The 103,929-nt window shown below is 35.1% G+C and overlaps 3 protein-coding genes across 11 annotated transcripts; 2 read left to right on the top strand and 1 right to left on the bottom strand.

The window, feature by feature from the left end:
* Positions 1-854: 854 nt before the first annotated feature.
* Positions 855-22,783, top strand: tpm (tropomyosin). 7 transcript variants are annotated; one of them, XM_085506653.1, is made up of 9 exons: positions 855-1,201; positions 2,488-2,613; positions 9,241-9,374; positions 12,368-12,413; positions 14,911-14,982; positions 15,963-16,033; positions 16,213-16,351; positions 18,490-18,559; positions 21,093-21,304. In XM_085506653.1, the coding sequence occupies exons 1-9, from the start codon at positions 1,088-1,090 to the stop codon at positions 21,173-21,175; spliced, it is 855 nt and encodes a 284-aa protein (XP_085362779.1). In that variant the 5' UTR covers positions 855-1,087; the 3' UTR covers positions 21,176-21,304. The 7 variants fall into 7 exon arrangements, with proteins under 7 accessions (XP_085362779.1, XP_006811707.1, XP_006811706.1 ...); XM_006811644.3 differs by lacking the exon at positions 14,911-14,982 and adding an exon at positions 14,749-14,820 and having other exon boundaries at positions 856-1,201; positions 21,274-22,783; XM_006811643.3 differs by lacking the exon at positions 14,911-14,982 and adding an exon at positions 14,600-14,671 and having other exon boundaries at positions 856-1,201; positions 21,274-22,783.
* A 7,296-nt stretch (positions 22,784-30,079) lies between these two features.
* On the bottom strand, positions 30,080-53,157 carry LOC100377955 (uncharacterized). Its single transcript, XM_002730845.4, has 13 exons — positions 52,944-53,157; positions 49,760-49,807; positions 47,396-48,114; positions 46,765-46,827; positions 46,327-46,568; positions 44,413-44,494; positions 39,407-39,610; positions 34,781-34,872; positions 34,174-34,384; positions 33,868-33,939; positions 32,966-33,067; positions 32,195-32,477; positions 30,080-31,131 (listed from the first exon to the last, which is right to left on the bottom strand). The coding sequence occupies exons 1-13, from the start codon at positions 53,005-53,007 to the stop codon at positions 30,080-30,082; spliced, it is 3,234 nt and encodes a 1,077-aa protein (XP_002730891.1). The 5' UTR covers positions 53,008-53,157.
* On the top strand, positions 53,133-96,867 carry LOC102805294 (endophilin-A2-like). Of its 3 annotated transcripts, XM_085507090.1 has the most exons (11): positions 53,133-53,216; positions 53,326-53,417; positions 76,087-76,155; positions 79,076-79,148; positions 80,149-80,292; positions 81,084-81,217; positions 81,642-81,708; positions 87,829-87,929; positions 91,989-92,092; positions 92,509-92,624; positions 93,032-96,867. In XM_085507090.1, exons 2-11 carry the CDS (start codon positions 53,373-53,375, stop codon positions 93,226-93,228), a joined length of 1,050 nt encoding a protein of 349 aa, XP_085363216.1. In that variant the 5' UTR covers positions 53,133-53,216; positions 53,326-53,372; the 3' UTR covers positions 93,229-96,867. The 3 variants fall into 3 exon arrangements, with proteins under 3 accessions (XP_085363216.1, XP_085363217.1, XP_085363215.1); XM_085507091.1 differs by lacking the exon at positions 53,133-53,216 and having other exon boundaries at positions 53,223-53,417; positions 93,524-96,867; XM_085507089.1 differs by lacking the exon at positions 53,133-53,216 and having other exon boundaries at positions 53,223-53,417.
* The last annotated feature ends 7,062 nt before the right edge of the window (positions 96,868-103,929 follow it).

Genomic DNA, 103,929 nt, shown 5'->3' with positions numbered 1-103,929 from the left:
AAACACAAAATGTGTTGAATACTTGTATTTGTAGTCGGCATTAAATATCGCTGTAGTGAGTGCTAGTGGGACGGCATGTCGTGCGCTACATGATGCAGAAAGTACAACTTTAGACTGACCGACTCAGATCTACTATGTATTCTCTAGATGCTGAAAAAAGGAATATTACGAGAAGTTTGTAGTAGACCATGTCTATGTAGAAATAAAAAAAATCGCATATTCCCTTCCAGCTGTTTAAACGAAAGACATGTCGACCCGGGAATGCAAGCCACCGAGTTGGCAATTGACATCGTCGGCGACCTACCAATCTTTTACAAGTGACGTTAAATATTACAAAAAAATTACGTATGAGAAAAAGAAAAATTAACAAAACACAGTTAATCATTGTAACAGTATGATAGAGTCAGCAGAGATCAGTGTACAACTATCATGACGGCTTCATGGATAATATGTTTAACACATTGAAGGTGTGGTTCACGAAACATTGATGACAGTCAGATCTGGGCAATGAAGAGGCACGCAAAGGGTTGCAAGCATATATCATATGTCATGCCATTTCTATTATTATTCGATGAATGAAAAGGGTTAAAAGAACGCGAATTGCTTTACATTTGGTTGCCTTCGGTTGGTCATGACTGCTGACTTTTGTCCGGTATCTGCTTTCCTCATCTTTGACGCTTTTTTTTGTTTAAATAAATATCCACTTCGTACATTACATCATAGTTCGTATTAAGTATAGTTTTACCAGCATTTGCCAAATAAGGCCAGCGGGATTAAAAGCCAGACTGTGTACTGATGTGACGTCAGGACACCGCGAAGATAAGTTACACTACATACCGACAAGTGATTGGTCACTGGTTGGAGTCACGTGAACCAAGCCCGAGCAGCTCATCAAACTGTTTATCTTAGCTCTTCGTCAACTCCCACTTCCAGCCAGGCAACCAGTTGAAGTGTACGCCGTTTTCTTGCTCCTCTATCTTCATTCCCACATTCCAAGCTCGGAGAGAACGTCTCGTCTCATCGCCATCTTTACAAATTTCTTTGAATATTTTTCTGTGGAGCCTTCGCACCCAAATACATATTAACCATGGAAGTTGTCAAGAAGAAGATGCAGAGCTTGAGGATGGAGAAGGAAGCTGCCTTGGATCTCCGCGATCAGGCAGAGCAGGAGATGAGAAATGCCATCGAGAGAGCAGAAAAAGTAAGTTAAAAAAATTCCTAGACTCAAATTCCAAACATATTTACTATTTTGTCCTTGCAATATACTATATTACTTTCTCGTCATCACCCTGCACCATCTTTCTGATCATTAGAACTAATATAAATAAACAAATTACAGGGAGAATAGAGTTAATATTTCTCAAATTTTACACCGTTTGTTGCAGCCATGATAATAAAAAAGCTACCGGAATATGAGTTCGTCCAATTACTTGAGAGTAATAGAACAATTATTCCTTCTTATGTTAGAAATGGCATTGAAATATTGTCATAATTTTTAAGAACAAAATAAGCCATTTTTTTGTTTTTAATTTAAACGTTAGACTTACAAGTAAAATAATGTTTTTTACAAGTCGTGGCAGAACGATAATGACCCAGGTCAGTTAGTCCTGAATTACAACGGAAATGCTGTTAAGCAAGAAAAAAGTAAAGATATCTGAAGATTATCCGATTTACTACAATTACAGTTTAAAGATTTCTCTCCAAGAAAGGACTTTATGTTAATGAGCGTTATAATTCTTAACATACTTTGCCTTGTTGCGAATCCAATATGGCGACGTTAGGATTCCTTTCTTTCGGGACAGCTGGCACCAGCTAATATAGCACTTCAACATACCCCCGTATATATTCAAGAAACTGTCAATATAATAATATACTACCTTTTTTAAGAGCAGATATGTTTTTGTTTTTTTTCTCAATTTGTAAATTCAAAAGTTGAGCACGAGTGGGTGTAACTTACGATGGCACGAAGTTATTTGTAATGCGCGGTATAGGTACGCGGTGAAGACGATCGTTGTTGATCGTATCCTAACTAAGCGAGTTTATGATTTGGATTTGCAATATTAATGTCATTTCTACTGGGAGTTGTGTGACGAAATTTCTTTTAAACTTAACTTTCGGAAAACACTCTCTCTCGAAACCGGCACTTTCTCTCTAAACTGAGACCGCATGTTTCTATGACTGAACAATGAAAAGACTGCGTTGATCAATCATTTTAATATTAATATTTACTGTGCTGCGTGCACCATGCTATTGGAACAAAGGAAGTGCTTTTACACCGACGTGACACCTCCAAAGTTCACCCAGTACTGGCCGATTAAAATATAGACTGGTACGTAGGCTATGAAATGCACTCTGATTATTAATGCCCATCGCAACGCGTTTTCACTCAAACGAATGCTTATAATTATGAAAACATTTCTTCATAAGTAAGTAGTTATATATTTATCACACAATATAACGTTTCCATCGCATACTTTTCACCTACAGGGGGATGAAGAAAACAAAGAATTAATGAAGAAGATGAGAAATCTAGAATTGGAATTAGACACAACGCAAGACAAACTTTCACAAGCCGAACTTAAATTGGATGATGCAGAAAAAACGGCGTCGACTGTAAGTACAATTGAGATAGTGAATGTTGTTTTCCACATTCAGATCATAATCCCAAAATACGGTATTGTTCCGAATACATACAACATATTAACATGATGTAATGTGAGTAACGAAACAGGACGTAATTTTAAAATAATTTGAAAGGGGATAGTGAAATACTGTACATAGGTCGTATACAGTTTAATTCCCAGGATTCTGTCATTCTTTCGCTGATTACAGTGACACTTCACTTGACCTGCTATCCTGCACTGAAAACACGCCACCGTACCAACCAACAAAACGTTCGCCCTCTTACGGCAACGTTTTACATTGCTTTCGTTTTCTCCGCCAGGCATTCTTGAAATTCTTTTTCTTTATTTGGGGTATGTATGCTGGTTGTAAAATGTGAGAGATGAATTTGGAATTCACAGCGTGTTTTTAACAGTTCTGCTAATGTATATAAGGCAAACAATACTCATTAAAACCCCAACCAAAATATACTATAGAAACAGGTTTTTTTTTATGTACCAGACACAAGTGCCATATGACACAGCATCAGCGATTATGGACGACCAACGAAAAGTTTATTTCGCTCTATGTAATTTTGATCTAATCTTATAAACAAACATACCGTTGTGGTAATCAGTGGGACAGTTATGGTATCTGTGGAAAAACTGTCCCAATGATATCGCAGCAATCACGATTACACTGAAGTTTAAGACCGCTTCAAGAAGACAAACATCGCACTCCAGACATCGATCGCGTTCACAGGAGTGATATATCTTCGGTGACAAATAAAAACATTACGTATTTCGTTATAAAGCACGGAATAATGCATTGTCAGCGTTGTCGGTGTTGACGTATGTCGCATTGAATCGTATTTCCCGCTATATTCAATAAACAAGTAAATAAAAATGACTTAAACTTGTAAACAAGGAGCCTGAAACATGATTTAAATACCGGCTACGTCACCGCTCCATATATGGAATACTACGCATGGAATGTACGCTGGAGTTGCCCTCATTATCATGGAAATAGCGCTTTTCCTTTCAGTGGTAGACCCCAATCGGGGAATCTTTGCGATTTTTACAGAAGAAAATGAGTAAGTTTAAACAGTTGATAAATTCTGTTATAGAAAGTTAAACCTCACACGCACTGTATATGTTTAGACGATTTTATCGATACAATGGTGACTCGCGTCCGAGGAATTTATTAGAGTACATATTTGGTTCGTACATTGATCGATAAACCGGACATGGGAGTGTAGCGTCATTTCATAAAAAACCATAGACATAGACAACTTTGTGGTCTATGTAAATAGATGAGATTTCATATTTTGGTAATAACTTAAAAGTAATAAAAAGCTAGAGTAGTCCACGGGTATAACATCGAATCTGTAAAATAAAAATTCGAAGTTAACAATAACAAAATTGAGTAGTGTGTGGAATTTATTGCTATTGAAATCAATCTATCGATCGTTTCGTTAACTTGATAAGATATATCGGGCATTTTACTTCTTTGGTCAATAGCAAAACTATAATAGACATTTTCTTTCGTCTGGTAATTTTTGGAAGAAGCACAGCTTCAGTTGATTTAGTAAGTATCGGGTTCGCCATATTACCATCATATGACGAAACTCGGATGGGGAGTGGAACTACTCAACTTGAAGAAAGCAAAAACAAAACATTCACAAAGTTGATATATTACTCACTTTGGCTAAAATTAGACCCACGCACCCTCGGAATGTGTTCTGGCATCTACCAGGGATAGCGTAATATGACCGGGAATATGATACTCCCTGACGCTCACTTCTTGACTTGTAACCGTGACCTCTGGTTGCCCAGGATACCAATGAGAAGGATGAGTTGTGTACGTTGAAGGATGATACAGACACTGGTACATCCCTGTCGTATACTCTCAGACATGATGATCATGCACTATGTCTAGTACATATACCATAAACAATAGAAGAAGGGATATTTAGTGTTCTAACTGTCGCCAAAAAAAAAACAAAAAACAAAACAAAATAACAACACAAACACGCTGGTGTAAAGTGTAAGTGCAAGTTCAGTTCAAAACACCGTTAAGTCAGAAATATGGTACCAGTCAAACTTAATTGCCGAAGGGATGTGGAATTTTATTTATTTATTAATGACATTGACTTTTCAAACTTTATTTGAAAACGCTAAACAAAGAAATGGACAATTTCCCGTGAAGTCAGGGTCAAATATGTGACTAATGAGACATCATTACAAAACCACATAAAGCCATTAAGTGACAAAAAAAACTTATAACGATTGACAAATCAACTTGGTGACTAATGCAAAATCACTAGAAATCTAAATACATATATTAAAACTTTAAAAAGATTAAGTTGGGAGATTATATAGTATGAACAAATTACATAAGCGTGATTTAGAATTGTGTTCAGACCTCGATCTGAAAATAGTGTTTCAGAGACGGGAGGGGCATTACTGCCTGTAATAGCTGGTGATCAATTGGACCTACCCCTCTAGGCTGTTATTGAAACGAGGCCGATGAACTAATCATCAATGGCGGCACCCACCCCGTTGACTTACAGCTTACCTGATACAGGTATCACTCCGCCAACCTAAACAATACGGACAAATATTTCTATTTCCAGAAAAATATTTAAACCGCGTGCCATATTCGTAGTATATAATATCTTAATATAAATCTGGTACGAACCACCGTACCTGTTCTGGTTTTAAAACAGCATTCCCATTTTCGCGGAGGGATATAATTTTACAACCCGGACGAATTACACCTCCCCGTTCCCGTCTGTGTGAAAGGTGTACCTATAGATTAAACTGCCCAGGTGTGTGTGTGTCGAGCTCGTTGATTTTGTACAAATTGTGACATCAGTATCAAAGTTAAGCAATGGAATCAATCAGGAAGAAGGTTGCAGCGTTAAGAGCTGAGGCAGAAGCTGCGCAGGATAGATCCGAAGAGCTTGAGAGGTCACTGAAGGATGAATCGGCGAGAGCTGAAGCTGTAAGCTGCCATTTTGTCTTTACTATCGTACAATTCTGTTATATTTCGTCCCAAATTGATCGTGTCCGATTGACAGGTGTCTCGTACACCCACAAACGTGGCTATGTCGTGACCGTTGTAAATTTGACCGATCGACCGCATGCATGATAGATAGGTCATAAAATGCTATGTTGTATTTCTAATGAACTGCCACGATCTCGACTAAAATGTGGGCTGGGCCACTTTATTTACCGTTGAATCCAAAGTTAACCCTTTATGAACGGGTAAACACTCCGCAAGCACAGATAATGTAACTTTATCAAGTCGATTTGTGATAAGGAACACAAGATGAACGTCAGAGTGTTTGAAAACACACAATTTCAGCAAATTTTCTGAATTATTTGTAAACCTTGTAATAGACATAATGCTATGCGCGTCAGTCAGCTGATCCGGGCGTAGTGGAGGTAAGGTATTTGCTGGCGACTGTTTTGCTAACCGCAGATTTCCTTACGTTGATTACGATAATCATAAAAAGCGATTGGGTGGTTTCGATGATTTTAAAATGTTATATACAGTCCGATTCTGTTGGAGTTGATTAGTTCAAACAGCCCAGTAATATGTCCAGGTTGCGTTATGCATTGTGCATATTAATTAGGAAGCCAACTCACTGCACAGTGAATATACGGGACATGTTAAATGAAATGTTTTAGCTGAGATGCACATGTTTTGCGGCTGCATAAAAATATAATAAATGTCAATTCATATTAATAATAAAACTTAACCCACATTATTTGCCATCTTACTTTTTTCAAGTATGCAAGTATACACAAATATTTGGAAGAACAGATGTAAGCCATGTGCAAATAGTTGTACATATCTTTATTTGGGTAGTTGCTATGAAAGGGTATATTTATTGACAAAAATAATGAAACTTTGACAAATAATTGCTTGTTCGGACTGCTGCTTTATAAACTGATTGCAAAAATCCAAGGCTGTTCCTACAGGGTCTTAAAAAAGCAGAGATATTCCTGCATATTTCCTTCATGACTGAGCCATTGTACAAACAACTGTTATAAAACTGACGTCATGCTTTGCAGTAGTTGTGGTTGTTGTTGTCTGAAGCTAAGGCAGTGTCGTTTTACTATGTGGTCACAAAGAGTCCCCTTCTGACCTTGCTTTTTGTACTGAAAAAGCTCGACCATATTTACCAGTCCTTTTCTAAAGTTTGCCCTCTTTGTGTGCATAATCTCTGCTTCGAAGTAACCTTGTTTGTACGTCAAGGTTATGTTTCAGTATGTCAGACAAGTTGAAATGCTGCTAACTCAACTGAAATCAGTTAATTCGCTTCACAGTATTTTGCTGTGTTTAGCATGTTAATGATTTCTATTCAAGTTTCATTGTAGACAATAGAGTTTGCTGTTGTGTACATCTAATGCATTGACATGTGTAAAATCTAATGTTTATTTATGGGAAGGTAATTTTAATGCAGATTTGGTTCAGTCTCTTCTTACAATAAGTACTACATTACATTGGGTAAAATGATGTATCTGTAGACTAGACTGAAGTTTTATTTACTAAGGCTGAGTATTCGATACGATAGGAATTTGATTTGATGGATTATTCACTGTTCAGCTGTGGATAGCATTGGTATTTAGTCTTTGCCACTTCATCCAGCTAAATACACAATCATATATTGAGATGGGTCCTCGCAGCAGGTGCAGTGTCTTGTACATTCTGCCAATATCTATTTTTTTTTATCAAAACATGCCCTAACTTTGTACAATTGAACTTTGTACAATAATTAAAAATTTGTCACTTATTTTTCCTGTATTTAATTACACGAGTAAAAAAAATTAATGATGTTTGCCTAACTCAATATATACACTGGAGATGAGAATGCACTTACTAACATTCATAAAAATAATTTATGTTTGACTTTTAAAGGTCGTGTAATGATATGATTGTTATATATTGAATAAGTTATTGGTAATTTGTGACTGGTGAACAACTTTTATTCACTGGTACCTCTCAGAGTGTCTCGATGTCTGACATGGCTTGATTGTCAGAAGAGTTGCTGGTAGATAAAATTTGTTTGGAATATGTGTGAAATATTTCAAGTGGTATACTCAGTAGTGCTTGTGGCCTGTGCAAGTTTGCAGTGTGTTTACTGATCTCCAGTGATGGTTAAAAGGTTTCCATGGCGATTGAAGTGAAGTAGGGATAAACTGCAGAAGCTTGCATGCTCAGAATCGATTCTCAATGAATGAATACGTTGTGTCGGTGGCATCAGGGGGTCTTAGGGTTACTAGCTTCTCTCGGTTGGAAATGCAGAACTTAATGTACTAAAAAAAATACTTGTTCCTCAATTTGAATTCAATAGATTTTGTGTGGCTATGGATACCACCATGTTTCTGACCTGCTTAGACTTGCCATATTTTGCATATTTCACTAAAAATAAATTTATTCGTAACTGTAACTTTGAATCATTACTATATACTTCATTTATCAACTCTGTGCAGTTAAGATGTGGGAATTTGTTTGAAGAAAATAAATACAACTCAAATTGACTAGTGGTTGATAGTAATATTCAACTGTTGTAGTTGCATGTTTTTGTTTCTCCATATGTTTATCACACTTTGTATCTGTTATAAAATTTACATAATTTTGGTTAAGTCATAATTTAAAGAACCATAAAGTATATCTGCTTAGTCCCAAAATTCTGAAATTGGAATTTATGCATGAGATAATTTTATTTTATTTGCAACAGGTGGCCGGGATAGGGATATATTTGCATATATATCTAATTGTCAAACTTGTGGATCAAACAAACTGAGGTCAGCCAAGTAAAATTGAATCTGACATTGAGTTTTATGTATATAGAACATGCAGGTTCCTTGTTTTGGCTAGGTGCCAAAGTCAAGGCTTTATTTTTTTCCCGTTACATACTTGTCACTATGCCAGTTGTCACATCGTATTGTTGGTTTTATTCATACCCGTGGGTTATTGTCTTGTTTTAGTGTCGTCATTTATCATGTTTAAACATCACAAATCACATGACATCAACAGATATTACACTTGTATGTGAGATTTTGAGCAATATTACCTGGGATATGAATGGTATAGATGATTTTACTCTCGTTATGACCATTTGGGTTTAAATGTCTGAATGTTGGAGTGCCATGAAGTGGGAATAATATCCGGTTATAAAAAAAAAGAGGTTAAAGGTCTCGTGTCAGCATGGTTTATTTTTGTGACCACTTGTCAAATGTCAAACCTGTATAAATACTGGCTCACGTTAATTATTATCCAGACTATTGAGTTTCCTCGTGTTACTTTGGAGATTAATTTTGTAGAAATAGCTATTTTAGTTTTTAGCCAAATTATCTCATTTATCCTGTATAAGAGTCAGCTTTTTGTAAAATTATCTACATCTTGAATTAACAAAATTCTTTGGGGTTATAAATGACATAGCTAGTAATGAAATTGTTTTTGCTAAGATGGACCAACATGTGTAACACCATTAGTTGTAGTATTTGTTGCTTTTAACAGTATAAAAATTATGCTGGGAACCTTTATAGTGGTGCAGCATTAACTTGATTATCACACTAGCTAAACAACAATTTAACATCATTTTCATTCTTTGTTTTTGACCAGGCTGAAGCCGAGGTTAGTTCGTTGCAGAGACGTCTACAGCTTCTCGATGAAGAGTTGGAACGGGCTCAAGAAAGATACCAAGTAGCAGCCGATAAGTTAGCCGATATTGAAAAAGCTGCTGATGAAAGCGAGAGGTACATCCAAATTTTCTTGATATTCTTCCCACAGTTCCACACAAAGCCTTAAACCGCGGAGATCACAATTTGAATGACTATTGTGTGTAATTTGTTTTGAAAACCTCAATGTGCTACACAAAAGACCGTTCTAAAAACGGTACCATTAATTATTCTGATTTGTAGTACCCCATTCATTTTGGTTTTCACACAGTTGTAAGGAACATTATAAATGTCTTGATAACTTGATTCTAACAACCCAATTATATGCCAGTTAAATGTTTGAATGTTGGAACAGTAATTCACAATTTCAAACTCTAATTAAACTTACTTTCTAAATGTTTTTTTTTCTCGTCAAACTGCAATGCATTCTTACCACCCTCCAATCCCATTTGCATAAACATTTTTTCTGCGATCAGCTAATATTTTGGGTAGTAGTCATTGCTATGATCACATAATTGTATTTTACTTATTTTAAATGTAAAAACTCTTAACATATTTATATGTTCACTGTTGTTGAGCTACTTTTTCAACCTCAGAGTTATTGACAGGTCTTTTTTCGACCTACAGGAAGGGGTTGGAATTCAAATCGGGTTGACATAAATCATTTCTTCATCAACCACTGTCTCACTTTATCAGCTATAAATACATAGGATAGATTAGTCTGACTATATTGTAGTTGTTTCAGTTTTAGAGACTCCTTTAATGGCATTTCAATGGTTTCAGACAAATACCAAATATAAACAGATTAAATGGGGAATATATCGCCATATGGTCTGTATTTGAAAGTCAAAGCTATGGACTACTTATAGGAATAATATTCTTTCTCATCAACAATATTATATATAAACCAAAAAATAGTAGCATTATAAGTACATGGAAACATTAAAATAGTTGGGGGTAGAGGGGTACTCATCAGAAGGAGTATTAATGAGTTTTTGTTCAGGGAGTACCCTGATGGATGCTGTTCTATTCACTACCAGCCCTCCCCGCATGTTTCCATATGACACTCATTCAAGTACTCCTGCTCTCTGTTGACATACTGGATATATTGAGTTAAATGTAACCACTATATGCCAGTGTTCCCCTAATTAATAGCAGAATTTGACCCTGATCCTCCTTCCTTTTAATCCATTGCATGCTGAATGTTTTAAATAGATTCAGTATGAGCCATAGACATACCAAAGACTCTTTAACATGGCATACCAAACTCTATGACCCCTGAATTTGTTAAGGGTTGCGTTTTATGACAGCCTGCATTTTATAAAGTGTGTTTATTTTACTTCAGCTATTGACTTAGAGAACATTAATGTTTGAAATCATGTTTTTAGTATTGTTGGACATTTATCAAATTTTCCTGCGTGTATATCCACATTTGGGTTGCACTTCTTAGTCAAATCCAGTCATACAAACTAATGCGCTGAAATACCTTTAATGGACCCCTTGCATCCCTTGGACTAGCAGAATCATGGATGCTCAATTAATAAAAATTGGTTATGAGGTTCTCAAATCAATGAATACACAAGTCCCATTACCATTAGTACATTCGTGTCATGTATTGTAATGGACATGTGGTGTGGTTACGCTCAGATTGTTGTCAAATTAAAATGATTTCAAAACTCAAGTTTGTTAAAATGAAAATTCGTTAATAGGGGTGTTAGGTAAATTTGATTCAGATCTATGTGGTTCATATATGCAGTAAACTGGATTTATAGACAGTTGATGAAAAATTAATTTAAACACTGTAATCTTTTCTGTTGGTGCAAGATAAGCTGATATGAACGCTGTATGGCTGTAAGATTGATGTCATGTCAAATATTTGGTTGCTGTGGCCGAATTTTTGACCTTCTTTCTGAATTATCAGTGACGGAATTTAAGGAGTCTGTTTGAAAATATAAATGAAGATTTTCACTAATTTTTATCTTTCAAAATCCCAACAGAATCTTCAGGGAGAATATTGATTGCTTGTCACCCTTGTGTACAAGAAATATGAATTATTAATTCGTTACAAAAAACTCTTTGCAAAAAATATCCCTCTGCAAAAAATATCTCTTCGATATTTAGACCAGCCAATGCATCACTAATGGTGTGACCCAAACATGCTGTTAGTGTGACCCTTTATCCTAATTATGAGCTGTGTACATTTAATTCATCTCGTGAATATGTGGCTAAAAAAGCTGTCTCTATTATTAAAATTTGTGAGAAAGTTTTCTCTGAAAATTGTATCTCTCCTTGTTGATTACAAAAAATGGCATGGACATGCTCAACAAATCTTACTATATGTAAAGTAACTGGATTGGGTGTTAATTTCACTGCGACAGTCTGTCTACAAATATGATATATTAGAATTAAATTACCTGCTTTATTATTTTTCCAAATGTGTGCAATTTCTGCCAACAAATAACATTGATCTAAGCACCCTGGGACTGCCTAGTAAATTGAAGCCCAGGTTAACCAAGGTTTTTTCTCACTTGCACAAGGTCGTACATAAATGTACATTTATGGGTGTGTTTTGTGAGAGAGGGAAACCCCTAAGAGGTGCCTCTCCCTGCATACCAAGAATGTATAACCTTACATTAACAGACATGCCTGGAGAGTAGATATTTCAAATAAAATGTACATACTACAAATGAATTAAATCTCAATGGTGCAGATAAATAATTATTACATTCCATTAGGTAAATTGTTGGCATGCTTGACATATCAGTGTCTTTTCTGACATGTTCTAGAAAACTTTAAAAACTGGGTTGGGTGAAATAATAAAAATGACAGTTTGATGTAATCATAACCCTTTTATCTTCTGCAACCATTTGAATGTCAAAGTCAATCTTTATTACAAATTAACCTGCAAAATTGTTTTTTCTATTTTTTGTAGCAAATGATAAATTTTTTCCATTTTGTCCAAAATATTATGGTGTTCATGTTAACTATCACTTAATGTGATGTTACAGAATGTATCCGTTACATCTGTTATTTTATTCGTTTTTATAACTGAAAATCTTTTTTCTTCTCAGAGCAAGAAAAGTACTTGAAAACAGAGGCTTGAGTGATGATGATAGGGTAAGACACTTACTTTACTAATGTCCTGTGATGTGATATGATAATCAGAACTGTTTTATCAGAATGTAAAGCAATTGGCCGAGATTCCAGACTGATAAATTTGTTGGTTAAATGTTTCGTTTTAGACGGCCTCTGTTTGCGAGATTGTTCTGATATTCAAACAAAACGAATAATAGTATTTATCAAATTTTATTTTAGCTAATCATGCATAATCAGCATATACGGACAGACAAAAAAAAATATTACATTCAAATGTCTTAAGTATGGTTGCATTGAAATTCCACAATAGTCAACTTTGGTATCATTTTCCAACATGGAATGTGATGAATTATGAACGCAGATTTTTGAATTGACCTGTGATATATTATCGTATTGCTTCTTGAATATCCAAATATTTTTACAATGATTTTAACAACGCTTGACTAAATATAGAAAACCATAAACATTTGTTGAATAACTTTGTATGAATGTGACCTCATGTTACTATTTCTTTCCAGATATTTTGTGTAGCACTGTACAAACTGTTTAATGACGAACTACACAATAAATCATGACATATATCACATTGTATAAATGACCTACTACACAATAAATCATGACATGTATCACATTGTATAAATGACATACTACACAATAAATGATGACATGTATCACATTGTATAAATGACATACTACACAATAAATGATGACATATATCACATTGTATAAATGACCTACTACACAATAAATCATGACATGTATCACATTGTATAAATGACATACTATACAATAAATGATGACATGTATCACATTGTATAAATGACATACTACACAATAAATGATGACATGCATCACAATATAAAACATACTACACAATAAATGATGACATGCATCACAATATAAATACATACTACACAATAAATGATGACATGCATCACGGTATAAATGACATACTACACAATAAATGATGACATGCATCACGGTATAAATGACATACTACACAATAAATGATGACATACATCACTGTATAAATGACATACTACACAATAATTATGTATTATCCCACAATATTTCCTCTTAGTTCGACGTCAGCAGACATGAGCGATTATCACTAGAGTTTTGTATAAATCCGAGCAGCGGTTATGATATCCTAAGAGAAAATATTATGTGATTATATATTTATCACGTGCATATTTCCACAGTGTGACATAGTAAAATGGCGGAGTGTTAACAATGGAGCCATCGCTAAAATTGTACCGAAAGCAAATGATGTCACAAGTGTTCTATTTCAGGCAACTGTCTTGTGGACGCTGTATGGTGATTCTGCTCATTTGTGGTATTTGCTCAAATTTTGTTTGGAGGGACTGAAAAATAATTCCAAAAAAAACACACATGAGCTTGTCAAAATGAACAATTGTTACCACGATCTGTAATTATGTAACTGTATATTACCCTGTATGCTTCGGACATTGTTCAGGCCGCGCACACAGGGTTTTGATGTGCCCTGTGATATGTCACACTGTGGTAATACCCAAGTTATGCATGTGACATATGACATCACAACACTCTTTCTAGTCCAAAATAAATATTGAACGATAAATCTTAGTGTAATCAATGACTGAACCATTGAGCTACTGAAATCAAACAAAGTCTTCTGTGAAATCATTTTTGTATGCCACTGTATCACAATTGTACCTACTCCAAGAACAGTCAGAAATTAAACAAATTAATTTTTTTTAAACTAATAAATCTAAAAATTCCTTCCTCTCAACATTCAAGACATAAAATTTACAACCTTGTCAATTTCAACTAATTACGAGCAAAAAATCTGTGTTTTTAACACAAGAAAAACTGTAAAGTGAAACTGTTTTTGAGTATTCTTTTTAACAGAACTTTTTTTAATGATTTTCTAAACATTAGAATGTTTGCGTCAATATGAATTTCAAATATTGAGTACATTTACTGAAAAGCTCACTTAAAAACTTCATTGCACTATTTGACTGTGTAATTCCAAATATAGATGCTACTATTTTTTTCTTTTTTTAATTCTGGAACTGATATTGTACTAAATGTAAAACTCAAAATTGAGCTAGTATTCAAAAGCTCAGTCCTCCTATACTCTCTTACTAACACATTCTATTATAGACTGGTGGGAAACTAACTTCACCAAAGCGGTGAAATTAACGACAAATACTTCCCTGTTGCAGATACTAGATCTCGAAAGATTGGTCAATGAATCTCGGAGTATGGCCGAAGAAGCGGATCACAAATTTGAAGAGGTAAAACTGGCCAAGTCGTCTATAGCAGGCTGACTCCTGTGTTTTTCTAACGACAAGATTTTACCTTTTCTCTCTAGATAGGATTACTTGAGGAGAAGCTGAAACATACCCGCTTAATGGCCGAGGAGTCTGAGCGCAAGTATTCTGAGGTAACGCTACACTCATCTCATTCCTCTTGGTGGTGGGCATACCTCATGTTTTTTCTCTTTCTTTTCTGCTTTGGAAACTTTTAAATCTAGATCACAGAATTAGAAAATTTGGTTAAAACCACCCGACAGATGGCCGAGGATGCTGACGTTAAATACGAAGAGGTAACATCCCAAGTTTTCCGTTCCTTTCCGTGTTTTTGTTTTGTTTTTAACCCCCAACCGTGTTCGAATACAATATGTAATCTCAATTAATCGCTTGAACGAGAATTCCGTACTTATAGCATTGAGTAACTAACCGCATCAAATAACCCGGATTTTAAAACAACAACATAACAGGTATAGTATTTGATTGTTGTATCATCCTTCCCTATCCTTTCTAATATTTTTTTCTCAGTACTATTCATTGTGCATCCAATCTCTCCATATTCATCCTGCATGCCCATTTTATGGTATGACCAGGTACGTGATGTATGCTTCCATCGTAATCTCTCATGTGGGCTAGCTGGTGCCATGCCACTCAGGTAATCCCAACTCATGCCTTTAATGAGGAGGGATTGACTCAGCTCACCCCCATTTATAATGGTATAAGCTGTTTATAGTGTGTTGGACCATACTATTTGCTGCTCAAGGGGTGTGTGCTTCTTAATCAACAGCATGACTGCATGGATTTGATACTAAATGAATGAATGAATTGAGTTGAGCCAATCCTCCTGGTTTGGGGGCAGAGTCTGGGAATCTTGTTTGTTTCAAAATATCTTGTTTTTTTACGAGTGCACTTCAATCTTATTAACTACATTATTGAACCGCTGAATCTTTGCATGTATTGAGCATGTATCACTGATTTTACTGTTACATTGTCAAAAAAGAATCTTGGATGCACAGTACCAGTAATTCTTCATATGACACAAAGAAAGTGCCGTTTATGACTTTCGTTCATTTCTGAAAATAAATATGATGTACATCGTGAAGTGAATATATATGATAATAGTCAAGACTCTACTGATATCCAATCGCTACTTGAAAGATTATTCCAAGATCAGAATCGTTAATTTCATAATTGCTGTATTCCATATATGATACAAATTTAAATTTTAATTAAAATTTGTTAATTTTAACAAGTTTTTAATTTTTGCATTTGCCAGGTTGCTCGTAAGCTGGTTGTCACGGAGGCAGAGTTGGAACGTGCAGAGGAGCGTGCAGAGGTAGCAGAAGCGTAAGTAGTGAAAGAGTTGTCATGACGAATTGTTGTACAAAGATATTGAAAACATCACAATTTTTTTATTTTGAAAATTCTTCTATCATCAGCCAAACAGCTTTAGAAGACTATACATCAATAATGTAATGTTGTGTGACATGGGTAAAATGGTTGTTTGTTGTATGTTTACTCCACAGTAAGGGATCTGATTTGGAGGAAGAACTGAAAATTGTCGCCACAAACCTGAAGTCCCTCGAAGTCAGTGAGGAGAAGGCCTCTGAGAGGGAATTCAACTATGAAGAAAAAATCAAGCAACTCGAAGCCAGTCTGAAGGAGGTTTGTGTAATCTCAGATAGTAGTAAACGTTTGGACCGATTAACAATAACCGCATGCCTTTGACACGGCGTAGGAGTTACCTTGTTGCTAGGCGTTGTTGTTTATATACCAGAATATAGTCCGATTTCATTTGTCTGATAAGATTCTACGAGTGGGAGAAATGAAATCGGATAACGCAGCTTATGGATACTGGTATATAAACAACACCCCTACCAATGACAAGGCAACTCATTGACATTTCAAACTTTTTTTTTTAACTTTTTGTATTTTAATCAACCCCCAGCATGTTTTGCATGTTTGGATTTTTTTATAATTTCACTGCTTTTTTATTTTTCGCCGTACTAAGTACGACTCACTCCTTACTGACCCCGACCACCCAGTGTGATGTCATGAAATGTCGTATACTGTGTCCGAGGACGAGATGGTCTAAAGTTTACTACTATTGCCCCCTTCATCCTAACATGCTTGTTGATGTACAATAACAGTTTTTTTTGATGTATTAATTTTTGTATATTTTCAATTATCATTTTTTTGAAGCATGATATTTAGCATTGTTGTTTTTTTTTTTTTGCGCAATTTTTTGCACAACTTACTTTTACCCAACCCTGTTAATCAATTCCCTGTGATTTAGGTTAAAACTTAATGGTGTTTGAATTTGATAGATTGTAGGTGTTCATTCTGAGTGTTGCATTATTCACTAGTTACCGTTTTCTTATCAGTGTTGAAATGTGACGATTTAGACATAATTTATTGTTGCAATAGCAACTCAGAGACAAAATTATGATCAGCCAAGGACTTGTGCCCATTGTAGCAATGGTGGTCAAATTGTAATCAATAACCTTTTGAATAATGCATTATGATATAATTTTGAGTAATTTGTTCAGAGAATTATTTTACTTGTTCATCATTTGACCAAGACTGGCCCAGGTTTGAGAGATATTCTGTGATTTTCACAATCTGTGAGAAGAGGTGGAAATGGAGGGATGTCTTGCATGATTAGAATATAACATTATTTTCCACTAAGGTTAATGCACTGTCAGCCATATTGTCGGTATATTATTTTGACACCTTCCTTGATAAAATATTTATTTCAAATTTTGCTATTTCTCTTAAAATTGTTACCAAAATTTGTATTCTTTTTAACCAAAATCTGTTAGTAGTATTTTCTGACAAATTCAAACTTATTTGCTGAAATCGGAGAAAGTTATCAAAGAAATATTGAAAATAATTTTTGAGTAAAAACAGATGAGTTTTTAGTAATCTGGCTCATATACCAGACATGTCACAAGCAAACAATGTGACCAGTCATGCTGACAATTGGGGTCGAGGACAGTCTCACTTGTGCTAACAGTTAGCATAGAGGGCAGTCTACATTGTGCTAACAGTTAGCATAGAGGGCAGTCTACTGGTGGTGCTGAAAAGTTGTGTAGAGAACTGACTCTTCATCATGTAAAACATGCATGGCATACCATGGCATGTTTCTGGATGGATGGCTTTCAGGGAGTTCAAATGAGATACTGTTTATTACAATTTGGGGAATGTTCTCAACTTTCCATGCATGTATATCCTTCCTTCTTCATGGCTGCAGTTAACATGATGATGCATTACAAATGTCATTGACCTGCAATGTAAGCCCAGGACATGGTCAATGAAAAATTTGTGATTTCAATAGTTGCCTCTAGAGGGCACTGTAGTACTTTGTCTAATATTGTCATTTCAAAGTGAGTTTCTATGCACGCCAGTCTTGGTAGAATGACCAAACAAGTCTTATTGAAAATACAAGTTTTGTTAATTTTTTTTTTTTTTTTACCTGTCTTTGTATTTTTTTATAAAAATTTTATTCCATGTACTTATTGGGAACAAATGTAGGCATTTGACAAATTATGGTCAAAGCTATAACATTATTTGGATCGTTTGAACCCAAATGCATCAATTGTTTCTTTATAACTGTACAAGACATTGGATCATTAAGTTGACTGAGAGGGCGCACTAATGCAGAGCAGTGGAAAAATATTTATTTATAGGGGGTGCTCCGTTAATTTTAAAGTTAGTAAGGTGTTGGTGATGCACAGGTAAGGGATAGGCAGATTGTAACTGTACAACACATAATTCAGTTTTACTTGTACGCTCTGTTTCAGGCTGAGACCCGTGCTGAGTTCGCTGAAAGGTCAAACCAAAAACTGGAGAGACAAGTGGATGATCTTGAAGGTACGTTTGTCAAGGAGTCCACAAAGTCGGTTAATAATGTCCTCCCACTCCAAAAATTCTGTGGCACTTTCAAAGCACTGCTTTGCACAAACCAAGCTTTGTGTGCACGATTCTTTCCTCATTTATTAACAATTCTATATCTTAGCTGAAAGCTTCCTGATTTATAAAAGTAAAAAAAAAATTGCTGCTCTGAAGAATGTTGACAACAAAGCCATGATCAAAATTAATTTTCTGACTGAAATAAAAAAAATGTTGTTGGGTACTCACATTTTTGACCTCTTTGTTGTCACACCTAAAGTACAACATTCTGTTGACTGTATGAGGTTTTTTTATGATATATACATGTGTTGATGTGGCCTTATACCGGTAGTGCTAGAAATAGGATCATACAACCACAGAAATAACTGCTGGAGTCATTGACCAAATAAGGATAATGATTATTCCAAATGTGGTAACAGGTTTAGTTATGACCTCTGAACTGTAAATGCAATCCATATGTCAATAATGTGTGGTGATCTAAACAAGCAGATCAATTTCAAGTAAAATTTAGTCGGCTGTTTGTTGAGAATAAAAAATTCTGGTCAGCAGTCTTTTTTCTAGTATTGTCCCAAATAATGAAATATAATGGGTAATGCAATCAACTATTTCAGGAATTGATCTACATCGTTTACATTTCCAGCTGTCATGGGGTGTTCTTAATTGCCGAGTTATTTTTCAAACCATTTTTAGCCTTCAAATTATCCTAAGCTATGTTGCTCCAAAATAAAATGCAGTTGATCTTTGGGAGTGTCTGAATTTGATCTTTAAGAAAAATGTAGTCACTTGGTTTGCATGAAAATATACCCTGTTAGTGCATGCAATTTTATTTGTGTATGGGTTGAAAATATGGGTTGCATATTATCCTTTTCACCACCAGTTCCATCTTTTAAACACAAATTCACAAAGTAGTCCCTTTATAGTCTGCACTTTCCTAAGAAGATTGGGACAAAAATAACCAAATTTTTTGTGTAAAAACTGAAAATAGACTAAAATTGTGTCTGTTGGCTCCAAAATTAGGGTTCATTACCAGAAATATTGATGAATACAAGGAAAAAATGCAGAATAATTTGGGCGAGAAAGTCTGGTGGTGAAAAGGTTAAATTCAAAATACTTTCCTTTTCGTGGATTGAGATTACGCAAGTGAGCATTATAAATCATTGTATAAATAACATGTACCATATTATCATTGTAGCTTATGTTAACAGTAAATTTATTACGCTAAGCGGATGGATAAAGTCATCACTTGCATACATATCTGCAAAATGCGCTTTACAAATGCCTATATGCGTGCGTTCCAGTTGATCCAGCTCGTGTGAAATCTGGCTGACTTGGGTTACCCTGCATATACGAGTATTTGCTGGTGAATATACGCTTCAGCGGTTGGTATTCCGGCCAATGCTTTCTCTCTTTTTAACCCCTCTCTTGGTGTTGTATGTCTTGGTGGTGGGTGTGTCAGTCACGTGTGTTTCATTGTTTGTAATTCACTTAAAGTGGAGTACGTAATATACATTGTTCAAAATTGTATAACACAAATTCTCACTGTGGCACTTAAAAATTTTAATTAATGTTTAACCTACCTGAGGGTTTCCCTTTCCTAATCTAATTCTTAGAATTCATTGCATGCACAGTTCAAGATAAATCTGATAATATTTGCTGACAATTTTGTAATAGTGTCATATATATATATATATCCACTCTGTATTTTTGTGTCTTAGTTTAGTTTTAATCAAATTGCACTAAAGTATTTGGCCCTTGTCAAACTCATTAACACATTCAATATTGAATGAATTAAAAATCTATATTAACAATTTTCGGAAATGAAATAATTTAAAGATTTTTGCATATCTATTCAATATAGTTTTACTGAATTAACAAGAATTAAACATGAAATTACTTTATTCATATTCAGTGCTTTAAATTCTTTACTGAAATAGTCAAAAGCTATTTGGCATCCATTATTACCCATAATGCAATATGGAGGTATCAACAAATTATCGTCCAGTGTAGAGATATTTGGGATAAAATATAAAAATGAAAATTCACATACATTACGCATGCTTGTTAATTTATGTTCATTATCAGTCTAGTTACTTTCTTCGATCAACCAATGTTGTACATGTCAATTATTTTCGTAATCTGGTGTGGAACTTGGCCTGCTTTCCACTGTGCTTATGATATTTAAGATGTTATAATTTTTTGGGTAATTTTCTCCATTTCATATCACAAATATTTTAGAAAACTTGCTTCTCTATAGTTTTGAGAATGTAAAAAAATTATAACTCATTCAAAATTTGCCAACATGTCATTTTGATTTTTAAAATTATGAGATTCTGTGACACAATTATTTTCCTCTCTCGATCTGATTCATGATGTGCAGTTTAGCATCGTGTGCTGTCAATTGCATGTACGTCTGTACATACGTCCTTGTTGTCTGTGTATTTAAAAAAAAGGGAGAAAGCCTTGTACAATTTACCTTTGAAATTTGCCACTGCAGATAAAGTGTATGAGGAGAAGGCCAAGTCAAAAGAAGTCAGTGACGAACTGGATCAACTGTTGATGGACCTGAACGATGCTTGAATTGGATCACGTTATGGTTTCTTCAGCATCAGCCATCAAACATGTTTCCTATTTTATAACATTTTTGGTTTCCTCCTTACTTCTACCTTCAATATTAGATGAGCTGTTTTCTGAGAAGGAAAAGAACAAGTCCATGGCTGACGAGCTGGACCAGACATTGCAAGATCTACATGCTATGTAACACGCCTACTGCCTGCAGTCAAAGCCATTCAAGAACAGAGGTTCTAGAATTCTTCAAGCACAACATGCAAACAAATATTTTGATAACAGTGGTCATTAACTCTCGTTAGGAACAGGTTTTTTTTATTTACCCAACTGTGGTCATATAGGTGCTTTATGTCTTTTTCGGACATTTATTTGAGAACTACTTTACCAGAAGCAGTTTACATTGGATAGTCTGCAGTGATCAGTTGAATGTCAGTTTTTTTGTAACTAGTCTTTACTTTTACAACTTTTTCTTTGTCTCACTGATGAAGTTTCAATCTCGTCTTCTATTTATGCTGTCTTAAGTACGAGGTATTTACCTGGACCACAGATCGGTCTCTTTTTATCGGAGCTATGTTCCGCGAAACTGAAATACAAGCCTTCCATGAAAAGTTACCTAGATTTTGGGTAGCCATTGCTTTTTTTAAACCAATGAGTAATTTCTGAAATTTCGTCAGTGAGAACGAACTTGTTCAGAATAGAAACGGCGCTTGTATTGTAACACTGTCAATAACTTGTTGCAAAATGTATGTGGCACTTTTCTAACTGTTCCTAACAGAACTTGTTTTCTAATTTCCAAGGAGCCTGATGTGCAGTCTTGCCTACAAGCGCAAACAGAACAAAATAAAAAGGCTAGCACTTCCCAGTTTGCTTCTGCACGTTTCGTGGCTGCTCCCCCACTTCGTTTTGAAGGCTAGAAAACGATTATGCTTTGTACTAATAATCACTCCCTCCCCAGCACCATTTATGGGCATATTCCATTATTTGATAGGGATGGTCGGCTGGAATGTGCAGGGGCAAACTGGTACTCAACAATTTGCTGGCTTAAATTAAAGATTTAAAAAATACAGAAAAAAAAGTAGGGGATAGGCATTCATATTTTTTTACTGTTTTGAATAAATATTTCCTTGATTCTCCAATTGCACGTATCAAACCAAATCATTTTTTTTTAAAAAAGAATACCGGTATTACACTTTCTAGAATTCTCTTTGCCATTTCGACCATCCCTATTAAAAAGTCTTTGTAGATGTAGTAGGTAAGCTTCTTCTAAATTAGTAATATATATATACACACACACTCTCTTGATGTGTTTGTAATTATTAATATAGTTTAGTGTGTTGTTGGGCCCATATTTCAAGTGAAAAGAAGTAAAATCTTTTTTCATCATGCTTAAAAATAGTGGAGCTTTTAATTAAAATGTTGAATAAAACCAGAAAGACGACGAATTGAAATAAAAACAACGTGCATCAACTTTTCATGCAGTTTATTTTCTAATTCATTGTTTTTCTGTAGGTGAAAAATGTAGACGTTTTACTTTCCCCATTTTATTTTCTTCTCTGGATATTTGCCTTGTTTGTTAAAATCACCAATAAATATCATTGTACAAGATAGTTGCCATAGAAACCACACTGTTTTGTGAATTTGTATGATTGCAGGGTGTGTAAAAAAAAAAATCAGTTTTGTGTGTTAAACTGAAAGGAGTCATCTGAGAAAATACCTAGGTATGTTGCGGTCCAGTGAAGTTTGTATTGACACTACAAAGCAAATAGTTTTTTGGGGAGCAGTAGTCAACAAAGTTAGCTGCATTTATTAGAGATCATCTCAAATGCTACTTGGAAAGTAAATTGTTTAAATGTAAATAGCAAGTTCAATATTGCCAAAGATGAATGGTTAAGGGGTGGGGGTGAAAATCTGGAGTTCCAATCTTTAGAAGGGGTGGGAGAAGAAAACATTTTCCCCCAAAATTGCATGAACAAAATATATTTAGGTCGACTGATATTTGCTCCTGGAAGTTTAATGTTCAACACCTTTAATAACATACTCTAGTAATGGGAAATATTTTACACTGGAAGATTTTAGTTTTTGGAATTCAAGTCGCAAGATTGGGTTACTTATCCCAATCGATTAACCTGGCCATTAACCACCCATACCACTTGAGTCTTGATGCATTGAAATGGAAGATCAATCTTATTTAATTCAACTAAATGTAAATGCAGCCATATGACGAGGCAGGACAATACACCAGTGCAACCTGAAGATCTTATGCAAATTAGTACAACTGTTTGTCAAATAAAAATCAAACTTGTTAATGCAGGAGAAGCAATGTGTTCAATAAAAATCAGTTTTGTGTGTTAAATTTAAAGGGGCAGATACAGACTCGCAAGAAATTATCAAATCACATAAAAATACTCCAAAATCTAGGCAAAAAAAATGGCAAATCAGCTACCAAAAAAACTAGAGACAAAAACTTAAGACTTTTGTATGTTTCAACATCTAAAATTTGAGGGGCTATTTCGATGTAAACATTCATGTACACAGAGGTTTTTGTATTTATTTCTTGGAGAAATTAAACCTAGGTACCACGAATTTCAAGAAAAAAAGAAACAGATTATGTGCTTTGCGTACCAGACTTGCATTCCACTGGTTACCATCTTGACTGTTCCCAAAGATTTCGCCTTCACAATCAGTGATCATATCATGGATTGGTTGATAGTTATAGCATGCTCCTATTTTTCCAAATGATGGACGTTATTTGCATTTGATATATCAGCTGATTGTTTTTCACAGAAAATATCCCCTTCTTTCAGCTTTAATTAAAGAGAACCTCAATCCAAACATAATGAACTCCCAAGAAAAAGCTCCATAAATGTAGGAGAATGCAATTTACAGTTTTGTTGTATCACTTTTCATTCTCTAGATATTCCACTTTTCATCAGTATTACGTAGTCAGCCATCTTGATTTTCAAGCAAAGAATTATGGGTAAAGTATGACATAGAATCTGTTGTCAGAAAATGATTTCATCTATAACTTCAAAAGTTGAACTTTAAATTGGCTGAAAGTTTAGAAATTGGTAGCATACATGTACTGGTACCATCCATGCTTATAAAATAGTTGTCATGGAAACAGAACTGAAAATATTTATTTTTGTTTTTCTACCAAATGCTAAAATTTCCTTATATTGTATACAATTTACCAACGTGAGTAGGTTATGTAGGTGATATATCACATGTTGAGCACAAAAAGGGGACAAAAAAGTGACATTCTATATTTCACAACTAAAATATTGATTTTTATTTTTTAACGTTTTTAACAATATCTTCACTTTATGTGTATTTGTTAAATTCCAATTTCCATTACTATAATTATATACATGAGTAATATGCACAACGAAAATTTGAACTAATTCGCATGAGTATTTCTCATGTTATAGATGAAATAATTTTCTCAATTTCTGACAACAAATTCTATGATGTCATACTTTACCCATAATCCTTTGCTTGAGAATCAAGATGGCTGACTACATAATAACGATGAAAAGTTGAATATCTAGAGAATGAGAACTGATATAAAAAAAGTGTAAATTGCATTCTCCTACATTTGTGAAGCTTTTTCTTTAGGGGTCATTATGTTGTTTGGATTGAGGTTCCCTTTAAGAGAATGTATTCATTGCCATAGGGACATGTGCAATAATTAGCAGTGTGACTAGTTTTCTCCCACATCCAAGCTTCAGAAGATATACACATTGCCTAAGGACATAAGTTACTGTAAAATATAGAAAAAAAGGTATATTCGCTGGATTTTATTTTCACTGAATCATTCCTTCAGCGAAAATAGCAAAAATAAATTCCAAGCGAAAATAAAGTATTTTACAGTACTGGCAGTGATTGTTACCTCCTATAGAACATGTTTAGAGATGCATGTATAGTCTGGAAGCCAGGAACAGCCACTGGTGGCGCTGTATACAATCAAGACCTATTGAGGCTTGTCGTAGCTAATGTAGATTTGAGTGTAAACCGCAGAAAGTTTAATTTGGTGACCAGTTTAGAATGATAGAAAGTTTTGTCTTTAAACCACAATAGACAGTGTGGGTCAAGACAGAGTATAGGTGATTTCAGCGTTTCACACTAAATGCTTTCTATTAATAATTTCACTTACAAATAATATTCATGAGATGTCATAAACTTGTTAAAGTTTATTAGCATATTGTGTACGCAGTGCGCATCTTTTTCCGTATTCCAAAATGCATGCGTCATCACAGTGAGGTCAATTGAAGTCCACGTTCCATGCAGCAGTCAACGAGCTTTCACTACATTGGTGCTGAAGGTTGTATTCGAAGCCCACAAATAAGCGTCACTACCAGATATATACAACAGCTTACAAGCCAACAGCTGAGGATTTGTACATACCGATACTCCCACCATATGTCATACACTGTAATATGCAATTCTGGTTTCTCACAACTCTGGATTTTGTATTATTCCAAAGTGCCTAAGTACCAAACTCACAGGAATGTGATCATTGATTATGAAGATATTTATACAAATCAAGAAATTGGTATACCAGATTTTTTCAACCACAAACTAGTCTTATTCACATTGCCCTGGAGCACATTGGTACAATTACTGGCAGTACCGGTACTTAAAATTTGAAGGTGGGGGTCCCCAAAGATTATTAGGATTTAGTTAATTAGGTATTATGGTATAATCTGTATTAAAAGCCGCGGCTTCTATTAAAATGGTACATTGCAACAGAAGGAATGCGGCTTCTATTAGAGCATCTCTAAATATGAGAAATAATAAATGTTTGGTTTTCAATTGTTCAAAAAGAATGGATGCAGCTTCTAATACAGATTTTACGATAATGCGCCTACATACTGGTAGTTTCAGAGCATGCATGCATTAAGTCTCATTAAAGTTCACTAATAGATTTTTGAGATAAGGCCAGACTTTTTTTGTTCCTGGTTTCTCAAGTTTTTATAAGGCAATTTTTTGAGAAGGGCGGGAAAAAAATGAAATTAATTCTTTTTTCCCATTAGACTTGTGGGATTCTCAAAGAATTGCAAGTGAGATCATTGATCGGAGAGAAGAAATTTTATTCCATGTATAACCTTGTTTCTCATTTGCGCGAGACCTTGGTACTTTAATCTTGATACTCCCACGAAAATGCAACTTGGGTTTGTTATGCGGCGGGCGGAATAAAAAATGAAGATAAAAATAAGTTTTTTTTTTAGCAATTTTTTGCAGTCTGGCGTGAGAAATTACGCTGAAATAAAATTTTATTTCATTTTTGGCTCCTGTTCATTCACGGGGTTCGCGAAACAAGGGATAATAAAAATCTGGCCTAACGGGAGACACACATGGGTAACATACAAGCGCATTACGTCTAATGATCAAACCCAGATAGTTGTATATACATGATACAACAGAATAGCTTTCATGGTAGCCTGACAAGTTGGTGTAGGTGGGGATCGCAGCAGTCCAGAGCGCCACCTACGCCAAATTGTCAGGCTACTTTCATGGGTAATCTACAAATAAAACATACTTTCAAACCATCGCCACACTATAAGAGTAATGAAACTTACACAAGATTTATTTTTCAAAACTAGTTTTATTATATTTTTTTTTTACAAAGGTGGAGCTATTAAATGTTATTTTCCTCCATAAATACAAATGAATATTTCAGCGACTGGTTAAACAATTATTAATATTGGATGCATTGACATTTAGTTGTATCGAGACTGCAGTTACCCAGGTAATGAAAGAACAAGCATCTTAGCATGGCTTATTTTGTAAATGTACAATAGAAGTGAATAACAGATTTAAATCATGAAGTCTGAAACCAAAATGTTAATATCAATATGGTTTAGTGTCCCTGTAGCACATCTATCGATTGATTGATTGCATTTCCATGAATGAACCTGTCAGATTTAGTTTAGCCCAATAGTCTCGGGATTTATAATATAAAATTGTTTAAATATTTCTAGAAACTCCAACTTGCGCAAAATGATTACTTGTATCCAGAATATAACATTCAGTGAGCTACTCAGCAAAATTATCAAATTTGACCATGAACCTAATTGACATATAAACCATCCTATTTTTGGATGTGCACATGTTGATATGAATAGTACACAGCATGGCCTTTTTATCCACATCTGAATGAATATACATTTTTTTTCTATTGGCACGTTAATTTGAACAATGATACACACGTACGTACATAAACAAACAGCCTGACACGACACGATAGGATAGGATAGGATTCAATTCAACTCAGCAACCCCCCCTTTTCACAGGGTCAGTTATTTTGATAAATTCACGATGAATAAATTGCACCTATAAATGCAAGCCATTTATGCCTATTCAAAACCAGTTCACGCCAGGGTTAACTGCAATGACAGATGACCAACTAAATCACTGGTTATTATACAAGATCATGTCAAAGAGTGATACAATACAATAGTTCAATTTTTGAAAAAAAATTATGAAATGAGTAATTGTGTGGACTAAAGTCTGGTTTGAAAGCCATGACATTTATAACCTCATATACTTGGAACCACTTTACAATTGATTATAAACACCAAAATGCTATTGAAAATAATAAATCACATAACTATATTTGTATATATACAACACACAATTGAAATGAAAATTCAGAATACAGAGACAGGCAACTGTGGCAAACATGAAGGGAGAGAGTTTAGGTAAGACTATGCATACGATTTTTTTTTCGTGCTTTTGACGCATCAACGGACGCATTACTATTAACTTTTTTTTTGGTGTTTGATGTTACTTTCACGTTACAGTTGCTTGTCCCTGTGTTTAGTATATTTGCTAAAATTCATGCATAATAAATTAATCTATCATATTTCATGTACAGTTGAAATGATGTATATTATTATTAATTGTTGCTATTCTAGAAATCTGTCAAATTAAGATTTATAATAACCACCCAAAAACTACCTACACATGAAGGTAGGAAATACAAAATGTGTGCAATTACAGAAATCAAACATCCAGATTTTCCCCAGTCAATGTGATCAAATACTGAGCATCTCAGTAATCGACAAGAATATACATATTAAAAAAAAGAAAAGTATCCTCAAATTCTGGAAGGAATATCCAATAGGGGGAAAAATTCAACTCCAATCTAAGTCAACACGCGAATATTAGGGCAACACATTGATGGCATTTGTTGGGTTAAGAGCAAAGAGCACTAAAGTTTTAGTATAATTATAACCATATTGGCTTTAAAAGCATAGATATGCCACAACCATTTCAGATACAATAGGTCAGTATGTGTATTCTTAGGTAAGCATTCAGCTTCGTCTAAATGATAGATAGATAGAAAGAAAGCGCAAATACGGAAAGTGCGTTATTTTATTAACTGTGTAATAAAGGATATATATTAAACATAGAAGTGGTATTGCTGATAACGAGGGCAGTCAATCTATAGTCATGCCACAATATAGGAATTTATATATCTTGTATGAGGTGAATAACTCTTCATTATTATAGACTACCATTTTATTGAGCCAATATCAAAGATTCAATACTGCCACATGATCATTTTTTACAGGTATTTCAAGAGTTAAATGGATGCGAAAACACTTAACATAAAATAATTTCTATATACATTCTAAGAAATCTATTGAAGATCACATGTGAAAATCTGGAATTATTTACATTTAACATACAGCAAAGCTATATCAGTAACTGTTTGGGTGTCATTATCACTGAGAAAAAGTTCATGAATGGTATTGTAAAGCAAAAAATGATTTGTAAATATTATTACTATACATCTGTCACCGTAACGCCATAAGTTACAGGTGCCGTAATTTTGCGGTATTTTACGGGGTATTTTCATACTACTATATTTGGAAATGCGAATTCCAAATATGGAATGATTAGGCGCGTAAGCGTTCTCTAATAATAAAAACAAACGTGGCTGCCACCAGGATTTGACCGAACTCCATACAAAGAAGTTCGCTGATTCTGTTCTAAACTTTTTGGATTTCGGCATTTCCATGATGTATCCTTGAAGGGAAAAGATGTATAATAATAAGGTTATTACGTAGATACCTCAAAGTATGCACTCAGACAGCACGCTGTCGCATCGACATCCGCTGCGCGTCGGTCGATACTGCCGCTGTACTGTCTTTGTGCATACTTTGAGGTATCTTCGTAATAACCTAATTTTATGCCTAACTTTGAGCATGTAGATGTAACACAATATAATCAAAGTTGGATTGAACACTGGTCATGGTCTGGTATGCCTTGATTAAACTATCATAGTCTTTGGTTCTAATTTAAATGCTTAAATTTACATATGCATACAAGATCATTGTGCAATTCAACCAATCATAGATGTCTCTTTACTATTATATGGCAATTCATCATTAAGATTTCGGGTTCAGATGAAGGCACACATCAAACCATACTCATTACACTGTTATGTAAAAAAGTTTTGTGAATGAAGAGAACAGAGGAAAGCTTGGCAGGAAAAAGAAGTGTAGCACACAAAATTAATCTGGATTTAAATGTTTGAAATGTTTACAATAATGTAAATCTGCATATTTTATTTTACAATATCAAGGTGTTGAAATCAAGAAATTGCAACAAAAAAAGAACTTTACGATAGAATTACGAAAAGCAAGGAAATTACAGAAACAAAAAATTCAGTTCAAAGGCAACGTAGTAGTGATGTGGATTTACATTGTGTGACCATTTAAGACCCATGTCTTTTGGCGCCAGATGAAGATTACCACTCGTCTTTGCCGTGTACAGTTTGGATTGTTTACCAGTGTAATCTTGATGAACTTATGGTAAATGACATGGGCATTTAAACAATATAGTGTTAGTATTACTATAGTATAATTTATAAATGTGAATACCCAACTGTCCTACTACCGGGGTAGATCAATCAATAATCCCAATTTCAGTTTCTTTTTTCTTATTTTCCCGTGATATACGCACTGAAATATCAGTGGTAGACTCTGCACTGTTTGCTGTAATCTCTTGTGTATTTTTTACATGTTGAACAGACAAACTATTTGTTGATACAGTTATGTTTTGTGGACAAACAGCAGAAACAGATTTAACACTTGATTTGTCTGGATTTGCGGACCTGCTTAGATCAGCAGTTGGAGATTTGAGCATCGACAGTAGAGTCAGTTGTCCTTTTGGAGACTCGACGTTGCTAGTGGATAAAGATTTGTCAATTGCTGGACTCTTGTCATTTTCATCAACCATAAAGCAGTCATCATCATCGTCATCATCATCATCACTCTCTGAGTCTGCAGTATATCCGGGGTCACTTTGCAAGCTGACTTTACAAGTCTGATTCTGGAAAGCACTGAGTATCGTGTTTTTGTTTGTTTTTGGTGTCACTTCGTCTATTTTAGCTTTCTCAAAAAGACTTGATGGGGACACTGGTTTAGCAAACTGCATGATGTTGGGAATAGCTTTCCCCGAGACTGGCTTCACAGTCTCTTCATTTAAAGCAAAAACATCACCTACAGGAATTGCATGTTTAGGTGTTTTAGTAACGTAATTCCACTGATTAGGAATGGGAAGTTCAGTTAGTTTATATTCCTCAAGTATATTTTGATGGACGTACCAACAGACATTCTTACAACCAGCTCTCTTCTCTCTCACAGCAATGGCATTAATCTTAATATCTAACTGACGTTTTGAGATAATGTAATCTTGACTCTGATCAATAAATTGTTGCTCCAGTGGTGTTGATGGTCTACTTTCGACTGGTGTACCAGGACGACTTCTTGTCGGAGTTGAGAGAGTTTCGATCATTGGGTCTTTCTTCAAATTTGATTCATCAGGTTTGGTGATAACTTCAGTGTCCTCACCATCACCAGCATTGACTTTTTTATTCCAATGTTCACGGAACTCTTTGATTAGAACTTTGATACCACTCCGATTGCCATGGATAAGGCTGATAAGATCAGGGAGTGCTATAAATAAAGAAATTAGAAAACAAATTAAAGTGCTCATTGAAATTGAATTGAGAAAAACAAAGGAAGAAACCTTATTTACTAAAAACATACATCTTTCAATTTTTTTCAGTAGCCAACCATTGCTGTAAATGTGATATGTGATTTTAGAAGCACACATCCATAAAATGTATGTATGAGATTTTACAAATCAGTAACAAAATAAAAATATTTTAATAATGGACTTGATTTCAGATACACATATTAACTTGAACATACAATACTACACTTTTTCATCTCACTCTCGTAACAGGATGGTGCATGGCATTTTTTGTACACTAAACTTGCTCAATTAATGATTGCAAAAATTTGTATAACAAAGGTGTGTGAAAGAAAAAACGGTATTTGTTTTCCAACGGTCAGATATTTATACACTGAAGTTATTTGCAGTAATATGTATAGTTTATTGTTTTCAATATACCCATCGTCCTACTCGCGCGGTCCCGTGTCTTCGACTTCTACACAATACCGTGCGGGATCACATAGGGTAATTGCGTATCTTAAGCAGTAAGATCTGATTGGGCGCGCCTTGAAACAAGGCGCCCAATGTGCTTGGACGTACCAAATTAAAAAACAAAATTCCACTTCCTGTTTTTGTCGGCATCCTTCCCACACAAAACTGCATTGATTGCCTGTACCTGATGAGGCTTGAGAGCACCAACACCGGAAACTTTTGCAATTTTATCATCACAAATATCACGATTCATGGGCACCGCCATTTTGTTTAAAATGAAATGCCAAAGAGGGATTTGTAACACGCGAACTGATCAGACAATAATTAGCCGCAACCGACTACTAGGGGCACTGTTAGAATAAGCATATTTGATGGTCGTTCTGCCAAGGTCTGTTTAGAGGCTTGGCCGAATAAACTTAGACCTTGGCTAGCGAAGATGAATATACCAGGATAAAAACTTTCCACCATCAGATGACAGACATCTTTGAATTATGGGATATCATCATAATTGTTCAAAAGGATTCACCAACAAATATACACTGACGTGAACAAAAATGCTACTCATCTTACCTTCCTTTGGCACTGGTTTCTTATTACTTGTTGTACTCCTGGAAAGCGACTCCGATCCAAAGTCAATACTTTCTCCTGTCGTCTTCATAGTGAAGCTGGTAGGTACGGGTACAGAAACGAAAGACAGTATTTTAAACTTTTCTAATTTTTCATGAGTTTTTTCACCTGCCCAGATGCATCCAATTATAACTGGTTCTTTGGGTTGCGTTTGACGTCTCAATTCTGCCTCCCACTGAGTAGCCTTGGCTGCTCTTTTGACTTTGAACGATTCCAGGTCATCAGCCTGTAAATGAGTCAAAAACATAATTGAAAACCATACATTGTATGGTTAATTTACTCCACAAAATTGCTACTTATAAAATTTCAAAATGTATTTTTCAAGGATGGTTTGAAAGATCATGGAATATCATTTTGCTAAAATCATTTTGCTAATATCATTTTGCTAAAATCAGGGGATTGGCATACATAAAAAAAAAAAGAGATCTGATTTTATACAATTTATAGTTCTTCCAGCTGCATTTTCCCATTTTATGTCTTTTTTTAATCATCATTGGTCAAGTAATTTAGTGGCATTATACACAGAAATTTTCTTCACCACCCCTGAAAAGTCCACACAGAAAATGTTGAGAGTGTGGTCTAACAATGAATGAAAACCATCTTATGATGGTGATTAAAAACAAAATCAGGATATAAATGAATTATGCACAACAAACCCAATACAGTTTACCGATTAGGTCAAAAATCAGAATATATTTTCATAGAGATCTTTACCTCTTCATCACAACCCTCATTTTCTGATAAATATCCATGAGGAACAAAAAATCCATCATCATCACCACTATCATCACTTCCTTCATTGTTATCATCTTCACCCTACAAAATACAAGTGTACACAATTCAATATTTGTTCTATCAGGAAGCATTTTTTATTTGCAACATTACAAATCATACATAAGAACACAGGTTTCTGGTCAAAATAAGATGCATTTAAAAAAATAAAATTTTTGGTTATCATGTGTACATATAATAGAGGCTTTCAACAGGCAATGTGCAATAGAATGTATTATACTCAACTAATTTACCAAATTTTAAGTCACAAATTATGTGTGAGGGTGGATAGTATACGGTACAATATAATTAAAGAATAACCAGCAATAGCAAGTGTGTATATGGTGTGACATTTTCAAAATCAAGTGGTATAATCGTTGATTGTTATTCACAGACACAGAAATAACTGGTTAAAAGAAATGGGCCCTGGAACTAGCGTACATCGAGTATAGATACACAGAGCAGTGGTGGATATTCACACTTTATCTCGGGGTCAGTGTGTTTATTCGAGTAGTTTTATGCTAGCGGTAATGATATAATCGTCATAATTTCAAAAAAAACGTTTGATTAGCACAGTACACTCACTGTACTTCCAAAGCCGCTGCATAAAATAACGTGTTTGATGATTTCAGTTGACAAAAGAATTTAACCTTACTGTGATATTTACGTTTGGGGCCTACTTCTAAACATACTAGTAATTACATGTTAGTAATTTAGAGTGGCTTGCATAAATTAAAACCACTTCTTAACCAATCACAATTGAGCATTTACAGGCATGACACACTGGTAAAATATAATGTATAATATTGGATAATGCATTGAACCATGGACAGTAACTACCATACCTCTGAATGTGATAAACTCTCTCCAGGCTCCTCCCATTCATCATCACTGTCAACTTCATAATCTAAAATTTCCTGTAAGAAAAATTATGCATTGAAAACTCACAAAGAACAATGAAGTTGATCAAATTATTATTTTTACACAAGAAAACAGTATGCTTATCTGCACAACAAAGACACTTGGGAGGTGATAAAAACATTGTCCAATAAGCTAATTTATTTTTTCAAGCATAGATCTAGAAAAAAAAATGTTATAACAAAATGATATTGTTTACAACACTGTACAAGTATTTACCCATTCACACATACCTCGTCTTTAGCAAGTGGTTTCCTTGGCTTCACAATATTAGATTTCTTCCCAAATGATCCCCAATAAGCCGGTCTGTGGTTTTCATGAAACTGGAACAACTTCCCTTTCATCCTATAAACTTTTTCATTGACTTTCTTTTTCTCACTTGGTTTACTGGACAACTCTTCAATAACTTGGATGTCATCTGTTTCCATGGACACAGTCTTCTCACTAATAGAGTACAAATGCAGTTTGCGAGTAAGCAGCAGCTGATGATGAAAGCACTGATAACTGACCTGCTGTGCAAGTAAAATCTGACCCCAATCAGTGTTCTCCCATAAGCAAAGATGTTTTACCATCTAGGCTAATTAAGACTAAATTCAAGTGTTATGTAAAATTTGTCAAGTCTTTATATTAAAATGTACATGTTTAAATATCTCTGGGGTACAACACTTCCTTCTGTTGTGGAATTGACACTGGTGCATCACTAAAATGTTTGTTGTGCCCTTTTTATTTCAACCTGTTTCTGAATAGTTGCATGTAAAATATAGGGAACATGTCATTGACAATGATAAGTTCCAAGTTTTTGATTTTATTTGAACAGGTACTTATAATATATTATCTTGCCTTTGTACTTTTCTCTGAATGAGAGTTCTTCCAGATTTCCCTGGTTTATGTTTACCACTCTTGATGTCATGTAAGTATGCAATTGTTGAATTCTGAAAAAAGGAAATATGAAATTTGGTACTATAAACAGTTTTCATTTTATGAAAAACAAATCTTCACAAATTTTGTGAGTCAGTGTAAATCACAAAATTTTGTTACAATGAAAATTTTTCCGGAGTCCCAAGACATGAAGTGACTTGAATCAAATTTTGTCATAAATCCTGAAATCACAAAAATGAAAATATTTACAGTATTTATCATCAAGCTGCAACAATTTGAATATTTTAAAATGATGCAGAATGTGAAGGAGTGTAACAACAGTTCTGAGAATTATTTGGACAGTCAGTGAGCAAGATATTTGGTAATTACTTGACTTTGCTTTGCTTTTGATTGACAGAAGTGCTGTCAGAGATTCATTATCATACGGGTGGTTAATTTTTGCAGTATTATCCAGGGTAAATCTATTTTTTTTTTTATCTCAGAACTGCTGAATTAATTTGCAGTAACAAAGCTAAATTTTTTGTTCATTTGAATGTACACTAAGAAGCACAATGAGATTATTTTATCAGGAATCTCATCAGGTCAGCCTTAGCGACCATCAAGGAAACAACTGCAGACCAAGACAATTTTCCAATTGCCAGTCATGGATTTTGAAAATGTTTCGAATTGTTATATATTTCAAATCCAAATATTAAATTCTCCATGGAATTCATATTTGATTTCTAATTTGTAAAATTATTGCTTGGATATATTTGACTTCATATGATGTAAATTCAATGGTATCACATTTATTAAATAAAAAAATCAAGTCATTGAAAATGACACAGTCCCCGTTAAGTTCTCTTTGTGCTTGTCATATTAAAGCGGAGGGGTTGTCGCGAGCGTGTCCTTGAAACTTGAGTTCCAACAGATTGTTTATTTACATCAAAACACGCGTTTCTTGTCATAGTAATATGGCCAAAATAAAAACAGCCGTTATTCAGCCATCTTTGATCTGATTATGAAACACACTGATATGTATGATGTCTGTGCCAAATACGAACGAAAATGGTACATAAATTGTGGAAATATAGTAGTAAGGCCAAAAAGTCAGATGGCTGTCAATCGGCCATCCTTGACCAAATTTTGAAACAAATTGTCATGGACATGCATCCTAACATGTATAAAGTACATGTATGTGCCAATTTTGAATGAAAACTGACAGAGCATGTCCAAGATACCGCATAAAAAAACAAAAACAAGATGCCTGCCAGTCGACCATCTTTGATCCAATTGCGAAATAAATCGTCATGGACATGCATCCTAACATGTATAAAGTACATATATGTGCCAAATTTGAATGAAAACTGACAAAGCATGTCCAACATACAACATTTTCAAAAAACAAGATGGCTGCCAGTCGGCCATTTTGAATCGAATCGCTAAACCACTGCATGTGCATATGTCCAACATAAGGTACTAGGCACATGCAAAGAATGAACGGAATCGGTCCACAGGATTCTGAAATATGACGTTGGATAGACTGACGCACGGACAGACCAACACACGGATGGTTGGACGGACATACTCAGGAACTCACGGACGGTCGGGGACATGTATCCTAACATGTATGATCTATGTACTAATATTTGAATGAAAACTGACAAAGCATGTCCAAAATACGACATTTTTAAAAAACAAGATGGCTGCCAGTCGGCCATCTTTGATCCAATTGTGAAATAAATCATCATGGACATGTATCCTAATATGTATAATCTATGTACCAAGTTTGAATAAAAACTGACAAAGCATGTCCAAAATACAACATTTTCAAAAAAACAAGATGGCTGCCAGTCGGCCATTTTGAATCGAATCGGTAAACCACTGCATCTGCATATGTCCCACATAAAGTACTCGGAACATGCAAAGAATGAACGGAATCGGTCCAAGGGATTCTGAGATATGACTCCGGACGAACGAAGACCGAATTATAAGTCCCCGTTTTCTGATTTCGTCCGAACGGGGACTAAAAAAAGATGGCCGCTCACTGTTACTGCAAACTGATTGATTCAATGTCGTCGTACATCGTCCTGTGGCTTTAATGATTCGTCAAGAACGTGTTCATTAGCTTTGATAGGCTTTAAGCAAAAACTACATCGATGTGGCTCGATTGACATCGTGTACTTTCATGTTGAGTACGAATGTTTTTCCTTCCGTGAATTCGATTCATAAGTTCAACATATTTAATATAACATATTTATTAATCTTTTATTTAAAAAAAAAATATCTCTTTTACTCCGTTTCGGCTATGTTTTTTGGGGCACATTTGCACGTTTTATATTAAGTTAAACACTTAATACACGAATGGTACTTAATTCATAAATCTGCGTTTGAAAATTAAACATATGATTTGAAGGTGGAATGTATTTTACATCTAGAATCGTTAGGCCTAAAAAAAAAAGGCGTGTTTCAGGTAACGAGCTAGAAAAAAATAGGTAGGGTAGGTCAGATTTCTTTTTTTTTATTAATCTTTTCTTTTTTGCATTCAAACAATTTCGACAAGTTGAAATACAATTTGCTGAAAAAATATAATTAGCATGAATATATTTTGAGATGATAAATCTTTATATTGGTCAAAATTGCTCACATGGGCAACTGATATTAGTTACATTTGTAGTTTCAAATTAATGACACAACCAAGATATCAAGTATCATACTCAATGGATCTTGTTGATCTCAGAATTCAAAAACAGCCATTGAGGACAATTGTTGATATCTAGTTCAACTGAGGCCAACTAAATAGAATGTGAAAAAAGACAAGTTTCAAAGATGTTCAAGTTTTATTCAAGTTTCCATGTTCAATGTTCATTTATTTATAGGGTCTCGTGCAGCATGGGAGATACCCTTCACTGGTGCATGCAGCTCATCTTTCCTTGATACAAAATGTATACCTGCTGCATTCTTCACGTCCGAACTGTAAACAAATATTAAATTGACCTACAACTTGCAAGTGTGTTGTTTTTAGGATATAAAAAATATATAATTATGCTATTCTAATTTTTTTACAGTTGTATAAAATCAATTAAAAAAAAGACTATAACATTTATTGCTATAAAACACACCGTTTTTCCATTAAAATAAAGTTTGCAAATATATATAGGTACACATAAATACGTCAAATTCCCGGAATAACGAAGCCTACTTACTCTTATAATTGGACAAAATAATTTGTAGGCACTTTATATTAAAATTTAATGGATTGTCAAATTCAGTTACAAATTAAAAGTAACTCATTTATATTTCCTGAATACAGGTAAAAAATAAATACCGAACGTTATTTATAAGAGCGCCATAGTTTATACACGTACTTTGAGGTTTTGATCAATGGTAGAGACTTTTTCTTAGTCGAAGCAGACATCAGTACTTAGAATGGATTTTTCGTCTCTGGCGATGCGGGTTCTGTGCATTTATCAAGTCCCGAACACATCGTGCTGTTCGGCTCAGGGACACAAGTGAACTTTATGAATTTAGTCCCAAATGAATTGACAACGCTCGGCACGGGCGATTTGAACATCGAGTCCGTGTTTCCGATTTTTGTTCACGGCCCATGTTCGTTCTCTGCTAACGCAAACTCACAGAACGATTGTCCCGTACATGCGTACAAATCTTCTAAATCATCAAAAGTTTCAGTTGTAAGAGAAATAAACGACCTCGATGTCCGAACATTGTGCTTTGAACATACATTTTTTAACGCACAAACGAAGGCCGCACTTGCACTGGAGGCGGCCATTTTGGAATCTAAAAATAGGTAAAATGGTGGCACGTGATGTGGTATGCGATCGCTGATTGGCTAAAAGACGCATCATCGACCACACATTTCCAAACACCATCGGAAGTCGGGACGAGACGAAACGTCATCATCAAATAGCAAGTTTTTTTTAAAATTTAAACTGTGTAATAAATTAAAATCTTGTATATGTTGAAAAAAAAATTAGGATCAGGACGTATTTTTAGGTAGGGTCGGGTTACCGGAAACACACCACTTTTTTTTTAGGCCTTATGACAGGTTTTGTCCTTTGATATGTGTCATCATACCTCCACAAGAAAAGAGACGTAAAAATGAGAACCATCAATGAGTTAACAGATCAATCGTAGTTTGAAAATGACGAACTTATAGAGCTATAAAGTTCAAACTTTACCTAATTTTCTCAACAGGGAACCAAAGGAGAAGACGGTTTACGGGGAGAAAAGGTAAGTGGACTCTCCGTCGTGGAGATTACTCGAGCCTGACGTTTTGGCGTGTTCTTCCGAAGTTCCTAAAAACAACAGTTCTTTATCATTTTATCAATAGCATGCGTAAAAGACTACAAGAGACAAGAGCGAAAAAGAGCGGTACATCTTTTTAGTTTTTTTTTGTGGCGTAAATTGTTTAGTATCACGTCATCAAATCTTGCAAATATTTGCAAATGTTCTATTTAATCTTTCATTAATACACCTTATTGTAAAATTCTTTCATGGCATGTCATGGCATCCACAATACATTGATGTTTAAAAACAAACCCAATCTTTAAAACTGAATCTTTTCACTAGATAAAATACTCAACTGACCTGCTCTGCAAAGTGTCTATCAAACTCTTTCATACGATCACCATGAAAAGAATCTGTTCGGCACCTAGGTGCAAGTACCATGTCCTTCTTCTGTTGAAAAACCATGAATGGACCCAGAGATTTGACCTGAGTTGGTTTCGGTGTTGACTCAACTTTACTGAAAAAACTTTTAAAAGAGTTCTTAACCTTCTGCTCCTTTTTTATCTATGAGAAAATAAAGGTATATTTACAAATGACATGTTATATATTATGTTTTGCAGGTGTTTATGTTGCCCAACATAAAAATCAAGAAAGCCATTGAGTTTCCTGCCTGGCTTTTGTCCAAGCATTTTGTACAGGTGTCTGTAAAAAATTAATGATACACTGAGACAAATATGAACTGCCTCATTGTGTGACTACTGTATTATATGAAAAGTAAAAAAAAACATCTTTTATGAATAGCTAATCATGTTGCAAGCTCTGTTTGTTTGCAAATCAACTTAAATAAGTGTCCAGTGAAGGGAGAAGTCAACAGTACTGTTGCCTCCTGAGAAACCCGATTCGTGTCTTTAGTACAACTTGATCGTCCATAAACGCGGCACAACCGTCCGCGAAGGACAGTGCGCGTCTAGCTCTGACCGGCGCCTTCCTGAGGCAAGGGCCAGTAGGAAGACTATTTTCCACGTCAAAAATTTGAGTGGTGCTGATTGGAGAGGCTCAAAGGGCGGTCTGCTTAGAGCAGACAACACAGCCGACTAGTCCCAGTTGGGCGGCTCCCTTGTATGGGGTCTTGGCGTCTGGAAAGCAGTAAATAGTCTCCTAATAATAGGACGCTCGCTGCGTAGGACAAAGCCACTTCGTCAAACAGGTGGACAAAGAAGCCTGCTACCTGGCCAATAGAGAGATGGTATTGATCAATCTCCCTTTCGCAACACCAATCAGTGTATGCTTGCAGCCTAGAAATGTAGGTCACATTGGTGGAATCCCTGTTCGCCCTGGCCGGGACGTTGACAGCCCGCTCAGATAAGGCTTTTGTATGTGCGGATTTACTGAGTGCCTCTATGCGTGTAAGTGATACCTGCTGGGCTCGTTGGTAGTGCGCCGTCTGGTTGGGACGGCAGGTCCGGTAAGTCCGGAAGCACTGCTGGCGCTTCGACTAGCATTTCCAACAGAAGTGGAAACTAGGCCTTGCTTGGCCAATTGGGTGTAACCCATGATAATATGCGGGTGTGCACCTGTCAAAGGTGTACACAACTAAGTGGGTCCACGGGGCTAGCAAAGCGACCCTGGCCCAGGAGTCAGCAGGAGTGTTACGTACGTGAGAGCTTGGCGTTCCGGGGTGCAACAAAACGGTCCAACCTTGGACCGTCCCACGGCCGAAACCGCCTGGAGGATACCCACTGGGGTATCAGCCACTCGGTGTTCTGGAGACTGAGCCGCCCTGAAAGGGTGTCGCCAGACTGCTCTTCATCCCTGGAAGGTGTGCAGTTAGCTCCACATTGTATTCCAGGCACCAAATGAGGATTTTGCTCCGCTAGGACTGACAACGATGGGGAATGCGTCCCCCCCTCCTTCTTGATGGAGACCACCGCTGCATTGCCTGTGCGGAGCAGGACTCAGTGGTCTCAAACTACGGGTAGAAAGCGTGGTAGTGCTAAGTACACTGCTCTCAGTTCGAGCCGGTTGATATGGTAGTCCCGAAACTAATGCGGGGGCCATATTCTTGGGCTTGTTGGCCCAATAGATGCGCTCCCCAACCCTGGGGGGAGGTATTTGTTACCAGAGTCATACCTGCGGTGAGCGGGCCAAGGGGCTCCCCTGTCCGAGGTTGGCCAGTGACGACCACCAGGGCAGGGCTTCCTTCACTTGGTCCGAGATCGAAACCCGCCTATCTAGTTCCCATAGGAGAGCTTGGCGTTATAACAAGCGTTATACCGGGCGGCTGCGTAGTGCGGCCTGGTGAACGACCCTTTGAACCGGGGTCATCATTTTGATTAAACACATTAGTTCACGGAGGGACACCAAGGGAATGCTGACTAGGCATTCGGCTAGGCTGCTTAGCGCTAAGCAATACGCTTGAAATAGCTAAGCAAGCTTACCTCTGTGTCAAAACTTCACGCCCAGGGACACCAACTGCACGTTGGGTCGAGGTGGGACTTGTCGATTTACTAACGAGCCCAACTGGTGAAGTAAATCCCGTATTAGCCTGACGCGTTTGGCTATTACCCCTTGCCCGGGTTGTTGGTAACCAGAAGTCTGGGTACGGATTGAGACGTACTGACATCTGGTGAAGCAGCAGCACTACCTGTTTCATCATTCTGGTGAACACGTAGGGCGCTGTGCCTAACCCGAACAGGGGGCACCCAAAATTTGAATACTTGGCCCAGCTGGGCGATTCGAAGGAGATGGCAACTCGCTGGGTGCATCGGTACGTGCAGGTAGGCCCCGCTTAAGTCTAGCAGGGCTAGCCAGTCAAAATGGTGGATGGAGAGAAGAACCCTGAATGGTGTCACCATGTGGAACCGATCGAGGAGTACGTACTGATTCAGTTTGCCTAGGTGCAAAACTGGACGCCTGCCACTTGTAGATTTGGTACTACGAACACATTTGGGTAGAAGCCTGGCCTTAGTTCCGGCTGATGTACCCTGTGCATGGCGTCTTTCCCCAGCAAACTGCTACTTCCTGTCTGATTGCTTCCGCCTTGCAGGAGTCCCCTGGCAGTGCCCAACAGGGGAGACACTGACGGGGGGAAATGGAGATTTCAGCGGTATCCCGTAAACGGATGGCACCACCTGAATAGGTCCAGGGATCGGTCACCCGCTGTCTCCGAACCGGACTACACCGGCGCAATCTGTGTATGACAGGGATATGTGGCCATGTGTTCGGCAGTTGCAAGGAGGGGTGCTCCCTTCCCCAATGAGGTGAGTTCCCCAAGGCCTGAAGTAGTCACTAAGTTGTGACCTGGCCACTCACTCACGTGCTATCCCCCTTTGCCCTGTTTGCCAAATTCGTTGTACCGGGGTCTGGGCGAAGGAGCCTTGGAATCCGGTTGGGGGCGTTTTGGTCTCATCCCACGCTATGGGGTCTGATCCCGAAACCACACCGACCGGGTAGCATTTGGTCCAGTGGGAAGTGTTGCCAAATGTTACCCCCACCCGGGGGCCTTAAGCATTACATCCTCCTCGGCTGACCAACGCCGCTCATCAACATCGTTTACGTGCTCTGCGCCCCACTCCGCACTCAGGCGGACAGGGAGAGACGTGCCGACGGGGTTGCTTTGGATCCAGACGCCCGTGATCCCATAAGCGTTGAAGCAACCTTAGGTGGTTGCTTTAGGATCAAGGGTGGGGGTATATACATCGTATCACTGGGATCGATGATACTCCGCCTCACCCCAAAAGCATGGCTCACCGAGTCATACAGATGGAAAACTCTGAGGCGACCGCCCTGAGTACCGGCTGTATCTGACGCGAGCGAACTGCGTCTCCTTTCACTTTAAATATGTGAGAGGGAGCGTGTTCGACTGTGCGTCTCATGACAGGGTAGGTTGCCTCTGGGGACGCCTGTGGGTCGGTAAGAAAGGAGTCAAAACCCACAGCGGCGACCAGACACAAGGATAAATTCGTTACCGTTGTACCATTACCGCGTGATGAACCCTAGCTGGCTGAAAGTGGGGGGTGTCAACGTGTGCCCTGCCCTGAAAGCCCTGCCCCGAGATCGGAGACTTGGCTGCCAGCACCCCGTTGGCATTCAGTGCCCGAGGATCCAGAGAAGGACCGGTGCAATTAGCCTGAGCCTCGGCCACCCCCCAAAATAGTTCCCCGGAAGAGACGTGTTTGAATGCAAACATGCTTTCGTGTCTCTTCCTGCTTGCCCACCGAGGGGACGCAATTGCCCCGACAGTCCTTCGACCAAAGCCATCAAGTCGGAGGCAAACCCGGCGCCGTGCGAGGAAGGGTCCACAAAGAGACCCGCAACGGGCCCCATAGGAGGAAAGCCTCCAGGGGCACAGCCTCGCTACAACCGGTAAAATCGGGTAAAACACCGCCTGAAAAAACAGACTGTGAGGATGCCCTCCGATCAGCGGGGGACCGAGAAAAATATCGGTACCTCCACTGTCGGGCCTCTTACTCGACGTCCCGGTACATGAAGTACCGGTAGCCGAGCGTAAGGACTTTCCACTCATGCAAAACACGCAACTCACTTTAACCGATTTGTTGACTGGACGCGCGACCTTGCTGTGACGCGGTCAGTCTAAGCGATTTTCATGGCTCTGACAGAAAATCTCGGGCCTCAGAACTCCAGTGAAAAAAACACGCTTTCACGCAAAAACCCCGAAACCCGCACGTAGCTACGACAAAGTATCTCGGATGCAGGTTCTATGCTGGTAGATTCTGAATATAACCACTGCACGGTCGACTCGAAACACGAGGAGACCGGAAAGAAAACGGCAGCGAGCCCTGGTGCTGTCATTACATCTATATATTTCTAAATACATTAAAAATAAAAGACGACATGCATGAGGGAAACAATTTACAGTTGTAAAAGGTGCCGCCATGAAAACCAACTGGTTACGTAGTGGCACCGGATTTTAGTTTCTTTGTTGTGAAAAATACTACACACAAAGGGGAAAATGACACGAGAGTAAAAATGACAAGGAAAACTTATCCTACCAGCTACAATGTCGGATGCCGTGCAGCGGCAACAACCCAAGCTATAAATCCAGACAGGAAAAAAAAAGCAGGCGATCCAGCAGAGCTCGCTAGATTTCATCTCCACTCGAGGCGGAGAGAAATTCAGAGTGATGGACTACCGTGGCGCTGCTAGGTGGCCTTGGTCACGTGGATTCGTGACGTAAAAGGTAAAAGAATCTTGAGGTCATGGGGTTTCCCCTGACCTGGATTCTATCTCTCCGTCACCGGCAGAATCGCTGATTAATGCCTACAGTTCAAAATAGTCATTTTGACTGACCGGAGTCTATGATGGGTAATTGAACGTAGTGAATTTCAGGGACTAAAAATATGCACCTTCTCTTCTTCGATTTTCTTTTTTTCATCTTCCTGTTTCTTCCTATCATCCTCTTTTTTTCTTTTTTCCTCAGTTTTGGCACTACAGATAAAGAATGCAGAAGTTTAGGAATTCATTTGGGCTTGAAAAACCACCCTGTTGCAGCCTGCCTGACCAATCCACAAAATAACAATCATTGTATTAATTGATTTTTTTAGCCCATTGTTGTTAAAGTTTTTTTTTTATAACCTCTAGCAATTCAACCAATCATTAACAGTCAACAAGTTATTGACAAAAAATACCGAAACTACCGTATTTATCTGGATAAGAGCCCAGGGTCTTAAATATGGAAAATTGCCAAAGAATAGGGTGGGCCTATGCCGAACATTCCCTGCAAATTCGCAACTCTTCCCTGATTAGAGTGACGTCTATTTAAGAGATTGTATTGCTTGTTTTGTGGGAAAAAATGACCACGTCCATTTAATGATAGCAATATTTACGTAATAGAAACTGCACCCGAACTTGAGCTTTTGATCCCAATTTTAAAATTGATACATTGTAATATAAACTGCAATTTATATTGGGATTTTAACGGTAAATTACGTAAACAAAGGTGAACGAGCTGCAATTGACAATTATTTTGACAATTGACAAGAATTTTTATCAGAATCACAACAGACTGCAAAGAAGTCAACTGTTAATACAACCAACAAAAAACATTTCTTTTTTTAGTTTTTTTTTTTATTACATATGACCTAAATTTCTTTATTGCATCAAAATTGAGGGGTGGGCATTTGCCAGGGCATCGGCTCTTACCCAGATAATTATGGTATAGTTAAACTTTTTATTTCTTTAGGAATCTGTTTCCAACACTTTCTCTTCATTGATATCTTTAAACACAATCATGTTACCACTGACTAAAGATTTAATTAACTCAACAAACAGTTGAAATACCTCTGTCCTATCACAAACCTCACGACTCATGGCAAGTATCAAAGCAATTAAGCTGGTAGCTTTTAATAAGTCAAAAATATTATTTTATATAATATTTTTTCAAAAATTAGAGAAATATTCGCTAAAACTAGATAATTGAATATATCTTTATGATACGAAACATAGACAGACAGGTTTGAATGTTGCAGTGGGTCTGCCAATTACAATGCAAGCTAGTTCAGCCAGTGTCAAAATAAAGACATGAAAACTGCTAATCTTCTTATCAGTTTATTCGAGAATATACTACTATCCCTTCAATGTTTTGTTTCGATTTTCAATTTTATGGAATGGTAAAAAATCAAATACAGGATACACTTTTTTTCTACTTCAATTTTTCTTTTATCCATATAACTCGCGAAAATATGGCTGAATATCATGAGACATTGTCCATATACAAATTATTGACTAAGCTGTTCTTAAAAACAGTGGAGATGTTGCCCAGAGACAGTTGATTTGTTGACTACCGTATGTTTCTTTGTGAATATAATTTTTAATCAGGTTGCATGAACTGCATGAATTTAGAAATATTACTAAAATAGAAAATATTTGCATTAACATTCTATACTTTAACATAATTATTCTGTAATCACAAGGTTCAATTTAATTTTATATTTGAACACCCCGAAAAAATATAGTGGTACTTTTGATATGATATAAAACAATTGAATGCAAAGTCAAAACAAACATGCTAAGAATATTTAGGGATGTAAAAACCTCAAAATATTTAGATATTCAACTTCTACCTATCTCTATATCATATGTTTCTGTTCAGTATGTGCTTTAGAACAATTTATTTTCACTATTTTGATATTTTGTGTATATTCACTAGGTTGAGAAACAATGACTTCCATTGCTGTTTTACAAAGCAAAATTAAAACCCAGTGAATAATTAATGCATTTATAGTAGAACATACACTAATATTGCGACAGTTTTCACTTACTCTACAAGTTCTTGTTTTTTTCTTCTCTCCTCTTCCTTTGCTTTTAATTTTTCTAATCGTTCTTGTTCCTCTTTTTCTTTTTTCTCTCTTTTTTCCTGTTCTTTCTTCTCTTTTTCAATTTGTTTCTGCTTCCTGGTTTCTTCACGCTCCTTTTCTTTCGCTCTCTTGATTTCTTCTTTTAGTCTCTGCTTTTCAGCTTTTTCTTGTTCTTTGATTCTTAGTTGTTCTAACCGTTCTTTTGCCTATAGATAGTACATGTACATTACACATATAGAATGAGTGGCCATTTAGGATTCAGGCAAAATAGTCAGCAGTTACAATACAGTAAATCACAAAAACTAACCGGCATATGTAAACTGTTTTGTATTTGTGTCGACCAAATGCAAGTTAAGTCAAAGAATGTTTAAGTTTAGATCAAGAAAATATTCTACTACTTACTTTTTCCTCTTTTATCCTATCTTTCTCTGCTGATTTCTGTAAGGATTTAGCTCGTAATGGAGTCTGAGATTAAAAAAGAAAGCAGTAAAATATTGTTGGTCATAAAAATCATGCCAATTCCTATAATTTTACATGAACCTATGATCTACTGATGACACCGGGGTTGCCAAATCACTATTGATGATGTGGAATGTCAATCTTGACCCAGAGAGCAATACAAAATTGTTTTTATATGTTATGAATATCGTAGAATGTTTAGGGATGTCAGTATATTTAGCAAAGGGACCCCAAATCCATAGGGGTTATCTTGCTTACGCACACAGAGAATTTGCTTATTATATAGGGCAGTTGTGTTTTTCACCTTTTTATCAACAGGTCACTCTTTTCATAACAAATTCACAAAATAGTCCAGTTTATGCATTTTCCTTCAGAAGATTGGAACAAAAATGACCAAATTTTTCAAGTAAAAACTGAAAAATTTATTCAAATTTTGTCTGTTGGCTCCAAAATTAAAGTTCATTCCAGAAATATTGAAGAATATAAGAAAACAATTCTGAAAAATGTGGGCAAGTCTGGTGTTGAAAAGGTTAAGCTCTGTATTACTGTTAATGATGTGTGATACAGTTTTTACCTTTTTAGATGACATTATCATGTTCTTTGGTGTCGAGTTAACTTGATTTTTATGATTCATCACTTTTGGACTTGTCAAATTATCTTTAACATCCTTTTCATCTTCTTCGCTATCAGTACTCTCTGTACTATAAATCAGAACTAAACTGTCATCATGTGAAACCTTTTCTTGGCTGACATCCATTTCCGAGTCACCATCCTGGCTTGAAATGGAATCTACTGATTTTCTTGCTTTTGAGATGACAGCTTCAATACTTGCATCAATATGTTCACTGGCATGCTCTTTATCATTATCGACAACAAACTGAATTTTAACACTAGTCCTCCCTGAATCATCTTCATCCGAATCATTAAGTTCAATTGTTTCTAACCCATCAGAAGTAGAAACCTGAGACTGTTGAGGTCTCTGAACAAAGGCATCTAACGTTAGTTTATGACCTTTTTGTTTGTCGACTGCTTTACCAGCACTCTTCAGTTTCTCCGATTCTGAGCTAGAAGATACTTCATTTTCACCATCTGCTGGTCCCTGATATTTGAAAGCTGCTAGTCTGTCATTAATACTCTTGTGTTCCGTGACAATACTTGGAGTTGCTTCAGTACTTAATTTGGCATTTTTGGGGGATTGCATAGATTTATCGCTACCCGATAGTTTTCGCTTTTTGCACTGTTTGTTACTAGGTGTTGGTGATTTGGCATCAAGGGGTTTGAAAGGAAGACGAGCTACAATAAATAAGAAAGCACTGAATTAGCATAATTATAGACAGAATACCACTCTTAATTGGAGATTGATTGTTTGACATTACTACAGTGCTATATAGGTTTTCCTGTTTTGATCTTTGATTTCATGTATGATACAGGATCTCACAGTGAAAAAGAAATTATCTATTATGAAATCATCCTTGCCTACCATTTTTAAACTGAGGAGCCCACAAGTATTTGAACATGATTTTCTGTGATATTTTATATCACATCATTTGGGCTCATTTATTCCCCAAGATAAATACCAAAAGGGGCTAAGTGTATTTTTCATTTTTCGAGTGTTTTTATTACTAACATTTCAGTAACCATTCATGCGTAGTTGTGGTCTACCACCAGCCAGGTACAACCATGCTGTCATTATTTCTGTAGTTGCAGTTCCCACTGCCTCTACCTATAACTTGTCACCACATAGTTGCAGTTCTCATCGCTCGACCAATAACCATTCACGTTTGTGTAGTTGAAGTTTTTGAATGAATTTATAAATTGCTGGAAACCAAAAGTTTTTGTGCAATAATAGTTTTGTAAGCGAATAACAATTTTTATTATAATTATGCAGTGACATGTTATGCGAATTATATAAATTAATCTTAATTTCTAGAAGACTAGACAATTATCAACAAGTCATTGAAAATGACATAATCCCCATTAAATTTATGATAGTTTTCTTTATGCTTGTCATATTAAAGTGGAGGGGTTGTCCTTGAAACTTGAGTCCCAAGTGGCGTACACAATAGATTGTTTATTTTACATCAAATTCGAACATGTGTTGCGTGAAGACCCCTCTGATTTAAGACATAGCAAAGAAAAACCTAGATCACATGTGAAAGCATGTCCAAATTATCACATTTTAAACAAACAAGATGGCCGCCAGTCGGCCAAATATGAACAAATTGCAAATTGAATTGACATGTATGACATGCTAAATATCAATGAAAATGATACATTGGTGACAGAGATATAGTGATATGGCCACAAATAAAAAAAAAGCCGTTATTCGGCCATCTTTGTTCTTATGATGTATGTGCCAAATACGAATGAAAATGGTACATAAATCTTAGTAGTAAGGCCAAAAAGTCAGATGGCTGTCAATCGGCCATTCTTGATCCGATTTTGAAACAAATTGTCATGGACATGTATTCTAACATGTATAAAGTATGTGCCAAATTTGAAACTGACAAAGCATGTCCAAGATACCACATTTAAACAAACAAACAAGATGCCTGCCAGTCGGCCATCTTTGATCCAATTGTTAAAGAAATGGTCATGGACATGTATTCTAACATGTATAATCAATGTACCAAGTTTGAATGAAAACTGACAAAGCATGTCCAAAATACAACATTTTCAAAAAACAAGATGGCTGCCAGTTGGCCATTTTGAATCGAATCGCTAAATCACTGCATGTGCATATGTCCCACATAAAGTACTCAGTACATGCAAAGAATGAACAGAATCCGACAAAAGGATTCTGAAATACAACCCCGGACGGAATCAAATTACAAGTCCCTGTTTTCGGACTCTGTCCGAACAGGGACAAATAAAATGTCAGTCAGCTATAAATTGTATGAAAAAAACCCAGTAATAATGAAGTAGATATACATCTTACCTTGTTTTAGTTTTTTACATGGCGGTGAACATAATGGATCTTTTTTTGCTATATATGAAAAAAACAATAAGTTTCAGGCAATGTTAAATTTCTGTACACAATTCACTTTTAGACAAGCACATGAAAATCAAAAAATGAATAAACTATACGATGACTATTTAAATACGACTTCTTTTGATGCATGAATATTGCTATAACAGACAGTTGAAAAAAAAAATTCCTTGTGAAAACAAAACATACTGTGGTTTTAATGTAATAATATGCATTGTTTTGTTGGTGAATGAATGTATGCAAAAGTTAAAAAAAACAAAACAATTACACTGCTTTAGTCGCAAACCATTCCAGTTGTATAAACTGGTCATGCGATTTCACAGGCTTGTCATCAAGTTACAAATCATTGATTATATGTGCAACTTATTTGGGATTATTATTAGCGTACAATATCAGTAAAATTTATTTTTATCATAAAAAAACCAAAAACACTTTATGTGGAATGATATCCACCATGATTGTTTCATGTAAGAGTTAACCTAAAACTTCACCCTTTGACTGTGTAGGTCAAATTGGATGTTAACTAATCATGTAGTATTTGACAATTTACAAATAAGCACTAGATGCTGAACACAACAAAATACAACACAGAGCCTTTCGGTGAAAAAATTGTTTTTGTTTTTTTAAAGAAACAGATATTAGGATTTTCAGGAGATAAACTGATTAATGAAAAAGTGTTATAACATTTTTCAAGGTTATAACAGCTCATTGTCAAACAGAATCTAACCATTCATAGTACAAGTACTTAAAAATTTATAGGGTTCAGTGACTACGAAAAACTTAAATTGGACTATTGAATTAATAAAACTTTGATCTGAGCTCGATATTTTCTGTGACTTATAAATTGTCAATGTAAATTTTGTAACCGAAAGATCGCCCACCTGCTGAATCATCACCAATGGGTGAGGTTTAGGAGGGGCATTGTATAAGACAAACAAGCTAACGGAGCAAATGCTATGTGCTTAAATATAACAACTCATTGTAAATGACATTACTCGATAGTTGTCGGTGTTCTCCCCAGAAAAATTGCATACAGCATCGGTCAATTTGCATAACAATATAGTATGTTAATGAATTCTATTGTATTCATTGTTTTGCTAAATTGAATCTATTGTTTATCCAAAACAGTTGGGAACCCTTACTCTATAATGCCGTGGGAAGAACGCTAGTTGTGTTTAGGCAACAGACGCGTATAGGCTAAGATCAGATTTAGCATACATGTATGTTTGCACATCAGCTCCACCCAATTGTGTTCACATTTTGTAAGAACTGAGGTACGACCAATCGAATGAATAATTTACATGTACAATTTTCTAGGTCCATAAGCTTTTTCAGTACAGTAACCAGGGAGATAAACATTTTAGCTCCATAATTATAGAACACTGACAATGTGAATGCTAACAAGGAAAAATGCAGCAAGTGAAAGCTGCAGAATAATAGGAAATGCATTTAGTTTCATTGTCGTCCACGTTTTCTTGAAAACTACATCTCTGAATATGCTGTCATGTCGGAAAGGAATGAATATTTGTAAATTTTGCCTCCTCGTTTCACCCCATCCAAAATGCTCCCAATTTGATTGTATTCATAAAATGCATCTGAAGTGTCTCACTGTCTGTGTACCAGCTTTGCTCACAAGAGAGAGAGTATTTTGATTTAAAGATTTTTTTCAAGATCCATATGATCACCAGTCAACTACATTTCACCAGGCCAAAAAAAAAATTGTGTGGTATAGTAGATCAAGTTTTTCAATTTTTCTCTCCCGTTATTTCACTTGCTAATTAGATAAAGGGCAGTGGTTGTCATGCACGAGATAAGAGTCTATTATAAATAAAGATGGCGACTTTGACTATTGCGCAGATCAACAAGACGTTACCAAGATTAAATTAGTTAATTTTCTTAGGTGATTGGAAGATATTGAAGGAGTCAGCGATGGTAATTAGTGCAAGTCGCACCCATGTCAAAACTCATACTTGTGATTTCCATTGGAATAGTGTATTGGATTGTGGAAAAATCAATGTTTATCAACACAAATGTCTAACATGCGCAGCATAACGACCACTGCCCTTCAACTAAACTAATGTTTGATGTTTACAGAAAAGTTTTTTCAATTTGGCTATTTTTTTTTTATAATTCAGTACTATGCATTTTGTGAACGCATGAATTTATTTAATATCAATATTTAGAAAATTCAAATGATGGTTGAAAACCAATCACCACACGTTCAGGATGCATAGCTGAAAATTGATTAATGACTGAATTAAACCTGCAAACAGAGCATCTTTGGATTTGAATGAAGTGCGAGGATCATCCAGGGTTACATTTTACAAATGTCAATAAAACATATGTATGGCTTCATGAAATACACAGTATTATTATTGAAATCTTGTGTGAATTTGTAAATGTTTGGCCAAAAAAGTTTAGAGTAGGGCAATTTTAGGTTATGTCACATAACACAATATAAATGATGACTTTCAGCATTTGCTTTCAGTAAAGGAATTGTCATTAAAAACTCAGCACAAAATTTTGAGCTAATTTTTTTTTCAAAGAGGATATTGGAGTAACATTTTCGCTTTCCTCTATTTTGTATGAAGATATTGTTTCTTGAACTTTCCGTTATTTTTTTAAAAAAAACTTCATAAATTTCAACTGTGCATATTTTTTTCCAAATCTGACATCTCCAGATATTATTGGTTGACACCTATGTTTTTACTGTTAAAAAGCTTTGTCAAAGAGGAGTAGAGGGAGAGCAAATTTTGAAACTGGTGGGAATATCAAGCAATTTCGAGCACCTTCGAAAAAATGGTCGTGAATAATGTTTTTCACGATTCACTATTGTCTATAAATTATAACACCCCTTTCCTCATCACATACACCGTAACACGTACATTTTTTTTCTGCAAGACCTGTTAGTATGGATATGTTAGGTGTTAACATAAGAGTGTAATCGCCTCGAGAATTATTCAAACGACGAAAAGATGACCAATTTTACAACTGTACGTTATAATGTATCGAAACTTAAGTATTGGTCCGATCGATCAGCTGTCGTCAGGCCAGTACTGTACTGTGCAGTGATCTTCGCAGGTCGAGGTCGCTTCCCATCGAATAGGTTTTCTAACCAATACAATCGCCTTACCCTTCGAATCCGCTATATTTTTCTTGATGTCCATTGTTCCATCTTCAACCAGTTCTCCCAACATTGCTCTGGATTTAGTTTTTTTTACAAATATATTGATCAATGGACGACCAATATACCAAATGTTCGAAGTTGGCGGGAAGTGAATGGGAGAATAAATTTCATTGGATCAACAAGACACGTGACCAATTGGCAGTCTGCGTTCTCGTCATCTGCGCGATTTTCTGCAGATCTCGAAAAACTCGCGATCTAAACATGCGCAGTAAAGTCCAGGTACGTCACATTTTACAATTTCTCGTATAAAGTCGTCTGATTCACCACCATTTGATCGCTGTTAGTGAGTTTTCAACACGATTTTCTAACCGTCGCGTTAATATTACAGGAAAAACTCAATATTTCTTAGCAGCGTCCGTTACACAGGAGGTCAAGATGTCGCTTGCGGGCTTGAAAAAACAAATAAACAAAGCGAATCAGGTAAGTGAAATGGGGATTTGTTGTGACATGATGACGGGCGAAGAGGGGACAAATGGAATATCATGTGTGGTACACAACACACATACGGACGTGGATATTCGGACGAACGGACGGAGTTTATTTTCTGCTTCTTTACGCCACTATGAAAAGTCGTTTTGCCTCTAGTTTAGTATGAGCGATGACATGTTACCAGTTGTCAGTATAAAATATTGTACGCAACCGCTGTACATTCCTAGTACTTGAGACGATTTTGGAGATATGGGTGCGCAGCATTCGTAATAAGCATACATAGGTACGGGCGTTTGTGAATTAACTATTAGGGGGCGGGGCAATGTTATTTATTTCAAAAAACAGAAATGTTCGTGTGTACATGTGTCGGGTTAAGATAGTGATTGGAACAAGAGACATACACAGGCCAATCTTAAGAATACTCCGATTGAACTTGTAAGTTTCACTAAGCGGAAGGGGAGTTAAAGTTTCACATTTTGTGGAAATGTTTGCGGAAGTGCTAGTCAACGTCTACGATTCCCCTCAGTACAGGATATGGGGGCTTGTAAGGTCATTGTGAAAATAAAACTGTAAAGTCTAAATAGATGATTATATATAGTGTGGTATATTTTATTTGACTCAAAATAATGCATGGAAAATACATCATCTATGGCCAATATACATTACTTTATAAACAAACAAATAACAAATAAACAAACACTGTAAAAATATTAAATAAATGTTAAAAAAAATGTTAAATATTAAAAGTTTAATTTTTGTTTTCTGATAAAATATCATTGATGAATTTTCCCAGGCTGTTGGTAATGAAACCATCATTTGAACTTAAAATTTGTTTCAACATGTTTTTTCTGATAATGTTAGTAGACTATTATACAATGACAAAGTATTAATAAATTGTGTACAACTAGTTATTAACCTTTGGTTCTTACAAACCAATAATGCATTTATTTCATCACCAATCGCCTTGTCTTTGTATCTTATCCTTTCAATTGGCAGTGTATGAGCAGAGATTCTAAATTTGGTTATACTTGTTCTATGACTAATATTTTTTACAAGTTCTAGATATGGCTCAAATTCATATTTTGATTTAAATGTCTTGTACGTGATATACACACAATATATATACAGTGAGCTTTATTGTCAAGTATTAGAAGGCTGGACGCCAACACAAGATGTTCCAAATATTGCTTTACTTCCTCAGTGGCCACTACTTCTACATCAAGTCTTAGAAGTATCAGGGCAGGAAGTTAGCAAACTTGTTCACTAATTCACCAACCACTTTGGTTTTGACTAAAGCAGAAGATCTACAATTTATTACCCTTCATTTTTTCGCCATTGAATGCTAGTAATATTAGTACATAGAAAATAGTTTATTCAAGAAGTTTATGAGAATTTACAGGACTGAAACGGATGCAAACTTGTTTGCGATTGTCTGTTTAATTTATCAGTGATTTAGTGAGCAAGTTTACTAACTTGCTGCCCCAATACTTGCGAGACTTGCTGTGAAAACAATTGTCAAGATGATGTTGTTGAAAGATCTAACAGTATATTTCCATGAAATAATTTATAATATTTATAGGAAATTTAAATATTTATAATTAAACAAGCAAGTGTTTGATTCATTTATAAAAATAGTGCCAGGATAATGTTTCTCAAAACTAACAATATTTTTGGAAACCTACTGGGCTACCAGTTTAAAAAGCTGGTAGTACATGTACCTATGCTTCATTAGAGGTAGTCCATCAGGTTTGAAAAGCACTTAGAACCATTCAAACAATGTATGTACATTGTAAGACACTGAGGGAAAACTGGTGAATATGATAACACAGTGTCATTATTCTTTAAATTCTGGCCACTGAATTTAGAAAATGATAGCCCTTGGACAAGAGTTGCTTCTTGGGCTACTGATAATTTAGTGCTCTATGATGTCTATCGCCTGCTCAGTGTACAGAATAAAATCACTTTCAATCCCCAAATCAATATTTAATACCTTCATTTCCAAAGTCTTTTTTATGAATTGTATAAAATATTTCACTGGAAAGCAACTGTTTGTTGAGATGTTTTGATTTGTTTTGTTGTTTACTACTAAAGCACAAAAAAAATAATCAGTATATTATTCAAATTACATTTAGATTTTGACAAGCTGTCGGCTGATTTCGGCACGGTATTATCCAATGTACAATTGCATTTCATCTACTGTTTGTACAAATTTAATAACTCCGTCATACCCAAACTATATGAAAATGATAAATGATGTACATATACAAACAAATGTAGTTTATTTAAAACTATTTAAGATCAATGCATTAATTGTAATTAAACTAGGCTTGTTGAATGCACAGTGAGCAAATAGTTTACATATTGACCATATACTGTTGTGTTGTATTGTTTCGTACATGCAAACAACAATACTGCCAGCTAGGTTGTTGACTGGTATGCTCTCCAAGCCCTGAGATTGTTACATGTTTTTAACTAGTTACACAAGCAAGTGAATATATTCAATTGAAATGGTTGTCTGTCTTCTGTTGATCTTCAATATTTTTCTCAGTATTAATTTGACTGGGGACGGTTGATTCGTGCCACAAGTTTATTCATCCCAAAGTTGATTGGTCAGATTTAATTAAGGTTAGCCCACTACTAACAGCTTTCTCAAAGATGACAGCAGGCTGAATCCCAGTCGTTTATTATACATATCACATTTTGCAGTATGTTAATTTGTTGATCCTCAAACCGAGGATATATTCATATTTCAAGATTATAGCGTAATTGATTAATGTTTTTTAAAAATGGAATGAATATGAATTGGGACGAATGTGAATTAGAACGAATCAACTTGTGGGACGAAAATGTATTGGGACGAATGGACTTGTGGGACAAATGTGAATTGGGATGAATTGACTGTGAATCAATTTGACATCTTTGAGGTTGGTTTGATTCAACATGTAACAGTCTTGTGACACGCACAGCAAACCAGCCAGCAACATAAGTTGCAATGTTTCAGGCAGTATGTCTGAAACAGTATAGTGCCTCAGTCATCATCTTGCTACGTCCATTTTGAACTTTTATCACATATCATTCTCGCAAATCAATACCATGACAGTTGTAACTAACCCAATTCAGACCATAGAATCTATGTAGAACATATAATCATTTTTAGCTAGCCATCTATTTTCAATAGATGCTATCTGAACAGGCGAGCGATTAAATATTTTAACACACATTCGTGTTCTATATGTTACCCAAGACCCATATTGAACTTGACAAGGTGCAAAGACTATTATAATAGTTTAAAATACAATTTCAGTATATGGTAAATAACCTTGGTGATATATCAGTTTGGGATGTTTTCAAAAACTGCAGTCAACAGATCAAATGAAAAGGAATAAATGAAACCACTACAGACTTGTAATAATGTTTATCATTAATATCTTTCAACATGTCTCCCGTAAAATGCACTGACCAAACAACAAAACCAATTTTATTGGTTTATAATAATAGGAATCTCACCTACTAGTATTTAGTGATCTGTTCAAACTATGATAGTTGTGTGTATTTTGTAAAGAAAACTTAGACATTCATAATATAGGACATAAATGTTCAGATGAGACTGCTGCTCTGAAAATACAAGAAAAGGATACTTAGATTGTTTAATAAAAAACCAGTACCCCGGTACATACTTGTTCAGTATAGATCAGATCTAATTCTGAATTCATTAGTAACTAGGGTGACTACATGTAGATACATAAAATTCAAATTTTTAAGCAAATAAGGAAGATTTGTGTGTTGAATATGGTTCAGAATGTGCATCCTTTAATTACCTAAGTTTAGATTTACTCTGATGTCATTATGTCATGGACAGTCATTGACTTGTGGTCTAGTTGCTCATTGTATCATTATTCTGAGGCTCCCAACTGAACTCACACATCTACTTTGACAACTCTGTTCTAATATGCAATTTCATACAAGTATACTGTATTTGCTCTCTTCCGATAGTAGTATATATGCGCTTATGTAAATTACAGATGTGTTTCTATGGTCAAAATAATATTTTGATGATCCAGTATAGAACAAATGCAATTCTTGGTTTACATGTTTGAGCATATATGATAAATATTGGTGTTTATTTGTAAATAAATAGAATTTGAAACTGTATGTCAGTAGTTACAGTATACAATCAGAAGGAGAAATTATATAAATGTTATAATATTTATCTATCATGTTTTATCCTGGGTATTTTCATTGTATTAAGTAAAGTCATGTAGTGTCATCTTATATAGAAAGAAGAGACTTATCTTTGTTTACTGTCACATACCGCAGTGATGTTCATGAATACAAACATTGCCTGACCAGTCGCAGTGATGTATTTAAGTTGGACATTGACATGTGCTCTGTTGACGTTTGGTTTCCTGTGACGCATTATTGGGGTATGGTACATGCAGGTACATATGTAATGCATGCATATTTATTAATGCGTAGGTACATGCACATAGTAAATTGTACCTGGTATCAAAACAATAAAGTTGTGGGTTCTAAACTGGTTCTATTAACCTTTGTTTTTACAGTTATACTACTTTTTGCCTCATCCCCATTGTTCTAACTATGTTTCTTACTTTCGTTAGCGGACAGTTTCAACCTAATTAATTATGCATTCCTGTTAACGGTACTGTTTTATCAATGGATTAACAACCCAGGACTGTTAATAATGAATGGGTTAATTTAAATATTCATGAGCACAACAGGAGTGGAAAGCTGATTAACATAACAGGTGGCCACTGAATGAAAACAAAGAACAAGGTGGAATTTTCATTAATTATTTAAATATGCAATGACAATTATACGATACATTTTAAAAACGTATTTCAAGTTTCATATTTCTTTTTACAAAATTCACGGACACTTGGGAAGAATCGGTTATGACAGTGGTATTAGATTTGTCCTCATCTGTTGGGGTGGTGGATATGTCATGCGTTTTCGCTTCTTTCGCCGTTTTCGGTTTGGGTGGCTGCAATGCGTCTGACACCGCTTTTGTCTGCTCGTTGCTCGTCCACTTGTAGCTTCTAATTGCTAGACTGGAGTGACCCGTTCTTTCTGCTATTAGCTGCTCGTCAAAATTTTGCCGGAACAGTTTGGTTGCCTGTGTAACTTGTTTAATTAAAATAAAATACAATGTATTAATATAAAAGTACAATAGCTTGTAACAGTCCACCTCATAGCAATTTAAAATATCAATATATTGTTATAGTACGTTCAATCGTTCAGCTTTTTTAAAACATGCCAAAGCCGTTTGCATTAAATCTTTATCGCGCGAAATGAATCCGACATATCCGGCCAGTGAATTAAAATTTAAATGGTATTCCACCAAACAGTTTGCATGAAAAAATGGAGTTAACGAGTAGTGATTATTTTCGACATAAAGTTATGACTTTCTCGTCAGCGGGGAAATCGAACATTGCATTACTAAAGTGCAAATTCTAATACGTACCTTTCCTGAATGCCCAGTATGATAACCTTTTATCCCAGCGAGATCAGTCATCTGCTTTGCTCTTTCCACTCATTCCATGTTTTGACGCCCCATTTTGTAGCGCTGCGAGTTGTCTTGGGTATGCGTGACTGCTGGTATTCGGTGATTTGTTTGCTGTCAACTGGAGGCAAAAAACGGAATTCTTTCTGAATATTGCTCAATTTAAAGTCCTCGGCATCGTCAACATCAATTTGGGACAATCAGTTTTCCAAATCCTAGTCAATTTCCGGAGCAGCAAATTCTTGAGCGGACATGATTCTGGCGGATCTCCGGAGTTCACCCAACAACATGCTACACTGTTCTCACAAATGAGCACCAAATTCTCATGATCGAATGTTTTTTATGCAATTCTATGTGGTCCAATTAGTGTTGGTTATGGTAATACAATGAAGTCCACTGTTAGTGGATTTTATTGTTAAACAAAACAAACTCTGCTGAGTAAATGCCGATTGGCTAGAGCTTTTCAACACATCTGTTATAGCCAATGAGCACGGCTGATAATTGCGGTTGACTACACCTAGTTTAGAATTGCGATTTGCACAATAGCGCTGTAAACATCCGCCATGACCACAGGATTTAAAATAAGCCGTGCAAAACTCGTCAAATTCGCAGTATAACTTCGTGATACTACCTCCCTCGTAGATTAACGGGAAATAGCGGCTCTTTTTGTACTTGTACTTGTTTCACGTATTAATTAATTACATACCGTAAAATCTGTATTAGAAGCCGCATCCCTAATAGAAGTCCCACCCATTCGTTTTGAGCAATTGAGAACCCAAAATTCATCATTTCTCATATGTGTAGATGCTCTAATAGAAGCCTCATCCCCTCTATTGCATTGTACCATTTTAATAGAAGCCACGGCTTCTAATACAGATTTTACAGTATTACTAATTACTAGTAATCCCTATCTGTAAATAATATGAATGTGAATACCCATAGGTGAAAGGTTTTGAATATGGAATATAATATTCTTCTATTTGGGTCTTGGAATAAACACTGTAGCATATGTGCTCGTATAAATTACAGGTGTCAAAATATATTATACATTCTGGGTGTTCCCTGTATTTTTTTTTGAGTGTTAGTGAATGTGATAATTGATAATGGAAAACAATAAATAGTAAATATTTCTAATATTTATCATAATGTAATTTTTACTAATTCTTCTAAAAAAAATTTAGTAAATTCTGAATTTCTCAATTTACAACATTTACTAATGACAAAGAGAGTAAAGATTTTTGGTTTATATGCACTTCTATATGCCCCAGTGTGCATTAACATTTGGTGTACTCAAAAATCTCTTCCACACCTAAACAAACACATTTAGATTTATTGTACACTGTTTGGAATGTGGTGCATTTTTTGTTCATTCATGCCACATGTATACCTTTCTTTCACTTACATTATATTTCATGTTTCAACACCATGGTATAAAGATCATTGCTCATGTCAGTGTCATACTAGTAGAGACATTGAGACATAGATTAAGGAAATACCTGGTTATGATTGTAAATCAGTGATGCTTCATACATGTAGGTCACATAATCTTTGTGCTATATACTTCATATGACCCAGCAGAGCCTGCAATATTACAAATTCATATAATTGATTTGATATATAATTATTACTTGGTGTGGAAATACATGGTGCAAGTATCCACAATTGTACGTGTTGTATGCAATTACATTAACATGCGCATAGTTTTAAAACGGTTCTCATATTACACCTCTTCAGGGCAATCCCTGACATTATCTCGATACCATAGCTCATTTAGTTTTGTAGCATTGTAGATAACCAGCATTATGATTACTAGTACTTTGACAGCACCAGTCAAGTATCCCCTATAGGGTGTTTTAGAAATAACCTGCGTTTCCTGACAACTAGTCAGTAATTTATCATCAGAGTAACCGTTGTACCGTCAGAGTGAACATGCAGTCCTCCTACACATGTATGTATGCACGTACATTATTTCATCAGACAGTAACAAGGAATTGCAGTCCTGACGTCACATGTTGTATTGTAGCTAAGAGCGCTCATATTTTGTATTGGGGTCATTGTGTTAAAATGTGTTGAATTTGATGTCTTGTCTCATAGAATCACTCATATTGCATGCCTTAGAAGTTGAATTAATGCAATCTCTGTTATGATATGTATTGATGTCTCATGGTTTCAGTAAACATTCACAAGGAATAAGGAAGTCTTAACGTCACATGTACCAATTCTAAGAGTTCTCATATTTTGTATAGGGGTGTTAAAATGTGTTGAATTTGATGTCTTGTCTCATAGAATCCCTCATATTGCATGTCTTAAAAGTTGAATTAATGCAATCTCTGTTATGATATGTATTGATGTCTCATGGTTACAGTAAACATTCACAAGGAATAAGGAAGTCTTAACGTCACATGTACCAATTCTAAGAGTTCTCATATTTTGTATAGGGTCTTTGTGTCAAAATGTGTTGAATTTGATGTCTTGTCTCATAGAATCCCTCATATTGCATGCCTTAGAAGTCGAATTAATGCAATCTCTGTTATGATATGTATTGATGTCTCATGGTTACAGTAAACATTCACAAGGATTAAGAAAGTCTTAACGTCACATGTACCAATTCTAAAAGCGCTCATATTTTGTATAGGGGTGTTAAAATGTGTTGAATTTGATGTCTTGTCTCATAGAATCCCTCATATTGCATGTCTTAGAAGTTGAATTAATGCAATCTCTGTTATGATATGTATTGATGTCTCATGGTTTCAGTAAACATTCACAAGGAATAAGGAAGTCTTAACGTCACATGTACCAATTCTAAGAGTTCTCATATTTTGTATAGGGTCTTTGTGTCAAAATGTGTTGAATTTGATGTCTTGTCTCATAGAATCCCTCATATTGCATGTCTTAGAAGTTGAATTAATGCAATCTCTGTTATAATATTATTGATTTTTATACACAATTTGAATAACAATATACATGTACCTGTAACGACTGTCCCAGAATATGCATAACAGCAACCAGTATTTGTAACAATTCTATTGATCTTGTTACCTAAGTGCATTATAATCCATCATGTACACTTTCAAAAATTCTTGGGGGATTATATTTAAATAAATTTAAGAAGCACAAAGTATCCTTAGTCTGTATTGCTGAATGTGGAATGGTTGTCATACAATGTACTATGTAATCATTGTTTAGAATTTATTCAGATTTATTTTCAATGTTTTTTCTCTATTATAATCACTCACTATTTGTGAAGAAGTTTGTTAGCAATTTATGTGCTACACTCAGGTTATTTTATTTGCTGTGATATTAGTACATTAGAGCATACATGAAGGAGTGTTTATTTTCAAAATATTAAATCATTTTATTGATCCAGCATATGATAAATGCAGTATTTGGTTTATGTGTGCTTCTTTTGTGGATGCGATTCTTATTACTGTAATATGTATGAAAATATGGAGTCCTTCCACACTAGTGAATGTTAAAGGGTGGTGGTCGGCGCGCTGCGCATGTGTGACATTGGTGTTGATAAACATTGATTTTCCCACAATCCAATGCGCTCTTCCAATGGAATCACAAGTATGAGGTTTGACCTGGGTGCGACTTGCACTAATTATCGCTGGTGACTCTTTCGATATCTTCCAACCACCAAGGAAGTTTTATAGTTAAAGCTTAGTAACGTCTCAGTTTGTATTTGTTGATCTGAACAGTCAAAATTGCTGTCTTTGTTCATACAAGTCCCATATCTCTCGCATACATGGCATGCGACCACTGCCCTTTAATATTTAGTCCCCGTTCGGACGCAGTCCGAAAACGGGGACTTATGTTTTGCCCTGTGTGCGTCCGTCCGTGCGTCCGTGCGTCCGTGATCACCTGTATCTCGAACATGCATGGACCGATTAAGTTCAAACTTCACTCATACATCACACATTATATGGGACATATGCACATGCATTTTTTTCATGATCCGATTAACGATAGCCGAATAGCGGCCATTTTAAGGCCGAAAATGCATCAAAATCGCACATTTTCACCATTCCGGACCCGGATCTCAGTTATGCATGGACGGATTTTGTTCAAATTTGGTACATACATTAAACATAATAGGACCTTGATGCACGTCATTTTTTTTTTGGATCGGGTTCGAAATGGCCGACTGGCGGCCATTTTGTTTTAAAGAATTCAGTTCTGGATCCGTATCTGAGACATGCTTGGATTGATCGAGTTCAAACTTCACACACACAAGGTACATCATGTCACAAATATGTATGTGCATTTGTTTCATGATCTCATTAACGATAGCCAAATGGCGGCCACTTTAAGGCCGAAAATGCATTGAAATCGCACATTTTCACCATTCCGGACCCGGATCTCAGTTATGCATGGACGGATTTCATTCAAATTTGGTACATACATTAAACATAATAGGACTTTGATGCACGTCATTTTTTTTTTCGGATCAAGTTCGAAATAGCCGACTGGCGGCCATTTTGTTTTAAAGAATTCAGTTCTGGATCCGTATCTGAGACATGTCTGGATTGATCAAGTTCAAACTTCACACACACAAGGTACATCATGTCACAAATATGTATGTGCATTTGTTTCATGATCTCATTAACGATAGCCAAATGGGGGCCGCTTTAAGGCCGAAAATGCATTGAAATCGCACATTTTCACCATTCCGGACCCAGATCTCAGTTATGCATGGACGGATTTCATTCAAATTTGGTACATACATTAAACATAATAGGACCTTGATGCACGTCATTTTTTTTTTCGGATCAAGTTCGAAATAGCCGACTGGCGGCCATTTTGTTTTAAAGAATTCAGTTCTGGATCCGTATCCGAGACATGTCTGGATTGATCAAGTTCAAACTTCACACACACAAGGTACATCATGTCACAAATATGTATGTGCATTTGTTTCATGATCTCATTAACGATAGCCAAATGGGGGCCCCTTTAAGGCCGAAAATGCATTGAAATCGCACATTTTCACCATTCCGGACCCGTATCTCAGTTATGCATGGATGGATTTTGTTCAAATTTGGTACATACATTAAACATAATAGGACCTTGATGCACGTCTTTTTTTTTCAGATCAAGTTCGAAATGGCCGACTGGCGGCCATTTTGTTAAAGAATTCAGTTCTGGATCCGTATCCAAGACATGTCTGGATTGATCAAGTTCAAACTTCACACACACATGGTACATCATGTCACAAATAGATATGTGCATTTGTTTCATGATCTGCTTAACAGTAGCGGAATGATGGCCATTTTAAGGCCGAAAATGCATCAAAATCACGTATTTTCACAATTCCAGAACCGGATCTCAGTCATGCATGGATGGATTTTGTTCAGATTTAGCACAATGTGTTGTACATATGCAGGTGCATTTCGGTCATGATCTGCTTTGAATGTATATGTCACTCAAATATGAACGGAACGGGGACGTGTCATTGACAATGACTTGTTCAACATCCATTCTGTGGCCTGCAGTAGCCGTGTTAGCAGAGGAATTAAACTGACATACTTGCATATGTATTCCACGCTATCAAATACTTGATACAGTTAAACAAAACCTCATAAATCTGTAATCTTTTAAAGCACACAAATCATAAAGCTATTCTTTTACAGAGTCTTTGTGTTAAGGAGTAGCCAAGCTAAATGAGGTCAACTTCTTCATCACCAGGCTTTCTCGCCCAATTTTTTTTGCACTTTTGTCTTGTATTCTTCAATATTTCTGGAAATGAACTCTTATTTTGGAAGCTGGATTAATTTTAACAATTTTGTTGCCTTAAAATGGTAAATATTAAAGAAACTAATAATATTAGTTGTGAAACAAGATATTTGAACATTGTTATTCATAAGAATTTATTCTAGCTGAAGGAATCTAAATACCATCCTTCAATATTTGCTGAGCTGAATCATGTATATATCTTTTCAATTTGAAACAAAGTCTCTAAAATTCTAATTTCTGATCACTACCTCAAATTGATTCCAAAATTGATAGGTGTAATTTCACACAACATATTAATCCGGGAATTTAATTTATTGAAGGAGACCATAGCCATCAATTGCATGTAGTAATGAGGTGATTGAGTCAAATTATTATAGTGATCATGCTTTAGTATTAAATTACATGTACTTTGGATACTATTACTATTTCATGTGTGAATATTCATGTTTAATTCATAATATTTAAGGAATTTTATAATTAAAGCATTTTTTAATGAAAATGTCATGTACGCAACTTAAAATCTTTGTCGTAAAGTCAAACATAGTGGTTATGCAAATTAATTAATTATTGATTTTTCAAATACGTTAACTGTAGTATGTATGGATAATTAAACAGGCTAGTGGTTTGACATTTCAGTCTATTCCCGCAAACACCACTAATATAACTGTTAATGTGACAGTGACAGTGTCTTGTCACATTGCATGAATTTTTAAATTAACTTGTCTTAAAACTTAAAAGTTAAAACATTGCATAATTTTATATACTGGTACATTGAATACATGTTGTGTTGGAAAATTTTTACTGTTGAGGAAAAAAATCCAAGTAATAGTATATGCTATGTACCAGAGTGTATCTTTAACCATTGAACAGCAAAGTCCACTTTTGTCACCTTTTACTAAATAAACCTGCATAATGCATAAGACCAGCAGGGGATGTCAAATTATATTCTCTTAAAATATATACGAAAATAAACAAAAATGTATATTTTGTTATAGGCTATATATTTAACCTAGGTTAAACAATTTATTAAATTGTTGAGAATGTAATAGAAACTTGATTTGAAGTGCTGACTCAATCCATATTGCATGAATTGTTAACAAATTCTCTTGTGCACAGACTTAACTTCCCCTTTTTCTATAAATCACAATTTAATTAATAAAAAAATGCCAACCACTGTGTATGTTGACTTTCAAGAAGTGCAGCATGATGACTCTTGGTATCAAATAAATAATTATTCTGGAGAATAAATGATTTCCCAAGTGAGATTTTATCATATTATAATGAATTTCCAACAAGCTATTTTTCTGAGCATCAAATAGGGTTTCCTGATACATAAATATGCATTACAATTGAACACTCCATAGATGGCGAAAAGCAATTCTATTTTATTTGAAAGGCAATTCTATTTTACACTGTAAAACTCTTCCCAACCTAAACCCTTGCTACAACACTATCATGACTGCATTTACGTTGGCTGTACACATGATAGGAGTTGATTTTTTCTTTATTATCTATATGACCTATATAAATAACTATAATTCATGACTTCACATTGACTGAAAAAAATGATAATTTCTATATGGGATGTTATTGTAATTTAAAGAAGGAAAGGAGGAGTACACATGTCAGAGGATTTATAACCATATTATACACTTAAAGTTCCTAGAGGGTGTATACAAATCAAGCTGCCTGTGTATAAACCGTCTGAGTCAACTTTTGTTACTTTTTACAAATTAAAACATAATTTTTTTGATCAAGACCTACAGTACAGCTCAAAATTCACTTACCAAATTGTTAGCCTGGCGTTAACGCAAGTCAACGTGATGTTAGCTTTGCGTTAACGCAGTTGTAACACACGCTAACGAGTGGGTAACGTGCCAGGGCGTTAGCATATTCAGCATTAATTGCCGTGCAGTTGTTTCTATTGTTCGTATTCAAATTAGTTTTAGAGTGTTTTATAAAAACAGAGCGGTGGCGGTGGCGGTGGCGTCGTCGGCGTCAACTTTACAATTTCAACTTCTTCTTCGAAACCGCAAGTCAGAATGTTTTTCAAATTTGATATGCAAGTACCTTGGATGGTTCTTTCTCAGATTTGTTCATTCATGTCAAAATCTCAAATTCTCTATTTTTGGCGAATATTTTTGTCATTTTTGGTAAAAAGTGACATTTTCGACTTCTTGTAAAAAACCTCAAGTCTGATTACTTTGATATTACATATATAGGTACTACATGTGGACCTCTCTCAGATTTGCTTATTTCGTGATGATATCTTTAATTATCTAATTTTGGTGAATATTTTTGTCATTTTTGGTAAAAAGTGATATTTTCGACTTGTTAAAAACCGCAGGTCCAATTGCTTTGATATTACATATATAGGTACTACATGTGGACCACTCTCAAATTTGTTCATTTTGTAATGATATCTTTAATTCTCTAATTTTGGTGAATATTTTTGTCATTTTTGGTAAAAAGTGATATTTTTTACTTCTTGTTAAAAACCGCAAGTCCAATTGCTTTGATATTACATATATAGGTACTACATGTGGACCTCTCTCAGATTGGTTCGTTTTGTAATGATATCTTTAATTCTCTAATTTTGGTGAATATTTTTGTCAATTTTGGTAAAAAGTGATATTTTCAACTTCTTGTCGAAAACCGCAAGTCCAATTGCTTTGATATTACATATATAGGTACTACATGTGGACCTCTCTCAGATTGGTTCGTTTTGTAATGATATCTTTAATTCTCTAATTTTGGTGAATATTTTGTCAATTTTGGTAAAAAGTGATATTTTCAACTTCTTGTCGAAAACCACAAGTCCAATTGCTTTGATATTACATATATAGGTACTACATGTGGACCTCTCTCAGATTGGTTCGTTTTGTAATGATATCTTTAATTCTCTAATTTTGGTGAATATTTTTGTCAATTTTGGTAAAAAGTGATATTTTCAACTTCTTGTCGAAAACCGCAAGTCCAATTGCTTTGATATTACATATATAGGTACTACATGTGGACCTCTCTCAGATTTGTTCATTTTGTAATGATATCTTTAATTCTCTAATTTTGGTGAATATTTTTGTCATTTTTGGTAAGAAGTGATATTTTCCTATATTGTTGAAAACCGCAAGTCTGATTGCTTTGATACTATACATATTGTTCATTTTCTAATGATATCTTCTGTTCCTTAATTGTAATGTGCATTGCTAGCAGCGGAGCTATCTCTGCTGAGAGGCTGCTTGTTGTGATTTTTACAAAGTTTATTCTTTTCTTCTATGAGTAGGTTTTTTCTTGTACCAATATAGCATGCAAATGGTTGTCTTGTGGTACCGATTGTTTGTTCTTAGTCTCCGGAAATGGATGTTATAATGTAACACATGTGGAGTCTAAGATTACTAAGTGTCTGTATATCATATAGTGTAGTTTATCTTCTATCTTATCACCTTTGACCCACTTCAATCTCTGTTTTTTACCATATATGAATGAAAATTACATAGTTTTTCAGGGCTTCCTTCATTGTGTGTCTGTGTTTTTTGTTGTATATAAGAGGGATATAAGGTGAACATTTTCTTCAATTTCATTGAAATATAGCTTACATTTTTAGTCAAGTAGAATATACGAGTCCCTGTCTTCATAAAAGTAAAAATAGAGATGTACCTTGCAAATGTGATTTAGTTACATTCTTTAGCAGTCCCCAGGAACTTATGGATATACCTCACTGTGGATGTGCATTTGTGTGGCTGTTTGTCTGTTAGTGCATTTCTACTTGTATCTCGAACACGCTTGAACAAATCATATTCAAACTTCACACATACATCATACACACATGTACAGCTTTGGATACTTGTGGGTGTCCATTTGTTTCATGATCTGATTCAAAATTCCATTGTACGCATTTTAAAATTTATCGAAATCAAACATTTAACCATTCCAGAATGGTACATGAAATGAACATTGATGCATGTCATTTAGTTTTTTATATCAGATTCATAATGGCCGTCTGACGGGCATTTTGTTTTTATAAGTGGTGTTCTCGAGCCATATCTCAGACATGCTTTCACCGTTCATATTCATACGTTATAAAAATACTAGAGTTATTGTTTTTTTTACAATAATAAAATGTATATAAAATGTACATTTTGAACTTGTTGATTTGAAAAATAAGACAGGTCATAAAAACTACCAGATATCATTCAAGACAATTATATCTCTAGATGAAAATTAAATGTATGTTCAACTGAAGAATGTTAAATCTTGTGTGTTGTAATGTAATCTAAATAGCTGCCGAGAAGCGTGGGTGTAATAACTGCCTCCATTCTACATCAATAACCCAGTCATACCTGCACAATAGCTCAATACATTTCAATTCAGAATATTGCTTTTTACAATCTTGCTGTAGAACACAATGCTTCAGGGTTATTTTTAATTTCCTTTAAACATTCAAAGAATAAATATCCAAACCTATCCTGACTACCAAAAACCTTCATTCTAAATATACCTTATGGATTGTAATCGTTGAAGTGTACTGTACATTTCCAAACTAGTTGTTGTAAAAATAAGCCCAAAAAAGAACCAATGTGAGATTGTCTTGAATAATTAAGATATCGTTATTCATATTTAATGATGCTTGTCATTGTGCCATGCAATACTATATTTATCTTTGCTAGGCAAGCCAGTATTTGTTTTGTCTATTCAGTCCTTTGTGATGGAAATACATCTTGTTATCACTAAAACCTTCAATCATGGAGCTCAGAAAAAAATCTCCATGCTTGAATAAAAGACACTTTACAAGTGTTTGTTTACAATCCTGGGTGGAGCTATTATAATATACCATATTTGTTCTATTAGAAGTACTTCTCTAACCAATTTCCGTTTGCCCTGTAAATCGTTAAAGGGGAACCGCTCAATCCCATGGATTGCACCAAAGAATCATGGGACACTATTGTTTATGTTGTTTACAATGTTAATCTATCTTTTGTTATCCATTGTTATTTTAATCCAGAAAGTAAATTTGTTGTGAAATTAAGCTTAACTGGAAGGTGCCCCCTTTAACAGTAAAACTGATCCTGTTAGCAAGTTTTGTGTTTGTTCTGCAGCTCATGGTAATCCACTTACTATAATGAGGCATATGATAATAAAATTCAGATGACTTGATGCCTTGAGTTAAAACGCTATAATTGTATAAGGTGTGAATGAGCCAAAGATTAGAAACAGTCAGCGTTTCAATTTCCAGCTGATGCTATTTTTGCTCTTACTTGGTCTTAAGCTGCTGGCTATCCAACTTTCTGCAGTGTTTCCTCTTGTTTTGTTTTATATTCACTTTAGTAATTGGGTTCATATTCCGGGTCCATACTTCTAGATTTGCATGTTTTGCCCAAATTTGATATAATAATAATAATAATAATAATAATAATAATCTTTATTACATCATAATGAAAAAATAATGTTAACTTCGTCTTAAACACAGAGGTAATAGAAAAATACACAAAATGAAAAATGAAGTAAGTGAGAGTTCAGAAATGTAATAAAATGTAAATGAGTAAATGAATTGAAGTAGAATTCCTGATGTTAACAAATGTACTATCCGCATTATTAAAATCAGGAAGTTTATTACTGAATTCAAAATATAGTTTCTCCATTTCTTCTCTGTGAATAACACAAGAAGTTGCATTTTTTGCAAAGGCTATCTTCAATTCTATTTCAAGTTTGTGACTACTAAGTTGGAGTTGAGATAATAATTTAATATCATTTCTTTCATCAAATACCCTTGGTAGATGTAAATAGGGTTAAATATTGTTTTTGTCTTTTGAAAGACAGTATTTTCTGAGCTTGGAATCTGATCTGTTAATGTCAGTGATCAACCGGTTATGGTTTTATTCTTTTGTTTTATTCTGGAACACATTTTTTGGACATTGATTTGATGTCAATTTTGTATTGTTCTTTGAAATGCAACAGATTGTCCAACAAGATATTTTTGAAGCATTGTTGTTCCATATTTTTTATAACATGAAGCACATTGGTCTATTGTTTTGTATTTGTTGATAGTATTTTATTGCCTCCTGGTACTGAATTTCTGCAATCAATGTTAGTTGTTCGGTTTCGAGTCTGCACAAAATTTCAAGTGGAATTTTTCTGTAGCTGACTTTTCCCACGTAGCATCTCTTGCTGTGCAACCCCAAACATCTGATGCATATAAGAGAATTGACAGTTGAACTCATTCAAATAGATTTGACTTCAGTTTTATGTTATTTTTGTTATCATTGTAAATGTTAGCATATAGTTATTGAGCTTTCCTTGTCTTGTCAGTTTATAGTCTCTCTATAGTTTGGAGCAATGAACCATTGGTACTAAACATTTGTCCAAGGTAGATGAACTGGTTAGTTTTCTCTAGTTTTGTGTTACCATAAGTCAAAGATGAGCTGATTGATTTGTGGCCATTTTTGGTAAAAATAAGACCTTTGATTTTGTCAGTGTTCGCTTCAAGATCCCAGTTCTTAGTATAGTCATACAAAGTATTGAGTGTTAATTGTAGACCATCTTTGGATGTTGATGGGAGCAGAATATTGTCTACGAAAAGTAGGCTGGATTTTGGTATGTTTAGTTCTGGTTAATCTAATTGTTGTGGTGTCATGCCACAGTCATGCTAGGTCATTTTGCGGACAAAATGGTGACTACATGTATGTTATCTAACAGTCATACTTTTGTACGGTATTACAAAACGTCACAATGTTATTCGTCAACAATGCTGAAATGTTGGGATTTTGAACCCATTGTTTGCATACAACGTGGTGTTGTATAATGTTGTATTTTATATTTACATCGATAATTTGCATACAAACATCAACTTTAGTTATCAGCAGTTTTTCTTTTCTGATGCATTTTTTCGTGGTTCAGTATGCTACTAGTTTACAGGTGATTCAAGCCGAGGATTCAAGATACAATTCCCTACTAACAAGGTTGTATTCTGTGTTATCGTTTTTCTACAAAATCAGAACGCCAGTCTAAATTGTCAAAATCATTGCATGATTTCCACGTGGCTGTTGACACGAAGATGTTGTTTTTAAGTAAATAAAAATATGTGAAGGAACTGATCGAAAATGACTTGTTAATTTTATGTTAATAGAGATAGCATCAGTTGTTTTCTTATGGTTAAATAAACAGTGAAATAAACAAAGATTAAATGAAACACGCGCTGTAACAATAGGCTAACGAGCATTTCCAAACTGGGAGACTATGCTTCACCTATTAACACAGTTCATTTTTAAATATTTACTGGTATCTTCTAATAATAGTAATGATGTAACTATTGAACATAAAATTGCCAGTGAAATGTGTGCAGGCGGAAAATGATATTTTGAAAATAATTTGCTTTATTTTGTTGTGCTTTGGTCACCTTTTGTTGACCTTTGAATTCAGTTCTTGTAAAAAATAATTGCAAATGTCATCATCAGACCTGAATTTTAGATGCATTTAGTATTGGCGATGTCAGAGATGTGTTTTGCCTTTGGCTTTTGAGATGCGTTTCTAATAGAAAAGTTATGGAAATAGTGATGTCATTTGAATATACCGTAATTATAAATCAATGAAAAAAATTGACATAATGGTTTTAAATCTCATTATGGATGAAGAGAAAGAAGATAATGGTGGGGACTATTTTGTGGAAGATTACAAGTTGACAATAGTAGTGAAAGTATGGTATTTATACTTAACTATCAGTCTAGGGGAAATAATAAAATAGTTCACAATTAATTACCTTTGACCAATTTGTTGTTTGTCTGTATTATATATGTAGCAACAATGTACTTACATGTATAAAAATAGTGCCATCACTTCTATTAATATTGAATTGTTGTGAATATTAGATGTAATTATCCTTAAAAGGCCCTTACTCCTTCTTTTATATTTTATTTCAGATATTTCTACAGTGCTTGTAAATAATGTACAAGTATTTTTTAGTATTGATACTTCCTACAGTCGCCACTCAAATGAACAACTTAATGAATATTCATTGATCTGAATAAATGAGGGTCTCAAATATATGTGAGAAATGTCTATCGAGTTTGAAAGCTGTGACTGAAAATGATTGTGATTTTTCTGCGCTCAAAGGTTCATATGTAGTTCATTTCTTTCAACCATATAGTTCGTTATTGCTGAATGAACTTGTTTAAATTTGTATGAATGGGTTTTATGGCAGAAATAGAAATGGACTGTTGGGAAACTGAATAATAGCTTCATCAATAACATGTATGATGGAACTGATTTTAAGCGTTGATGACAGGTGTACTGAAAATATAAGTAATGATTCCGTTTGAGGTCATGTGGTCTTCTTTATACATGTAAGCCTGGCCAGTTATTGTATTTAGAATAAATCGTGGGGGGGGGGGGGACTGATCAAATATCATGTCCAGTCATACATTGTTTAATAGACAATTTTTATTTCACTGCAAGATGTTACGTTACCAGTGCGTGTGAAATTGAGGTCAAACAGGACAAAGAAAGGTCAAAGTGGCATTAAAACATTGCGTGGGATTTGACATACTGAAAAGTATTTTGGGGTGTTTTCACTTTTAATAATGTGCTAAACACATTTGATGATGTTTAATTTTGATGAAATAAGGATACACTATATTCCCCTTAAAAAAATCAGCATTACCATATTGAGCTACATGTATAAAAAAAGAAATTCAAGTTCACTGATTTTTTTAAACAAGGGAACAGGCGGGTCGTGCTTTCATGCCATGGCCATGCCCCCTTACCCTGGCGAGCAGATCTGGCAACCATCAAATTCTGATTGACCAGGGATCACATGTGGCCACAGTCTTCAACTGTGACCTGTCTGATAGTAATTTTGGCCCCAAACGGAAGCCTTAGAATGCTTCATTTTAACTTAGAATTATCAAAAATTCCATACCCTGGTAGGGAGAACCCTACTATCTCTCCCACTTGATGGCGCCACTGAATTGCAGTGCTCCCTCTTGCAGTTTTTTTTCTAGAAAAACACCTGCAAGTTCATAATCAAATTATCAAATTTGCTGTTCACTTCAAGTTCTCGCAGAAATCTCCTGCCTGGTCTGATAACAAATGTTGGGTGTATAGGGTACAGGTGATCATGACAAAAGGTTGTCATGTGTATTGTGTACATCTACATCTATTTGAATAGTACCTGGTATACAGGGTCACTTCACAATTGTGGCTTGCATTGCTACTATGGTTAATTATAAATGCACTGGTCAAAATGTATATGATATAAATTCTAAACAACCAACTTGGAGGCAGAGTTGATTTTTTCACATTACTGTTGCAAAATTATTAAAATTTAACATTTGTTATTTATTTAATGTTCGCTGTGAAAATTACTGGTACTGAAATTTAATTCCCTGCATCATTTCATGAACAGTTTTTCTGTAATACATTTAATATGTAGGTCTACCGGTACTGGTAAGTGAGTTGTACCAGTTTTCAAACATAAGAATTATACAATACTTGAAATAATAATAATTAAATGAGCATAATTTTCTATAAACATACAACACTAGGTGTGTACAAGCATATTATTTGAGCTGGCCATGATTCACAGCAATATGATTTGAACTTGTGCCAAAATGTGTGTACCTCACCTATATGTAGTTTTGACCTTTCCCATTATGTTCAGGTGTAAATAATACAGGTGGATGCTTATCATATACAAAGTAATAATTCAATATTTTCTTTTATAAATGTACATGTATAATAATGTGCTCTCATGAAATCCCTCTGACATGGTAATTCTAAATATACTGCCTTTACTTCATAGTACATACAATGTTAGTTTAATAGGTCCTGTTTGAAACAGTTTTGATCATCTGTCAATCTGTTTGTCCAACATACAAAATGCCTGGACCGTTTTTTGTTCAAACTTGGTATGGACATCACTCATGGTGGATTACTGATGCATGTCATTTTGTTGCAGGAGTTGATTCAGAATGGCTGACTAGTGGACATTTTTTATTTTATTTACAAGTGTTCTGTTGGTTTACCAAAGATATTTCTTTACAGATTTGGCTTAAATTGTGTACATAGGCAAAAGGTTGAAATGTTCTCTTCAGTTATTTTTGGATGTCATAGTTTTCTATATGTACATGTGCACATTGATTTGATTTTTGTTTTTGTTTTTTTGACCTTTGACTGATTGAAACATATTTGCCCCCCCCCCCCAAAAAACCCACCAAAATCAATTTTGAGCAGAGCAGAGCTTATTGTATGAGTGATTATCTGTCGTCATCGTCGCCCGTCGTACGTGTCAATGTTTTACTTTTTTGACTTCTTCTTGAAAAATACAAGCCTGAATGCTTTGATACTTGGTGCATATGTATCTTGGGTAGACATCTCTCAGATTTGTTCATTTCATGATGATATCTTCAATTCTCTAATTTTGGTGAATATTTTTGTAATTTTTAGTAAAAAGTGATATTTACGACTTCTTGTTGAAAACCACAAGTAGTCCAATTGCTTTGATATGACATATATAGGTACTAAATGTGGACCTCTCACAGATTTGTTCATTTTGTAATGATATCTTTAATTCTCTAATTTTGGTGAATATTTTTGTCATTTTTGGTAAAAAGTGATATTTTCGACTTCTTGTTAAAAACCGTAAGTCCAGTTGCTTTGATATTACATATATAGGTACTACATGTGGACCACTTACAGATTTGTTCATTTCATGATGATATCTTCAATTCTCTAATTTTGCTTAATATTTTTGTCATTTTTGGTAAAAAGTGATATTTTCGACTTCTTGTTGAAAACCGCAATTCCGATTGTTTTTATATTACATATATAGGTACTACATGTGGACCTCTTTCAGGTTTGATAATTCTGTGGTGATATCTTCAATTACCTAATTTTTATGATTTTATTTGTCACTTTTGGTGAAAAGTGATATTTTTGAATTCTTGTTGAAAGTCCCATTGCTTTGATACTATACATATTGTTCATTTTCTAATGATATCTTCAGTTCTTTAATTGAAATGTGCATTGCTAACAGCGGAGCTGTCTCAGCCGAGAGGCTGCTTGTTAAACATATCAACTGTTTCTCGGGTGTATCTTCAAATTTCATTCAAACTTGGTTTTGTGTTTACTCATGTCATGCACATTTTTATTTTTGCGATTTGATTCATCTTTCCTGTTTCTCGAGAAGATTCACTTTCATTGATTTTGTAAGTTGACTATATGAAATTTTGTGTTCTCCACATACTAAAATTCTCATTCTCGTGAAAATAAAATGTATTCCCAAGTATCTAAAGAAAAGTATTCGGATGGCTCAAATAGTTGGTACGGAAGGTCATCATGTGCAATTTACTCCTACACGAGTACAAATCTATATTTATGAACAATGGTATTATTTAAATTGTTCTTTCTTTGCAGTATATGAGCGAGAAGATTGGTGGTGCAGAGCACACTAAGCTGGATGAAGACTTTGTTGAAATGGAAAGAGTAAGTATCCATGCACATACTCTTCCTCGGTAGATCTGGTTTTTTATTTTTAAGCGTCAAGGTCAACTTTTCTCATCTTTCACCAAATAATGTGAAATTATGTCCATTTGGGTCTGTCATTATCAAAAATGCTTTAGATAATTTCATAACTAAATGATAATGTATATGAAATAGTGATGACACCTTGTTACACTCTGATGAGGTTATAGCTATGGGCACTTAAGAGTTCATATTGTTGGCGTGTAAAATCATTCATGAGGAGCAGTGTTCCCCACAAGGAGTTTCAACAGGGCGCAGCCTTGTTTTCCAAAATTTGCACCCTGTTTATAGTCAGTGCCCTGTTATATTTCCTGTGTGCCTTGGTCCCAGTCAAAGAATTGTTAACGAAACCATGAGGTGATAACCCCACAGAACAGAAATTTGCAAGTTTTTTAACACGCATCATGTGGAGAACCCTGAGTAGTACGTGTAATGTGCAGGGAAGATAACAAAGTTATGCACTACATGTACATAGGGCATGCACCTACTTGTACAACACTGTTTTATACACTTATCTACAGTGAGGTGACCTGCATCAGAAAACGTATGCGCATACTGTTATTATCACTGCTGGTACTGATCCTCAGTGGTTTTTAGTCTCCGTTCAGACAAAGTCTGAAAACGGGGACTATTAATTTGGGTTCGTTCCATCCGTACGTACGTCCGTCTCGGACACCAACTGATGGATTTCATTCAAATTTTACATGAAGACAATACATAATGTCTTACATAGGCGCGTCAAGTTACTTTATGATCGGAGAAAAAATGGCCGACTGGCGGCCATTTTGGATGTAAAATTTGCTATAATTTCTGATACCTAAATGTGTCCGCAAGCAGTTTTTCGGAGATGACTGGGCCGATTTGGATCAAAGTTGGTATGATGATCATACATATTAGGTTGTAGTTGCACGTTGCACTTGTTTTTCATGATACCCATGCTACTTTATCTTGAATGCCATGAATGTTTCTGTTTAAATTTTGTACAAAGATAGTATACTAAGAGATACAACTACACCATCATTATTTTTGTGATTCAATTCAATATGTAAAAGTGCTAAATCGTCATTTTTACATATCCGGAGCTGTTTCTCAGAGATGACTAGGTCAATTTGGATCAAAGTTGGTATGGTGATCATACATATTAGGTTATATGTGCACGTCATATTTTTTTTGTGATTTGAACAAACACATATACAAGAATTCAGTAAAAACTGATTTTATTCCCCACAAATTTAGATCAAATTGGGAAGATTTCATTGTAAACATTATTTAACATTATTTAACTAGCTGTTATGTTATAGGAACCACACAAGTAATTTTTTTGGCCTTTATTCTGTCATTGCCATATTGTTTCAAATACCAGAACAGCAACATTGCCAACTAAGTTGCTGACTAGTTTGTTGTTATGCGTGTCTCAAGATTGATATATGATTATGAACTGGGCTTTTCAAACCACGTGTATGAGGGTGCCTCATTCGGCTAAATGCACTCACATACACCAGACACACCATCAACTGTGTCCTGACATTTCATACTGTGTCGGTACATGCTTTTGTTTGGATAACTTTGCAGTTTATTATATACAAATTTATACAATTGAATAATATAAATGGAAAGACAATCGCTTTAGGATATTTTATTTATGTTCAATGTGTCCAAGTCCCTCCACTATTAGTTTGACGACTCCTGTTGAGGTTGCTTTGACCTAACTTGTTCTAACCATGTAAGGATCTCAAGGCGCACATAGCAAACCAGTTTGCAACTTAGCTTGCAATGTTGCTGTTTTGATATTCGGAACAATATGGCGATGACAGTAATATTGGAGTTACACACTATGATTTGCTTGTTTATCTTCGGTTAGTTTAGACATTACATTTTACTGTCTGATGCATTTTAATCAAGCATTGACTTGTATATATGAACTGTTGATTGATCACTTTGTAAAAATTGTGTAATTTGTGTGGCCTGGCTGACATGCTTAGCGGATAAATCATGGAAATTTAGCAGTATATATAGTATTTGATATACATGAACAGGTTACGTTGTTGGACTGAAAGCAGAATCAGTATCATACCCAAGTGTGAGGCTACTTCAGATTCAGAATTTACCTCAGTATTTAGTACTAGTTAAATTTTTAAGTTGTATTCTGAGATATTCCTATTGGTTTGTTTAAAGTTTATTAAGGTCAGAAATTATGTTAATTACTGGTGTTTGAAGCTGTAAGTAAACATGATTTGATGAACAAAACTGAGAATTCATTCACATTTGAACTTGTTTCGATTGTCCTGAATTTACTACAGTCAGAATTGAATCCAAATACATTGGAATATTATTAATAAAATCTGTTAACAAATTCATTTCTAACAGGCAATGAAATGTAGAAGCTGAAATGATTGCTAACAACTTGACAATCCGAAAATCATTGAAATTTTTGGTAGATGTATTTTGTGTAAATTCAGACCAATTATTTCTTGTAATACAGTCCCCAGACCTCAATAAAGCTTTAGGTGCAGGATTTCAGAGCGTAACTTTAAAGGTCATTACAGGAAAATACCTTCAGAGTAAAATAGTATCTACATGTATAATTTACTTAGTAGAAAGGTGCAACAAACATCACTTTGAATGCAATACCTACATGTATTTCTAAACATACCACACAACAATTCCACTTCCCATTTTCCTGAGAGGATCCGAAAGGGAAATAAAACCCCATGAAAATCAGTGGAAACAAAATCCAGTGATCATTCCTGATTGTATGCATGTAATTTATGACAATTCATTAAAAACCAATTGCTTGTGTCAACTCAAATTGTGATGTTTAGCAAAATTAATTAAATTCCACCTGAAAAGTTATTGACTGTAAATTCTTTTATATTTTCAGAAAACTGATGCAACAAAAGCAGCAGTTGAAGATGTTATGATTAGAACCACAGAATATTTACAGCCTAACCCAGGTAATGCCAGTACGGTAAAATCTGTATCAGAAGCCGCACCCCTAATAGAAGTCACACCAATTCTATTAGAATAATTGAGAACCAAAAATTCACCATTTCTCATATGTGTAGATGCTCTAATAGAAGCCGCATCCCCTCTGTTGCATTTTACCATTTTAATAGAAGCCGCAGCTTTTAATACAGATTTTACAGTAGGTCTAGAATTGATCTGCCATGGCAATTTTCCAATAATTATACTTGTTTCTTTCAAATCCTGGTCCATCACAAAATTACTGTGGCTGTTACTGTGTTCATTGCTTTTAATTTATTATTTATTATGTGTATTGACGTCCAAAAATGGAAAGTAGGCGCGTTCTTGTGCAAAGAAATCTATGCGTCAGGGTCACACATGTGTCATAGTGCACTTCAAATCAAAACCTACCTTCTCATTTATTGGCAGCGGACAATTCATGCTACTTGTATATTGACCACCTCAACTATAGTGGGCGAGGCAGAACAAACCAGTTCTGGAAATTCTGTGTCAATGCGAGAGATTCTCCAAAATGATCATGATGCTGTGTATCCATGCTGTATTTTCACTCACTTTAAAGATACCGTCACAGGATACATTGTATTATAACTTCCATACTCCACAAACAACGCGACATTCAGTCATACTGTATCATTAATTTCCAAATTATTGCTTTGTAGCTTGTAACTTCGATCCAACTTGTATTTTGCTTCTCTTATATTGACTTCTCAGAGTCAACAGTATAGATGTTGGTAAAATTTCACTAACACAAAAGTTTACTTACACTACCATGAATTATCTTAGTATTTGTTCCTCAAAATTCACTGATTTAGTCCTATATAAAAGTGGAGTGACATTAGCAAATAACATTTGTTATCAGTATGAATTTACCTTCAGATTTTCCCCCAAAATAAGCCAGATAGTTGGTATTGTACTTTGAGAACCAGAAGTGTTCCCTAACTGAATCGTGTATTATTTTCTTTGGAATAGCATCAAGAGCAAAACTTGCTGCAGTGAATACATATTCCAAGATGAGAGGACAAGCTAAAAATACAAGGTACCCCCAACCTGAAAGTGTTCTTGGTGATTCTATGTTGAAATTTGGTAAGGAACTTGGTGATGATTCAAATTTTGGTAAGTTAAATTATTATTATTATCCACACTGTACATCGTCTATATTGCCTTTTCTGTTGTTCTGGACCCAGATTTCAATCTACTGGACAGCTATCTGTTAGTATTGAATTTTTTTAAAACCTGTAATTAACAATTTTTAAAAGGTCAACTGAATATGGAATAAAGTATTCACCACCTTTCACGGTTGTTAACAGGTTATTGTAAAAGTGTTTTTTTTACGCATGGTTACCGTGGTCTATGCATTCACACTGTACTATATAAATTCGATTTAATAACAGTATTCGGGAAAAGTCAAACAATTATCAAAGACCAGGTTTTATAAATAGACTGTCAAATTTGGGGCATTTTTGAGGAATCGGGCACTTAGCTGATTGTGAACATAAATTAGAAATGTCTCAAAATGGAGGGTGGGCGCTTAGTTGAGCATGGGCGCTAAGTCAGACGAGCACAGTAATCAGACAATAATATTTTTCAGATTGGATTAAAAATGACCAAATGAAATACATTTTATATTAATTGAATCTCTGACATTCCTTTACTGTTACCTTATACACCATATCATATACCGAGGTATATTAACATACATTTGTTTCAGTGTGTTGTGGTGTAATAAGGAGCAAGTCTGGATACATACAGTGGCAATGCATGTTTGCTGTGTTGCAAGTTTGAATCTTGTGTTTTGTATTTACATATGTGCCTATAATTTTGATTTCAAATTCTGATTCAAAATGGCCAACTCATTTTATACGTATTTACTATTGAGGCAATTTTTTTGTGACTTGCTTTTGTAGGTCTTGCATTATTGGATTCTGGAGAAGCAATGAAACAGCTGGGAGAAGTCAAAGATTCATTAGATTACAATGTTAAACAAAATTTCCTTGATCCAATGGAACATCTGAAGTCCAAAGAAATAAGAGAAATTCTGGTAAAGCAAAAGCACTTATTGAACGTAAAATAAATTGTCATTTGAATCGTAATTCTCAGAGACTAAGATTAGCTCCGGATCCACTATGTACTACTTTTTACTTTTCTGTGAGTAACCTGGTAGACGTAACAGGGTACCAGGATGTGATGTTTGGGTCGTTCAGCTCTTTGATTGGATTATTTTGTTTCTGAGGTACTTTGGGATAAAATATAGACCTCGTCTTGGTAGACTTATTTTTCATTTTGACCACTAAAGGGCATACTTTACCATTTTTCTTTTTGTCAATGACATTTTGTCTGACGGAACAAAAACAGATTGATTTCAGTTACCCGTAGTACAAATATATGCATTTTATTGTCAAGCATGTTTTTCATTCACTGGAGTCATTCTAACTGTATGTTCACTTTGATTTTCTGATTTGTAGCACCACAGGAAAAAACTTGAATCAAGGCGTTTAGATTTTGATTGCAAGAAAAGGAAGCAGACCAAAGGTAAGTAATTATTTCAAAGCATGATATGACATTTAGATTATATTCCTTCTGGTAAACCTAATCATCTACTTCCTGTTTTACACACTTATAGCATGGTTTTTCTTCTCTGTGCATGTAAGATAACACTCTACAATAATGGGAAAGATAATATTTTGATTGGGTTTTTACTTTCTTTGAAATGCCTGTCTCAATAAACAATTGAGGAATCATTTAATTTTTGGTCTCTGGTAGAATCTGTTTAATTTTTCTCTGATCCCTGGAAGGTGTCATTTTATTAGACATCCTATGGTAAAACTGTCATAATGTATGATTTGTGCCTGTGTTCAGTACTCTAAATTTAACTTTACTGGTAATAGCACAAACAGATGTCGTGATCCAAAGGTTCTCATATTACCTCACTAACATTCATAATGCAACCACAAAACTATCTTCTTTTTAATACTTCAATAAATTAAATCTAAATTTATATCATATTAATTACCCCTAATGTTCTGTATCTAAAAGATAGTCTTAAAAATAATGCATGTTGCCAGTGGGTGTAGAGTTTTTATTATTCTGTTCCTGCCCATTTATGTATTACAATGACATTTTGATTGTAGACATTGAAATTATACTGTCTGTAACTTGATTAGATTTCTCCTGTAACCTGAAACTCAAGTTACTCTATCAATGTTCTAAATTACATTTGTGAGCATCTTAGATATGTTTGAAGAAAATACGCTACAGTTCTACTTTAATAACTAGCTTCTAATTCAATTCATGCTTTACACTAAAATCTCTATGTTATACTTGTTACTAATACTTTTCTAATTCTTTTCTGTTTTTTTTCATGACATTCGTATTTCCCATCCTCACTCTATCTAATTTACAATATGCAGGAACTGCTGGTAAATCACTGTCCTATACTTATTCGTGCTTAAATTCACTGTGTGTATTATACAATAGTTTAACTGAAATTCAAATTTTCACATGATTCATCACCATGCACGGAAAATTTGTGAAATTCTGTGTGGGTAAACATTTTACTAGGTTTTCGCAAAGAATCGCAATGACTTTTTCATGAAATTAAAACACGTCTGTCTTCCAGTGTATGCAGGTTGGCTAAAATTAAAAGAATCGATAACCAACATTTTCACAGTCAGTTTTCAGAAGATAGTGCTATGGCCTATTACATGCCTTCACTTTTAATATACTGTAGAATACTTTATTTTCGCTTGGAATTAATTTTCGCTATTTTCACTGAAGGAATGATTCAGCGAAAATAAAATCCGGCGAATATACATTTTTTCCTATATTTTACATACAACTCGTCAAAAATCAGTGAAAATAAATTTCCATACAAAAAAACCAAAAAGTCTTTTCAACTAAAATAAATTATTTTACAGTATGCAAATTTAATAGAATAGAAATATCAAGTGTGTTTTGCCAGTGATTTAAGCTTCTACTAATCATTTCTGCACAGTGAACAGTTCATGATGGTAGACATGTCGTTTACTGTTACGTATATTATTGTTTGAAAGTAGGAGATGCATGTAATAACCATAATACAGCCTAAATATAGACAATGAAGACATACAGGGAGAACATGTGCACTTCAAAAAATGATATTTAATCTCCTATGCTTGTGCACAAACATCCTAGCAGTTATTGTTTTTTTACCAAAATATTACTCAAAACGTTTTTATTATAAAAACTGTAGCTGAAAAATTGCTACAGGAAAAAGACCACACACTTGTTTGCCATTTGGGAAATCTCAACAATTATTTTGAGGCAAAGATTTCACTGTTGTTTTTTAGACAGAGTGGATGGGTACTGATTAAATAAATGAGTAAACAGATACCGCATTGATTAGACAATTAATAAAAATGCTCCAGCAATTTATACCATTTTTATCCAATCTTATTCCTACCACCAGCCTCTGATGGTACTGGTAGGTAGTACATATCAAAATTTTTATCATTTTTTTCTCTTTTATAACATGGTGATTAAGTACTTTGGGTTGCTTGGCAAGTTTCCAACTTTATTCAATAATTATTTAATTTAATAATTGCATTTTTTCCAATTCAAATTTGTTTCATCTTTTAAAATGAAACTGCTGATTTTTAGTTTGTTTCCAGTCTTGCATCCTTTTTTGTATTTATAAAAAAGAAAAAGGAAAAAAAAAGAAACATTCTGAGGTGCATGGATAGGAACATGCAACTTGAGTGGAAATATGGTACCAATTTGAGTTTGAGATCAAGCTAATTTGCATATTCATGAGCATACCTGAGGCTTTGTGTGATATCATCACATATCAGTTACATAGTTCTAGCACTCAGCACCTCTTGTTGATACATCACTGACTATAATTCAAATCACCCAGTATCTTCCTTTCTGGGCATCAATATCTGTATAGTCAGCCATGTGTTGCATAACTAGTGCTGTACATTGCAGGTGTTATAAAGTATGGTCAGAAAGTAACCCAGTTTGCAAAGATAGACATTTTGGTTTGATTATTTTCGTATGTCCTTCAATGTTTAAATGTAAAATAATACAAGCTGCCATCCATTGTAGCTATTTTAATTTCTCATCATTCATACAATGGATAAAATAATCCACCGAGTGATGCCGAGATTGCAATAAGGTGATGAATATACTTGAAATCACCATGTGCTTCTTGAATACAGCCATGGTGACATCCAGTTTTTTGGAACACACTTATCAGTCAGCAATCTTTGTCGATTCTTTTTGATGGTGTTCTGAACATAATCAGGACAAAAGTTGCTATTGATTTGAGGGGCTCACAATCAATTTATTGATTTGAGGGGCTCACAATCAATTTATTGATTTGAGGGGCTCACAATCAATTTATTGATTTGAGGGGCTCACAATCAATTTATTGATTTGAGGGGCTCACAATCAAATACATGGTTTCTAACATTGATTTGTAATTTCTGTATCGGCTTGCTTGATTGTCTTTTTGCAATTCAGCCTTCCCTCTCAAGTTCTGTGTACCAAATTAAAGCAAGCAGCAAGCAGCAAACAGCAATATATGAATTACATCTTTTAATACACAGACCTATAAATGCACTTGACTTTATGATACTGGTGGTAACTGGAGCTAGTTACCCCTTGGTTCTGTATATATTTCATATTTGCTCTATTAGTTACGCATAGACATGATAGAGGTGTGTCTATAAAATAAATGCAATTTTTATCTTATCAGCACTTTTAGTTGAGATACGCTTCTAATAGAACAAATACAATATATCAAGATATCTGAATTGTTTGTACCATATTTTCTTTATTGAAAGCACATTCAAGGCATATTTTAATGATCTACCATTATTTGCAGTTTTGGGTTTATGTAGATGCGCTTCCAATAGAGCAAATACGGTACTACTCGGCGAGTTATTTTATATCCCTTTTGTAAAACTTTCTGACCATCTTTTATAGCAAGCGTTGGTTCATACACTCACTGGAATGCTATATCAATAATTTTCCAATACCATAATTGCTATTTCATATATTGACATCTTATACTGTGTGTATTATGCCTCATATTCATCAATTTTAATGCAAGTGTTATTGTGTGTCTACAACCCCCCCCCCCCCCATAACTGAATTTCAGTTCATTGATTGAATGCCATCCTAGCATCCAATTTTTCCCCAGATGCTGATTTTAGCAGAATTGGTTCAAAAACAATACATAATGGTTTACATAATTATGTTTACTATAATTGGCTCAAATAATATACATATACACTTTGTGGTCCAAGCCAGTATTACCAACTGGCTGAAATAGTGTATGTATATATGTCATTTTAAGATCTCGGCCAGTATGACCAACTGGCTGAAATGATAAATTTCTTCCCATCTAATCAATTCACAATTCCTAACTGGTTTATAAATGGTTGAAACATTTAGACATTTTGATATGAATCTAATAGAATTTTTGGCACTTCCTGTTTAATTGATAATCAATAGACAAGCGTTTATTGAAGTGGAACCATGAATGTGATAGTGTCACAAAGAATGAAAAGATTGTGGCCATTCTTTTCTCCTGGTTAAAAAAATGATTGGAGCAGCATGGGATATAAAAATTGCCCACGTCAGTTTGCATTACCCGTGTGTATTCATAGAGTTCAGTTTTAACTGTAGATACAATGCTCACTAATTTATGATCACCTTGGCGGCACATTCTCATTTTCAGAAAAGGTGTAGATGAATAAAATCACCTAAATAACACAACTGTAGTACCAATTGTTGCTTTCTGCTTGGATACCACATACCACCATTTTGCCATTTAATGTACACGCTTTACACTGATATTAACTTTGTTTCTGTGTTCTTTTTTTTCTTTCTCCATGACAATTGTCCACTTTATTTCCTACATTTAGCTGCAGGTAAATTAATTTACAACAAGACAGACCATCTGTAAGCCTCAAATAATTACAGAGTGTTCTGATGGAAAATTGGAATTATCATTTAATAAAATTGATAACGCATAATACAACAGACTTGTCAAAAGTTTAAAGAAGGCTGAACAAATATTTTTTAACTGCTCTCAGTACATAAAATCACAACAACAAACATGCGTGTATGTATTTGTGACTTGTGTTTGGTCTTGTCGTTGCCTCGCATAATAGTCAACATTCTGTACCAACAATTGTTTTCTTGCCTGTTATTTTTAATAAATCAATGTTGGTGGTGTGATCTGTTGTGTTCAAGTCACAGTGTGAGCCAGATAGAAACCATAAATCTCTGTGCTTGTCTTCATGAAATGAGATTGTGTTATTGCTAAGCAACTTTTCTGAGATTATTAAAAAAAGGGGCATGGGCAATGAACTAATAGTCATAATCCCAATTTGTCTCTTCAGTTTTGTTAATCATTGGAAACTAAATTTGCTCCTTAGTTAAATTGAATTTTGTACTTTATACAAACATAGCCTTTCTGATATATCATAGGGCTTTCAAATTTTAACTATGCATGTAATTGTAGCCTCACATGTACTTTCAAACCACTATACTTCTCAAAATATGAATTACAAATATCAGTGGATTATTAAAAAGGCACAATAATCTCATCTTTTGATTTCAATTTTATCAAGTATATTATTGTTTCATTGAATTCTACTACCTGAATACAAGAATTCAGTCATGATAGTACATGGTACAGTGTTTTGACTATTATGGAAACAGTAATATATTTTGTTCTGTAGCTCAACATCAATTAATTTTAAACTCTCATCACACCCCATAGCTTGCAAGGTTCCACCATGTCACTATATGTTAGATGCTAGTGTCGTGTATATGTCGGTTACAGCTGTTTTAGCATAGGGTGTAATGGAATAATTCAACAATAATTATTCTGCCACTCCCAGGCCGACCATGTGTTTATATTAAAGTTAAAATCTCGGAGAACTAGTCTTTAGTGTTGAAAGTTTGTTTTCATGTGTGCTGTTACAGTGTATGTGTGATCTGTACATTGCATGACTCCATGTCTCTAGTGCCAAGTAAGCCTTGTTTGTTTAATATACTGGATTATAATTGATTTCACATCAGAAATCCGCTAATTTATACAATATTATTAAATAAACACCTTCCTTTTTGATCAGTGATGAACCCCATCCCCTCGGCATTTCATGCAGTGATGACTTAATACACTCACTACTCCACTGCATGCGAGATCAAAATATACTGCCCCCGGTATTTATTCTAGACTTGCATACATGTACAGTCTCTTGTTTATTTTTGAGTGTTTTTTTAATAAAATAAAATATGGGAATATATGAATAGTGAAAGCCGGATTTCGCGGTAACCTGGCTTTCGCCATTCACACACTCCCATGTTATTTTATTTTGTTGAAAATACACCAAAAAATAAACAAGAGACTGTATTATGCAAGTCTATTTTTATGCTGAAAACCATGATACTATGGAAGCCACATTCTAACATCAAGCTGTGTCCATGCATCACTTAATTGAGTACCATTATTCCAGGCTTTACTCAGGTAGTAGATTATACTAGTAAAGCATACAGACTACTAATGCATGCATGCATGGCTTTAATACATACACGTGTCTATCTGTCTTCTGTTGTCTCATTCATTGATGACTTGCATGCTACGTGTGTATACAGGATCCAATGTTTCCGAAGATGAGATCAGGCAAGCTGCTGAAAAGTTTGAAGAATCAAAAGAATTAGCCGAGAGTGGTATGCAAAATCTCCTGGAAAGTGATGTAAGTTGATTGATCTCAATTTCTGATTATACATTGTGTAGTACAATGCAAGTGTTAAATATACTGATTGCAGGGATTTATTTAAACAGGGGTGCCACGGCCATGCACCCCCTTACCCTGGGGAGCAGATCCTCTAGCAACCATTAAATTCTGATTGACCAGGGATCACATTTGGCCAGAGTCTTCAAGTATGACCTGTCTGATAGTAATTTTGGTCCCAAGGAAGCCATAGAATGCTCTATTTTAACTTAGAATTATCAAAAACTCCACACCCTGGTAGGGAGAACCCTATCTCTCTCTCACTCTTACAGTTTTTTTTCTAGAAAAAAACACTGACTGATTGTCATAGTATAACTAATCGTGACATGCATTATGTGTGATTTTTTAATTATCCAACACAACATCAGGGTTAAAAATTCACTAAAGTCATAAAAACAATTGCCTTAATGTCCTACCTCACCTCATTGGTGCGCTTAAAACAATTGCCTTGATGTCCTACCTCACCTCATTGGTGCGCTTAAAACAATTGCCTTGATGTCCTACCTCACCTCATTGGTGTGCTTAAAACAATTGCCTTGATGTCCTACCTCACCTCATTGGTGTGCTTAAAACAATTGCCTTGATGTCCTACCTCACCTCATTGGTGTGCTTAAAACAATTGCCTTGATGTCCTACCTCACCTCATTGGTGTGCTTAAAACAATTGCCTTGATGTCCTACCTCACCTCATTGGTGCGCTTAAAACAATTGCCTTGATGCCCTACCTCAACTCATTGGTGTGCTTAAAACAATTGCCTTGATGCCCTACCTCACCTCATTGGTGCGCTTAAAACAATTGCCTTGATGTCCTACCTCACCTCATTGGTGCGCTTAAAACAATTGCCTTGATGCCCTACCTCACCTCATTGGTGCGCTTAAAACAATTGCCTTGATGTCCTACCTCACCTCATTGGTGCGCTTAAAACAATTGCCTTGATGTCCTACCTCACCTCATTGGTGCGCTTAAAACAATTGCCTTGATGCCCTACCTCACCTCATTGGTGCGCTTAAAACAATTGCCTTGATGTCCTACCTTACCTCATTGGTGCGCTTATAACAATTGCCTTGATGTCCTACCTCACCTCATTGGTGCGCTTAAAACAATTGCCTTGATGCCCTACCTCACCTCATTGGTGCGCTTAAAACAATTGCCTTGATGTCCTACCTCACCTCATTGGTGCGCTTAAAACAATTGCCTTGATGCCCTACCTCACCTCATTGGTGCGCTTATAACAATTGCCTTGATGTCCTACCTCACCTCATTGGTGCGCTTAAAACAATTGCCTTGATGTCCTACCTCACCTCATTGGTGCGCTTAAAACAATTGCCTTGATGTCCTACCTCACCTCATTGGTGCGCTTAAAACAATTGCCTTGATGTCCTACCTCACCTCATTGGTGCGCTTAAAACAATTGCCTTGATGTCCTACCTCACCTCATTGGTGTGCTTAAAACAATTGCCTTGATGTCCTACCTCACCTCATTGGTACGCTTAAAACAATTGCCTTGATGTCCTACCTCACCTCATTGGTGCGCTTAAAACAATTGCCTTGATGTCCTACCTCACCTCATTGGTGCGCTTAAAACAATTGCCTTGATGTCCTACCTCACCTCATTGGTGTGCTTAAAACAATTGCCTTGATGTCCTACCTCACCTCATTGGTGCGCTTAAAACAATTGCCTTGATGCCCTACCTCACCTCATTGGTGCGCTTAAAACAATTGCCTTGATGCCCTACCTCACCTCATTGGTGCGCTTAAAACAATTGCCTTGATGTCCTACCTCACCTCATTGGTGTGCTTAAAACAATTGCCTTGATGCCCTACCTCACCTCATTGGTGCGCTTAAAACAATTGCCTTGATGCCCTACCTCACCTCATTGGTGTGCTTAAAACAATTGCCTTGATGTCCTACCTCACCTCATTGGTGCGCTTATAACAATTGCCTTGATGCCCTACCTCACCTCATTGGTGCGCTTAAAACAATTGCCTTGATGTCCTACCTCACCTCATTGGTGCGCTTAAAACAATTGCCTTGATGTCCTACCTCACCTCATTGGTGCGCTTAAAACAATTGCCTTGATGTCCTACCTCACCTCATTGGTGCGCTTAAAACAATTGCCTTGATGTCCTACCTCACCTCATTGGTGCGCTTAAAACAATTGCCTTGATGTCCTACCTCACCTCATTGGTGCGCTTAAAACAATTGCCTTGATGTCCTACCTCACCTCATTGGTGTGCTTAAAACAATTGCCTTGATGTCCTACCTCACCTCATTGGTGCGCTTAAAACAATTGCCTTGATGTCCTACCTCACCTCATTGGTGCGCTTAAAACAATTGCCTTGATGTCCTACCTCACCTCATTGGTGCGCTTAAAACAATTGCCTTGATGTCCTACCTCACCTCATTGGTGTGCTTAAAACAATTGCCTTGATGCCCTACCTCACCTCATTGGTGCGCTTATAACAATTGCCTTGATGCCCTACCTCACCTCATTGGTGCGCTTAAAACAATTGCCTTGATGTCCTACCTCACCTCATTGGTGCGCTTAAAACAATTGCCTTGATGTCCTACCTCACCTCATTGGTGCGCTTAAAACAATTGCCTTGATGTCCTACCTCAGCTCATTGGTGCGCTTAAAACAATTGCCTTGATGTCCTACCTCACCTCATTGGTACGCTTAAAACAATTGCCTTGATGTCCTACCTCACCTCATTGGTGTGCTTAAAACAATTGCCTTGATGTCCTACCTCACCTCATTGGTGCGCTTAAAACAATTGCCTTGATGTCCTACCTCACCTCATTGGTGCGCTTAAAACAATTGCCTTGATGTCCTACCTCACCTCATTGGTGCGCTTAAAACAATTGCCTTGATGTCCTACCTCACCTCATTGGTGTGCTTAAAACAATTGCCTTGATGCCCTACCTCACCTCATTGATGTGCTTAAAACAATTGCCTTGATGTCCTACCTCACCTCATTGGTGCGCTTAAAACAATTGCCTTGATGTCCTACCTCACCTCATTGGTGCGCTTAAAACAATTGCCTTGATGCCCTACCTCACCTCATTGGTGCGCTTAAAACAATTGCCTTGATGTCCTACCTCACCTCATTGGTGCGCTTAAAACAATTGCCTTGATGTCCTACCTCACCTCATTGGTGCGCTTAAAACAATTGCCTTGATGTCCTACCTCACCTCATTGGTGCGCTTAAATTTAAATGAAACCATTTTGTCTGGAAAATCGAGCCCCTCACAATTCAGTTCAGCCCTGACATATAATATATTTTGATCATAGGAAGTATTATTGAAATGTTAAAACATTCCATTTCTGTGTATGTTAAAGGAATATTGTTTATAGAAATTCTGAACAGTAGGAAAAAACGAAACCACAATGTGAGACGCAAATAAATTTAGAGATAACCAAAAAAAACTATGTCTGAGAAAATAATTCATGATTATTTGTAGCAGTAGGCATTTCACTGGCGTTCAAAAGATATGGCTGGAGTCATAGAGACACTCACAAAATTAGGCCTTATGCATTCCTTGTTTCTCGAGTTTTTATAAGGCATTTTTTTTTGAGGAAGGCGGAAAAAAAATATAATTAATTCTTTTTTTCCATTAGATTTGTGTGATTTTCAGAGAATTGTAAGTGAGATCATGGATCGGAGAGAAGAAATGAAATAAAATTTTATTTTATGTATAACCTTGTTTCTCATCTGCGCGAGACTTTGATCATGATACTCCCACGAAAATGCAACTTGGATTTGTTATGCAGCGGGCGGGAAAAAAATGAAGATAAAAATAAATTATGAGAATTTACGCTGAAATAAAATTTTATTTTTATTTCATTTTCAGCTCCTGTTCATTTGGCAGGTTCGCGAAACAAGGGATAATAAAAGTCTGAAAATTTAATGATTCACACAATATCAACCATGCTGCGATTAGATATAAAGCTTAGTAGCTTGGCTACTCGAGTAGGTTGTCAAGTCACTTCATGGTGTCATTATTTTCTGTATTCTCAGGTAGAACAAGTTAGTCAGTTATTAGCTTTGACTGAAGCACAAGTAGAGTACCATGAACAATCATTAACAATATTAAAGGAACTTGCTGTTCAACTTCAAGACAGGTACGTATATAATATTGTATTGGCTCTATAGATTGTCTAAATGTTTTTGTTTTACTTGGTATTTTTAGTCTAGTATCATTTCATTCAGTCTTGTTTGTAGCTTGTTATAACCATTGTTTTGTATTATTAATAAAAAAGGTTCTTTGTTTCTATACTGTGATTGCAAGAATTAATGGAAGGCAATATTGCAGTATGGGACTCTGTTTTGCTAAAAAAAATAGCTACGTTACACAAAGTATTGCTACAAGAAGCAATGGCTACATTGTGATCAATATCACTACATGTATATTGCTTTTCAAAATCTTCTTGTAATAACCTAAAAGGTCATTGAATTGCTATCCAGCATCTTTGATAAGCCTCCATTACCTGCAACTTGAAGAGAGATCACTTTTAATAATTATCTGTTCTATTCTCAGAGTAAATGATGCGAATAGTCGTCCAAAGACTGAACGCAAACCTAAAAAAGTTACAGAAGGTATTTATGATAATTTTGATAGTGCTGATAGTGGATATATAACATCTCCTTCACCTGGTAAGTACTTCTGTATTAATGGCAATGGGCAAACATTTTGTGCAATATTAGTCCCTAATCAAACTTATGGACTCACATCAGTTCATTCATCTGATTAGACTATTTTTCGAGATGTGCTTGGGCTGATTACGAGCAGCTATTTATTTTGACGTTATGAGAATCACTTAACTGGCATGTAAAAATCTCATAAAACATCCTGACATGGACACTAATCATTGCCTTCACAGACTCACTCATTAGTAGTTCTAGAAATGTAGGTCTGTGATTTTTTGTGTCGTAATTCCCATGACTTCATATCATCAATCCCTGGTATAGATTAGACTAAGCTGCTTAAATAAACATCTATGTTTGGTTATTGCAACATGAAGTATATGGCCCAAAATTTGAAAACGAACATTACATTTCAGGTACAGGTGCAGTGAAATCGGCATGTGCCAAGGCCTTGTACGACTTTGATCCTGAAAACGAAGGCGAGCTTGGATTTGAAGAAGGAGATATGATCACCCTTACCAATAGAATAGATGAGAATTGGCTTGAAGGAACTGTACGAGGAAAAAGTGGTTATTTTCCAACCAATTATGTGGAGATTGTTGTAGATTTGTAATTATGTATATATAGACTGATTTACTTCACTGCCATTCCATCAAAACTTACAGTAACTGACATCATTGGTAGTAATATTAGAGAATTTCCACCCCTCTCCCTCCCCAGTATGGCGTATTAGCTATTATGGTATTCTCAGGGGCAGAGTTATGTCACAGTACTGACTCTGCATGAGTAGCTGTGGAGCGCTGGCCAAAGAGCTGGTGAAAAGCACAAACTCAACGTTTGATATAAATTAATATATGTTGCACAAAGCAAAGTTCAGATTTCTGAGAGTTTTCGGCCTTTGTTTTCAGATTGATGGTTGCCAGGTGGTGAAAATGCCTGGATATTTGCCCCCGAGAATACTGTCAGAGATGAATAAAGGATTGATACAATAACAGGCGTCAAAGAACTCTGCAAGTTTTGGAGCACATTTAGTTCCATTCATTGTTTGTATTCCTGGTAGATGCTACTCGACCCAGAGAGTGAAATGTATGATTCTGTGCTGGGGTCAATGATTACTATTCATGTTTTTTAACACGCTTTGTATACCCATGAGTTTTGTTGAAATGGTAGTATTCCTAGTTCATGCATGCCTCAGAATTTATAATAATAATAATCGCACGTAGACTCTATCAAAAGCAACAGTGGAATTATTTGCAACAATAATCCTATTGTTACTATTTCCTGTTTAATTTCAACCTCTGTGAAGATAAGTTTGACTTACATTGACTATAAATAAGACTTGTAAGCATAAATATGTGTATTAGAGAAATTAGAACATTAGGCACAATCAAGCCACATGTATGTGGAGCCGAGTGTGTTCAATAGAAGTTAGAAAGTGGTGGTGATGGGTTTGTATTGTTTTATTAAAATTAACACCGATAAATTCCTTTCTAATTGTGTCAGATGTAGTAAGATGGCAAGTAAATGACGGCTGACAACATAGTTTGTTTCCGAGTTTGGGCGAAAAGTGAATTTAGGCAGGAGAAAACCAAAAGAATCAACATAACAGACGTATTTTTTGCACAATTGAGTCTTGGGGAACAAGATTGAACTTTATTCAGAAAACGGAAAGCCTTTTCTAAACTCAGTCCCCATGTGCTCTAAACTAATTTAAGCTAGTGGAGTATGGTGTTTTCATTGTCTGTATACACGACTGCCTACAAATCAGAACCAAAGTTGTCAGCAAAATTATTTCCTGTCCTTACAATCAGTATAGTAATATCTGTAACATAGCTTATTATTATTTCATGTCTAATCAAATTAATATATAATTGTATTTTCATAATTCTACAATTTTATAAGTTGATTTCCTAATACAATTACACATAGGTCAGACTCACAGCAATATGTCTTTGTTTTGAAATGACAGAATGGTGAGTTGCATGTTTTAAATCAAGTCTATATAGAGTATATTTTGTTAGAATAGAAAAAAACAAAATTTTATTTTATCAGTTTGGGATAACAAGAGAAGATTTTGGCATTTTCTTCCATTCTACATGTTTTTCCCCCAACTTTTATGATCTTAAATGTTTTATACTTGATATATTGTTATCAATTGATTAAGTCTTTAATGTTTTTGCTTTGTATCTGGGATGTGTAATTATAGTTAATCCTGTGCTTTAAACTGAGATGCTTTTTCAGGACTCAAAAAGCTCAGGCCTTCAAATATGAACTGATGTTTTAGTACAAGAAAAAAGGTGCAATTCTATTACCCTATCTTCAATCATGTGTACATTAACATGTGGTAAGACGCGTATTTTGCAGTAAATTTACAGACTATCACGCCATTTAATTAATTTACAAATCGTACGGTTTATGAAAAAATATGGTTTCATATTACATTGTGTAAAGATTCCTTACTTTGTCTGTCACTCCCTACTGTTTAGCTCTTGTTTCTTTCTGCATACATGGGGGTGATACTAGTTTTGTCTTATCCCATAGTGTGAATACTACTTGTACTATATTCAATTAATCTTCTTCAAGTATTTTTGCTTCTGCTTCATACTTCATGTAACATTCTCCTTATTTTGAGATGCAACTATCATGATCCTAACACTTACCGGGTATTTTTTTCTTGTACTGCCTTCTAACAATTTACTAAATGTTTTGGCGACACACTTGTACAATAATTATATTCTCTTTTTTTTCATTCTGACAAGTTTTTCACATTCTAAATTTCTTTATTATAAATGATGATAAAATATATGTTAAATTTGATGTGATTTGTTTTATATTTCATAAATAAGGGTATTTTTGTATTATATTGTTTTGTAAATTGTATGGGTCCTTTATTTTGATAATCGTCCACTACATTTTAAAATTTACCTCTTATATTCCTGCGCAACTGAATTTTTGGGTTGTCTATATATCATGATGTTTGATATCTACTAGATTACTTTCCATCAAGTGTACTTGGCATAATATTAATAATTGAGTGTGTTTAGCCGGACAGACTCTTGAAAAAAATGGCTTCATCCAACCAGTATTAATCGTGTAGTGTGTGTTCGAAACTATATGGCAGTGATACTAAATATACAGAAATGTGTCCCAGATATTAAAATAACATATTGGCCACAGTATATCATAAACTAGCTCCATCACAGTATTTGATATTAATATGTATGTATGTATGCTTGTTGTCAAATGATATCACAGTGCACCAACCTTCATTCTGACTCAATTCTGTGTTTTGCGATTAATTTGAGCAAACATGATGTGATGAGTGTGGTTAGTTTAAATCAACTAGCATAATCAATCTCTGCTTTCTAAGACCTCTACAATAAACGCCGAGGCACAATACCGTAGTTAGTTTATCTTGTTAGCCATGTAAGTGTAACAAGCAGTGGTCCAGCTTTATCAAAGCCTATACTCCTGTGTTGAAATCACTATCAAGTCATGTTAACTCTGATTGCTACTGTTTACGAAAGTAATCTAGATTCTAGACTCAAACAATCAATGCATGTATCTTGAAATTTGTGGTTACAGAGATTGAAGTATGTAGAAAGATACTACTTTTCTGGATTTAAAACTAATCCTCATAATGTATGACAACAGTTCTTGTTTTACCAGGCCTCAGTTGAGGTAAGCTCATGTGATGACCACTGGTGGCAAATAACCTTCAATGGTATTTCATTTTGATGGTGAAAAACGTTTGAGTCTTGGAAAAATTCTGAAAACAAGCAGTTGTGTTGACTTTCATGCAATTTCATCATGTATGCTCTTAGATTGTGAAAATAACGGTTTACAGTAAGTTTAGATGTAGTTATACTACATAGCTTTAGGTGTTGGTTATACCAAATAGTCAGGTACCAGTGCAGTTTATAAGAATTATTGATGATGGTTAAAAGGATAATCTAAAGTATAAACTACCAATGTTTAAATGGAAAGTAAAATGCAAGACTTTTTCATCCATCCCCACAGAATTCAAATGTTGAACACTTGTAATTTTGGATGTTATGATTTGATTATATATTATAGTAATATATAATTCTGGTTGGACATTGAAATGACTCTTCAATAAATAAAAAAAAATGTATGTTCTTATTTTGAAGCTCAAAGTGCAAATGTATGGGGAAAGGGACAGGATTCCTTTTTTTTTTCCTTTAGAGATAGTTTGTACATAATACAATAAATAAAGCCCTTTGATGTGAAATTTTTGTCAAATGTCTTTTTAGCTCCGCTGTCGACTTTGTTGAGCAGAGCTTATCATATGAGTGATTGTCCGTCGTCGTCCGTGTCAATGTTTTACTTTTTCGACTTCTTCTTGAAAACCGTGTTGAAAACTACAAGCCTGAATGCTTTGATACTTGGTGTATTTGTACCTTGGGTAGACCTCTCTCAGATTTGTTCATTTCATGATCATATCTTCAATTCTCTAATTTTGGTGAATATTTTTGTCATTTTTGGTAAAAAGTGATATTTTCAACTTCTTGTTAAAAACCGCAAGTCCAATTGCTTTGATATTACATATATAGTACTACATGTGGACCTCTCTCAGATTTGTTCATTTTGTAATGATGTCTTCAATTCTCTGATTTGGGTGAATATTTTTAGTAAAAAGTGATATTTTCAACTTCTTGTTAAAAACCGCAAGTCCAATTGCTTTGATATTACATATATAAGTACTACATGTGGACCTCTCTCAGATTTGTTCATTTTGTAATGATGTCTTCAATTCTCTGATTTGGGTAAATATTTTTGTAATTTTTAGTAAAAAGTGATATTTTCAACTTCTTGTTAAAAACCGCAAGTCCAATTGCTTTGATATTACATATATAAGTACTACATGTGGACCTCACTCAGATTTGTTCATTTTGTAATGATATCTTTAATTATCTAATTTTGGTGAATATTTTTGTCATTTTTGGTAAAAAGTGATATTCTTGTTAAAAATCACAATCATTTATGGTGAAAAATGATATTTTTGAATTCTTGTTGAAAACAGCAAGTCCCATTGCATTGATACTATGCATATTGTTCATTTTCTAATGATATCTTCTGTTCTTTAATTGAAATGTGCATTGATAACAGCGGAGCTATCTCAGCCGAGAGGCTTCCTGTTTTAGATACAAATCCCTCATCTCTGATATGTCAGCAAGACTAAATAGTTATTACGCCCTCAACGATTGATTCACTCAAATGCATACTATTGGTTTGCAGCGAGTGAATTGGTCGGCAATAACTGTCACCAACCATGTCAGGCTAGGCTGCACCCGATCTGATTTTGAGAGTTTTGACTATTGTTTATGGTGTCACATGTACCTAATTTGAATCTGAGCATTGTATTTGAATGCCGAGCTATTTCATAAGTGCAACCAGGTTTATTTTTTGGTCATAGTGATATTAAACAATCTATCAACAAAGTCCAAGAAAGCTCAATATAAAATTAAGCACACCCCTCACGCTACAGTTCTCGTGTGAAGGTCTCCTGTGACCACAAAGCCTACCAGCGTTTTTATCTGAAACGCGATGTATGAGGGCGTACTCCAATTACGTCAGCTGTTAGATTTGTGTGTGTGTGGCTTTGTTTACTGACAAGTACTGGTGACCTGTGGATCTGGGCAACTCTTGATTGGACACTTCCAAACTGGCTGCATTTCCAAGAATATTGAATGCAAAAGACTGACAAATCTGTGTGTGGATTTCTTTACATTCATTTTGCAGGAGTTTGAGCTGGCCAACATGTTTTTTACTGTCCAGAATTCTTTCTATTACATGCACAGGGTTTCAACAAATTAAAACAAATATTTTGATCTTTGTAACCCTTTTTCTTGACATATTTGTCCAAGGAGTTCTACTGGTAATTGGTGGTATGAGGAAGAATGAAGAATGTGCTTTTATAGACTGCCCTCTATGTTTGAAGTTTTATTTCTTTCCTTTAATGAGGGCGCTATGTCTTTACTCATATTTTAGTGAACTGAATAAGAATTGTTACCTAATGAATATATGAATGCAGTGTACAAATAAAAGCTTGAGTAACGAGGAGTCGTTTACAATAAAAATGTTACATATTGTGATAATGTAAATACTACCATCATGATCCCCTTTTTGCAGAAACAAATACTTTTTGAAATCATAATCACACGCCTTTGATGCCACATGGATATCCCTTAACCTGCCACATGTACATGTACGTCTTGGTTATGTGAAATATTTATTTTAGCTGGAATTAATTTTCGCTGAAAAGACTTTTTCGATGTTTTGTATGGAATTTATTTTCACGGATTTTTGACAAGTTGAATGTAAAATATAGGAAAAATGTATATTCGCTGGATTTTATTTTCACTGAATCATTCCTTCAGCGAAAATTAATTGCAAGCGAAAATAAAGTATTTTACAGTATGTGAAATATTTATTGACACCACTGAATATCAGTACAGCAGTATAATCTCTAAACCACAAAAAAAAAAGTCTCTAAACAACTCTGAGACACGTACAGTGTAGGGGGTGCAAATGACTTCTGGATTATTGCGATAATTTCATTAAGAAGTATGCTCAAAATACTATACTTGCATTACATTTAGTAAATTCCGTTACACTTTCATTCATTCAATATGGTCTCCATTTTTCAGATGATTATTTGTGATTCCAAAGAAGAAGTGGACTTATAAATATTTGAGTTAAAGCGAGAGGGTCGTCACTCGCGCACACGTGGGAATTGAGTCCCAAGCGACGATATCAACATGCGCTAAAAACGCAAGGGCTCATGGGTATATGCTTGTTTGTAAACAATGACACGCTATGGCCGTCTGACGCATGCGCATGTGACGACTCCCCCGCCCTAAGAAGTATGCTCAAAATACAATACTCGCATTCCGTTTACTTTATTCATTCAATATGGTCTCCAATTTTCAGATGATAGTTTGTTTGTGATTCCATAGAAAATAAAAAAGAAGAAAACTCATAAATATTTGTGTTAATTGAGCTTGAATACCTGTTGAACTGCTGGCTAGACTGACTAACTTTTTGCTAGTCCCTATTTGACTCATTAATCACTTCATCGTAACATTGTAGACAGTATTTCTTCTCTATACTGTCAAACCGAGAGAAAAGCTATTATATGTCCTATAACCAATTGTGATTCTAAACATTTCCATTTGTTATCAAGAGAGGGCTCACTTCAATTTGTATACCAGTGAATGTTGAGCATTATATTTGGTTCTGGTTGAGGAATTGACCATTATGAACTCTGGATGGAGGAGATTATACAAAATCTATGAACATTAATTTCCGTTTCAGAGCTAGGTTTTTTTCAGGATGATTTTGCTCTAAAATTATATTTTTTTTACAGGCTGCAATAAAATGTGCGTCATATTTTCTCTATGATGTTTCTTTTAATACTCTCTGTGCCATATTTGTTTTTTCAAAATCCCAGAGTTTCTAATGGTCAATCCCTAAGTATGAATCTTCTTTCATCATTAACCGAGCAGCACTGAAGTAAAAATCAGCAGTCTCCTTCAGGGGGAAAATATTTTTTTGTCACATTCTTGCATTTTACTGCAGACGAAGTGAATGGCGGCTTCAGATAATAAGTCTGCTGTATAAAAGCAGAGAATTATGAAGTATTTGCTATCGGCATCACCGCATTTACCATCAATGTGAAATCAGAATATTAAAGCTTAGCTTTTAATAATGTAGTCCTTTTCTAACGCCTTTCCTACTGATGCAGTTTTTCTCCCATTCATCTGTGGAAACTTTCAGCAGTCGATGTTTCACCACTAGTAGACATAAAATCATGAGTTACAAATGGAGCTATATAAGTATACTGGCACTGAGTGAAAATTTAAAAAAAAAAAAAAACAGGCTTAGATTTTATGTACATCCATTAAATAAAAAATTGAGTCTCTTCTCTAGAATTGTATTGTAAACGGCACCATCACAGTAATCGTTACATTACAGCTTTCTTAAAAGTCGCGCCCTCCAGCAACAAATAGCATCTGTGAAATTAAGGCTGATCACAGGATCATTATTATTTCGGCCTGTATTCATCCATCGGTAATCAATAATCTTTAGAGAGCTTGACTATATTTTAAAAGATAAAAGATTACATAACCAAAGACAGTTGTCGCTTGACAACGACAATTTTTTAGTCTCCTACCATTGGTTCCTATGGTCTTTCTGTAATAAAAACTACCACAACTCCTGAATTCCATAATACAGTATAAAATTTCTGTCAAATATTCCAGGAAAGCAAGCACCACATGACTGCCTTTCAACATAGACAGTCTATGTTGAGGGTCTATGCTTTCATATAGGACATTTCATTGTATCAACGTCTTTCAGAAAATCAGCTTGTTCTTATGAAACATGTTAATTAAAAAAAAAAAAAAAAAAATAATTATAAAAAAATCTTTAAGCAGTATCAAAATAATAAACCTAAAAATTAGAAAAAAAGGTATTTTCAAACATTTACCTCACAAATATGGTGGGAAAATATAATACAAAAAGGATTTGACAATTAGTATACATATATCAGTTATATACCAGTTTACAGAGATATGATTCTTACAAATTCTGGATAATTAGAATTTGGATATTAAATGTTAAAAATACGAGTAAATTGCAGTTTTCAATCGACTGCAGGGCATGTAATTATAGAGTGGTGTTGCATTATGAAGAAAGCCTTTAAAGGGACAGTTGCCAGGCCTGCAAATGAATGCATTCTATTATTACCAGTATTGTTCTCAGCTTTAATGGTCTTTCTCTACATTGCACTATATGCAGTTTATTCAAATACAATATGGATGTGAAGTGCTTGCTCACGGTTGTAACTCGTACTAGTATGTTAATCGATGACCAAGTGTGACACAATTGACCTGCTTTTCTCATTTTTTTGTTGTACCAATATAAAATATATCGTAAGTTGTTACAATCTGAATATATATTACTCTAAAAAGTATTGTCACAATATTTTCAAACTTTCCGACCCTGTGATTGCTAAAGTCAAGTTTTGTCAACTAAATAACCCACATAATTTACTTCACACTTTTTCAAATATTTGATCAAGACCTGGAAATAGGAAATTATGACCATTTGGTTCAAAATTATCATAAAAATAGACAAAATGCTGCAAAATGATGGCACTGGAAGAATTAAACATGCATATCACTTAATATCGACAATTTTAAAAGACATTAAGGCAATGTTGTATTAAACAATCACCCTCCAGCCTCTGCTTAATGAGAACAGCTTATACAAAAAATACATCTGTATATAATGGCCAATTGTTTATATATACATCATATTACCATGACAACCATTGTTTATTTTGGCTTCATTTATTATGAAATGAAACATGATACACCGTATTTATGAGAGCAATTTAGTGATGAATCATATTTATTTATTAGGGATATATTTTATTGCCTTGTAAGATATCAACACCGCATCACTGGGGACTTCTCTGCAGTATGGTACATACATGTTATTTATTAAATTTTGAAATCCCTAATTTTCCATACATTGTATATCTATTTTGTTAAAATGGTTATCTGTAAGAGTGCATCTCCAATAGAAGTGCATGTAAACCGTCAATTACATTTGTTTTATACTGGATCGTTCAAATATTATTTTTTTCGGTTATAGACACACTGCCGTCATTTATGTAAGTATATGCGCTACTAATATAGAATATACGGTATCAGGAATAAACTAAAAATAATCTAAAAACATTTCAAAGCAAGTTTAAAAGGCAATTGTTGCCATGATGTATCATGTTCAATATATGGGTTCCATGCAATGTAGTACAGCACGTATAAAATGTAATTGTGGGCCCCCTGTAGAGGGAGATGTGTAGAGCAGCTAGCACTCAGGTGATGGTAGTTGTAGATATAAGAGTCAATAAATATAAACATTGTAATGTAAGTTTAATAAATGTCAAATCACAAGATATCTTTAAATGTCATACTACTAGTTATGAAGAATCATAAAACATCTTCGTTATTAAAGGGTGGCAGTCTTCGTGCCGCGTCCTGTTCGATATGGGACTCATAGCAACGTATACAACGCGTGTAAAATACATTGTTTATTTACATGAAATTCAAACACACATGCGCGACGACCACCGCGCTACTATCTACAAACCAGCCAACCATATAATATCAGTTCGGTCAACAAAATCACTGTATTATTGAGAGCAGAATTTATTGACACCAACACTGTTATATGTTAGAACAAATTATTTTCCAAAATATTTTCCAATAACAAATAAATTATGAATTTAAATTAATGAAATATGACAATAAATTCCATAAATTTGTTTTTATATAATTAGATCATATAAAATATTGATTGCCCCAAATTTTTTCACGTTCTTCTATTACATTGTCAGCAATGTATGAATATTAATGTAAGGAAATAAAAGATCAAACAGATGCACATAAGGTAAAATAATACATCATTTCGTGAAATAAATTATTTCAACAATGTTCATTATTAAATTAGGCAAGCAGAGACAAACTGTGGCGACATCTTGTGGCAGAGAACCATGAATTGAACTAAATTATTCACGGCCGAAAAAGAGTCTGCCGCCATCCGTGAAAGTACAACAAAAAAATGGGTATTTATTTTAATATTTTTAATTACTCCATGGCTGCGGCTAACCCACCTGGGAAATGTAATTCATTTTTGTCAACTAAATCAACCCATTAATAAAGAAACATTCGATATAGATGAGTTTGCATGAACTTTGAAGTTGGTCAGTCACCCGTTAAGCATTCCGACATTTGTCTCAGCGGGGACGACGACCCTCTAAACTATTTCATAATGAGGTGAATAATATTACATAACGCTACCTCTTCTGAGATGCTTTCATTACAGTGTGGGTCAGTGATTATAATACACTAGAACCAGGGGGGAGACATAGTTCATCTTTATACTTAATTTCAATTTAACCACATATCAAATTCAGCTATAGTATATTAAGTCTGTATGTTGATATGATTAAGTTACCATACTTTTAAAGAACAAGAGCTTATAATAACTGAGGATACCTATCATATTATATGAGATAGAGTTATTTTTTTTATTTGTCTAGGTCTATGACAGGGAACAAATTTAAGGTCCTAAATTTGATATCTTGGTATTATCAATGTCATCAATAGCTGCCTGAACCAATCACATTTACTGTAAAATACTTTATTTTCGCTGGAATTAATTTTCGCTGAAAAAAATTTTCAGGCGTTTTGTATAGAATTTATTTTCACTGATTTGTGAT

The sequence above is a fragment of the Saccoglossus kowalevskii genome, chromosome 13 (assembly GCF_978046115.1).
Source record: "Saccoglossus kowalevskii chromosome 13, keSacKowa6.1, whole genome shotgun sequence".
NCBI lineage: Eukaryota > Metazoa > Hemichordata > Enteropneusta > Harrimaniidae > Saccoglossus > Saccoglossus kowalevskii.
This window is presented reverse-complemented; position numbering and strand designations above follow the sequence as displayed.

Bases quoted from the DNA above. Each gene is read 5' to 3' on its own strand.
- tpm (XM_006811644.3), top strand. From the start codon at position 1,088: ATGGAAGTTGTCAAGAAGAAGATGCAGAGCTTGAGGATGGAGAAGGAA. The intron at 9,375-12,367 runs GTACATCCAAAT...TTTTCTTCTCAG, and splicing joins GCTGCTGATGAAAGCGAGAG to AGCAAGAAAAGTACTTGAAA. The intron at 16,352-18,489 runs GTTTGTGTAATC...GCTCTGTTTCAG, and splicing joins TCGAAGCCAGTCTGAAGGAG to GCTGAGACCCGTGCTGAGTT.
- LOC100377955 (XM_002730845.4), bottom strand. From the start codon at position 53,007: ATGTTGGGAGAACTGGTTGAAGATGGAACAATGGACATCAAGAAAAAT. The intron at 34,873-39,406 runs GTCAGTTGAGTA...TCCTTTTTTCAG, and splicing joins ATAGACACTTTGCAGAGCAG to AATTCAACAATTGCATACTT. The intron at 33,068-33,867 runs GTATGGTAGTTA...TGTATTTTGTAG, and splicing joins AGAGTTTATCACATTCAGAG to GGTGAAGATGATAACAATGA.
- LOC102805294 (XM_085507090.1), top strand. From the start codon at position 53,373: ATGTCGCTTGCGGGCTTGAAAAAACAAATAAACAAAGCGAATCAG. The intron at 76,156-79,075 runs GTAAGTATCCAT...TTATATTTTCAG, and splicing joins ACTTTGTTGAAATGGAAAGA to AAAACTGATGCAACAAAAGC. The intron at 79,149-80,148 runs GTAATGCCAGTA...TCTTTGGAATAG, and splicing joins ATATTTACAGCCTAACCCAG to CATCAAGAGCAAAACTTGCT.